We start from the raw sequence: 117,572 nt of genomic DNA on the forward strand, positions 1-117,572 counted from the left end.
CAGGTCCCTGCTCAGCTCCTTCTGGTCTTTTCTTGATGGGCCAACAGTCCATGAGGAGCAGATGAGTGCAGAGGTTCCCGTACCTGCCACAATCCCGGCTCATGAGACCCCCAAAGGCGTCTGGGAGGTGTGAGAGGGAAGCACAGTGCCCGGAGCAAGGGAGGTAACCTGCGCCATTGTCCTCCGTGCTGTGGAGACACAATGGAGTTTTGTGTTCCCTCCTGTGTTCCATCTGGGACTACATTTTAAAAGGAACATTTTAAAGCCGATCCTGGGAGTGTGTCCAGGAGGAGAGGAGATGAGAAACATGTCACGCGATGAGCAATTACAGGAAGTAAGAGAAGAACGAACATTTGTTGAGAGTCTATAAACCTTAAGGTATTTTGCATGGAGGTGCTCTACTCACTCCAAAACCCCGTGAGAGAAACACATTCATCCTCTTTAAACAAATGAGCTCCAAGAGCATAAGGATATCTTCTGAAGTCACACAGGTAAGGAAGGAGTGGGGCTGGACTCAGAGCCTATCGGACCCCCTTTTCCAGCCTCCCCCAAAGCCAGGACCTCAGCTGTGCCACAGTGCTGCCTTTCCAGAGAAGCTAAACTTTGGAGAAAGCTTTTGAAGCAATTGCTCATTCTCCCTTTTGTTCTTTAGCAATAGCACCATCCTTTTATTTGAGGCAGCAATGAGTGCAGGTGTAAACAAATAAACCAAAGATATTCTTCTTTGCAACCATCGGAGGCCATGAACACAATGCTGGCCTGTGTGACATAAACAGAAATCTGCTGGGTGTTTCTGCGGAAGTTTTGTTTCCTTGAACTTTTCCTTTTCTTTCTTCCTGCGTGGAGTGTGGATTGGAGTCTGGAGGTGGAGCAGCCACCTTGCAACTGTGAGGCAACCGTAGAAATAAACGCTACCGATTCAGGAGGGTGGAGCAGAGAGTTAGAAAGGAACAGGGACATGGAGGACCTCACAGAGCTGCTATGCCAGCTCTGGGCTGCCAGCCAGGCCTATTGTGATGTCAAGAAATATCTACCAGTGCATTTGGTTAAGCCGCCAAAGTCTGGTTTCTGTTTCATGCAGCTCCACTCAACCTGTGTTAGTAAAAAGGGACACGGCATCTCTCCGAAAAGGCCCGCAGGACTGGCTTGGGATGTGGGTTTGGACTTTTCCTATGTTTCTAGGCACTGGGAGCTGCAGGGGAACAGAAACTGGCTCAGTCAGATGGAGGAAGAACCTTCTAGCTATGCTCTTGGTTCGGGCTCAATGGAAAAGTTGACGGTGAGCCAGGCACAGTCCTCTCCCATGGGAGAGTTTGAGCAGAAACTGAATGACCCCAACGGGGGCCCGATAGAGATAAGGTTTGGATCCGATACAGGCTGAACTAGACGGCATGCACATATGTGAGCACATGCGAGGCTCAGCTATGACATCATCACATGACCTTCCTAATTATGAGTCTGCAGGACTGAGCAGCGGGCCTTTTTCCTGATGCACATGTAAGGGAATAAGCCTCCCTTGATAAAAACAAAACAAAACAACTCCCAGCTCTGGGCTAACCCGCAAAAGAGAATCCCAGAGGCTGAGAAGTCATGGCTGGATTAGATAGCCTGGCTGTTCTGACTCCAAGGAAGTGAGTCATTCAAAACGCTCTCATTATAAATGGCATAAAACCCCCCAAAGGGAATTTATTGACTTAATGAAGTCTTAGGGCGTGTTGTTTTCAGGCATGGCTGGATCCAGGTGCACAGATGATGCCATCGGGAACTTCTTTCCTCCCATCTCTCTGTGCTGCTTTTCCCGGGGCAGGCCTCACTCTCAGGCAGTTCTTCACTTACTGGTGGCCAGACGGCTCTCAGCAACTTTAGACATATCACAGCAGCCAGCAGCCCCAGGACCGAGATGGTACCATTTCTCCGGTCACTCAGCAAAAATGCCCACTTCTGGTCAATTGTGGTGGTCAAGGACATAGTGCTCACGTGCTTAGGCCTGGGTCATGGGCTTCCCCCATGGAGCCTGGTGGAGGGGTGGCCCTACATGGACTCCAGTGAGCTTTCAGCATGGCTAATGTTGGTTCCAGCCCCCAAGCTGCTGCAGAAACCTGCCCTCACCAAACACTTCTGGAGGCTCTTGGTTGCCCGCCACCTTCTTCCTCTTTGCAGGAGGAGGCAGTTCAGGCCACCCCGGCATGCTGGGATCCTGCCTCTGAGGGCTGTGCTACCCATGCTGCTCCCACCAGCTGGCTCTTGACCTGTCACAGTTCCCTGCCCTACATAAGCCATCCCTGTCATAACAACTCTTCAAGATGCCCCCTCCTCTCCATTCCCACCACCCTTGCCTTGGCTCAGACCATGACTTCTCTCTCCTGGAGTCTCTGAACTGGTCTCTCTGCCTGCAGGCTAACCAACCACCTATGGCAGCTGTCATACCTCTCTGGAACCTTTGACACTCCTCCTTCCAAAAGGTGGAGACTAATTCCTCTCCCTGTGAGTGTAGGCTGGACTTACTTCTAACAAAGACAATATAGCGGAAGTGCCTATGTGGTTACGTCATAAACACACTGTGGCTTCCTTTTTGTTCTGTTGGATTGCAGCTGGGATGTAGCTGCCACACTGAGTGGCCCCAGGGGGAGCCTTCCGCCAGCAGCACTGAGTGAGCCGTCTTGGAAGCAGATGGTCCAGCCACACTCAAGCCTTCAGAAGCTTGACTGCAACCTCAGGAGAGACCCTGATCCAGGACCCCCCCACCCAGGCTGCTCCCAGACTCCTGACCCTCAGAAACCAGGTCGGGTCCTAAATGCTCTTTGCTTTCAGCTGCTCAGTTTTAGAGCAATATGTTATGCAGCAATAAATGACACACACTAGACACAAATACCCTCCAAGCCACCGCCTAAGCGATCTCTCTAAAATGAAAACCCAGTCAAGCCATTTTCCTTCTCAAGTCCTTCTGCGGACCCACACTTTCAAGGTGAGGTCCTCACTCCGTCGCGCAGCAGACAAGGCCTCCGTGTGACCTCCACGTGGCCTCCCTGCTGGGCTCTTGGGCGTCATTCCCAACAGGCCTCTTCACACCCTCACATAGACTCCAGCCTCTTCCCTCCCCAGGCCTTGCGCTCTTTGACTCTTGTCCAAGTTGTTCTCTGCCTGGATTAGCCCCAGAATTCCCTCTTCCTTTAACTAACCAACCAACCAATTCACCAACCATTTAACAAACAAGAATGGCTCCCGCTCTGCTGGGTCCTGAGCGCTGCCAACGCTTGGGGCCTATGGCAGTCAGACTCGAGCTGACCCACGTCTCCTGGTGTTTTAACCAAGAGAATGTGGCCAAGGGTGCGGGGACGGGTATGTGAGGGGACCTGGGAACAAACTCCTGCTCTGAAACCCTTTGTGATTTGTCCCAGAGATAACCGAGAGGTGACGGTTGGTTTTGGGGTGCTGACACATCACTCTGTAATTGCTCTCAGGTTGTCTCACGTCTGTGCATCTATTTCCGTAATACAAACTCCTTGGTGATATCTGTTTATTTCATCCCCCTCCTCCTCCTCGGCCACGCCCACTCCACCCTCTCCTCTTCCAAGGTGCCCCAGGCATGCTCAGCGAATGAAAGCAGGGGGAGGGCTGAGTGAGGAAGAGGGTGGGGTGGTTTGCTGACTCAGGAAGGAGAGCCACCACTTCTGTTCCCCAACCTGTCATACAGGGTCCCGTTCCCCCACTGTTTGAGGTCAGGTTGCCTAGATGCAGAGTCTGAGGTGGGGATTCTTGTGCAAGTCAGTTTTTGAGGGAGGCTCTCAGGCGAACTTGTAAGGGAGTGAGGGAAGCAAAGGGGACAGAGAAGATGCTTGGCAACAGGTGGGTTCAGCTGAGGTCTCTCCCCAGCCCGTCCTCAGAGGGCTCCAGGGTAGGAATGGCACCACCAAGTTTGTCCGTCCATAGGCAGGAAGACTGGCTTTTGTGCCCCAGTATCCTTCAGGCATTGCCTCTGTCTACAGATAACCCGCAGTGCAGGCCAAGCAGCTCCCGTAGGCCAGGCAATTCTCAGAAGAAGAGATTCAACAGCTGGGGATCACTGCGCCCACCCAGCAACTGGGAGGTGCAGCTCCTGGCCGGGAGCTGTCCCTCTGGGTCTGCCGTACCCAAGGGTTTAGGCTGCCAGGAACCTCTCACACTGGGGGTTGGGAGCCCCAAACAGGCGTCCAGCCTGCCCATGGAACTGTTTATGAAGACAGGCTCTGCAGTGAATGATGTCCCCCCCAAAGTTATGTCCACCCGGGACCTCAGAATGTGACCATATTTGGAAACAGGGACTTTGCAGATGTACCAAGCTAAGGGTCATAAGGTATAATCATCTAGATTTAGCGTGGGCCCTAAATCCAACGACTAGCGTCCTTATAAGAAGACGGGAGGACGCACCGAGGCACACAGGGAAGAAGGCTGCCGCATGCCGGAGAAGAGATTGGAGAGATGCGTCTACCACCGAGGAGCGCCTGGGGCACCAGAAACTGGACGGAGCGAGGAAAGATGCTCCCCTGGAGCCTTCGGGAGGCGGGGGACAGTTAGCACTTTGACTTCGGACGTCCAGCTCCTGAGCTGTGGGAGGATACATCGCTGTTGTCCTAAGCCACCCGGTGTGTGGTCATTGGTTATGGCAGCCCTAATACAGGCCCCCAGGGCTGGGCAGTGGAACACACACCACCCCAGGCTGGGCGTCTACCTGCCACTAACTTCCTGTGTGACCTGGGCAATCATTTCCCCTCCCCGAGCCTCTGTTTCCTCACTCGTCACTAGAGAGGAGTGGATAATCAGCCAGTTTTTAACTCTGGCAAGTTCCTGGGCTGCAAAGTTTTAAGAAATACAGATCCCAGGTGCCCTCTGCTAAGCCCCGGCCAGGGGTGTGGCCCCAGATCCGTCTCAAGTGACTGACACAGCGGTCAGGTGCCTGTGCCGGAGGCCCGGTTCGCAGCCCTGGAAGAGCAGGTTTCAGAGGAAGCTTCCCGCTCTGGATCCCATAGGCCCGTGGTCGGCAAACCGCGGCTCTTTGGCCCCTTGAGTGTGGCTCTTCCACAAAATACCACGTGCAGGCGTGCACGTACAGTGCGATTGAAACTTTGTGGCCCATGCGCAGAAGTCGGTATTTTGTGGAAGAGCCACACTCAAGGGGCCAAAGAGCCGCATGTGGCTCGTGAGCCGTGGTTTGCCGAGCCGCAGTTTGCCGACCACTGCACAGGCAGCTGATGGCGCGATCTCATATGGAAACAGAAAAGGCTCAGTGCAGAGGTGGAGGGGGTGTGTGTGTTCTCACTGCTGTAAAAAATACACACATAAAAAACCCGGCCTAGGGCCCTGGTCGGTTGGCTCAGTGGTTGGAAGGTCGGCCCATGGAACAAAGGTTCTCGGGTTTGATTCCCAATCAAGGGCACGCACTTCAGTTGCAGGCTCAATCCCCCGCCCCCCCGCCCCAGCCCAGGTTGTGTACATGCAGGAGGCAACCAACCCATCAATGTTTCTCTCTCTCCCCACTCCTTCCCTTCCACTCTCTCTGAAAATCAAGGGGAAAACATCCTCAGATGAGGATGAAAACAACAACAACAACGGGTTAGGGCTGCACAATAGTGCCCTTAGATGCAGACAACATCTTTGAAGGGAGGATAGGAGTGGCCGCCTCCAAAGGGGGTGCTGCAGGGGGTGCACACTCCCTTTCCATTGCCCGCTCCCTGTCTAGTTTGGATGTCTTATCTTGTGCATGTTTGGCTCAAAAAAATCAATATGTTTTAACACAAACAAAAAAGCTCTGGTGCTTGGAACTGAATGTGAGAGAAAGAAGTTTCTTTGCTCCTCCCTTTCCCCACCTGCTGCCAACCCCCTGGGCAGCCCCACTGCTGCGTCTGTTTGTATATTTGTGTATCTGCCTCCTGCAGTCGCCCCGAGCTCAGCAGGGGGTGGGTGCTGAGAAGGGCTGGCCTTGGGCTCAGTGCCGGCCGCCTGAAAGCTGGGAGTGGAGGATTTCGCATACACAAGCCGTCATGTGTCAGCAATAGACGCAAAGTAGCCACAAGAGGCCAGCTCCATTGAGGAGGTGCCTGGCTAATTTCATAGCACAAAGCCTTGCACTCCATTATTACTATTTTTCAATTAGCTAAATTGCCAAATGAGTGGTGGAGACAGAAAGTCCCATGGGTTTGGGGGGAAGGAAAGGATTGTGAGCAGGAGGGGGGAGGGAGCTGGCCTGGTTCGGTGTTGCTGGGGTGAGGGTGGCGATGGGGCTTTTTGCACCCCCTGTGTGCCGTCTCCCTAAGCGGCACGTTTTAAGGTCACATGCAGACATTAAGGTCTCTAAGTCCAAGATGAAGAGACATCTGGAGCTGAGTCTCTCCAGCTCTCTGTGGTCCAGACCCATTGTTTTCTTTTTAATTTCTCATCAATGACGGGCCATTTCTTTTGTAAAATATAACACAAAAGATTGGCTTGGGGGGCGGGGGGAGGGGAATGAAAAGAACAAAGAGACATACAAAATACAAGCCAAAATTTTTTATTATTGGATTCAACTGACATAAAATGACTGTCGAATTGCTCTGAGGGGATCTAAACGCTGGCTGACAATCTCTGTACTTATCTCATCCTGGATCCGAGGGAGGAATTCGTAGAAGGAGCGGGGCCAAGCTTTGAGTCGTCCTGCTCTGGGAGAGCCCCAGACAGCAAGTGATGAATCTTCGTTCTGAGATGACCAAAGGCGGGACCTTAAAAACATCCCTTCCCAGCCCCCTGCCCCTACCCACTCACCGGCTTCTCCCCTCCTGGTATCTGGTAAGACTTCTGCTGGGAGAAGTATAAGGAAGAGTGGAAGGGTGTCCCGGACAATCCGGTCCAGGCCTCCCCAGGAATTCCTGCTCCTGGGATCCTGGCAGGCTGAGCTTATCTGCCCGTCCCAGGATGACTATCCGGGGACCCCACGGATCTCTTGAAGCAAAGGGACCTTATGTGGCAACGAGCTAAGATTCACCCCCAAGGTTCTTTCCTGGAAAGTGCAGGGGGTTGTTTCTCGGGGAAGGGGAGAGTGACAAGCCCACGGGGGACGCTGCAGGAACACACCCCTCGTGGCGCCCAGTGGAGAGAAGCCGAACAGGCCCCGAACACCGACTAGGTTTCCAACTTCGTGAGACGTGCACAGCTCCACGTGCACTGATATGTGTCACATACATAGGAAAGTTAGGAAGTGTCATTGACAAATGACCACGCATGACCCCTCTGTCTCCAGCCACACGCAGCATTCATCCGCACCACAACCTGTGAGGGGAGTATGCTTGCTCCCATTCTACAGATGACGAAGCAGAGACGCCGTGAGGCTAAGGTCGCGGAAACCAGTGAGTGGCTGAGTCAGGATTTGGACCCAGATGGCGCCTTTGTCTTTTCCCAGCTCACTCACGGAGGGTCAGGTTCCCTGCCCAGTCCCTCTCTGCTCTCACCCTGTGTAGGGCCGGGGACTCCCTCCCTCCCTCCCAGGTGTCTGCCCTCTGCTCAGTCACAGAGCCTGGAGGGACCTCGGACAAGAGGGTGAGAACACCCATTTTATCAGCTGTTTCCAAGCTTAACACACGAAGCCGCTTCTGCTGACACAGGGAAAGGCAGGCCTGGGCTTGGATCCGCCACTGTTTGGGCGACCTGGCCAGGTGTCAGGCTGGTCCGCGGCATTTGGCTTTCACAGCCTTCTCTTCCCCCCCTCCCCTGCCTCATGGACACAGGCTGCCTCCCACATCTGCAGGCTGCAAAATGAGGTGACCCTGGCCCAAGGCAAATGGGATCTTATGGGGTCTGGAGCCTGTGCTCTGAGCCCCTCTGTGTCCCGACCCCCTTGGACCCCAGGCAATTCACAAGAGCGTGGACCACAACCCTCTCTCTGCCCAGCCAGCTTCCTCAGAGGTATAGAGCTCATGGCTGGAGGTCTAGGCCAAGTGTCAGCCCTTAGGCAGGAACAGAGGTCAAAACAAGAGGGGAACAATAAGGTGAAAACTCTGCTTAGGGGGAACTGAGTCAGGTGGGCGGAGGAAAAGCAGGTCATGGGGTGGGGGGCAGTGGGCAGTGGAGGTCAGAGGGTCAGGCCTGTTGTCAGGAGATCATCTGGTCAGGAGGAGGGTGCATCTGGCAGAGTTGCCCTCCGGGGTAACCAGAGGGGACCCTCCAAGGCCCTGCAGATGTAGAGGCCTGTCCTGGGACCTTCTTATTCTTAAAGGAGATGATGAGAGAAGATGTGTGTTCTGCAGTGTTTGTGGATTTGGTAGACCTGGAGGTAAGTCAGGATACTTTGGGATTCTTTCAACAATGGAAGGCAACTCAAAATGGGCTTTCAGAGTTCAGACAGCTCACCTTCCCGCCCCCCCACCCCCACCCCTTCCCCCAGCCCCATCCGTGGCTGTGGCAGTGGACCCGGGTGGAGAAGAGGCACTGGAGGATCACACTGGCTCTGCAGCACCGGGGGCTGGAGCTCAGCTGGGGTCTGGGAAGCTCTCCTAGTGATGTGTCCAGATCTCAGCTGGCCTGATGGCACCCTGAGTCTGAGGACCAGGCTCGGGCTCGGAATTGCCTCTGAGCAGTGGGAATGTGGGGATAGAGCTCGGGTTAGGAGTGGATGGTATCAGTTGAGTGACAACTTTGAGCCAGGCATGAGCCAAGGCGCCCCTCCTCGCCCCCCCCTCCCCGCCCCATAATCCCCAATGAAGTATGTGCTCACAGTGACCCTGAGGAGGGACTTTACAGTGAAAAGCTACAGCTGGGAGAGGTCAAGTGTTTGGCTCAGGGCCCTGCAGCCGGTGAGTGGCAGCGGTGGCCAGTTAGTGGCAAAGGCGGGATCTGACTCGAGCTCTGCTGCCCTGTCCAGGGAGGACCTCGGCGAGGCTGGCAGCCGAAGCCGTGCCTTTTGGTTGTGATCATCACTTAGCTGTGGACCTCACCTAACCTTCTGAGCCTCAGTTTCCCTATCTGCAGCAATGGGAGGGCATAGGCAAGGAGAGCAGTAAAACAGAAGCAGACCTTTGACGCCGGGAGAGGCCTCAGAAGTGTGAGGGGGCCCAAAGGAGCTGCCACGCAGCCCGAGCAGGGGGAGGAAGGGGAGGGAGGCAGAGACTGGCACGCGGTTGTGAGCTGGGGCCATGGCCAGGAAGCCTGCCCAGGACACACTGTGAAACCGGTAAGTTCATCTCCCCTTTTGCCCGCTTCCATCCTCCCCTGCAGAAGCAAGTCTCTGCTGCCAATTTCACCGAATCCCCTCCCTCGCCCTCTCCCCTGGGTCTTACTCAGGTTGGCCGGCCACTAACGTCCTACAACGTGAAGAATGAAAGCTAGAGGGATGCCCAGGACTCGAGGCTCCCAGGACCTTTGCATTTCTAGTGGCGATGGGGTCAGAGGGCGGGATCCTAGGAGATGCCCAGGATGGAGTCTCCTGTAGCCAGTTCTCAGCCTCAGGACAGAAGGTGGGGACGTTGAGACAGGTGCTGCCCTGGGGCTCCTGGGCCTGGTTTCTGAGAGCTGGCTGGGCTCCAGGCTGGGCCCCAGGCAGACCCTCTCAAGGCTAAGGCTCACCTCCTCCCCCCTCACCCCCTAACACACACCAGGTTAGGCCCCTCTCCACCCTCTTCTATGAAGCTGGATCCTCCCCAGCCCTGGGCCCCTCCTGCCAGCTCCTTTCCCGGCACTGTCTGACCTGGGACCAGCTGTAATGAGTGGGGAGGGGCAGCTGGCAGGCCTCTGGGAGGCAGGAACCAGCAATCTGCCCGGCCCTGCTGGCTCAGGCTGTGGGAGCAAGGCCGGCAGTCTCCTGCAGCATTCTGGAGAAATGTCTGAATTACCTCCTGGCCGGAGACCAGAGGCCCCTGAGGAGCCCTTCTCCTGGCTCGGAGGCCTCACCGCCTCCACCCTCCTCTCCCCACGGGCCTCCCAACCTCCTCCAGTGGCCAGTTCCAGCCGAGGGGGATCATCCGTGCTCCCCACAACCCCATTTGTGGAAGAGGCAGCCCAGGGCCCCAGGAGAAGGGGCACGACTCCTCTGGCCCCTGCCTTTCTTTCCTCCTGGCCTTACCTGCCACCTGTTGAGGTCAGGGCTGTTCTTTCTCTCTTCTGGAAACCCCAATCCCATCTGGCCAAAGCCCACAGGAGGCCTCTCCAGTTCTTCACCTTCATCAGGGTTGTTGTGGGGGAAGATGGGTCGGTGGATCCAACACCCTCCAGTTCTGTTTCCCAGACAGGAAGGCTTTTATGGATAAATGTCCATTCTCTCAGGCAGCACCGGCAGCATAATCTGTCTAAAATTCATTAAGAAGTAGGGTCCCAGTGCACAAATTTGTACACCTTGAGAGGAACTGTGGGTTGCGAGGTTGTGGTGGGCACAGGGACAGGTCTCAGCCCACCCTCCGTGCCCCCGCCTGGTTCCTCCCACTGCGGCCCCCAGTCCCCTCTCTGCTGGCAGCCCCGCTCCCACCACTGCTGCTCCCACGTGCTGACAGCTCAGGCCCTGCTTGCACCCATTGATGGAGCGATTGGGGCCTGAGACATCAGCTGGTACAGGTGATGGCTGCTGCCCCGACCTTCCTCCCAGGGAAACCGAGGCACAGGGAGGCCTGGGGTATCTCCATCCCATACAGGACCACCCATCCTGACAACCAGGGGAGGAGGGCCAGGGTGGTGACTGGGGCCAGGGCGCCCCCAGCTGCCCACAGCGTGCCAGCCCCAGTGCTCTGGTGGGAGGGGTGGTGGAAAAGTCCCCCCCCCCCGGCCTTCTGTTCCCCATTAGTGCCATTCTTCGCGAGGGGAAGTTCGGGGTGGCTCGCCAGCTCCAGGCCAGGCCTCCACTCAGCCAAGTCTGATGGCTTTGTTCTTTGTCTCCACTGCCCAGCAGCTGGCTCAGCCCCCACCTGGCAGGGCGGCTGCCCTTGGGGCTGTTCAGTCCCCTCAGCCAAGGGATGGTGGGGGCCTGGGTCCAGGAATGCCTGGGGCATTTTGCTGGACTCTGGCAGTGGCAGCTGGGCCATCAGGACCTGCCTAGGACCTGGAAGTGACCCCTCTACTCATTGGGCAATGCCAGGCTAGAAGGAAGGTGGCTCTAACAGGGACAGAAAGCAGCCACTGCTCTGCTCCAGAGGACCCCTCAGGCCACAGCTGGTGCTAGACGCCCCCCCCCCTCCCTTTCTGCAGCCACAGCCTGAGCCCAGGCTCCAGGCCTCCCACCAGCTTCAAGGTCAGTAATGCTCACCCCGGCCTCCGCAGGAGCACTTAGGCAGAGCTGGGGACAGTGTGTGTGTGTGTGTGTGTGTGTGTGTGTGTGTGTGTGTGAGGTGGGGGTGCTGAGTGGTCTGTGTGCAGCGTTCCATTGGTTCTCACAAAGCCATAGGCCGTGGAACCTATTATCGCATAATGAGAATCAGATTAATGGAGGAACTGGTTCCAGCCCACATGGCTGCCACGTTGTCCCCTTCCTTCCCAGAAGGCATTGCAGTGGTGGTGTTTGCACGGGTATTTGTTGAATGCGAGCCTCAGGGCTTAAGCTCCAAGTCACCAGAGTAGAGCTGCCGTGTGAATTCACATCTGGCCGACTACAATGCTCAAGGCTGCAACCTGGTGCCACACACAGCGCCCAGCACATAGTAGGCCCCCCATAAATAACAAGGAAGGGAGGAAGGAGGAAGGGAAGGGAGGAGGGCAAGAGGGAGGGAAGGAAGGAAGGAGGTGGTTGGGCCAGGATTCCAACACAGGGCAGCCTGATGCTGAGCCTGTGGCCCTAATCACTGGCCTGTACTGCCTCCCTTTCACCTAGGGCTCCCTTGACAAACTGCTGCCAGGCTCGTGTGGGTCCCTGTAGCAAACTCCCATGGAGCCCTGCACCCAGCCCAAGCTGGAAAGGTGGCAGGACCAGCGGGGCTTCATGGAAGGAGCTTGGGGAGAGGGGAACGCGGTCCTGCCTCCCTCCCACCCCCTTTCAGGGGCCTCACCAGGGCCTTCAGGCCCCTCTTTCATGGGAGACCCACTGGTCCCGCTGGTTCCTGGCTGACTTATTGCCTACCCAGCCCTGTAAGACAGGGTCCTGGCAGCTGGAGGGCCTTTGCTCAGCTTGGAAAGCCCTTCCCCAGGTACCACACAGCTCTCCCCCACTCCCCCAAGTGGGTGCCCAAATGCCCCGTCTCACCTGTTTGACATTGCAGCCCCCACCCTCCCAGCAGGGACCCTTCTGGACCTCCTTTCCCAGCTCTGCCCCCCCCCCCATAGTGTTTCTAACATATTGTGATTCACTTATTGATTATATTTCTTTCTGGTCGGTCACTTCCTGCTAGAATGTAAACTCCATGTCAGGGATGGGTTCTGTCATTTTTACTTACTAATTAATGTATCCCAAACTCACAACAATACTGGACACCCTTAATAAATGTTTCTTGAATTTAAATGAAGTCACTTACACTTTAGTATAAATAAATGTACACGATCTCTCTCTCTCTCTCTCTCTCTCTCTCTCTCTCTCTCTCCCTCTCTCTCTCTCTGATTTGCATTCTCTCTCTCTCTCTCTCTCATTTGCATTCTAAAATCCACCCCCCCCCCCGCTCTAATTTAAAGAGAGGACTGTTGCTTGCATCTCAGTCACAGCACCCCTGGGAAAGGCATTTTGGGGGCTGTGAGTTTTATAGTCTTGAAAAAACACTAAGTGGACCCAGGACCCACCATGGAGCCAGAACTCAAGGAAGCCTCCCAAGTGGCAGAGGGGCAGAGGCAGCAGCCCCCTGGGCATGGCAGAGCGGGGAACAGGGTTCGGGGTGTGGGGGGGGGACAGAGAAGGGAGAGTCATAGTGTGACTACAACTGGCTGCCCAAGATCAGCAGTGAGGAGAGAGGCGAGGAGATCTGGACAGTGGCTCAGAGCGCAGAACCCCTGGAGCTGAGCCCTTTCAGCCTGTTTTGGGGGCAGGATGGGCTCAGGCAGCAAACTGGGGTCTGCCTTCGGAGGGTCTGGTTGCCGCTGGCGGAAGGGCTGGGTGCACTGTCTTAGGGTGAAGCTAGAGGGGTCTCATGCGGGGACCCTCACTCAGCGAGGCCCCTTCCCAGGCCTGGGAGGATCTGAGGTTTATGCCATTGTCAACTTTTTTTTAATTTCTCCTTTCTCCCCTCATTTTAAATGAACACCCACTTCCCATGCCTAACACTGTATTAGTACATCTGTATGTTTAAGAGGATCCCCAAATGGTACAGGCTGAGCCCCCACAGAACCTGGGTCCCCCCCCCCCCCGCCCCCCGAGTGGAGAAGCCTGCTCCCCAGGCAGGTTGAGAGTTCTGGCCCAGAGAGCCCTGGGGTGTGATCTGTGTCGCAGAGGCCATTGGCCTTTTCCGGGCGCCTAATAGGAATTTAATTTCCCTGAGACAGTCTGGGCTTCTATCTTCTTGTTTTGTGCTTCTCCAACCCCGCCTTAGGGAGCTGAAGCAGCTGTGAGTAGCTGTGCCGAGTTGGGGGACTTGTATGATTGGAGCGCCCTCTTCTGGGAAAACAGAGGTACAGCCAGGAGAGAGGTACAAGAAGGTGGGGCGGGGCGGAGGGGGTCGGGCGGTGGCTGCCGCAAAGCCCAGCTGTTAAGGATGCCAGCTAGGGAGCAGGCTGGCCTGGGTGTCAGCGCACAGGCGAGCCCCCCTTGTTGGGCGTGGACATACTCGAGCACACACACCATGTCTCTGTAATTCAGGTGTGAGCATGCCTTTGCGTACACACGCGTCCCATGTCCACTGCTCCAGAGGTCACACCACCTGGGGGGGGGGGTGGTACTGCAACTCAGTTCTGACGCTAACCACCTAGAATCAGCGTCAGACGCGCCAGGTTAAGGGCTCAGTCCCCCACGGACTACCCCCATTTAGACAGGTCCCCAGGACACTCGCCCTTCTGACTCACCGACTCCAAACTGGGGGTCTCCCGTGACCCCCTCAGTTTCTATAATTCTCCGGAATGACTTACAGAACCCACTGAAAGTGCTATGATTACGCTTGAGACTGTGACTCAGGAGCAGCTGAATGAAGGGACCCAGGGTGAGAGCTGGGAGGGAGAGCGGTTCCGGCCCTCTCCCCAGGGACTCAGCACCACCCTCCCAGCTCATGGATGGCTGACTCCCCGGGAAGCGCCGCTGAGTCTGTGTGTCCAGAGCTGTCACTGAGGTCTTCTGACGGAGCAGGCGGGCAGGCGATGGACTCAGTTTCCGACCCCCTCTCCTTTTGCTGGCTGGGAGTCCCGACCTCTCCTCACGTGGTGGGTGTTTCTGGTGCCCAGCCCCGTCCTGAAACGGCCTGGGGACCCGCCCTGAGTCACCTTATTAGCACAGCAGATACTCCTCTCAGGAAATTCCAAGGGTTTTGAAGCCCGTGCCAGGAACTGGGAAAGAAACCCATTATGTTCTTGGTTCTACCACAACAATGTGCACACGCAGAGCTGTCTCATTCATCCAGTCACCGCGGCATCCAGCCAGCCTGTCCCGCGCCAGCTCACCAAGGGCTCCCTAAAGTGGTGGCAAAACAACACCTTAAAAGGCACCCCCTGGGCCCAAGGTCCCCACCCCCACTCTACCCCAGCCAGGATGTCTGCTTCCTGGACGAGAACTGTTTCTTTTCTCTAGGCCATTGGTCAGCAGCCAGTGTTTAAGACGCAGGCTTGCCTTGCCAATCATTGTTTAAAACAAAACAAAAGAAAGCCAATCCCAAGCTCCCTACTTGACAAGGCAGCCTGGACCCCCCCCCCCCCCAACCCCTCAGCCGAGGCTGCAGCTTGCTCCACTGACCCGCTGACCCCAGGCCCTGGACCCGCATCGCCACCACCACTGCTCCCAGGACCCCATCCAGCTGCAGCAACACAGCTGCCTGAGGACGTTCTCTGGGGACCTCGGTTCTTGGGGACACAGCCTCCTGAATCTGGCCCAGAGAGTCGGCGTCTGGTGCAGGCATGGTCCTAGGTCTCAGCCGCCCCTCCAAAGGCTTGTAAAGTGAGGCACCCCAACCCCAAAAGGAGGTTCAGACCTCAGCAGCCAGGAAAAGTGCCAGATGTCCACTGTGCCCCCTGCATTGCCCACACAGAGCTACTGGTCCCTGACCTTCCTCCCTCCTGCCAATTCTTAGGATTCTGGACCTTTTATTTTATGCAAGCCTTGAACCGAAACCCGAGATTGGCACGATTCCCATGGTCTTCAAAGACCCAAGTACGGCCCTGGCTGGCGTGGTTCAGTTGGTTGGAGTGTCGTCCCAGGCAGCGAACGGTTGCTGGTTCAATTCCCGGTCAGGGCACATACCTAGGTTTCGGGTTCAATCCCTGACATTCAGGAGACAACTGATCGGTTTCTCTCCCTTGCTCGCTCTCCCTTCTCTCTCTCTCTCTCTCTCTCTCTCTCTCTCTCTCTCTCTCTCTCTCTCTCTCTCTCTCTCATCAATAAAAACATATCCTAGGGTGAGGATTTAAAAAAAAAAGACACCAAAGACACCAGTACTTAGGTACTTAAGTGTTCCACAGGTGGCTGCTGGGTTTGGCCCCTCATGAGCCCTGCTACACCCACAGCTCCCTGCACCCCTCCCTCTTAGGGGTGGAACGCCACAGTAATGAGGTCATGATTCTATTAGGCACTTATGTGTACCAGGCTTTGGGCTCAGGGTTTCACACCCAGGATTTCAGCAAATCTTCACACCCACCGTAGGGGGGGAGGGGTGCCATTATTCTCTCTATTTACAGCTGAGGAGATTGAGATTCAGAGAGGCTGAGTGACTTACTCAAGGTCACAAAGCCGCTAATTGGCGAAGCCAGGCAGAATTCAAACCCAGAACTGTCAAATGCCAGACTGTGCATGCTTAACCACTTCACGATTCTGGTACCCGGAGATATTCCACGTGCTTCCTTCTCTTCTCCCACCCTGCCTCCCCTGGTGCAGTTTCTGAGCAATGCAGGGGCCAGGGAGGGCATATCCTCCTGACCTTGAGAAAGCGGCCGCCATAGAGCATCCCCACCTGCCTTTCCATTGGCCAGTCCAGCCTGGCCTGGAGGTCATGCCTTCTCCTCAACTGAGATATTCTTCACTTGGTGTTAGAAAGGATGTAAACAGAGCAGGTGCGTCTATATTTCCCTGTGCTGATATGAAGCTGAGGGAAAGGGAGGCACGCACAGTGGTTAAACCGCAAGGAGCCAGAGCCATATTTCCAAGGTCTGACTCTCCGCCTACTAGCCGGCCGCTTACTAGCAGGAGACCTTAGCTATAAAACGGAGATCATAGACTTCATTGCACAGGGTCGCTGTGAGGACAGGATGCAAAGAGTTATGCCTGAAGCCACATTGAGCTGGGCATGGAAGGAGGGGCATGCCCAGGGTGTCCTCTCCCGGGCTGCAGCCTGGCCCCTTTCAGGGCTGGGCGTGTGAGCCAGCACCGTCTTTGACCCGCTGGCCTCTCCTACTCCTGCGAGGCCTCTCTACCAACACCTTGTGCTTGAGCTCCTGCAGGGGCCCTCCTGCTGGAAGTCCTCCTGACTTGGCAAGCTGACAAAGCGCCAGTCGGGCCATTGTCAGAGGGCGTGTGCCTAGTGCCGCCCCCCAAATGGAGCATGTCTTCTCTGTGGTCGTGCCCAGCTCCAGGGTGGGCTGACTGGGGGAGGGGGATGTTTAGGGAGCTTTCGCTGGGTGCCTGGTTTTCTTCCTCACAACAAAGATGCAAGGTCGCTGTTAGTTACCATGGTCCGCAATGAGGACGCCGAGCCTTGGAGAGGCCTCCCCAGGTATCAGATGTCATGCCAGTCTCCCCAGGAGCAGAAGTTTGGGCCATCAGGGAAGTGCATGGCAAAGCCTGCAAAGCTGGCTGAGCACAGCCCTCAGAAGGACTTTCGGAGCTGACCTGACACCTAGTGGCCACAAGTGGGAATTACTCCACCACTGGGAAGGCTCCAGGGCTGATGCAGGCAGGTTTGGGGCTTGGCGTCCTTCACTAACTAGGTGATGACAGTGTCTGTGGGTGGTCTGGGGGGTGGGGGGTGGGGGGGTCAGGGCTGGCTGGGGCGGGGGATAGATTTCCGCTTTCCTGTATCTCCATCATTCTCCAATAGCTACCCAAGCAGATAATAACATTTGGTCAAAAAAATTGCTGCCTTTTCATTTTTATGCAAAAGATAAATAAAAGCATCTTGAGCAAACGGTGTTTTTTACTGATCTATAACCCACAGTTGCTAACACGTTTTGATACTTTATGGCCTCGTTGTCCTCAGGGTTCTACCCAGACACCAGCAGTGACTGGATGCTCACTCACAGGCAGGGGACTTGGTGGAGAATTTTATGGATCGTAACAGACTTAAGAGACATGGTCCCTGGCTTCAAGCGGATTTGATTTATCTGGGGAGCTGGAGCAAAGACATCTACAGGCCCTGCTGGGTATGGTGGGTGCGAGTTTCAGCCCACGGCTTCCTTGTTGTATTTCTTTCTTTTCTTTTCATCCTCCTAATTCTGACTCGAGCCCCACCAGTGGTCAACAAACCGCGGCTCATGAACCACATGCAGCTCTTTGGCCCTTTGAGTGTGGCTCTTCCACAAAATACCACGTGCGGGCGTGCATGTATAGTGCGATTGAAACTTCGTGGCCCATGCGCAGAAGTCGGTATTTTGTGGAAGAGCCACACTCAAGGGGCCAAAGAGCCGCATGTGGCTCGCGAGCCGCAGTTTGCCGACCACGGCTCTGTACCATCAACTTCAGGGGGAGACTTTGAATAAGGAGGGGAAAGGGGAAAGCATGCTGTGGGAAGGGGGAGATCCATCGTTTCAAGTCACGATTCTGCCGCAGATGTGGAGGGGCCTGGGCACCACCCCCCCACCTTGCAGCAGAGTGACACCGGCGGCTGGGGCTTGATTCCTGGGTGCCGTCCGGCACACCTCTGCTGCTCTGAAGTGCCAGCTCCTGGACACCCCCGACTTCCCCAGCTTCCCCCCACTCGCCCGAAACAATTGCCAGGTGAATGTGTCTGTTCACGCCACAGGTATTTATTGAGCACCTACTATCTGCCAGGCACCATGCGGTGCTACAGGGATGTCAGAGACAGTCCCTGCCGTTCTTCATCCGCAAAGGTAACTATGAGGTTAACCAAGACCCTTTAAGTTACCACCCCCCGCCTCCCTTGCTCAGAGTATGCTGTACTTGGCTATTTTGCTCAGCTCCTCATGTGTCCCCAGTTTCCCAAAAAACGTGGAGTGGGAGGTCCCTACAACCAGTTGCAGCTGTCTCACTTCGCAGGTGGAACCATGAGGCTCCGAGGCCAGGTGGCCGGGTAGTGCCGGGCCTCACCGAGAAGCCAGGTCTCTCCGCCTCCCAGCCTGGCTTCTCTTCACGTGACCCCTCGGCATTTGCTCCTGAAGGCCCCTGTCCGCATCTCCTGGGCATCCGTTCCCTCTGCCATTGCTTCCCGCACCTCGAAATCTCTCCCCTCGACACAGTTCACAATTACTATGACCACACGACGTCTCTATGCATTGGCCTCCTCCCCACGGCTCTTTCCCTGCCGCCTAGCAACCCCACTGCATCCCCAGTGTGTCTTCCTGGTTCTTAAAGAGGCCCTCAAGGACACGCTCCCTAAAACCAGAGGGTGCTCCCCTGGGAAGGGTGCACCAGCAGCAGCCCAGTGACGCGGAGATCAAGCCAGACTTTATTGGCTCTCTCCCAGTCCTGGCGTCGGTGTTTGTCCACTGGAGTCTCAGCCAGCTCCCCTCCACCTCCTCCTCCTCCTCCTCCTCCTCCTCCTCCTCCTCCTCCTCGCCGCTGGCCGATTTGCCAGGACTTCTCTTTCACAGAAACTTCTTTCCAGGACAGACTTGTTGCTATGGCTTCACCACTTCCAAGACACTGGTTTGAAAGGTAATGGGATAATGTTGCGCCAATGCAGCCTCCCGGTTGACGGAGAGAACGTTCAGGCTCAGCTCCCAGCGAGACCACTGGGAACCCATCTCTCGGCTTGCCAGAGCACTGCACATGGGTGAGGTTCGGGGTGGGCACGGGGGAGGAGCAGAGAGCTGGGTCCCCTTGTTGGCCAGGGTTTGGCAGTAGATTGAAGTTTAGAATGTGCACACCCCACCCTGGCTGATGTGGTTAAGTGGTTAGAGCATTGGCCTGCATACCAAAGGCTCACAGGTTCGATTCCAGTCAAGGGCATGTACCTGGGTTCCAAGTTCAATGCCTGGCCCCAGTCGGGGTGGTGCAGGAGGCTGGCAACCAATTGAGGTGTCTCTCTCACATTGATGTTCTCTCTCTCTTTCTCTCTCCCTCCCTCGCTCCCTTCCACTCTCTCTAAAAATCAATGGAAAAATTATCTTTGGGTAAGGATGAACAATAACAGCAATAAGGAATGTGCACACCCTTTGGCCAGCAATCACACCAGGCCTGCACCACTGAGCGTGTGTCTGGGAATACATGTGTGCGAACACTGCATACAAAAGGACATTGGTGACAGTATCACCGTAGTCACAACACAGAAAATAAATGCCATCGTCACTAGCATGGGGTGCGTGGGAATTCAGGCACCTGTGCCTGTTTGGTGACTGGCAGAGGCTGGCACCTGGTCGGGACTCACGGGCGTCGGTTATCATTATTACTGTTGTCACAGCCCTTTCCTATCTCTTCAAGGCCTCCAGCCTGAGTCACAGCCTGCGTCACTCCCTAAGCCACAGCAGCATAGGACAGCCCGAAGTTCCCTTGCCTGGCTCACATGCCAGGGCATGGACCTGATGTCCCTCTGCCCTCTCCTCTATGATACCCCCCTCACCATGCCAGGGCCTAATCACTGCTCCCTGTCACCTCCTATCTGCTGTGTCCCCAGAATCAGGCTCGCAGCCTGCCGTGTGCAGTTGAGCCCGAAGCTTGGCCAAGGGAGCCAGCGGAAGATGAGAAGGAGGGTATCCAGGGCGCAGCCGTGGGAGGGGGCAAAGGCAGCCTGCTATGCAGGGGAGGCCAGACCTAACGCCATGCAGACGGGGTGGCCCCTGGAGCTCAGGGGTGCCTTCTAGAGCAGCGGTCGCCAACCTTTCGGACCTCACGGACCACCAATGGTCTGGGGCCCACCGGCTGGGGACTGCCGTTCTAGAGAGCCGAGGGCCCCTGGGACAGAGGCTGGCTGGGGCCCGCCGCCGGCCTGTGCTGACCTGAAGTTCACGTTGCCATTCTTGTCATCCAGCCGCTTGATCAGCTCCCTGATTTGGAACCGGTTTAGGGGGATCTTGTTTTGCTGAGGAGGTGGGTGGAACATGTGAGGTTAATGGAGCTCTCAGCTTACCTGCTCTCCAGCCCCCTACATACATGCATGTGCACACACATGCACATGCACACATGTGCAGGCACACACACAGTGCCCAGGGGCACAGGGATAAGCGCACCTGTATCATGGCTTTCAAGAACTCGCTCACAGGCATCTTCATCATCCCAGTGGGGGTCAAGCTCTTGAAGAAGTCCAGGACCTTGATCTTGTTCTGGTCGGCATAGCTCTGAGGGAGGGAGACACCAGGAGCGGATGCTTGCCCATGTAACATCTCTAACAACTCCCCCTCCCCGCCCAGACCCCGCAGGCCACGGGGGCGTGGGACGAGGCAGTCCCAGGAGCTCGAGTCTCCCGCATGTGCGTCATTTAAGACCAAGAGTCCTGTCTGCACAGGGCACCAAAGGAATGGGGCAGTGACTGTGTTCATGTGCATTATTTCGTTCTGAAGTTGCCTCTGCTAAGACTCGTGTACATGGTGCACTGTGGGCAGTGGGCGAGCTGGTGTTGGCTTAGAGTCCAGAAGCCAACCACAGCCACGCTGTGTGACGGGCAGGTCTGGTTCTCAGAATTCACTTAATTCTCATCATTTCACACAGGTGCTTACACTGTGTTAGAGTATTTTAAAAATAATGTTTAATTTAAAAAAATATTAGCCACTCACATTGTAAGGTGATTTTAGATTAGTAGAAAGAAGAAAATGAAAAAAAATAAGCCATAAATCCAATCCCACTATCCAGAGGTAACATCTTGATGTGTATCCTTTCACCTGTCTGTCTGTCTGTCTATCTATCTATCTATCTATCTATCTATCTATCTATCCATCTATCTACCATCCACCCCGCCACCCATCGTTTTTCTACTGTACATACTGGTTTATGAAATTCTCTGTGCCAATACACTATGAACACCCTTTCAATACCATTAAAATATTCTTTTGGGGTCCTTGTTTAGTATCTTTGCTCACCTGAATCCTTGATCATCAAGGCCCTTCCCAACCCTATCTCTGCCAGGAAGCATCCTTTTCTGTTTACCAACCCTACATACCCTCTAATCCGGGCTCTGATTATCTTTGCTGCTTTGCCACTTATTATCTATAATAATAAAAGCATAATAAGCTAATTAGACCAGACATCCTTCCGGACGTCCTTCCAGACGACCTTCCGGATGGAGCCGGGGCTGTGAGGGAAGCCGGTGCTGGCAGCCGGGGGAAGGAAGGCCTACTCTTGCACAAATTTCATGCATCGGGCCTCTAGTCTACCATCTGACCCTTTCTATTAGCAGTTACTGTATCTGTCCCATTTTCCAAACCCGCTTGTTGGCCCCTGAGGGAAAGGACTGCATCTCACGCTGCATGTGGGGCTTGGTCTTGACTAGATTCCTTCTCTGTGCTTTGGAAACAAGGGGCAGGCCCCCACTTTGCATCAGATAATGCCATTCCTGCTCTCTGGACATCCTGCTTCCCTTGCAAGACAGGTTTCCCCTCGGTGCCACCCGAGGTCCTCTGACCTAGAAAGATACTTGCTACCCCTTTGCCTTTTAGAACTTTGGGGTGACAGCCAGCGGTGGACAACCAGGCCTGGGGCTGGGTGCTGCTCTGAGGGGGTCAGACCTGAGGAGCTCTACTACCCCCAATGGCTCTAATAGTCTAATACCCCTAGTAGCTCGAGCAGGCTCTGATTTTTTATTTTCACGGTTACATCTGCCTCTTGTGATTGCCAGAGACGATCTAAGACTCAAGCCAGGTTACCACTAGATGTAAAGGCCTTGAGGGTCCCTCTTTCGCTGAAGCCACCATGTGGCTGTCCTGACCACAGGGGTCTTGGCGTTCTTACCAGCTGTTGGAAAGAGCCCACATTTACTGGGTGCTTATGATGTGCCAGGCGTCGTTCTAAACACTTCACGCACATTCTAGAATTTAATCTTCACAGCATCCCTGCGAGGGTGTGTGCTTTCGTTGTGCCCATTTTACAGGTGAAGAGATTGAGGCACAGAGAGCTTCAGTGGCCTGCCTTTGGCCCTACTACAGCCAGGGGAGGAGCCTGGCTGGTGGAGACCACCCTGTCCAACGCCCCTCCCACTTGAGCCAGCTCTCAGCTGCCCCCTCCTGCGGAGGGCTCCGGGAATCCACAGGGATAGTCCTCCTCTGAGGGTCCTTGTTGGAGAGGATTGTGCAGACGCCTTGGGGGGGGGGGGGAGACTGCGTAGCTGACTGGGGCAGAGGACAGTCTCTGCAGGGGGCCCTGTGGGGCTGAGAGGAAAGCAGGGGCTCACCTGGATCAGTTTCATGGGGTTCGGATACTGGATGATGGATTTCTTGGCAGAGAGGCCTTGGATTGCCTTGTAGACCACGTCCAGCTGGGGGTGGATGGCATACACCCCATCTAAGAATTTCACAAATTGCTCGGACACCATCACGTTCTGGGGCAGGGAGAGAGGGGACCCATCGTGGGGAGGGGGCCGCCACTGCGCCATCCTCCTGCCCAGACCAGTGTCCCACCCAAGCCAGCCAGAGGGCCGGCCGCGTCTCCTCCAGGTCATCCCGCCATGCAGCTCCTAGAGGGGGTGGTTCACGTTGTTTAGAGCTTGTGGTTTAACTCGTGCGATTCCCGGGTGATGGATCGGATGTTCTGTCTGTGCTGGGGGCTCACCACGCCGGGCCATCTAAACGCTCTCAGACTCTCAGACGGCAAGCCTAACCGTCTGCGTGCGGCCATGCGATGCAGCGATGGGGCTGCAGACGGGCCCATCCCTGTGCCAGTGCTGGTCTTCAGAGCAGATGCCCTGGAAGAGGACCCCTCATGCCCACCCCCTGGGCCCGGCTCAGCCCACACTGGGAACTCCCCGAAGGAAGTCCCCGAGACCCGGGGGTTACAGGCCGCAGGGGGAGGTGTGTTCCGTGAAATAGCGTTGGAGCAAACCTGGCCGCCCTGGGGGACATTAACCTGCTTCATTCCTCAGGGCTGGTTCTGAGCATCTCCTGCCTTTCAAAGACTTAAATCCATGCTTAAGGGCTGAAGACTTACTCTTTTTGTAGGTATTCTAGAGAAAGGTCTAGAAGCATCTACAGTGAAGGAATTCCAGCACCACAGAGTTATGGCAGCATAGGTGACGACAGGGAAGAGAAAGGCTAATTCAGACCTATTGGTTCTGGTAGGATTGTGGGGTTTTGTTTGTTTGTTTGTTTGTTTTAGTAAAGCAAGCTAGAATTTATTGACCACAGCAACCTCCCCCCCAAAAAAAACAAACAACAACAAAAACTCCCCCCCCAAAACCACTGAGGACAGTGAAACAAAGAAGGGCCTGGAAGAAGCTACAGGAGAGCCTAGGCGGGTCTGCTCGGCTCACCGGGAAGTCAGAGAAAAGGGGGCCTTGGAGACAAGTTCGGGGGGAGCCTGGATGAGCTGCCGCTGCCCATAGCTGCCCTGGTTGCAAGTCTCATGGGGTTCCTTGAGGTCCCTGGGGTTTAGGAGATGCGTGTCTGGGCGGGGGGGGGGGGGGGGGGCGGAGAGAGGGAAGGGAATGGCACAGGTGTGCTCCCTCCTGGGAGGCTTGTTTAGTGGCAAAGTGATCCGAGTTCATGGGCTATATGTCGTCTGGAGCCGAAACAGCACCATGTCTGACATTCCCTCAGACACACCAAGGCCGGGCCTGGCTCCATCCTCTCCAACCAGCTCTGTGGGAGGGAAAACCAAATATCCACAAAATCTGGACCCGTGGCTGGAACTCAGAGGCAGGGCGGAGTGGGCACAAGGTCAGAGCTGTGGGGTGAGGGTGGAGAGCGGGCCTCTGAGGAGAAAGGGGTGAGGGAACAGAGCCCAGGAGCCTGGGGCAGGAGGCAGGGGTGAGGAAAAGAGAAAGAGAGTAGGGATGTGTTGATAGTGTTTCATAATCTGTGGCAAACATAAACTTATCATTCAGTTCCAAGGAACTTGGGTTTAAATATTCATTGCAAGGCTATCATTGCAAGGCGTCAATGGCTTAGCAAAACGTATTTGTGTGGCATTAAAAAATGTCCCTCTGTGCCTTCTTAGAACTCTAGAGTAGGAGGCAGAAGCCCTGGCTTTCCTCCCTGCTGTGATTCTCACTTGCTGTGCGGTCCTAGGCAAGTGACCCAGCCTCTCTGTTTTAGTTTAATTATATGTAAAATGGGAAAATGAGGGAAAGTTCTTGTTATGGGTTGAATTATATTCCCATTATATATATATATACTAACCCTCGGTACCTGCGCATGTGACCGTATTTAGAAATAGGGTCTTTGAGTTAAGATGAGGTCCTTAGGGTGGACCTACTCTGATATCGCCAACAACCATCGGGTGTTAGGAGAGGGGCACAGAACAGATTCTCCCTCTAACCCTCAGATGGCGCCAACCCTGCCTTCTAGCTCCCACAATTGCGAGAGAATAGATTTCTATTGTTTAACCACCCCGCTCGCAGACCTTTGCTACAGCAGCTCTGGGACCCGCCTCCCGGAATAGGAGCCAATGAGCTGGCAGGTATAACATCACTTTGGGGGAAAAAAGAGTATAAAGTGATAGACGAGTGCAGGACACGGTTATTCTCAGCTACCACCTCTAGGATGATTCAGGCGGGAGAACCTGGCAGAGTGAAGTCACTTCCTCAGGCTTTCCCTGTCCACCAAGGGATTTCTTAACTGTAGCCTCAAACACTGCTCTGAGTAGAGTAGGCTACGTTATGAAATGAAAATGCAAGTCTGTCCACGCTCTATTACTCAGATGTTCAAAGCCCTGTGATTCTGGAGCCTTTCTGGGATGCGGGGCCATCCACCAGGACGGCTGACGGACGCTCTGCCCTGGGTCCTCCTGCCCTTTCCCGCCGTTTCTGCACCTGAGCTCGGCCTGCTCTCAGGTGTGCAGGGCCCTGGTCCAGGGCCGGGTAGATGATTTCTCACTCCCGGCCGCTGACTGACAGCTGCTCTATTGAAAGGACCGCTGGAGGCGGCAGAGTTGCGCCCCCAAAGGAGGGACCTTTGCAGGGAGCTTTGGTGTGAAGGCCTCTGAGGGGCGTGGCTATTGGCACCTGCGGACGCGGGTGCAAGCGACTACCATCTGATTACTCACGGAAATGTCAAGGTTTTCCATCTTGGATCTGGGGTTCTTCTTGATGGACATGATAAGTGACACAGCTCCCTCCATGTTCATAGGGTTCAGGAAAAGCTGTGGGAAGGGGGGTGACACAGGAAGAGGACGAGGCGGGGACAGGAGGGGCTTGCCCCGGGCCCGGCTCCCATTTCTTTCCATCAAATCGCAGTCTCTGTTCCACCCAGACGTCTCTGTAAGCACCTTCTCCCTGTCTTTTTGTCCGATCTTCCGCCCTCCCACCCACCTGGGGAATTGCTGCTCGAGCTACGCTCTGAGGCAGGAAGCAGTGAAGGCCAGGGGAGGACATCAGCCGGGGAAAGAGTCCTGCAGGCCCAGCATGGCCGTGAGCAAGGCCCTGGCAGGACCACGGAGATGAAAGGAGACCCCGAGGCCTTGGGAAGAGCAAGGGACAGCATGGGGTGAACTGAGGTTGGAGAAGCACACAGGGCCGAGAGACCTGGATTTGCACAGCAGGTGGCCACAGAAGGGGTCTAAGCCGCAGGGGAGTAGGTGTCGGGGGAGGTGGTGGAATCATTTATGCTCCAGAGCCTGCAGGAGACCCACATGGGAGGAAGGGAGACCAATTAGGGGATGACTACTGAGAGCAGCGGGGGATCCTGGGTTTGTAGCAGCGAGGCAGCCGAGAATATACGCACATGTGAAGCACCAGGCACATTTCACAGTGATTCTCCCGGGCAAAATCCAGCCCCATCACCCTGCTGCACCCATCCCCACACATGACACACGCACACCTACACACGATGCACTGATACATACCTGGATGCGCACCCATGGACGCACACACACAGACACACACGCAAAACGGCCCGTTCCCAGGTGAAGGCTCTACCTTCAGAGTTCGGAGGCACTCGTTGAACTCCAGTCCTTTGCTGAGTTTGATGATCCCTTCGTTGCTGATGTCATTGTTGCTGACATCGAGGTAGGCCAGGGAGCTGTTGGATTTGAGGACCTCCCCTAGGGCCGCAGCCCCCTCGTTCCCAAAGCCATTCATGGAGATATCTAGTGTCTTCAGGGTCACGTTGGACTCCAGGGAGGGGGAGAAGAGCACCGGTATCAAGGGGCATCTATCCCCGGTCGGCATCCAGGCTGGGGACTCAGTGGTCCCTGGAGAGAGGTCTCGGCCAGCTCACCCCCGACCTCCCAGCTGCACGCAGTCTCAACAATACATTCCTGTTGGGTTCTGGTCATTCCCACTCCATCATTAAACTGCTCCCTTGAAGTACTCCCAAAGATGCCACTAGGCCCTAGCAGGGTGGATTCTCCTGGACAGGATTTATGCTAAAGAATAACGTGCATCCAGGAATTGTGGGAGGGAGGCCAACAATGGGAAGAGCTCAGTATATCCGCATCAGCGGCGACCATGAGGAAGAGTTCAAGATGGGGGGCGGGGCGGGACCTCCCTCCCACGCCCACCCTCCCACCTTTACCCCGTCACCCTTCACCCCTCACCTCCCGGCTCAGCATACCATTCCCAGGGAGACCTTACCCGAAGACCGTTGCTCAAGGACACAGCTGCCCGTGAGCTTAAGTGATTCCAGCTCAGGTCCAGTGTCTGGAGCCCTACGTTGAGGGCTGGAGAGGGGGTGGGGGATCAATTTAGCATCCCCTGCTTTTCAGGGGACCCACTCTCAGGGTTGGCAGAGAGCGATGCCACTGGGAATAAGGAGAGCTCAGTGCTCATAAAAAGTAAAACGCAGAGGTAACATTTGTTCAGTGATTCATTTAAACACAACATCGTGAGATGATTTCCAATGCTGCCAACGATGACGTAAAATAATCCTACTCAGGTATTGCAGGTGGCAAGCACGTTAATACCATCTATTTGGCAAATATCATCTGGTCCCAAGTATTTTCCTATAAACGTGTGTGCACCCTGTCACACAGCGGAATCACCTCTGCGACTCCTCCCAAGGACAGGCTGTGAGAAGGGCGGCATGCTTGTAGCTGTTTGCCATGGCATCACTTTTACAAGTAAGGCTCGTGACTCAGAGGGGACGGGTCAAGTGCAGCATAAATATCCACCTGGTGGGATGGTGTGCATTAAAGTAGAGGGAGACAGCCTGGAAAACAGGAGCCGTGTTCACAGAGGGAGGTTGTGATCGCATGGAGCACATCCTGCGATGTCGTTCACATGGAGACCTGCAGGGGGCAGTGGTGGGTCCAGACTTTCTATTTCTTTCGGCTTTAGGGACACAACCCCTTGGAAGTAGCGAGGCATCAGGCTTGTCTAGATGCCAGGTTTGCATGGAACTTGCACTAGTTTTCTAAAGCTTAGAGATTATTTTGTTTAAATGCTATAGGGTGTCCCAAAATTCACGCAAGATTTGAATTTTGCGTGAGCGTTAACAACAACAAAAAATAAAAGCCTAATTTTACTTGGTTTATTGAATCAGATTCTAATATCTGTTGCCCTTTGATTTCAATCCCTTCAATTTGATAAGCATTTCCAAGTACCAACTATGGCCCAGGAGCAGGGACAATGAAGACCAATGAAGACCACGGCTTTGCGTATGTGCCAGCAAAGCCGTGGAGGCCATTTACCTGATGTGCTAGTCCATACATAACCCTATACTGTATACTTTATGAATCAATAAAAATTTTACAATTTTTAATTATAAACCTGTGTTTTCTATCAAAATTACTTCTTGTGTGAATTTTGGGACACCCTATCCATGGGGTTGGGAAAACATCCTATTTAAACACCTGATCATTGTTAGTTTTGTTTGGGACGAGGTGAGGTAGAGGCGAGTGTAGATAGAGTTGAGTACATGGGCATCACTCTGATTCCTGAGTCACACCCTTGTCCCATGGTTTTAAATACATCTACATGCCTTTGGATCCCAAATGTATTTGTCCAGCCCCAACCACGCTCTAAACTCACATAGCAAACTGCCTACCTGATGTCTCCATTACAAACATTATGTGGCCCGAATGGAAATCTCGCCTCCTAACTCCTGCTCTTCTAGCCCTGTGACCCCCTGAGTTTTCCCCATTTGGGTAAATGACACCCATTCAAACCAGTATCTGAAACAAAATAATCACGAGTCTATCTTTTTCTTTCCCTCATTCTTCAGGTCAACAAGTCCTTTTGGCTTTGCTGCCAAAATATACTCTGACTCCATCCCCTCTCCATCGCCTGCTCCCTTAGCCCAGGCATCATCCTCGGGCCTCCTCGTTGGCCTCCCTCCTCCCATTCTTGTTCTCCTCAGTTGCCTTCAACAGAAGTTCTAAAACTGCAAATCAAACTGCATCATTCCCCACATTCACATCCTTCACCGACTTCTCATCGCAGGAGAATAAAGTCCAGACTTCGTGCATGTCCAAGTCCCACAAGTGGCTGCAGGCCACCTCGATGACCTCTTGTCCTTCCATTCTCCTCCACTGTCCACTCTGCTCCAGCCACCCTGTCCCCTTCCCCCCGCCCATGGTCCTCGAATATGCCATGCTCTGTTCTTTCTGCCCGGAATGCTGAGCTTCTAGAACCTAGCACGGCTGTTTCTTATTTATCACATTTAGGCTTCAACAGAAATCCACCTTCCCTGTGGGCCTTTCTCTCATCACCCCACCTCCACCCCCACACTAAGTGCCCTCCCCCGTCTACTCCTTTCCCCAGGGATGAACATTTAGGAGCTATTATTTTTTTCTTTTATAACAAGTTTGCAATGAAACTCCTTAGACATCTGTGTGTGTGTGTGTGTGTGTGTGTGTGTGTGTGTGTGTGTGTGTGTGAGAGAGAGAGAGAGAGAGAGAGAGAGAGAGAGAGAGAGAGAGCGCTCTGAGACATGGAGAAGTGAATTGCTGCATCCTAGAATATACACATTTTCAATTTACTAAGTACTGTCAAATTGCTCTCCAAAGTGCCTTTACCTGGCAGCTTCTGAGGGTTATTTATCCCTGTGTTCACTGCACTGTGAATTCTCTGACTTGAACATTTTGTAGCTTTGAAAGATGACAAGGGGGAATCTTTTTGTTGTTCTATTAATGGCATTTCTCTAATTATCAAAGAGGTTGGGCATTTGGCTTTGATTTTTCATTGTCCATATGTCTTGACCACTGTTTATTTTTAAATTTTTATTTTTATTGATTTCAGAGAGGAAGGGAGAGGGAGAGAGAAACATCGATGATGAGAGAGAATCATTGATCAGCTGCCTCCTGCACGCCCTCTATTGGCGATTGAGCCTGCAACCCAGGCATGTGCCCTGACCGGGAATGGAACCGTGACCTCCTGGTTCATAGGTTGACACTCAACCACTGAGCCACACTGGCCGGGCCTGACACTGTTTTTTTTTGTTTGTTTGTTTGTTTGTTTTTGGAGTGTTTATCATCATCCAATTGACCTGTAGGATCTTTTATCAACATTTTGAACACTAACCTTTAATATTCTACAAATGCTGCAAATATCTACTTCTGACTATTACTTGTCTTGTAACATTGCCCACAATGTCTTTGATCATCCCCCGTTTTAAACCTATTGTTAAATATACAGATAATTTTTGTTATGGTTTATAGTCACTGTGCCTATGTAATAGGCGTTAACCTCTCTGAGGTCAGCAAACTCTTTCTCTAGATCAGTGGTTCTCAACCTTCTGGCCCTTTAAATACAGTTCCTCATGTTGTGACCCAACCATAAAATTATTTTCGTTGCTACTTCATCACTGTAATGTTGCTACTGTTATGAATCGTAATGTAAATATCTGATATGCAGGATGGTCTTAGGCGACCCCTGTGAAAGGGTCGTTCGACCGCCAAAGGGGTTGCGACCCACAGGTTGAGAACCGCTGCTCTAGATGTTCTCCTAATCATGTTAAAGTTTTACTTCCCACATTTACAATGTATTTTGGGTGTGGCCTCTTCTACAATGAGAACACTCAATAGCGAAAACAGCAGGAGATGCAGCTCTGACAAGAGATTGTTTGCCAGGTCCCTCTCCTTTGCCAGCCCCTCCCTCCGTGGGGACTCACCCAGCATGCTTCCCAGGAACTCCCCGTCCTTGTCAGAGAATTCGTTGTGGCTGAGATCCATTTCCTTAATTCTGTAATTGGCCTGGGGAAAAAGCAGTGGACGGAGAGGTACTGTGGGGCTTCCATGGGACTGCAAATGCCTCCCGTATCCTAGGTCAGTGGGATGGGGGCTCCCACATACCCAGAACGAGGGGGACTAGGGTTCTTACACTGAAGACAATTGATGACACCAAAAACAGTCCTACCACCTGCTGTGGCTTTGGCCAGGATGGGCAGAGTCCAAACATTCCCCAGCGCCCTATACCATGCATTTCTCTAGACCCAGAGGCTCCCCAGCCCCCCCACCCCCCACCAGGCCTCCAGGGACATCTCCCACCTGGCTCAGCGGTACCCACCCCCTGCTTCTTACCGACAGGGCCTGGCAGAGCAGCTCTGCAGATTGGTCCTTGAACTTATTTCCTGGCAGGAAGGAGGGCATGATCAGTGCTCTCCAGGCAGGGCTCCCTTGCCCCCCACAGCCTAGCTCTGCCAGTCTCTTCCCCTCGGAACAATCAGATGCAGAAAAAGGGGCAAGCACTCAAAGCAAAAATATGGACACAGAAGAAAACAGGAGGAAAAGGGAAACCATTTACCATCCCGTTTGGCATTCTCTTCTTGCTCTGCTGTGACTGTCAGGGGAGTTCCAGGAGCAGGAACACTATACCCTGTGCATTGCTGGCAGCATCAACCCTTAGCCTAGTGCCTAAAGTCTGTAACAGTATAAAACATGCCACGATAGCCCAGCCGGCATGGCTCAGTGGTTGAACATTGACCTATGAGCCAAGAGGCCACATGCCCAGATTGCAGGCTGGATCCCCAGTGTGGGGCGTGCAGGAGGCAGCCGATCAATGATTCTCTCTCATCATTGATGTTTCTATCTCTCTCTCCCTCTCCCTTCCTCTTTGAAATCAATAAAAAATGCTGATATAGTCTAAGCAGCAGAGACATGCCGGAAGGGGACGAGTGGGGCACTTGCCTTTGTGTGCAAAATCTAAAGGGCACTGAAAGGCTCAGTAATCTCAATGAATAATATTTTAACATTTAAAAGAGTCCCAAACCAATGCAGAAGCATCCTATATAATAAAAGGGTAATATGCAAATGGACCGAATGGCAGAACGAAAGTCACTATGACGCGCACAGACAACCAGGGGGCAGATACTCAATGCAGGAGCTACCCCCAGCCCGCAGGCCCCGATTGCCTGATCAGGGCCTGCCAGCCAACCTCTCAGTCCCTTCCCTCTGGCTGGCAGGCTCTGATTGCCTGATGGTGGATGGAGAACCGGGGGTGGGTAGCAGTGGGGTGGGGGGGGGGGCGACTGCCAGCAGCCAGGGAAGATGGCCCTGATCTCAGGCCAGGCCTAGGGACCATACCTGCACACAAATTTTGTGCACCGGGCCTCTAGTCTATGATAAACAAAATTTTTAAATGTTAAATAAGGCAGGACCTGACCCTGCACTTGTAGAGCCAAGCCTCACTCATCTTGCCTCACTCTGTCCCTTTTTTTAAATTTTATTATTTTATTTTATAAGACTCCATTGGCTTTATTATTTTTGTAATATAATTCTTTAGAGTTGAAAGTATTATATATGTCTCCCTTTTCCCCCCATTCACCTCCCCACAGCCTGCCTCCACCCCAGGACCTCACTGGCCCCTTGTCTGTGTCCATGGGTCATGCATTTATGCATACAAGGTCCTTAGTTGATTACCTCCTCTCCTCCCCACCCTTCTCTCCGAGATTGTTCCTTTTGTAGTGTGTTTCTTTATTTAAAGGGTTGATATTTTATTTAATCTCAGACTATTTTTGTATTGACTTTGACTTTAAAAAATATTGCATCAAGATGTTATTGACTTAGTTGCTGAGCTTTTTGATGCCCCTTAAATTGTGTGACTGAGGCGAATGCCTCCCTTACTTTGCTCTAGCCCCTGCCCTGCTAAGCAATCTAAAAGATTTCTGGGGAATAAATGGCTTATACCCAAATTTCTTCTTTGAACTTTTGTATCTCTAGCACCTAAACCAGTGATGGTGAACCTATGACACGTGTGTCAGAGGTGACACGAAAACTCATTTTTTTGGTTGATTTTTCTTTGTAAAATGGCATTTAAATATATAAAATAAATATCAAAAATATAAGTCTTTGTTTTACTATGGTTGCAAATATCAAAAAATTTCTATATGTGACACGGCACCAGAGTTAAGTTAGGGTTTTTCAAAATGCTGACACGCCAAGCTCAAAAGGTTCGCCATCACTGACCTAAACTGTGCCTGGCACATAAATGCTTCCTGACCGACTGACTTTATGAATGCACAAATGAATATACCTACTGAAATACAAATATTTCTTTGGCTGTGCAATAAAATGACAAAACAAGCTAGTCAATGTATAAAATCAGGTAATTTTATAACTCAGCAATTCAAGGAACACATCAGCTATAATTTGTTCAAATATTGTTGCTCACCTGTTCTTCTGGAACGCTGATTAGCTATTATAGTGAGTCTATTCTTCCTTTTATATTCTTTTATCTTTCATATTCTCTATCTCTTTATCTTCTGTACTGCAATGATAGGTAAAATATCCTTTTATCTGTCTTCCAGGTCACTAATTTTATTCACCCCATAGCTACTTTGCTGTTGAATTTATCCACTGAGTCTTTAATTTCAATAACTATATTTATCCATTGAGTCTTTAATTTCAATAACTCTTTTTAAAAATATATATTTTATTGACTTTTTTACAGAGAGGAAGGGAGAGGGATAGAAAGTTAGAAACATCTATGAGAGAGAAACATCAATCAGCTGCCTCCTGCACATCTCCCACTGGGGATGTGCTTGCAACCAAGGTACATGCCCTTGACTGGAATCCAACCTGGGACCCTTCAGTCCGCAGGCTGATGCTCTATCCACTGAGCCAAACCGGTTAGGGCTCAATAACTCTTATTTCTAGAAGTTCTATTTTGGGGGAGATCTTTAAAAAAAAACAACGGTGAGCCCTAGCCGGTTTGGCTCAGTGGATAGAGCATCAGCCTGCGGACTGAAGGGTCCCAGGTTTGATTCCAGTCAGGGGTATGTACCTTGGCTGTAGGCACATCCCCAGTAGGGGGTATGCAGGAGGCAGCTGATTGATGTTTCTCATCGATGTTTCTAACTCTCTATCTCTCTCCCTTCCTCTCTGTAAAAAAATCAATAAAATATATATTTTTAAAAAAACAGTGATTTGTTCTTGCATTTTTGGGGTTTTCTTAATCATAATAAACACTAGAGGCCCAGTGCACAAAATTCTTGCACGGGGGTGGTGGTGAGGGGAGCAGCTTCCGCCTGGCCTGCAATGACAGCAGCGTCCCTCGCCCTGGCCTCTGGCGTGAGGCTCCTCCCCTCCCTCTGTGCGGCTGAGGCACAGATGTTGGGCTTGCGTTGCCAGGGTGACGCTGCCAGCGTCCCGCCCCAGCCACTATGGGCACCGCCATCTTTGTTGCGGAGTGATGGTTAATTTGCATATTACTCTTTTATTAGATAGGATAGTTTATATTTGGGTGCAAGATATCTGCTTGCAGTTTCACTTAATTAATAATGCTGCTATTATTTTCGAGGATAAATCATATGGTAACTCAGTGTATAGTGTATATCTGATCATTATATTTCTCAAGTTCTTGAGAGTCCGATGCTGCCACTTGATAACTCTCATGGTGTTTTGTTTCTTGTTTTACAATTTGGGACTGTGAACGCATCTTTGGGAAAGCTTTATCTGTGGGAATACCAGGCGATAAGGAGTATGGGTCAAGAGGTTGCTCTTCCAAAGAGGTTTTATGTTTGTTTCTGTTGCATGCTTCAGGGTATTACCAGCAGAGGATCACTTTGTATGTTAATTTCTTGCCTTAGGGATTCCAGGACCCTGCAAGTGGTATAAATTCAAACCACAAATCTGAGGACAGTTCTGTAAATCCTAGAATTCTCAATTGGCTTTTTGTTTTCTGTGAGACAGATGCTAAACTAATTAAAAACAGGGGGTCAGGTAGTAACAAATGCCATTAAGGAAAACCAAGCAGGGAAATGGATAGAAAGTGGGAAGAGAGAGGGGCTGCTTTGAGGCAAGGCATCAGAGTCATCCCCCAAGGAGATGACATCTGAGCGGATGAAGCAAGAGAGCGCGAGTCATGGAGAGACGTCTGGGGGAGGAGATTTTAAAGCAGAGGAAGGAATGTTGCAAAGTGAATCAGAAGTATATGGTCCAGGAAAGCCAGGAAGCCAGTGTGGCCATGGACAGGGGGCAAGGGTGGCTGGAGGGGTTTGGCAGGGTGCAGATACAGGGTTCTGGTCTCTACAATCAGAAGGGCCAGGGCCAGTTCAGCTCAACTTTGATTCCCGCTGCCTTTCACCTTCTTCCTTTCTCCTTTCCTTCCCCAATGTCCCCCCCTTCTCCCCTCTTCCTTTTCCCTGGGCACACCTGATAGCTGAAGGCTCAAGAGTGAAGAGGAATTTTTCTGGAGAAACTCTGCGATGACTTTGGCCCCCTCAAAACCAAGAGCATTGTCGGAAATATTCTAAAACACAAGAAAACAGTCGTGTATGTACACACCCCAATAAAGGGCCCTCATTAACAAATGATGTCCGAGGGGGGCTGACCGGAGACCTACGCTAAGGGAGTCGGTTCTCGGTGGGGAGAGGGGGCTGGGGTGAAAGGATGGGAAGGATCAGTGTGGTCCTGAGGAGAGAAGAACAATAGGAGGCTGGCTTTTCTGTTGCCTCACTGTGAGGCCCGGAGCTGGTCTTAGTTTCTGAACTTAGCTTCAATCATGCCCCACCTCCCCAGCTGAGCTCTAGTACTTTAGATGGCACATGGCAACTTTTTGAAAACCCAAGTCAGCTATATTTGAAGAGTTTGGCATAAAATAATTGAGAAAAAAATGAGATTAGAGTAAATAATCACTTGCCAATTCATTCACTGATTCATGAAGCATGAATCGCTGTACTGGGAAGAGGTGGGGAGATAAATGGATATAGTCCTTGCCCTAGCTGGTTTGGCTAAAGGGTAGAGCATCGGCCTGTGGACCAGAAGGTCGAGGGTTTGATTCCGGTCAAGGGCACATGCATGGGTTGCGGGCTTGATCCTCAGCAGAGGGTATGCAGGAGGCAGCTGATCAATGATTCTCTCTCATCATTGATGTTTCTATCTAACTCTCCCTCTCCATTCCTCTCTGAAGTCAAAAAAATTTAAACAAAATATGGTCATAGTCCTTTCATGCTAGTGGGAGGGATTTTATATGTATTAGCCATTATTATCTTAATTTTTGCATTTTTTTATTGTGGTAAAATAGATATAACACAATGTTCGGCATCATAACCATTTTTCGGTGTACAGTTCAGTGGTCTTTAGTATATTCATATTGTGTGACCATCACCATTATCTATCTCCAGGCACATTGTATTTTATGAAATTATTTCATGTCTTTTTTTAAAAAAAATTTTACTCTAAGGCAACTACACAGAAGTGAGTTCGTCTATTTAGGGGTTTATGAGGTCCAAATAGAAATGGTTTCTTAGGGTTTCCTACAGCCACCAGGAGCACAGGTCCCCCTGGCCAGCCTCTGAGGTGTGACCCTCCTCTGAGAAGTCACTTCTACAGGAGAGGGGCCCCCAGATGCATTGCAGAAAGCCCGGAGGCTGGCCTGGGCTCGGGCAGGGGCCTTGGCTTGTCTCCAGGGGGCTCTGGGGCCCAGGGTGTGGTGGTGGGAGCCAGCAGAGCAGGCACAGTACCAGCTCCTGGAGGTAGTAGTTCTCTTGTAGCATCTCCACCAGGCTCAGGATGCCGTCCTCCATGATACTGTTGTCTGCCAGCTCCAGGGTGATCAGAGTCGTGTTGGACTTCAGCCACGAGGGGTGCGGGGGAAAGACAGAGGTGGTTGGTGACGGAGGCAGGTCCCTGACTTTGCCCAGAACCTCCCAGCCATGCCAAAGGGTATGGAGATGCAGGCCAACAGTTTTGGAGGAGTAGGCAGGAACCGGAGAATGGGGCAGGAGATGAGCCATCCCACCGAGGCTAGGACAGTACAGGTGGGCAAAGTGGTTTACAGTTGTGAGCACTCGAAACAGTTTGTTCTTGTTATTTATTAACGATTGGCTCATTTATTTCTATTACAACTGTCAACCTACTTTTGTCCACCCCTGCATGCTGATATTTTATATTTACATTTTAGATGCATATTTTCTAGGGCAATATGCTTATCCTGGGCCCCTTGACCCAAAGGGGCTCCACGGGGGAATTTGTAAGAGGAACATGAAAACAAAGCCCTGGAAAGTAAGAGGTCCAAGGATGAGCAGAACCCATTTTAATTACTTACTTAGCTTCGATGAAGGAGAACTTGATACATATAATACGAATATTTTAGCACAAGGCCTGAAGCAGGAAGCATTGCAGTGCCTGCTGCCTTGAGAAGCCTTTCTCGCAGGGTAGGCTCTGGGCACAGCTGGTACCCTCTTGTAGTTAGGACCCTGCCTCGGGCTATTTGGAAGGAGTTGGACTTAAATAAATATCTAGATCCAAGCTAGTCTGCATCCCCACATGGAGGAAATGACTGGCATTGAAGCCTGAGGGATGGGGTTGGCGCTGACTGGCACTGTATTCCTCCCTTCCCCTCGTGTGCCCGGTGCAGAAAACCACAGAGAGCAGACACATCTCTGGACGTGCGCATGTTCAAAGCAGGCCAGGCAGTGAGAGAAGCAGCAGGCGGCAAGGAGCTCTAGCTTCAGCCAAAGGGAGAAGGTGCTGGAGTGAGGGACGGTCTAGCACATTGTTACAAGGAGGGACAGTCCACGCAGGGCCTTCCTGCAATGTCTGTGGTCCCAGCTCTCTGGGAGGGGAAGAATTCCTTCGTGCTCAAGGTCAAGGGAGATGGCTCAGGTGGCTTCCCAGTCTAGGTATCATCTAGCAGTGTCCAGAAACAGGTTAAAGGACCGCTTCCAGAGTCACCCTGGGACTAGCACAGCGTGTGCTACAGCCGGCAGCCGGATCCCAAGTCCATCCACAGTCATCCCACCCTCTGTGCTGAGTGTTGGGGGAACAAGACGAGCAGAGAACATCGCTGCTCTCCAGGGCACCGAGTGCAAGGGCATAGGGCCAGGCGGTTGGGGAATAGAAGAGAAGCAGTGTGAAATAGGACCCTTCCTAGCGGGATGCCTTTGATCTACACCAGGCAAATCCAACATGCGAAAAGTGAAACAGCACAAAAGATAAATAAAACTTGAGTCCACCGGAATGTCACAGTAATTGTCAAGTGAGTGATACAGAGAATCAAGGAAGACAAAACTCCCCCCAAACAGGAACTACTGTCTCTGAGAAACACATGGCCCGAGTCCCGAGAGGATTTCATTATTATCCTCTGCCCCCCCACCCCCCCACCCCCCACCCCCGCCATGAAGCTCAGGAGGTTATGGTGCATTCCTAACACGACATGAATCAGTCTTTTAATGCTCAATAAATTTCAAGATGGCTTTGTTCTCTCTCTGCTCTTCCCTGTCTTTCCGCCCCCTCCCCAGAAAGCAGCACAACCTCACATTTTATGTAACTTCTTAGTGGGCATGAGCTAAATGCAAATGTTCTTGCATTTCCAAAGACGAGCGAGTGCTTTTTCTTTTATTAATCGAACTGCCCTTTACTGTCCTAAGTGAACAAATAGTGTGGTGCTCACGTACGGCTGTTACATTCTCTGATTTCCTGGGACGGGAATCAGCTCCGTACATAATCAGTTAGGATTATAGAGAGCTATGATGAATTCAAGGGCAAGCGCTTGTTCGCCCATGCCAAGCCCGGAGAGAACACTATTCCTATGGGAAAACCTGACCCACTCTGCGGTGTGAGCCTTAAGGCAGACCCTGAATGGAATGGCTCAGGAGTGAACCCACTTATAGCAAAGGTGAGCTCTGGGATTGAGACCCAGGCTGACCTTGTGTACCATGCTCTCGAATTAGCACCCAGCCGGCCACTTTTCCAGGCTGGTGCCTTTGTTTCCCGAAGAGGAAAGAGCACAAACTTCCAAGGCCCAGGTCTCTAGCAGCCTCCTTCCCAGGACCTATTGGGGAGTCCCTGACTGTTGGGAAAATGGGCAGTCCAGCCGAGCCTATGGCAGGGTGGGCATCCCAGATGCAATTTAGGGTCCCATCACCCTGTCAACGTCCCCCCCCTTCGCCCCCACCTCTGCCAGGCTTCATGTGCCTCCACGGGCATGCTCACCACCAGGGCGATCGCAATGGCCTTAGTACCGTGGGGGCCCAGCCCGTGGTGGTTGAGGTTCATGTAGGACTCCTCCATGTTCCGGATGAAGTAGGAGACAGGCACTACGCCCACCAGTTTGCAGGCCTCCATGTACAGCTCCTTTTGCCCGGTGGTGAAATATTTCTCAGTATCTGCAGAAAAAGACATGAATTCTCTTCTGCGTTTGCCTTATCTCCTCTGACACCAGGCCATGTTCCTTTCTGATCTGTCCCTTGGGTGTCAGTTAAGAGGGCAGCTCCAATTGGGAAGTCAGCCAGCAGTGGGAGGGAGACTCACGTCCAGAAAGCCTCAAATGGGCGTCTCCCTTGGGGATGACACAAGCCCCTGGGGTTAGGCCCCAGGCTCCCCTAGGAGGAGGAGCCCCACACAGGCTTCCTGGCTTGGCCGTGTCCAGGAACTGATCACCCAGGGTGCATGAAGCCCTAGTCTCCCCTTGGGGCAGCTCTGAAAAGCCAGGTGAGAAGCTGGCGACCTGTGATAGTTGAAGGAGTCTCCATTTCCCTTTTAGTTTTGCTACCACTGTTAGGATGTGAGCCATAACCAGCATTACTGATGACTTAGAGAAGTACCAACTTAAAAACCCCACGTAGGGCCCAGTAGGCTTCCCACAGGGGCAAATCAAGGCAAGATGGAGAGACCCCCAAACCATCCAGAAACAAGGAAACTTGCATGTGAGCCGGCTTTCCTCTTTCGTAGACTTGCATGTCATGTTTTTCTCTAAAAAGATCTGGGATCCCTACTTTCCCAATGACAAAGCTAGCCCAGATTACACACAGTGCTCAAGCCAGCTGACAGACGAGGCCTTCACATCTCCATTCCAACCTCCTGGAGCCTTTGTCTGTAGGCTGAGACAGCCTGGCCCGTGGGCAGCGGGCAGTGGGCAGTGGGCCTGCCTGGATGCCGATGTCCCACTGGCAAGATGTCCCAGGCCAGCTGGGGTCTAAGCCTGTGTCTGTTTTTTCTTCGGATCCCAGGGCCTTTGGCCAAGCCACCCCAAACGTGTCTAAGGCGGACAGAGAGAGCTTGGTTGGTGATCGGACAACAGCTTGACAAGGAAGGTGCTTTTGCAGGCACAGCTTCACACTGGCCTTCCCTCTGTGATGGTTATAGAGCAGGGTTTCTCAACCTGGGCACTACTGACCGACCGACCGACACTCAGTGTTGGGCGTTCCCCGCTGTGAGGGGCTGTCGTGTGCAGTGCAGGAGATATAGCAGAATCCCTGGCCAGTAGCATCCCCCAGCCCAGTTTGCCAAGTATTTCCTGGGGTGCAAAGTCACCTCTGAGGGAGAACCATGCTTGCTGCATAGGAGAAACAGCATGAGGTGGCTGAGCAACTTCTGCTCCCTTCTCTCCCTCTTTTGCTGCCTCACACCAGCTTATATTCCCACGGGCTCCTGTCTCAGGCCGTCCCAGGAAGCCCTCCCTGCCCCGGTCCCAGCTTCTCAGCCCCAGCTGCAGGGGCACCAGGAGTGAAGCCACTCTCAGCACAGAGCTGGCACCAAATGTAATCATTAGGGGTTCTCCATTGCCAAAGCAGCATAGGGAACTCCCAGCTGTGTCCCTGGCACTGATTCTGCTCTGATTCTGCTGACCCCTTCCAGCTGTATTCACTGTGGTTGTATTGTAGGGGCAGCTTGCAACGCTATTACCACTTGCAGGGGGTGGGGGTGAGGAGAGGAATGAGTAGAAGCAGGGGTTCCGCATTTTCCAACCGTGAAACATTCAGTGTTGAAAGCAACATTCACAACGGACTTGAAGTGGAAAAGTAGAAAAAAAGAGCAACAACCTATACATAAATTTAAAAAAATAAAGAAAAGGAAAAAAGAATAAAGAAAGAAAGAAAGAAAGAAAGAGAGAGAGAGAGAGAGAGAGAGAGAGAGAGAGAGAGAGAAGAAAACAGAGCCACAAGGTGCCCAGGGGGGCAGGGAGCAGGTCTGTGCGGGGTGAACAGTATGTTGACCTTGGCAGGGGTTAGGAACTGACTGTATAGAGGAATTTGGCAGAACAGCCTCGCCTGTGTTTCTACCGCCTCTGATCACCGCCCCCCACCCAGCCGCCAGGACACAGGAGAGAAAGGGCCCCTGGGCCGGCCTCAGCTGGGAGGTGTGAGGCTGGCCTAGCAGGAGGGGCTGGCATTGTTCTTGCTTCCCGTGTGCTCTTTGTGGCACTTCCCCTGTTGGGAAGACTGGGAGGAAGAGGAAGAGGAAGAGGAAGAGGAAGAGGAAGAGGAAGAGGAAGAGGAAGAGGAAGGTGGAGGGGCTGTTGGCAGTAACAGAGTCTTTGCTGCAGCTGAGACAGTCCCCCACCCTCACCCCCAGGGCCATGCACTTGGATTTGTCCGGGGCTCTCCCGCAGGGGAACACAAACTCCAGTGTGAGGAGAGGAACGTCACCAGGAGGCAGGTCGGGCCACAAACACGCCAGTGGTCCCTGGGATACAGAATGCTGGAGGCAGATTGGCAGGGTGGGGTGAACCTGGCGTCAGCAAGCCTTGGTAAGCTCTCGGTGGCCTTGGGCAACTCACACAATCGCTTTAAGCCTCAGTTTCCTCCTCGGTCAAGGCAGGTAATATAATGCCTCCCTCCTGGGGCTGTGGCGAAGGTGACACAGGATGCCACGTGTGGAAACATTTGGGACGCCAGAAATCCCCGCTCACTGACTGGTCCAGCATTCAACAAGCTGATGTGCCCACGCGGCTCACCCGCCAGGCCCCACGCCTGGGGCAGAGCCATGGCCAACTGGGGAAGCCAGGTCTGTCCCCCCACCCCTCCGAAAGCCCACTTTCACCTTCGATCTCGAGGTCTGTTTCTGAACTCTCCCGGGTGGGTTTCCCTTTATCCGAGGCCGGGGCGGTTTCAGCCTCACAGTAGAGGGTTTCATCACTGCTATGTGGTGTTGCCTGGGTTCCAGTCTCCTCTAGAAGAAAAACGCATCCCCGTGATGTTGGAAATGAAACCCGCTAGCCTTTCATGTGGAGCCACTTCCACTTCCCTCCACCTCGGTTTCCTCCTCTGTCTCCCAGGTCCGGGCTGCAGCCTTTGTCCCCCAGCTGCATGTGGCTCCAGACACCAAGGACTCCATTCTGCAAGCCCTTCCTCCCCAGCACTGCTGCCCCCAGCGTCTGTGGGGTCGCATGCTACCCCTCCTCGTGTTCTCTGGAGACTTGCTGATCTATTCCCCGCTTTGGGCCTGACTTGGACATTGGCTTCTTGCTCCCTCTTCTCTTTCTTACTGGTTTGGGTGGGATTCAGAGTTGCTTTACTCTGAATGATGGTGAAGGCCACGGGCAGGGCAGGCGACTCGGTCAAAGGTAAAATAAACCGGAACAGGAGCGTCTCAGGAATCGAGAGGGATAACTGGATTCCTAAGAATTTGACCTAGCTTCTCCTCCTTCCAACCCTACATCTATTTTATGACCACGAAGAAGGCAGGGCTTGTCCTGAGCTTCCCTTGCTTGCTAGACATGGATTTTCTGCCACTGGGCCAGTGATCGGGGACCAGATGAGGGTTCCTGACAGCTACACACAGGTGTCCAGAGCTCGTCCTATATTAGCGGGAAGCAGTGGTTTGGGGAAGCCAGGCTGCACTGCCAGGTGGCCTGTCAGAACATAGCCAGCCTATGCTTCGGGTGGACTGAGCACTGGTGGCAGGGGTCCTAAGTTTTGAACACCCTTGTTCTAAGGCGGGAGTTCCTAATGAGTCCACACAGGTCTGTGTCTTTCTTAGTCCTTGTCTATAGACCCAAGCCCCAACATTTATTTCCCAGCCTGTAAGGTAAGGTCTATGTAATAAGGGGTGGGAGTAGCTAGTGGCCTGGTAGTTAGAAGACATACAGCAGATTAGCCAGAAAATTTAGCTATCAAGAAGTGATGACTTTCTGAGCCTTAATTTCCTCAGTAGTCAAACAATTTTAGAATTCCATCCAATCTGTGGAACGCTGGTAAATGTCTAACCGGCTCTCCAGAAAAAAAATTCTGATGTGTAGTAATGGCCAATTCCAGTGGTATAAATGTTCCCGACATGGGTGATTTCAAACTGCCAACATGATGTAGAGCAGCTCAAAAAATGAAATTCAAAGTCGGCTAGAACTGGTAGGAGCCAATTCTAGCACAACATGCATTCAACGCTCTCACTCCCTGTTTGGCAAGTCCCAAAGCCAAGTCAATGTAATACGTCATCCCAAATCTAGAGGGTCCCAGGTAAGAAGGGCACTAGGTTTCTGGGTCCATGTGATCACTGGGTATTACACTGAGGCGGCCTGGAAGGGCTGGAGTGGTGAGAGATGGGATGCCTTTTCACCTGTTGTCTCAGGCTCAAGAGGTTCATCATTGTCCATGGTGCCAGGGGCCTCTTGGGGGCTGCTGCCAGCTTCTTGCCACCTTTCTGCTGCTTCCCTAAGAAGCACACCTGTCCATTCACCCCGGTCTCAAACTTTGTGCTCTCTGCTCTCACATAGACAAATCTGGAGGCGTGTGGTTATCTTTCTATCCCTGCAAGCCCTGGGGAGAGTGGGCTTTGGTGAGAATTGGGCATGTATGGATTTGATCCCAACTCTGGAAGAGATATGTACTTCCCAGAATCATCAGGGAGAGTGGCACAGCTCAGTTCCTAGGAGCCCTGTCAAAAGGATGTCCATCTGCCTGCAACTTTATGACTTAGGAGCCACTTTCATTTCATCGGCAACATTCCATGACCTCATGCAGACATTGTGATCCATGTGAGTGGACCTGGTAACAGCAAGTCTGCCACCCTCTTGGTGGCTCTGACAGTCATCTTTTTTCATATGTCTGCTGGGACCAAGCTAAGGCTTGGCTGTGATTACGAAGGTGCTGTGGGGGTGCCTCTCAGTGGTGGTGTATTTCCCTCTGAGTCAGGACCAAACCCAAGCCCCTCAATCAGGTGACTGTGAAGAGCTGCCACCATGTTCTTCTCTCAAGGTGGTTGTGCTTCAGGTACGAAATATTTCAGTGATGGGTGAAGTCTGTTTTCTTCTACCCGGTTCTCCTTCCTTTGTTCTTTTCCCCCTTGGGAGAGTATCCTCAATCTTGAAGCAGAAGATCTAAAGCAAAGCACAACAAACATATGTTCTATCACTACAATTTGTTGCAGCCAAACCTTTGTTCAATCCAAACTACTGGGCTGCCTAACTTGAAACCACTCAACCATCATTCCCACGCGTGGCTGTTTTCACGTTCGTTGAAGTTGAAGTTCACTTGCCATTTACTGTCAAGAGACTCTGGAGGCATGTTTGTTCCTTCTTGATAAGCTTTCAGCACGTCAACGTTCAGGTCAGTGACTACAGGGCTCGGGGACATGAAAATGCCTCTTTGCCACTCAGAAGAATGATGAAGATCTAGGAATTTGTGTGGGGAAAACATAGATCCTTGGATCAAAAGAAATATGTAAATATGAGATGTTAGTCATTTCTTCAAGAGGCATTCAGTCTGAAAAATATAGAGCAAGGCACTAAGATAAGCACCATTGTGGGGAGAGGATGCAGACATGACTAACATGGAGCTTTCAGGGTATATTATATAACAAGAGGGAAATTGACAGGGCCACCTCTAGAGTGTGAGGATTCTGGGCAAATATTTCTGGCAGAGCTCCTGTTCATATAAACAACTCGAGTCACCTTAAATAAGCATGGTAATACCATTCTAGCGGTCCAATCTCATGTGGTTTCTTGAAAGATAGATCAAACAGGCCAAGGGAGTGATCAACTCCTGGCATACTGTGGTAGGCACCAGTCATGGAGACCCTCGGATCATCTGGTCAACCCCATATTGATGGAAAGGATAAGAAATTGTCCTGGAAGGAGAGAAATTGGGACTCGAGAGTATGTAGGTCTTAGTCTAACCTCTGGACAGGTCCTAGGTACAAAAGGGACATTAGAAAATTTGGAGGAAGGCATTCCAAATAGCCACTGGGCACAGGCACTGCTTGCCTGGGCCTAAGAGCAGTACTGGGAATTGATAAAGGGGATATTCTCCAGGAGTTCAAGGAGGGTGAGGCTTCTTTATGCTGGGGAGCACTCATGGGCTCTGGACAAGGATAGTTTGGGGGAAAGGCTTTTGGACAAGTAGAGTCTGAGGGAAAGACTTTTATATTAGGTCTATGATCCATTAATTTTTTTTTTATCAGGGTACTAACATAAAATCTGCAATTTGACCCTATTAAAGTGTACAACTCAGTGGCATTAAGTATATGCACAATGTTGTACAACCATCACCACTACCCATTTCCAGAACATTTCCTATGATCCATTTTGAGTTACTTTTTGTATAAAGTATGAGGCTTAGGTTGAGATTCATTTTGCATGTGGATATTCAAGTGCTCCAGCACCATTTGTTGAAAAGACTGTCCTTTCTCCATTGAATTGTTTTTTCACCACTGTTAAAAATCAGTTGACTATAGGCATTCTTTCAGTTTTTTGTGGGGCTACCATTTCAGAAACCATATAACCAGCAATGTGATGCATTATCTATCAAAATATTGTACCGTGGTTCCTCTTATCCACAAGGGCTTAGTTCAAGATCCCCAGTGGATGCCTGAAATCGTGGATGGTACTGAACCCTACATACTGTTTTCTCCCACATATACATATATACATACATACATACATATCTATGATGACATTTAATTTATAAATTAGGTACAGTAAGAGATTAACAACAATCCTATGTAATAAAAGGCTAATATGCAAATCGACTGAATGGCAGAACGACCGGTCGCTATGACACACACTGACCACCAGGGGGCAGATGCTCAATGCAGGAGCTGCCGCCTGGTGGTCAGTGCGCTCCCACAGGGGGAGTGCCACTCAGCCAGAAGCCGGGTTCACGGCTGGCAAGCGCAGCAGAGGTGGCGGGAGCCTCTTCCAACTCCGCAGCAGTGCTAAGGACCCCTCAGGGGATGTCTGCCTGCCGGCTTATGCCCACTCCCTGGGTCCTGGACTGCGAGAGGGCGCTGGCTGGGCTGAGGGACCCCCCCCTTCCCCAGTGCACGAATGTCATGCACCAGGCCTCCAGTAACTAATAATAGAACAATTATAACAATATACTATAATAAAACTTATGTGAATGTGGTCTCTCTCTCTCAAAATGTCTTCTTGTACTGTACTTACCTTCTCATGATGATGTGAGATGATACAATGCCTACATTAGATGAAGTGATGTGAATGACATAGGCATGGTGACCTAGCATTAGGCTACTGTTAACCTTGAGGAAGGACTATAGGCTGAGACCTAAAGATCCATCAGGCAGTAACCAGGTGAAGGCAGAGAGATGGGGTAGGCTCACTGGGGGAGGAAAGGTATTTGAGGGTGAGAGAAATATATACAAAGTCCCTATGGCATGTTGAGGGAGTCTCAAGTTGTTTAATGAGGCTGGAGTGTGATTCTCATGGGGGGAAGTGGTGGTGGGAAAGAAAAAAAGAGATGAGATGGGAGGTGAGCAGAGGCCAACAATGAAGGGCCTTTAATGCTACGCTGAAGAGTCTGGCCTGTATTTGAGAATTGGGGAGCAGGCTTTAAGCAGCAGTGTGACCTGACATGACTCGCATAGCAGGGAGACTGCTCTGACTGCAGGGTCAAGAGTGGGTTGAAGACAGGAAGAGGAGCAACATCAGTTAGGAGTGGCTCAGGGATGAAGTGGACTGAATGAATATAAAGGCCAAACTACTTGGACTTGGTGGCAGACCAGATATGAAAGTGAAAGGGGAGATGTAAACGCAGGAGGCCAGATGGGTGACTGTGCCATTCCTTAAGAAAAAGACAGAGGAGCCAAGGCAGCGGTTTTTTGGGGGATGGTGGGGGAAGGTCATGAGTACTACTTTGGGTGTGTTGAATCTTGGATGTGTCCCTGGGAAGTCCTATGGGAGATCCATAGGCAAGAGGATTCATGTGTCAGTAGCTCAGGAAAAGGTTAAAAATGTGGATGTGTGAGTTGTCAGTATGCGGCTGGTACTTGAAGCCATTGGAGTGGTGAAAATTTCTCCAGGAAGAACTTTAAAGTAAGAAGAGGAGAGAGGCCACAGATAAAATCCTAGGAACACCATCATTGAAAGGAGGAGGGCTGGGGTCAGAGGAACAGAAATAAAAGACACTAGGACAAAATGTCCAGAGAATTAGAAGGAAAACAATGTCACAGAAGTGAAGGGAAGAGAATCTTACAAAAAGGAGGCGGGGGGGGGGGGGGGAGAAATGCAAAATTACAGAATAGTCAAGAAATAATAAAGCCCGGAGAATGTCCATAAAATTTAGCAACAAGAAAGGCATTGGGACATTTTAGCGGAGTGATGAGAGTGGAAGCTGTATTTAATGGGATGAAGGTGAATGAGAGGTGAGGAAGTATAGACAGCAGGAACAGAAAACTCTTTGAAGAAGCCTGGCTGTGGAGGAGAAGTGAGGACATGGAGGGGTGGCTGGAGGGCGACAGGGCCTGAAGGAGGGTTTCATAATATCGGAGCAATTTGAGCAAGTTTAAATGTTGATGCAAAGAAGTCAGGGAAGAACAGGAGAGGGGTAAACAGAAGGAGCACAACCTCTGAGAAGGCAGGAAACAGGGGACTCCAAGCCTGGTGGGGGTTTCAGCCACTGTGCTGGGAGGGAAGGAAGAAAAGTTGGCTGTGCCTGCTAGTCACTGTGTTGGTGTGGCAACCGGGAGTAGGGGGACTTCACTTGGTGGGTCTACTTTTTCTCTAAAGTTGGAAGGGAGATGATCTCCAGAGAGCAAGAAGGGAGGCAATATGACAGCAAGTTTGTGGAAATGGGAGAGAAAACGAATTAAGAACACAGGATTGCTGGGGTGGGTTGAGGGCTGAAGTGAGGTTGGAGACCAGCCCACTAATAGCTCCAATCTGTTGGTAATTTTACACACCAGTGCTCAGCAGCCCAGGTGTAAGAGCCAAGGAGAAGAATGGCTTTACTGAACCTGGGCAGGTGTAATCAAGGAATGGTGGGCAAGAAAATTGATATTGGGATGAGAGCGTTTTAAAGGATGCCTGAGGGGGATTGAAAGGTGACTAAGGGGAAGCTTGAGGGCAGAACAGAGAACTCAAGGGTTTGATGGAGTTAAAGAACAGTGTGCAGAAGTGAAACTGGGAAAGGCAGAAAGCCAAGGGGTGACCCATCAGAGGGGGTTTGTGAATTTATGATTTCAGAGGTGGAGCAGTACCCAGTAATGACACATCATGGGTGTCTAAAGTACGGTGGGAATGAGGTCAGTGAGGAGGTGGTGACAATGAGCTTCTAGGATTTGAGATGGCTCATCCACATTAGTAATGAAGGGAGGACTGGAGGCAGGGAATACTGTGAGTCTAGTACAGTGATGGCGAACCTATGACACGCATGTCAGAGGTGACACACGAACTCATTTTTTTGGTTGATTTTTCTTTGTTAAATGGCATTTAAATATATAAAACAAATATCAAAAATATAAGTCTTTGTTTTACTATGGTTGCAAATATCAAAAAATTTCTATATGTGACATGGCACCAGAGTTAAGTTAGGGTTTTTCAAAATGTTGACACGCCGAGCTCAAAAGGTTCGCCATCACTGGTCTAGTAGTAGTGTCTAATGAGAGAGGAGGAATGAGGTCAAGGAAAGACAAGGGTGAGGTAAGCATTGATGAGTACTTGAGAAATCTCTAATGAACACATGACAAATGAATCAGTGAGTAAGGGAGTGAATGAATGCATCAACTCAGACGGATCTGGTATATTATGGGAATATCTAGACATACATTCTGAGATGCCCAGGAAACACTGGGCTCAGAGAAGGCAAGTTACTGGGAGTGTATGGGTCTCAAGTTATCATAAGAGTTAAACATAGACAATTCTTTTCTACCTATCCTATTTAAGAGGCTGTTTGAGTCCTCTAGACCTGCACAGGTTCAATATGATAGTCACTTAGTGTAGCTACTTGAAATATGGCTAGTCTGAATTAAGATGTGCTGTTCACCTGAAACCCATGTTGGATTTAAAAAACTTAGCACAAAAATTTTTTATAAACTACTTTTAATATGTTTCTACTAGAGGCCCGGTGCATGAAATTTGTGCACTTGTGGGGAGGTTCTGGGGAGATGGGGGAGGAGTCTCTCAGCCCAGCCTGCTCCCTCTTGCAGTCTGGGAGCCCTTGCCCTCGGGGATGTCCAACTGACAGCTTAGGCCCACTCCCCACTGGCAGTTGGACATCCTTAGCACTGCCACGGAGGCAGGAGAGACTCCTGCTGCCACCACTGGGCTCGCCAGCCATGAACCTGGCTTCTGGCTGAGCGGTGCTCCCCCTGTGGGAGCGCACTTACCACCAGGGGGCAGCTCCTGCATTGAGCGTCTGCCCCCTGGTGGTCAGTGTGCATCATAGCGATGGGTCGTTCTGCTGTTCAGTCGATTTGGATATTAGGGTTTTATTATATAGGATTGATTTCAGAGAGAGGAAGGGAGAGAGAGAGAGAGAGATAGAAACATCAGTGATGGGAGAGAACCATTGATTGCCTGTCTCCTGCATGCCTCCCCACTGGGGATCAAGCCTGCAACCTCGGCATGTGTCCTGAGAATTGAAATGTGACCTCCTGGTTCATAGGTTGACTCTCAACCACTGAGCCACACCAGTTGTGCCAAAAAAATATCTTCAGAGCATAAAATATCTCATTTAAAAATGCTGATGACATGAGCTTAATGTTAAATTTTTTGGATATATGGGGTTACATATATTAAAATTAATGTCACCTACTTTTTTCTTTTTATGTGAGGCTACTAGAAAATTTTAAATTACATATGTGCTTCACATTATATTTCTCTTGGACAACACTATTCTAGACCTTGGTCAGTAGCCTCTGAAATCCCAAGGGAAGCATTATGCCACCTTCTGTAGTCAACCAATGGATTAATAAAGGCAGCTCTCATATCAAATTTCCACACGTACCTGTTGGCAGAGTAAAATTTGAAAGCTCAAAGGTTAAATTTCTTATATACAGGAAATTTGCCTCTGAAAGAACATTTTAAATTCCTCAAAGTATTGCAAAACCTTCCACTTGCCCCATTAGATAGGTCTGCACCCTTGAAACCACTCAGTGGTGGACACAGATGTTTATCATTGCTTCCACTGTTATCACGGGGGGGGGGGGGGGGGGACGGGGGAGGGCGTGGACTGAGGGGCTCATCGGTCTCTCTCAGAATATTTCTGACATCATGAGGCTGCAGATGGTGTAGGTTACACTTGTAATTTTCCTTTGTTGGGGAAGCCTGTGTCTGCACTTCTCTAGGCCAAGTCTCCTTGGAATCTGTAGTCATGGCTTGCTTAGCAATGCCATATTGCAGTCTGAAGGGCCCTTATTTCTGCCAGGGATTGTAGAAGATGACCCTCCATTATCAGTAGCCAGAGGTGTTTTTGGCTTAAATTTAAAAAATATAATAGTAAACATTGAGAGCTTACCCTGGGCTGAGCACAGTGAAGTAACTAAGGCTCCAAGAGGTTAGGGTAACCTGAGAAGTTCCAAGGGTAGAAAGTGGCAGAGCCAGGGTCTGGGCGCAGATGGTCCAACTCCAAAGCTTGTGATCCTTACATCATCCTACTCTTCCCAACAGATCGGATTATGGATCAGGAAACAAAAGGAGGCCAGCCGTTCTCCATTAGCCTCAGGAAAAGCCTTTGAAAGAACATGGCATCAATTAGCCTGACACCCTTTACCCACACCTGCAATGAATAGCCCAGCTGAGGCTAGGTCCTTCTGCAGAGGTTCCCAAAATGTAACCAGAATAACTCGGCCAGTTTTTAAGAGCTCCACCTCAGACCTGAGTAGGACCTAGGAGTTTTTATTTTTAAGACATTTTCCAAGTGGATAAGGAAACCCTAATTTCACAAAATGATAAAAATAGTCTCTAGATAAATACTTTGATTTAGGGCCTGGTTTGGTACTTGGATTTCTGGGTAACTATTGGGGCAAAATGGCAGGAAGGTACAAGGAAGGGCTATTTAAGCCACATCAAAGGCGTGGGCCTGACTTTGGGGGACTTTGTGTACTAGTTTCTAAACCTTCAGATTGCTCCTGGGGCTTCTGCTTCATGGGAGGCCAAGGCAGGCATGCTGTTGCCTGAAGGCACACACTTCTCGGGAGCTAAGGGGAAACAGCCAGAAAGCCACAATACTGACTCTCCTGCTTCCTCCTTCTAGCCTTTCAGTGTTATGATGTATCCAGCTGGTCCTGGATCTGGTGACTCCCCAGAGGGCTTCCCAGAACAACCGAGGCTGCAGCCACAAATTGGAAACTGCACAGCTCAGACACTGGGTACTGAAATCGGTAGTACATACAGTCCTTCCTTCTTCAGTTGGTTGGGGCAGAAGGCTGCGGTTGCAGAATGGGGAAGAGAGACGCACAGAGGGCTTTGGGTAGCATAGACTTGCTAGGGGACCTGGCCTTCCTTTCATGATAAGTGCTTTGTTCAGTCAACAAAGATGTATTTAGCCCTACTATGTGCCTGACACTGTTGCACACAGTAGAGAAATACCTCAATGAAAACCAGCCAACCAACCAACCAGACTTGGTCCCTGCCTGCCCTTGCGGAAGCCCCCTCCCCCTTTCTTGACTCCCTTACCAATGGGACGCCCCCTTTTATCTAGATCAGGTATAAAGAGGATCCATTTGAAACAGGATGAGGAAGGAGACAAGGTTTTGAATTGGCTTGTGACCTAGAATCTGAGCTGGAGGAGACGGTAGGGTCAGGAAAAAGAGAAACATGGAGAATCGCTCTTTCCTCTCTCTGGGCTGAGAAGGGTGAGATTACAGAAGCCAGGGCTGGGTGCGGCCTTCGGGAAGCCCAGCCCCTCCGTTTACAGATGAGAAAACTGAAGGGCGGAGAGGTTACAGGGTGGACCCCAAGTTAGGCGGCGGGAGTGGGAATAAAATCGTGTCCTCTGGGTAATACTGGGGAGCCTCCAGCGTGGCGCTCATCTGAAACTCCTGCGCTTCGCCGGCTTCCCGGAGCCAGGTCGCGTCCATTGCCATGGGTACAGGCCCCGCCCCCGCCCCCGCCCCCGCCCCCGCCCCGCCTGCGCGTTCCACGGCCCCAATAAAGTTGTTGTTGAAGCTCAGCGGGACCACGTGAGCCGCCCGGGGCGGAGCTGGGGGCGGAGCCTGAGGCGGGGCGAGGCGGGGGCGGGGCCGAGCTGAGGCGACCGGCGGCTGCTGGAGGAGGGAGGCGGACGCCGCGGGGCGGCCGGCCATGATAGCGTCGTGCCTGTGCTACCTGCTGCTGCCGGCCGCGCGCCTGTGCCGCGCCCTCTCCCGCGCCCTCTCAGGTACTGGCCCCGCGTCCTTGCAGGCGGGAGCCGGGCCGGGCAGGCGCCGCGGGCCGAGGGGCTTGCGGCGAGTCGGGCCTCACGGCCACCTTCCCAGGCAGTGGCCAGGTGTGCGGGCGGCCCTCCCCCGGAGCCGGTCCCGCACTCCAGGCGGCGCAGGCCGGGCCGGCGACCCTCGCGGGCGGCCGCTACTCACGCTGTTGCGTTGGGCCGCGGTTCACCCGGAGGCGGGCCGGGGCAGGGCAGAACCGCCCCTCCCAGGCGGCGGGGTGCAGGAGGTTCCGGGGCCCGCCGATCGCTGCTCTGGGGGGTCGGAAAGGGTTGGCAGCCCCGGGCCTGGGCGAATGCCCGAGTTCTCTGGGTGGGAGCCTGTCGGCCTGGGTCAGCGGCTGGAGACCTGGACGCACCTGTGGTCCCAGGCTCAGGCCGCGCTCACTTTCCCCAGCTCCTCTCAGCTCTGCTCCCCGTGGAGGCTCCGGGTGAAAGACGTGCCCGGAACCCAGAGCTGCATTTGCACCTGAGCTCCGAGCACCAGAGCTCTGAGTGTCCCGCTGACACTCAGGAGGGAGTCTCTCACTTTCCACGACCCGCCCGCCCCTTTTCATTCCTGGTCTTTAAATTCCCGAAGATTTCTCTGCCAGTTGGGGGGCGGGACAGGCTAGCAAGCATGTTCTTAGAGATAAGGGTCGGACTGTGCATTCTGTGCCCCCCCTTTCTGGAACCTTCCGCAATGTGTGTGTGTGTGTGAGATTTATATTACGTAACATATGTGTATTTCGTATGAGATGTTTGTTTCTGTCTGCTTTTAGAATGCAAGCCCCAGGAGGGAGGGTGGGCTCACACCTGTTTTGCTAGCTGTGTCCCTAGTGCCTCGTGCACTCCTCAGCATATACACTGAATGGCCAGGTTATCATGACCACCCCATCAATATAATGAAGTGAATTAGTTATGCAAACAATAATATTAAAACCTTGAGAGTATTTGCTTAGGAAGTTTTCAATATTCAGTATTTTTGGAAGTGTCAAGTACAGTGGGGCCTTGACTGACGAGTGTCCCACTTGACTTACAAGTTTTTCGAGATAGGAGCCGTCTCTCCACCGATTTTTTGCTTTGAGTTGTGAACTAAAATCCGGGTTACGAGCCAGCTTCAGATACCCCACCGCTAGTTGGCGCAGCGAAGGTCACAGTGAACGCCACAACATCAGCCCAGCATCACGTGTCTCACTCGTTCACTGTTGATTTGACTTACGAGTAATTTGAGTTACGAGCTCCGTCACGGAACGAATTAAACTCGTAAGTCAAGGCCCCACACTACCGACAGGGTCGTCATAATCATCTGGCCACTCAGTGTAGTGGGCACGCAATTCAGGGATGGCCCAGGTGTAGGCACTTCTGAGGAATGAGACTCTCCACAGAAGTAATTGTTTTCAGGGAGCCAGAGGATATTCCTTCAGCCATGCTCTGTTCTAGACCAGTGGTTCTCAACCTGGGCTGCACATTAGAATCACCTGGGAATCTTTTTAAAATCCTGATTTCTGGGCCTCACCCTCCGGAAGTTCTGTTTCTTTGTTACTAATGTTGTGGCCCCACCCCATCACAAAGAAACAGAATTTCCGGAGGATGAGGCCCAGAAGTCAGGATTTTAAAAAGATTCCCAGGTGATTCTAATGTGCAGTCAAGGTTGAGAACCACTGGTCTAGACAAACGTTTGAAGGGATCTCAGAGGAGGGTCCACCCCTCCCACCCCCACTAAAGTAGTCCCAATGGGTTTAACTTAGTTATATGGTTTCTACATATTTTTAAAAAATTTTAAATAAAAGGATTCTGCTGCTGAAACACAAACCACCACCATCAACAAAAACCTGCTAAATTTGGAAACTAATAATAGCACACAGTAAATCAAAGAACCCCCGCCATCTGTTATGCATGGGGGATGTTTCAAGAGACGGGGAATGATCAAGTCCCTGAGACTAAAGCCAGCAACTCAGCCCATGGGTTTGAAGCAGCGTTTTCCAGTCTCAGCACTCTTGCCATTTGGGCCTGGATCATTTGCTCTAGGGCTGTCCTTTGTGCTGTATGACGTTCAGCAGTATCCTTCGTCTCTAACCACTAGATACCAGTAGCATCCCCACAGCTGTGACAACCACAGTGTCTCCAGACAAGGCCAAAAGTCCCCCAAGAGCAAAATCATCACTGGTTGAAAACCACTGTTATATTCACATGGGCCATAAGATAGCGTCAATGTTTGAACCACTCTGATGTTTTTCTTGCCTTAAAAAAACAACAACACAGCTGATAAAACCAATCTAGTGATTGAGGGTCAGCATCATGCATTTCACTTGTCCTGTGCCACAAATAAGGGACTTAGTGTGTAAGGAGGGTTTGTTTGGACCAAAGTACTGAGCCTGGAGATTGGGAGCCCTAATTTTAGAGTTTTTCCCACTTGCTTTCTTGCCTGTTGGCCGTCATTTGTGGCTGCTGTAGCAGAAAGGTGACAGCTGTCTCTTGCTGTCACTTGTTGGCACCTGATTTACAGCCTCTGTTGTGTTATGGAATGGGAAAGCTAATGAAGTTTGTGAAAATTTGTGAGTAGAATAACTAACTTTGACAAGAGACCAAGGGTCTTTATTAAGTAAATTTTAGCCCTCCTGGTGTTGCTCAGTGGTTAGGGTGTTGGCCCATGTACCAAAGGGTCTCTGATTCAATTCCTGGTCAAGGGCGCTACCTGGGTTTCAGGTTCTGAGTGGGGCATGTGCGGGAGGCAACCAATCGATGTGTTTCTCATATCGAAGTTTCTCTCCTCTTCCCTTCCTCTTCCCCTCCCTCCCTCCCACTCGCTCTAAAAACAATGGAAAAAATGTCCTCTGGTGAGGATTCACAACAGTAAAAAAGAAGTAAATTGTATAGATTAAGTGGCTCTTAGAACTAGAGAGTTGATGTTTCATAGGAGTCTCAATTTCGAGATAAAGAGGTGTGTTTATATGTGACCATCTCTGTCCTAGATTATGTGGGTCAACCATTCTTTATTCCAGCGGTTCTCAACCTGTGGGTCGCGACCCCTGAAAATACATCCTACATATCAGATATGCCTGCATATCAGATATTTACATTGCAATTCATAACAGTAGCAAAATTACAGTTATGAAGTAGCAACGAAAATAATTTTATGGTAGGGGGTCACCACAACATGAGGAACTGTATTAAAGGGTCGCGGTATTAGGAAGGTTGAGAACCACTGCATTTATTCCCACACTGAATATTTATCAGATCCCTACCATATAGATTACTCAGTACTTGCAAAGCACTTAGAATAGTGCCCAGCACATGGTAAGCATTTTGCTCTGATGATGATGAAGTTCCAGGCACTAAGATGGGTAGGCTCAGTGATGGAACAATGATGAGCAAAGTGAATATGATTCTTTTTTTAATATATATTTTATTGATTTTTTACAGAGAGGAAGGGAAAGGGATAGAGAGTTAGAAACATCGATGAGAGAGAAACATCGATCAGCTGCCTCCTGCACACTCCCCACTGGGCATGTGCTTGCAACCAAGGTACATGCCCTTGACCGGAATCGAACCCGGGACCCTTGAGTCCGCAGGCCGATGCTCTATCCAAAAGCCAAACCATTTAGGGCTTTTTTTTTTATAGCAAAGGTGGAAATTTATTAAAGAACAAGTACAGACTCCCACATGGGGAGGGGGAAAGAGTCCCCCAGAACGGACTCCCATTCGGGGTGGGGGGGGAAGTGTCTCCGTGAATGTGATTCTTACTTGTATGGGATTCACATTCTAGTTGGGAAGAGAGTGTGGGGGGGTGATGCTGTCATCTTATAACGTGCTGTTTTGGCTTTCTCCTCAGATGCTTTCTTCACGTGTCGAAAAAATGCTCTCCTGGCGAAGAGCTCGCCCCCCCAGGTAGAGGGTGACTTTGCCATGGCCCCCCAGGGCCTGGGCCAGGAAGAGTGTGAGGGCCTGCTGCAGCAGTGGCGAGAAGAAGGGTCGAGCCAGGTGTTCTCGGCCGTGAGCGAGGGTCCCCTAGTAGATAAGGGACTAGCCCAGAGCAGCTTGGCACTCCTGATGGATTATCCTGGAGAACAGGATGCTGCTTCCGAGGACAAGTGGTGCAGCAGGCAGCTGAGTGACCTGCAGGCAGCAGAGAACCTAGAGGAGCCTTCCCCCGAGGTCCTCGGAGAGGAGTCACTGCCGGAGGGCGAGGGCCCGATGTGGGCAGCTGTCCCCATGCAGGCAGGCCCTCAGTATGCAGACTGCACCATCCTCCCAATGGGTGCACTGGCTGCAGAGGAGTGGGAAGAGGACCCCGCAGTGGTCGCCTGGAGCCTAGCGCCTGAGCCCATGCCCCAGGAAGAGGCTCCCATCTGGTCCTTTGAGGGCCTGGGGCAGTTGCAGCCTCCCCCCGTAGAAATTCCTTATCATGGTGAGTCTGACAGCTGGCTGAGAGCCAGGGTAGCAGGTTGCCAGGTTGTCGTGGGTGTGGGCAGAGCCATTGCTAAAGAAGATTCTCGGTGGGGAGCTCTGTCAACTCTGCCACTGCATTCTTTTTTCTAAGACTCTTGGAATGTCAGATCTAGGTGGGCCTTAGAAATCATCTCACGTAGCCCCCTGGTCTCTCAGAGGATATAACGCCGGTGCAGAGAGGTAGCGGGACATGCCTGGAGTTACATAGCTCGGTGATGGCAGAACACAGCAGATCCTAGTTCTGATTCTCCCTGCGACTGTTTCTCTGGAGGTGATCCAAGGGCTTCCTGGGAGGAGACGGAGAGCCCTCGGGGCCTCCACTCTGTGCCTCAACAGAATGACACCAGTTTTATCTTTGGCACATATTGGGCTTCCATTAAAATGTGAAGACTGAGTTCTGTGGCTCAGATAGGTTTGAAATCCACTCCGCAGCTCCATGCTTTAAGGGAGATGGGGGACAAGTGGTTTCTAGCCCTACAAACTTTTCCAGATTTAGAGGTTAGAAAACAACCAAGGCTGAGAAGAGTCTTTAACATCGGGTGACCATTAAGCACATTCATCTGAGTGATTCCCCAGAGACCATTGGATTTGTCAAGAGCAGGGGTCCTCAAACTTTTTAAACAGGGCGCCAGCTCACTGTCCCTCAGACCGTTGGAGGGTCGGACTATAGTTTTAAAAAAAACTATGAACAAATTCCTATGCACACTGCACATATCTTATTTTGAAGTAAAAAAACAAAACGGGAACAAATACAATATTTGTATTTGCATGTGGCCCGCGGGCCGTCGTTTGAGGACCCCTGGTTAAGAGTGTGAGCCTGTACTTATTGAGCATGCACTAGGTGCCAGGCATTATGCCAGGTACTGGGAATACAGTAGTGAACAGCCCCAGGTTGTCTCTGGCTTTATGGCGCTTACTGTCTAATGTGAGAATGTCCTTAGAGTTCTGCTCAGATGGGCACAGGGGGATGGGTGACATGGAAGGTGAGAAAATTTGAGACACAGTATCCCTGAGTCAGGGGTGGAGATGGTGGGGCCTGCGGGTAACATGTACTTGTCATGACCTCTTCTTCCCAACCCCTTTGCAGAAATCCTGTGGCGAGAATGGGAGGATTTCTCCACTCAGCTGGATGCGCAGGGCCTGGAGGCAGGGGATGGCCCGCAGTTCCAGTTCACTCTGATGTCCTATAACATCCTGGCCCAGGACCTCATGCAGCAGAGCTCCGAGCTCTATCTGCATTGCCACCCGGACATCCTCAATTGGAACTATCGCTTTGCAAATCTCATGCAGGAATTCCAGCACTGGGACCCTGATGTGAGTGAAGAGTGAAGAGCGGGGAGGGCAGTGCATCGTGCGTTTGTTTTGGGCCTGGGCTGTTTCCCAATGCTCTTAGAAAATGAGTTCATTCCCGTTGTTCACATGATTGGAGTCCTTCCGGGGGCTGGAGCTTGCCTGCCTGAAGTCAGTGAGTTTTGGCAGATGCGGAGAAGACTTCCCTGGGTGCACTTTCTGGCACCTTTGTGCAGGGAGGGAGACTTGAGGGAAAATCCAGCGTATGTGTCTGGTCTCCTCGGTGTCACTCTGGGCTGTTCTTGCCGGGACTGGCTGTCAGTCCTGTGGGAAGGTGCAGTCCTGAGACCCTCAGGAGCTTCCCACCTGGCCACTGCCTGCTCCTGGGGTGGGAGTCCATTCAGCACTCTGGGCATTCTGGAGTGATTGGTTTCCTTGTACATTTCCCAGATCCTGTGTCTTCAGGAAGTCCAGGAAGATCATTACTGGGAGCAGCTGGAGCCCTCGCTGCGAATGATGGGTAATGTAGCTCCCTGGCATGTGTGCCAGTCTTTGTTCCTGCAGCCCTGTCTGCTCTCTCTGAAGACACCATGGTTTTCTTTGTCTCAGGAAACCTTCAGTCTCACCTGTGAGCTAGCTCCTCCTTTATGTGGGTGAAAAAGAAAGTAGAGTTCGAAGTTTTAAAGTAACTGTGACATGTTGCCCTTTAATTCTTGAAGTAACCACCTATGAGGCCGAGTATTATCCCCAGTTTACAATGAGGAAACTGAGTTTCTCAAAATTTCTGTGACTTGCTTAGGGTCACAAAACTACAAAGCTAGTAGGTTGTGGAGCTAGAACTCCAGCTTGTGTGACTTTATTTATTTTATTATTATTATTATTTGTTAATCCTCACCCAAGGATATTTTTTTCCATTTATTTTTAGTTTTTAACATGTTTTCATTCTTTTTTTTTTTAAATATATATTTTTTTATTGATTTCAGAGAGGAAGGGAGAGGGAGAGAGAGATAGAAACATCAATGATGAGAGAGAATCATTAATTGGCTGCCTCCTGCACTCCCCCTACTGGAGACCAAGCCCACAACCTGGGCATGGGCCCTTGACCGGGATCGAACCTGGGACCCTTCAGTCCATAGGCCGATGCTCTATCCACTGAGCCAAACCAGCTAGGGCTCCATTGATTTTTCGAGAGTGGAAGGGAGGGAGGAGTGGGATAGGGAGATAGAGATAGAGATAGAGATAGAGATAGAGATAGAGATAGAGATAGAGATAGAGATAGAGATAGAGATAGGAAGAAAGAGAGAAAGAAAGAAAGAAAGAAAGAAAGAAAGAAAGAAAGAAAGAAAGAAAGAAAGAGGAGAGGGAGAAAGAGAGAAAGAGTGAGTGAGAGAGAGATAGGGAGAGAGAGAAACATCAATGTGAGAGAGACACATCAATTGGTTGCCTCCCACACATGCCCTGGGGATTAAGCCTGCAATCCAGGTATGTGCCCTTGACTGGGAATGGAACCCAAGACCCTTTGGTGCACAGGCCAACGCTCTCTACTGAGTCACGCTGGCCAGGGCCAACTTGTATGACTTTAGATTCCATGCTGTCCACGTCGACTTATATTGCTTCAACCCTTCTCTCCTCCTTTCCCGTTAGAGCCTCCCTCGTCTGGTTAAAACTGTCAGGGAACCTCTGCAGGGCCAGGGGATTGGCAAGGGCAAGGACTCCCGTTACAGAGCCGCAGGAGCAATGCCTGTGCACACCCACCGGGATTACTGCCACTGGTTGGAGGGACTCAGGGTTCAAGGACTCTGATCCATCTCCTTGGTGGGGTGTTCCTGCAGGCTTCACCTGTTTCTACAAGAGGAGGACCGGGTGTAAGACGGACGGCTGTGCTGTCTGCTACAAGCCCACGAGATTCCGTCTGCTCTGCGCCAGCCCTGTGGAGTACTTGCGGCCTGGCTTGGAGCTCCTCAATCGGGATAACGTGGGCTTAGTGCTGCTGCTGCAGCCACTGGTCCCAGAAGGCCTGGGGCAAGTCTCGGTGGCCCCATTATGTGTGGCTAATACCCACATCCTGTACAACCCACGCCGGGGTGATGTCAAGTTGGCCCAGATGGCCATTCTCTTGGCTGAAGTGGACAAGGTGGCTAGGTTGTCAGATGGCAGCCACTGCCCCATCATCTTGTGTGGGGACCTGAATTCTGTCCCTGATTCACCTCTCTACAACTTCATCAGGGACGGAGAGCTGCAATACGATGGGATGCCGGCCTGGAAGGTGAAAGGGGCAGACCACTGCGGGTGGGAACATGGCCTAGGGAGAGGCTGCTTCTGTGGCAGGGACTTCAGTTGCCCCGGTTCTGGCTCCCTCCTGCGTTCTTGTACCCAAAGCCTGGAAGTTAGGACCTCTCGAGTGCCTTTGGCATATTGGAATCCTTTCAGTTATTATCATTAATTTGTTTTGAGTCTATAAATAATACATAAGTACATCCTTGAAAGAATTCAAATGTCATAAAATCAGGCCAAAGCCCCTTTTATTACCTACAATCCCTGCCTCTCCCCTTAGAGTCAAATAATAGCTGAAGTTTGGTGGCATTTTTCCAGATCGTTTTTATGCATTTATAGTGATATCAATGTTCCCGTGATAATATAGTCCTAATTTACATTTATTAAGCAATTACTATGTGCCAGGTGCTATTTTAAGCACTTTATACGTATGCATTAATTTTCATAACTTCTGTCATTGCCTCCATTTTATAAATAAGGAAACTTAAGGCACGGAGAAATTACTAATTTGCTTACTCTAGATTATGCAGGTCATTCGTGGCGGAGCCAGGATTTGTAGCTGGGTGGTTTGGCCCCAGAGCTCTCACCCTCCAGCACTATCTGGGATTGCTTCTAACAGCTGGTATATAATCAATCGTGTGTGTTTATAAACATGATATGTTACTGTATATTTTATTTTGTAGCTTTCCCCCCCCCCACACTTAATGTATATATGGATCTGTCTTATTCCTCTTAATGGCTGAATGTTGATAGCACAGATATCTCATAGTTTATCATAGTTTATTTAGCTGTGCTCATGGGCATTCAGCTTGTGCTAATTTTTTAGCTAATTTTTAATGTCACTTCATCTCCCTGTTCCTCTGTTTTGCTTCGACTGGTCCATCCAACTTATTGCTTAGCTTCTGGCAAGGCACAGTGGAGAAAGGACACAAAATGACTGAATTATTATTGAGCATTTTGGGCTTTTAATGAGGTTACTCAGGTGCCAGCAGTGTCTTGGTTGCCATGTGTGAAAGGCATTATCCTGCCAGAAGGTTGCGGTGATCAAGGAGCTCAGGAAACAGGCGAAGAATTTACTAAGTGCCTCCTTGTGTGGCACGGTTAGGTGTGGTGATTCAGAGCACTCATTTTGAATCCCCGCTCTCCCACCTTGGTCAAGTTTCTTAACTACCGAAAGCCCCATTTGCCTGATCCAGACATTGGGGATATAATGGGACCTTCTCCAGAGGTGTGTGTTTGTTTGATGGGTTAAATAAAATAATGCACACGAAATGTTTTCCAGTGCCTACTTCAAAGGAAGCAGCCATACTGTGGTAGTGATTATTATCAACCCTTAATTACATGTGGTATCATTATCCCATTTTATAGTACAGGATATTGAACCCAAGAGAGTTGGCTAACTTGGCCAAAGTCACACAGCCATTAAATTCCAGGCCTGTTTTACTTCAGGTGGCATATCGGAAATTAATGTCCTTGAAGGGCAAAGAGATTGTGCCTATCACTGCTTTCCTATTAGCACTTAGCTCGTGTCCCGCACATAGCTGGCATTCACATATTTGCTGTTAAATGAGATAAAGGGAATTTTGCTACACCCGTTGGAGACATGCAAATGGCTGATGTTGCCGAGTGTTTCCCCTACTACCTTCTGCCCATCCCCAGGCTTTGACTGAGGATGGTGACGTACGTGAAGCGCCTCGGTGCTTGTATATCACTTGGCTCAACCCTGTGGTTTCCCAATAATAGGCTTACGATGCTAGACCTTGATCCAGAAGAGCCAAAGATCAGGATAAACCTTTCCCCCTTGCACAGTAAAGCCGCCGAAAGTTGATATTCTCTGTGGAGAATTGTGAAGATTTTCCTGAGGTAAAAGTTAGGGGATCACATGTTCATACAGTTCTGTTCTCTTTCACTCACACACCTCATTCTCTTAGCCCTCATTCCTGTCTCATGGACATTTCAGTGTTTCTAGTAAAAAAAAAAAAAAAAAAAAAAAAAAAAAGGTTTTAATTAGCTCCTCAGTTTTAACCTTCCCCTAAGACTTACGTTTTGCTTATATTGTGTATGTAGCATATGGATGTGTGTGTGTTGTTTGTCTGCATGTCCCCCAAATGGGCTGTTCCTTTTCCCACCTTGGTGTCCTCATTCCCACCTGCTCTTCCCTTGTAGGTGTCTGGACAGGAAGACTTCTCCCATCAGCTTTACCAGAGGAAGCTGCAGGCCCCACTATGGCCCAGTGCCCTGGGCATCACTGATGGCTGTCAGTATGTCACCTCCTGTCATCCCAAGAGGTCAGGTGAGCATGGGCCTGCTCTTGGTGGCTGTGCCTTCATGCCCGTCTTGAGAGAGAGCTGGCACCTCCATGACGAGAAAGCCTAATCCCCTCAGTTCCCTTAGCAAGGTCTTTGTTTTCCTCACTGTCCTCATGGTCACCCAGTGATTCTACAGCTTCAAGTCGTAGCTGTTGGAGCATCTCCTTGTCTTCTGAGCCAGATGTCCCCTGTCCCGTTGCTAGGAGCTTCTTGATATTAAGGAGGGCTCAGCATGTGGCTCCTCTTCTTGTCTTTTACCGTGTGGCTTTTCCTGGTTTACAGAGAGACGTAAATATAGCCGAGACTTCCTGCTACGTTTCCGCTTCTGCAGTATTGCCTGTCAGCGACCAGTAGGACTGGTTCTTATGGAGGGAGTGACAGATACCAAGCCAGGTAATGGGAACTAAGTTGTTTTATTTTTAAAACCTCTTTACCCCTGATATTTGTCAATTATATGATTTCTCAGTCTTTCCTCGGCATAATTCTTAGAGGTCAGCTTCTGGTTATAAGCAGGCTTAGCAGGAAGGTCAGTGGAGTTTAGTGGCCAGACACATGCATTGATGTGCAGTGTCATGAGAACATGGACCAGGAATCAAGACCTGGGTTCTAGCCAGCTCTGAGACCTTAAGGAAGCCGTTACCCTTTTTAGGCTAAAGTTGCTACTAACTAGCACGTAGACAGCATATATGGGAGAGAAGATTCACATGCCAGGGCTTTGAGAATCAAAAGGTGACAGTAGCCTTGGCTGTAATAAAAAGTTGGTCCTACTGGGAACTTCCAGACTGAACGTAGCAGAGCATACTTGACATTCTACTCTTCTTGACTCTGAAACCACTTTGAAGCAACAAGGAAAATGGAATAAAGAAACGTAAACTCCATCTTTAAGAACACAAGATCTACGGTATCTGAAACCATAAACCACACACAGTGGAATGGCTGTGAGAGCACTAGAGATCATGCAGCGGTATTGGAGGAAGTGTGGAGAGACTTATCTGTGAGGCGTATGGATTCCAAAAAGAACCAGCACAGTGCCTTCCTCCAAGGTGAGGAGTGTACCTGAGGCACCAAACCAAAATCCTTGTTTCATCAATAAGGAAAGGATGCCCAGGCGGTGATAGGACATTATCTCAACCTGTTTTAGTCCTAAGAGGCAGTGGATGGAAGACTGATTAAGGAATCAAGCATATTTGCATCGAGCAGTCTAAATGGCAGGGGGGGTACTCAGGGCTATATATCTTTTGCCTAGGGAGAAGCAAAGATTAAAAGGGCTCATATACACCCTGTGTCATAAGGAAAATTCTTTTACTTGGGATGCATATTTAATTCTCTTATATAAACTTTGTCTAAATAACTGGTAGCGAAACCTCAACTAATTCAAAGCTGGGCTGCCCAGAAGAAACCAGCATGAGATCTGCACTAAAATACTAAAAGAAAAAAAGGTGGAAGGAACAGGAAAAATGAAAGGCAGATAAAGAATCCTGACTTCAAAGATAAAAATTCTTGCATGGAGCATATGAAAATTATAATTATTTTTCCATGAATAAAAATATGAAGCAATTGCCTTTATAAAATAAGAGCACAAAAATAAAACCATTGCCTTTTAGACATAAGTTCAGGCACATGGCAAGACATCAGAAGATGAAATGTAAGCTGCAGAGCTGAGGAAAGAAATGGAATAAAAGATTTAAAAATCACATAAAATGAAGACGAAATTGGATGCAGCATAAGAAAGAATAGATATTGCTGAAAACAAGATGAGACAGGCAAAGAGGAGTGGGGGGGGGAGCAAAATAACAAGAAAGTAAAAGGATAAAAAGGACTACAGAGAAATGGCAGTAGTGAAAGATAAGGCAAGGCAACATATAATTGGAGTTAACAAAGAAGAAAACCAATATAATGGCACAAAAGGAATATTTAAAGGTGTGATTCAGGGAAGATTTTCCAAAGATGAAAAGATCTGAATCTTCAGATTGAGAGGATATGCCATGTCTCAGTAAAAAAAAAAAAATGATATAGGAGAAGCAACACTAACTTCCTAGTGAAGTTACCAGAAGTCAAAGAAAAAAGAATCCTTTGGACAGTTGAACCAAAAAGATCGGGCTACTTTTAAGAATAAAAATAATGAGGTTGGCGTCTGATTTCTTAACATTAACATTCACCTCTAGAAGATAGGAGCAAAGCTTCAAGGAAAGAAGGTATGGCTCATGAATTTTATACTCCCCCGAAAGCCTTTCTTGAAGAGATGCCAGAAGACTAACTTATGACAACCAAGCAGCGACTGGGAAAAACGGTAGTAAAAGGACTGGTGGTAAGCAATGAATTTATTTTTTTCCTATTGGGATTTAATTTAAATTGGCATTTTGCACAGAGCAGCAAACATTTCAATGGCTCAGTTATTTTAATTGCAAAGGTAAATGTATTATTACAACTGTAGCAACATATAATAATAATGATGATGGCGTGTGTTGGAACTGGGATAGGGCTTGTATCAGTTGAGCTCAGGCAGGGAAGCAGGGGCTCAGTGTTTTAAGATTATAAAATCCTAAGGTTAAACAGTAGTAGGATCCCACATAGGCAATTTTATGTTAAGAATAGGCTATTATTTTAAAAAAAATTCATGCTATACTTGAAGCATAAAATAAATACTTCAGTTTTAACAAAATTAAAACCAAGAATCTTTTAAAATACATACCGACAATCACTTCGTAAGTAGAATCATTATATAGGGGGGAAATACCCAGTTCACTAACAATGCAAAATAATAACAGTATTTATTTTCAAAATTGAGATTAGCCCTGGCTGGTGTGTTCAGTGGTTAGAACATGGGTCTGCACACTGAGGGGTTGTGGGTTTGATTCCCAGTCAAGGACAGGTACCTGGGTTGTGATTCCCTCCCCACTTCTGGTTGGGCATGTGCAGGAGGCAACTAATTGATGTATCTCTATCACATTGATGTTTTTCTCTTCCCCCTTTCCCTCCCTTTCACTCTCTCTAAAATTTAGTCTAAATGGAAAAATATCCTCAGGTGAGGATTTAAAAAAAAAGTTGAGATCAAATTTGGGTAAACACACCCATTCACCACATACTGTGAACATGCGCCACCCAGGGCTGAACAGGCTTCTCCTGAATCTCTTTTAAAGACTCCAAATCTGAAAAGCTACCACCATTTTTAGACCATGAATAGAAAGACTGAAGTGCAGCACAGTGAGATCATAGTGTGTGATCTTTTTTTCAGAGGATATGTTTAAATCAGCGGTCGCCAACTGGTGGTCCGTGAGGCCCAAAAGGTTGGTGACCACTGGTTTAAATATCCTACTGAATAATGTTTCCAGTCCAGTACCAGAGTCATCCAACCCACTGTGCACATCAAAACTTGTCAACTTGGCTCTGACACTGACTTTAATGAGAAGCATCTGAGTTGCAAAAGGAACTGCAGTGCTGGGTAGTGATGCTGTAACTTACCCACAAGTTGACATTGCGTCGCACTGGAGCGTTCTACATCACCCAAGTTGTGTAATAAACATTGTGGCCTTTCCCTAAGTGGCTCGGTTGATTGAACATCAACCTGTGCCCTGAACGGTTCGATTTCTGGTCAGGGCACATGCCTGGGTTGCGGGCTTCATCCCTGGTCAGGGTGCATGCAGGAGGCAGCTGATTCATATTTCTCACATCAATGTTTCTCTCTTCCTCTCTCTCTAAGATAAATAAAAACATATTTAAAACAAAAAAACATTGTGATTCCCTTTGTGAGGGAATAATTAATAAGAAGGGAATCTAAACTTTAAGTTCCCCTCTTATTTATTTTTTGAATTATTATTTATCTTCCCAATGTGGTTCATAAAGACGCTGAAAGGGGTTACTATGTTTTCTTTCTAATGAGTGCTTGCATTAAATTAACTCTGGAGCTTTGAACTTATATTGAACTCTTCAGGTCTTTTATCACTTAACCACAAACTATGTGCCCAATTAAGTGCATTATATGAAAAAAACAATTATTAATAGGTGATATTCATAAACCACTATTTACAAACTGACCAGAGGGCCATAGAGCAAAAGCTGTCTGATCAGTTTCGAACCAGGAAAGTTCTGAATCCAGCTTCTCCTCTAGCCCATGCATGGTGCAATTTATTATCCCCTTCCCTGGTACTTGCAGAAGAACTTACTTGCTTGGCTTCCACTTGCTTACTTGGTGCTGAATGGGCCCAGAAGATGTTGCAGCACAGGTAGAGGCGGGCCCATGTGCTAGTGCTGCCTGTGCACAGTGCTGTCTGTACACAGTGCTGCATGGACAGAGCCTGGGGTTGAGGGAAACCATTTTCAATGTCCTGCTGGTCAGTGATTTTTCTGGCATATCATAATGATAAAGGATGTGACTCAAAATGAAGATATTAGTGTTGTGAATATTTATGCTCCAGAGAACATTACATCCACAATCACAACGTGAAACTTCAGGATTTAACAAGGAATAATAGAAGATAACTAATGGAAAAGGTTTTAACTCATCTTTCTTACTCTGTAACAGATGAAGTAGATAAAAGATAACTAAAAATATAGAAGACTTATAAACATGTTATAAGGTAAATCTGATTGGTACATATCAAACTCTGAACACTGAAAGCAGAGCAAAGACATCTTTTTGAGTATCCATAGGAGATTCTTAAGAGTTAACCATATATTAGACCAGCGGTCGCCAACTGGTGGTCTGTGGACCACTGGTGGTCCATGAGGTCCGAAGCAGTAAAATAGTATTGTCAACTTTCTCTGATCACACATGCAATAAAAATAGAAATGAAAAAAATATACTACTGCTTGAACATTTAAAAAATTTAAAAAAACTTTTAAGTCAAAGGTAAAATTTAAACTGAAACTGCAGAATATCTAAAAATAATAATGAAAATACCATATATTTTTAGGATTATAGCTGGAACCATTCAATGAAAAAAAACATAGAATAATATAGAATATTTAGAATCACAGAATTATATTAATAAAAAAGATGGAAGTAAGTACATTAAGCATCCAACTTAAGAAGTTAGAAAAAAGAACAAACTGAACGAAAGCAGAAGGAAAGAAGGTAAAAATGAAAATAATTTAGAAAAAAGATAAATAGAACTAGTAAACACTAAGAGTTGCTGGTTTGGGTGAAAAACAGCTGTCAATTAGATGAGCCCATTTGCTGACCTATTTAAGGATAGACAAAAGTGTCCAGGTGCACAGGAATTAATCCTATATAATAAAAGTCTAATATGCTAAGTGTCTGGTGTTCATCATTCAACCAATCAAAGCATAATATGCTAATGACATGCTAAGACCGCTCAACTGCTCGCTATGACGTGCACTGACCACCAGGGGGAAGATGCTCTGACCAGTAGATTAGCTTGCTGCTGGGGTCTGGCCAATAGGGACAGAGCGAGACGGGCTGGACACACCCTGGAGCCCTCTCACAGTCCCTCCCCAACTGGCCAACCTCCAGCGTCCTTCCCCGGCCCCAATCACGCACTGGTTGGGTCCCTCGACCTGGCCTGTACCCTCTCGCAATCTGGGACCCCTCGGGAGATGTCGGAGAGCTGGTTTTCGGCCTGATCCCTCAGGCCAGGCCAAGGGACCTCTAGTAGGATTATAAGGGGGTTCTTTGCTCAACTAAGTGCAAACAAATTGAAAACTTAGCTGCAAATACTAATTTTAGAAAGTAATTTACTAAAAAGAGATTGCAGGACAGTGATAATCTAAATAAATTACCACAGAAGGAAAAAAAGTTTAAAAAGTTTTCTGAGTTGCAGTCCCAGAAAAACATCAGACTCAGATTGATAGGAGAATGTCATCAAACCTTTTAAAGAACTTATAATTCTACTACTACTTAAATTGTTACAGAATACAGAGGAAGAATGGGGCCAAGTTATTTTATGAAGCAAGTATTTTGACACCAACACCTGACAATTACACAAAAAAGGAAAACTACAGACTAATATTCTCCCTTATGAATATTGATACAAAAAAATTTAAATAGAAGATCAGGAAACAGAATCTAGCAGCATATTTAAAGAGCAATAGATCATGACCAAATGGAGTTGATCAGAAATATAAAGTTAGTTTGATATTCAAAGTCTCTTAATATAATTTATATATATAGATAGATAGATAGATAGAGATATAGGTATATATCTCTATCTATCTATCTATCTATCTATCTATCTATCTATCTATCTATCTATCTATCTATCTATCTATCTCATCCTAGTCAGCTGATGCAGCTCAGTGGTTGAGTGTCAACATATAAACCAGCACGGATCCATTCCCAGTCAGGACACATGCCCAGTTTGCAGGCTCCATCCCCAGTAGAGGGCGTGCAGGATGCAGCCAATCAATGATTCTCTCTCATCGTTGTTTCTATCTCTCCCTCTCCCTTCCTTTCTGAAATCAATAAAAATATATTTTAAAAAAGAAAAGAAAAACATTCTATAGATGTCAGAGACATTTTGTTAAAATTCAGCATCTATTCTGTATTCTTGTAAAAAGAGCCCTCTTAAATTACGGAAAAAGTAGATAATCCTTACACCATTCAAATACATTTATTTTAGTCGGAACATGTTGTGGCAGTGAGGAACTAGGCTCTGAGGCTGTGAGGAATGGGAGGAGGGCATAGATTTGCCATGGGCCTGAAAAAGAAGTTTATCTCAGCTCCAAAAATCAGGATCTTGCTTAAAGAAAACACTCTAGTAGCAAAGTCAGGAACAAGACAAGTATGATCGCTATTATTCAACTGAGTTCAGAGATACCATAATTAGAAGTAGGAAATAGAAATACAGGTAAGAAAATAGAAGTGAAAAATGGAAAGGAGGGGGTAAATTATTACTTGCTGTTAATATCTTATATAACTGATGACCTAAGAGAATCAACTAACAACTGTCATAAGCATTGAGATAATTCTGGAAAGTAGCTGGGTACAATATTAATATACAGAAAGCCATAGTAGTCATATATAAAAATAATGACATATTTGTTAAGAAATATAATGAAGCCCTGGCTGGTGTGCTTAGTGGTTAGAGTACTGGCTCATGCACCAAAGGGTCGAAGTTTGATTCCTAGTCAAGGGCATGCACCTGGGTTGCAGGTTCGATCCCCGGGCCCAGTTGGGGCATGTATAGGAGGCAACCAGGCAATGTGAGTCTCTCACATCAATGTTTCTCTCTCTCTCTCTCTCCCTCCCTCCCTCTCTTTTCTCCTCCTTTTACTCTCTCTAAAAATCAATGGAAAAAATATTTTCAGGTGAGGATTAACAACAACAAAAGAGGTATAATGAAAAAACTCTTTATAATAGCAACAAAAATAAAAAACAAATTAACATGGAAATGTAAGATATATAAAGGAATATTTCATCTAAATGATCAAATTTATTGGTATGAAATTATAACATTTCCTTATCCTTTTTTTTTAAAAGACCTTTATTGAGATTAAATACACATACCATAAAATCCACCCACTTAAAGTATACAATTCAGTGACTTTTAGTATATTCAGAGTTGTGTCATCAACACCAAAATCATCACCCCCAAAAGGAGCCCTATATCCATTAGCAGTCACTTTCCATTTACCCCTCTCAGGAAAAATCAATTGACCATGGACATATGGGTTTTTGGGCTCTAAATTATATTCCATTCACCTATGTGTCTATCTTTAGGCCAGTACCACACTGTCTTGATTATCTTAACTCTGTATAAGTTTGAAATAGAGAACTGTAAGACCTGTAACTTAGTTATTGTTTTCACTATTAAGTATGATATTTGCTCTCTGGGATCCCTTCACAGGACATTAATTCCATTCATAAGGTCTCCACCCTCATGACCTAATTACTCCCAAAGGCCCCAGCTCCCAATGCCATCCCATTGGGGTCATAGGATTTCAACATATTTTGGAGTGACACAAACATTCAGTCCATAACACCCATTAATGTCAGTAGGATCTGTAATAATATCCCCTTTCTTTCCTGATATTGATAATGTGCCTTTTTCTTTGTGTGTCTGCGTATATAAACGTGTGTAAAAAAGCATGTATATGTGTACATGTGTATATGGACATATATGTGTGTACACACACACACACACACACACTAGATGGTGTGTGATAGAAAATCTCTGGAGCAATATACCAGAAATTTGGTACCATTCGTTGTCTCTGGAGAGAATTGTGTGGCAAGGGACCTAAAATGGGAGGGAGACTTTTCACTGATTTTTTTTTTCAACATTTTTGGGGTATTTTTACCATGTGACTATATTACCTTCTTAAAACTTTTTGTTGTTGTTAATCCTCACTTGAGGATATTTTTTCTGTTGATTTTTTTAGAGAGAGTAGAGGGGGTGAGGGGAAAAGAGAGAGACAGACATCAATGTGAGAGAGAGACATTGCCGGTTGCTTCCCCCACCTACTCCAATGGGCTGGGAATGGAACCTGCAGTGAGGTGCATGCCCTTGACTGGGAATTGAACCCAAGACCCTTTGGTGTGTGGGCCAACGCTCTAACCATTGAGCAACACCAGCCTGAGCTGACTATATCACCTTTTAAAAATAAATTTAAATTTTAAGAACAGTTGCTGAGTCAAGGACGATAAATGTCTATGCCAGAGGCCTCTGTCTGCCTTTCTGCGGTTCCTGACTTCGGTCCGTTGTTTTTCCCACCCTTCACTATTTTTCCTTTTTCCCTTTTGGAGCAGTCCCATCATGGATCTGAGAAGGATTTCAGGGTGCAAGGTTCTGACCCTGTTCACTGTCTGCGAATGACAAAACATCTTTCTCTCCTGACTTCTACAGAACGACCTGCTGGCTGGGCCGAGTCCGTTCTTGAGGAAGACATGTCTGAGCCCGAACCCGAGCCCGAGCCCGTCTCCCCCAGGTAATCCTCCTGCTAGTGCCCTTCAGCTTGCATTCCAGTATAGGAGAGAGATTCCTGTTGGCCTTCCTGAGGCTAATTTGGGGGAGCATTTTTTATTGAGCTCTCCTTCCCCCCAATACCTGCTAAGCTTATGGAAGGGCATACAAGTGAACGGAGGCCAGAGGTGACCCACCCAGGTGCCTGCAGAGGAAAAGCCCACACACTTTTCCTCAATGGAGGGAGGCCTCCCAGAAGAGCTTGCTGACGCATGGACAGGGTACGCTTCGTCAGGGGGCAAGGGAGGGGTGGGGGTGAGGAACGTCAGGGGGCATGAGAATGCATGTGCTGTTTCTAGGCTAATTTTAGCTAAGACTGTCAGCCTCTTACTAGCATGGGGAGGAATTTTTGTTGAGACTGTTATTTGGGATCATTCATTAAAAATACTTCTTAAAACCCACAGAGGAAGTAACCTTGAGAAAAGCTAATAATGTTTGATGACTGAAATTGTCCTCTCCATCCCTGTAGGACCGTAGGCACCATCCAGCACTGCCTCCACCTGACCTCGGTATATACTCACTTCCTGCCCCAGCATTGCCGCCCAGAGGTCACCACAATGCCCTTGGGTATTGGAGCAACAGTGGATTACATCTTCTTCTCAGCTGAGTCCTGCGAGAATGGGAACAGGACTGGTAAGCCTGGTGGGTCCTGGGTTCCTAGGAGCCATCCACATGAGTCCCTGAGACAGCTGATGGTAGGTCAGGCATTTGGTGGCATGGCTGGGGCTGCTGGGACTTGACCAGCAAAAGAGCAGATTTCATGCCTACCTAGTACTGCTCATCCTCATCATCCTTCTCTTCGGCCACTTGTCTGACTTCTCTTTTGATCCTTGTAGCATTAGAGAGAGGTGGGCAGAACAAGCACTGTCCCTCCCTGGTTTGGAGAACAGATGCACGAGATTACTGCATCTGTTCAGTGGGTCTGGTTAGTGAGGAGCTTGTCGGGTTAGAGACCCTGTGTCCTATCTCCTCACCCACACTGGTGGTCACAGTGTAGCAGTCTATAAGCCCCGGGTCAGTTTGTTTAAAGCATGTCTTTTAAAATGTTTAAATTGATTGCCTATGTTTAAAAATCAGATTTTTGTATAGAAAATCTGGATTTCCAGTTTCTCTTGGAAAACAAGATCTTGTAATGTTGGGCCTGGGCATACGCTCTCTATTTTGCCACAGTTCCCTGGAACCCACCCTGCTCATTTGATATATCATGGAGTATCTGAGAAAAACGAGGCCTCTCCTAGAGGCAGCAGGAGGTGAAGGAGGGTGGGCAGCCAAGGGGATGGAGCCTCCGTAAGGCATAGCTTCCATAGGCCCTGCCCTCTCCATGCAGTGTGACTGACTCTCGTACCCTCTGCCCTCTGGCTTTCGCTTTGTGCCCCAGATCACAGGCTATATCAAGATGGAACGCTCAAGCTCCTGGGCCGTCTCTCCCTCCTCTCTGAAGAGATTCTCTGGGCTGCCAATGGCTTACCCAACCCCTTCTGCTCTTCAGACCACCTCTGCCTGCTGGCCAGCTTCGGGATGGAAGTGACCGCCCCATGATGGGCTCCCAAGGGAAGAGAGCCGCTCTTCTAGAAGAGCCCACTGGGTCAGAGACTGGAAATATCCCATGCTTCTGGAAACTTAGATCCAAGAAACTTACAGCCCCTCCCCTCCCCTCCTGTTCCCTTTTCCCATGGTTAGATTTTCTGTGGGCCTGTCCAGGCTCTCTGCCTGTGGTCCCTTCCCTGCCCCAACCTCTTCCTAATCCTCTTGTGCCACATGCCTGGTGGCCCTGGGAGAGGTGGAAGGGGGGCTTCCCCCTTCCTTCCATGTATCCAGCGCTCCTCTTGATTTTTAATTACCAGGGTTGTGGGAGCTATTGATCTCATTTGTTATTTGCTTTCAGGCCGTTTCTTGGTGGTACTTTCTGATCCGACCTCCTCCCCGTCCTCACAACCTCTGTGCCCAGCCCTCTTGCCAGGCACACACGTGTGAAATGTGTATAGTGTGTGTGCATCCTCTCAAGGTGGGACTGCTCTGTGCGGCCATACCTGCCTCGATCAGCCTGCTGTCCACACTGGGGCTGCCGGCCTAGGGGCAGGTTGAGAGCACCACCTGGTGCCTGTGTGCTGCCAGGCAGCAGGGGCACGGGCCTTTCTCCTTTTATCCTCTGTTTCATTAGGCGTTCATCGTGCCAGCCAGGGCATACTCATCACTGAGCTCTGGGAATGAAAGGGTCCCAGCCTGGAGCAGCACAATTGGGGACGCAGTACCTGCCCCAGAGGCCTCTGGGCCTCCACCCCCGAGCTCCCCAAGGCCTGGTGTGCTTTCCCTAGGCTTGTCCCCGAGGAGGGTGCAAGTTTGTGTGGGGTCTGTGGGCTGGGATAGTGACTTGAGATTTAAAACTCCTTAAGGGTGAGGAGAAAGAACCTTCAAGAAACAGTGGGCGCACTGGACTCCGTAGCCCAGCGGTCGCCAACCTTTGGGACCTGACGGACCACCGGTTGGCGACCGCTGCTGTAGCCCACAGAGCTAGGGCGAAGTGGGCGTGTCCCGTAGGGAGAGAGCAGGCGGGCTCTGCAGCTGCCTCAGCTGGGACTCAGGACCTCAGGGACCTATTCTCTTCCCTCCACCACTTTTACTGTTTGCTGCCTCCCTCATCCCCTTCCGTTTTCTCCCTAGAAAAGCCTGCTATTTAGCTCAGGCCAAACCTTCTCAGTGAAAAGGTGGCCTTGGGCACAAGTGCTTGAGGAGTAGTTCAGGCCAGCAAGGCCTTGCGCTCATTGCCTCGGCTTTCCCTCCTCGCGCTGGGTACCTGGCCCATCCAGGGGGCTTCCGTGCCCACAAGCATCACCTGCCTGCCTTAATCTTCTGTTGCTGGGGGTGGCCCCGGGGGTTCTAGGTCAGCTGTTCCTCATATCCCTTAACTCAGACGGCTGCTGGCCCTGGTGGATTTGACTTGCTGTTGCCCACTTGCCCTCCAGCACAGGACTGAAGGGATGGCGAGAAGCCGGAGACGGGCGGTTAGCCAGAGGTGAATTTAATGATCTCTCCTTCTTCTGAAAGCCAAAGACCCAGCTTGAATTCTGCTGCTGTGCTCGTGGTTATAAACTTTCCACACCTAGGTTCTCGGAAATTTAAATATGCGTGTATTCTTAAACAGTGTTTCCTGGGTAGTGGGCATGTGCCTGTCTGAGCCCCAGGTCTGCCTGTCCATCCCCACCGTACACTCTGTTTGTCTCTCTCTGGGCACCTCCAGAGATGACAGTGCCCTGTTGTTTTCTAAGACGATTGCCCTTCCCTGTTCTCTGCCAGGAAATGCAGTTTAAAAATGGCTGAAGATGGCAGAGGGCAGGTAGCCTGATAATCATTTTTGTTTTGTTTTCTTATTTGTTTCTGTTTTGGAAACAAAATGGGGCTTTAAATTCTCTTTTCCAAATAAAGGTTTACTTTTCCCCCCTCCGGTTGGTCATTTTATTAGGATCTTGCAGGGCACAGGGGAGAGAAGGCCTGGAGAACGGGGTGGGCCGAGAGGAGGAGACTGGCTTTGTGGCGGGGTCTCAAGTCCTAAATCTACACGGGAGAAGAGTGAGGGACTCTCCCTCTGATCACTGAGGCCGTGGGGGAACGGCCTGGGCGAAGCCTCTGCCGGACTTTTCGTGGGCAGCTCTCTTCTCCATCCTCGCCCAGCCAGAGAGAAGAGCTCTCTCAGCCACTGTTGTTCTGTTCCATCTGCTGCTCCCCACCCCCCACCCGTCCAGACTGCATTTCAAGAGGGTCTGTGTGGATAGTGGGACGAGAAATGTTTCCTATGGCAGCTGCATGAGGCCTGGTGCGTGCGGCGGATGCCTCTTGCTGAGCTGCTATTTCTGATAATCTCTTTTGCGTTCTGCAGCCAGAGCTGAGCTGTGGGCCATCTGTTGCTGGAAAGGTTTCTCTTCTTCCTGGGCTGCACTCTGCTGGTGCTTTTGTCTCCAGCCTCCTTAAGCCACAAGCCCACCAAGCCCGCATGCGCGTGGGAAGCTCTGAAACGGGGGGTGGTTTTCTGCCTTACCTGACCAGATTCCCAGACCCCACACCTGTGAGTCAGCCGCTGAGAATCAGAGTTACTTAAAGCTACCAGGGTGCTTCTGTTGCACCACCTGGGTTGGGAGTCCGTGGAGAGGGAACGAGGGATTAGGAACACCGCTGGTCATCTTGGCCTGGTGACTGTGGGTAAGTTAACGCTTGTGTTTCAGTCATATATCTTGGTGAAATGGAAATTAAAGCAATAATCTTTTCCACTTGTGAGGAATTTTCAGATCTGAAATTGTATTGTTTGGGCGTTGACAAGCAAGGGCTGCTGAGGATTTCCGAGTGTTGGTGGGAGGTGCGGGTGGGTAGTTCTCCCCAGCCAGGCTGGACGATTGGCCCATGGGCTGGCATTGTTTCATACCTCCTCAGCTTTGAGGTGTATCCCCAGAGACCCCTTTCCTGGCCTAGAGGGTTCCCTATCGTACTTTGTCAGCCAGTACTCATGCCCACCATGCGTAGATCACAGCACTGCGATGGGCAGTTCAGGTGTTCAGGTATTACCTTTACACCCGAGGAAACAGAAATCCCAAAGAGATAAATTGCGAGTCTCCTTTGCTTTAATTCTTGCCACCCCATGCTCCTCAGCACACAGCCTTTCCAGGAGTAGGGGAGAGGCTACCTTTCAGAGCAGACCCGCTGGTGGGGGGAGAAGGGAAACCACCCACCAGGCTGCGACTGGTGTGCTTTTATGTTTAAACTCAGTTTTGTTTTTCTCTCCAGTTCTTGCCCTGGTGTAGCTACTAACGGACTGTTTTTCTGATTGGCTACATAGGCAAAGTGTGGCTTCTCTCCTCCCTGGTGTAGGAGGGAGCCAGGGCAGGGAGCTGACCTATAGCCCTGCACTTCTAGGCTCATCCTGGTGCACCTCCTGTCTGCGTCCCCTCCTGAGCAAATGTGCGCAAGGTCAGGCTGATGAGAGCTTGGGGTGCTGCTCTCGCCTGGTTTAGGAGAATGTAAACTTAGTGTTTTGAAGGGAACTCTGCCTCTGCCCCAACCCTAACCAGTTTCTGTGCTCCTCAGGCCTGAGGCCTCACCCAGCGGTGGAGAGGAAGGAGCCTCTACACTTAAATTCTTGGAGGTTTTGTCTTTCCTACGACTAAGTCCTTTCTGGCTGCAGGTTTGAGAGGACACGTTCCCAAGTGGGCTGGCCTCAGAGAGCTGTCCCTTCCGCTGACCTGAGGTGGCCCATCTCTACCACCTGCCAGGCCCCAGCAGCACGTCCCTTCACCCCCTTGGCAAACACTAAGGATTGCCAGGCAGCCTGCACCTGGCCACTCTGTGGGCTGACTACCACTGCCTATCATCATCCCTGCCCTCGACACATTGGTCGAGATGTCAGGTCCTGGCAGATAGGGTGGCAGAACTTCAGCCTCCTCACGTTCAGGGCTCTGAGAAGTGCTACCTCCATCCAAAGGCCCACCCCAAATCATGTGCCGAAAGCCGGCAGGCACCTGCTGGGAGCCTGACAGCAGCAGGGCGGCAGGCCATGCGGAGCCCCCGGCAGGCTGGGTTCTGACCCTGCTGGAGCCACGGCATTTACCTCTGCAGCAGCTCTAAGCAGCCAAGCGTGTCCAGCACGAGCTTGGACTCAGCATGCTCCCCCAGCCCCTACCCAGCTTTCATTTGCAAGAGAGCAGCCCAGGGCCCGCTGTGAGTCCATCTCGCTGGAGCCCACCCACGAGGCCCTTACTCAAAGGTATTTTACTGGATTGAATGTGTAAATGACATTGCCTTTGGGTAAAGGTGTATGGTCCTCGTTAGTCCCAAGTTCTGTTACCTTTATTGAAAGGTGCTTTTTGGTATTAACCTGATTTACCTGAGCCTGTAAGTAACAACACTGTGCCTATTTAATGCTGTGGTGTCTGAGACGTTTGTGGGTTCCAATGGACGGCCTCTCCTCTTCCCAGCTGCCATGCCTCACCAGCACACGCTGCAAGGGAGGGCGCTTGCTGTGCCCAACTGCACTTGTAGTTGGGACTTTGTGGGGATTGGTTGGGGTAAGAAGTAGGGAGCATTCCACCTCTTATAAGTCTAGGTTTTACTCTCAAGCTGAATAAAAGGAGAGCAGGAAGGGTTAACGGTAAAAATGCTTCCAGGTCTGAAAGATATTTCTGCGCAAGCTGCTTGCAACTGTTTGGGCTTATCTGAAAGCGTCGGAAGAGGCCCAGAGTCGAGGGATGATGCAGCAGCATGGGTGACGGAGGGACCCAGGCGTGTGTTCCAAAGCTGTGGCTTTAACTGCCAGAGTCTGCACTGGTAACTGATGAGAAGGACTGCAGGTCCCTGTTGCTATGGTTTCCTGAAATAACCTCATCTCCCAGGAGGACATGCACCCTTCCTCTGTTCTGGAGGGACTGACTGCTGGGGACGAGGAGAGGAAGAGTGGGGCTTGAATGGAGCGTACCCTCCCTGCGGGGACCAGGCTGGCTGTGCCAAGGAGAAGGGGTTCACTTATAGCCAGCAGGAAAGGTCTCCCCAGTTAGGACTGACAAGAGCTCTGTGGCTTCAGCAGGCTGAGGGGGCAGACTAGGAACCCTGAAGTTTCATCCTGGCTGCAGGGGCTGTGGGGCTGCCCTCACCTCTGGTCAGGTTCTTCCTGGAGACGCCGAGGCCGACAGTGGTGGCGGGTGGCTCCAGCCCCGGCTCCCAGAGGAAAGGAGACAAGGCTTGCAGGTCCCGGTTCCTCCCAGCCCATGCAGCCGGAGCTGGGGACACTTTATTCATTCGGTGGGAGGGTGAGGACAGGAATGAGACAAAGCGTAAAAGTGGATGGGGAGGCGCAATACTGATATGAGAAGAGGAAGGACAAAACTAGTACAACACGCAGCGCAACACAAACTCCAGGGAAAAGGCCGGCCGCCATCTCCGGGCCCGGGCCGCGCACACCCGGTTTCCTCCCGTCAGGTCTGATGGAAGAGTGCGCCTGGGGCACTGGAGCACCAAGACGGGCGAGAAGGTCAATACTGACGGGCCTGCAGCTAGCACCACGGCGGCCCGGCGGCCTGGGCAGCCCTCCCCGCCCCAGGCCCACCCTCCTCCCCACACTCCTCGGAGGACCTCCCCGTTTCTCACTGGGAGCGAGGGAAGTGGGGCTGTGAACACACGGAGCTGACCACGCAATCAATAGGCCGGCCCGGCTCTCACCTCCCTGCGCTCTGGGGCCAAGCCAGAAAACCACCCAGACAAGAGGCCCCGGCGCACACAGGCCTCTGGGAAGGCTGCTGACCTGACTCAGACCCATCCCCGAGCCAGGGAGTCAGTCCCGGTGGGGAGGGGTGGGCTGTGAGATGACAGGGCCGAAAGCAGACACGGCTCCTCCGGGCTCGGCTCCTCAGCCCCCTGGCCCTAGGCTTCACCACTGTCCCGGGGCTGGGGCTACTGCGCGCCCCGCTTAGCCAGGCCTGGGAAGGATGGGGTGGCTGGTGTGATGGGTGAGGGTGACTGTGTGTTGACGCCATGGGAGGGAGAGGACTGGCAGTTAGGGGATCGGCAGGCTTCTCTAAACCCAGTTTCCTGGCACCAAACACAAGGAGCCAGGCTTGGGGAGCAATCACCCCCACCCCACCTGACCCACCTTCATCCAGCAGCTCTTTCTGACCTCACCTTGACCCCTCAGCCAGCAGCCCACACCCCAGGGGCAGAGGAGCCCACACTGAGAGCTGGAAGGCAGTCCTGAGTCGGGAGGAGCCAGGCTGCGGGTCCTCACAGGAAGTGAGATGAGGTGACACTGAGGATGGTGACTAAGGCCTCAAAGTCCCTGCCTCTGCAGCCAGAAACTGCAGCCAGGCCAGCCCCAGGAAGCAGAGCCTGTGTAAACATGCCCGGAGCGGTTGCTACCTATGAGAAAGTTAAAAATAAATTAAAAGCACCACGTATCCACATCCCCTGTATCCCTGGTGGTCTCCACAGGCCCCGGCCTCAGCCAGGAGGGGGGTGCTGGGGATTGTCAGCTAGAATGATCAGACAGCAGTTGGGGGAGGGCCTTCCTTCTGCTTCCTCCTTCCCAGAGGCTCTGTGGTGGAGCCCGTGGGTTGGAGCATCCTTCTAGGCTTCTGTGCTGGACGCAGCTTCCCCGTTTTCCTGACCCAAGCTCCCAGCTCCCAGCTCCCTCGCGTGTGTCTCAAGCCCTGTGGTCCACTGGGGCAGGTGGGGCCACTTCCCCGCGGAGCGGCCTGCATGAGGCACTTGCACCCAGACCCGGAAATGGCCTCGTTTTCAGCCTCATGCCTCCCGAGTGAGCCATCTTCATCTCAGGTGAACGTGGCGACATTAGGACCACCACCCCTCTCCCTGAGAGCTGGGATGGGACGGTGAGTCAGGGGTCACAGTGGCCCTCGACTTGCTCTGGCTGAGGTGTAACCAGGGGGCAGGTTAAGTACCTCGCCAGGGACCAGTGATCCACGAGGAACCCCAGGGACTGACCAGCTGGCCTCCCTGCTGGGCCTGGCTCTGGGCTAAGAGCTGCTGGTTTGAAGAGCTGCCAGCCCCTGGTGCCACTCCTGATGGATGCTCCCATTAGCAAAGAAGACCTGTCTCCCTCCCTTCTTCTTTCTTTGCTTCCGGAGCAGGTTGAGAACTGCACTCCCGCTACTCCCCTCCACCCCCTCTGGTGACACAGCAGCCATGGAGACTCTGGTGAGTGTCTGGTCTGCAGGGAGAGTGAGGAACATGGGACGCTGCCCACTCCGGAGCCGCAGCAGCGAGGCCCCTGTCCTGGCCTGGCCAGCCCTGGGAAGCCTAGGACTTTCACATTTCCCTCCTCAAAGCACGTCCGTGCACTCCTTCCCAGCACAAGCTCTCCACTTCAGAGATTACAAATAGGCATTCTCTTTCATGTTGGTTTTTAAAATTCCCCGAACTGATTGCCAACACTTAAAAATCTGGATATTTCACATAAAAATTCAGAGTTCTGGCCTCTGAAAATCTCAGAAAATCTGGCAATGCAGGGCCTGCACTCTGAGAACAACTGAGCAGCAGTGGCCGCTTTAATGGGGCCTATGCCCTCTTTAGTTTGCCACAGTCCCCACCCAGCCCTGCAGTCCTCCTTTTCATCACCTGCCTGGCCCTGTGAGGTTATCTGAGTTTACAACTCTAGTTCTGGTCCTCCCTTTTCCAGGCTCCCAGCCCCTCTGCAGCCTTATGACAGCTGCCCCTGGCTGAATCAGAGCCTCTCAGTTAAAAGTAACCTTAATGGTCCTCCCATCCAGCTACCCTTCCATAACCTGGATCCTCTCAACCGCTTTCAGACAAGTAGCCATCTAGTCATTGCCTAAATCCCTCCAGCAACAGGGAACTCGTTGCTCCCCAAGGCAGCCTGACTCTAAATTCTCCCCCAAATCCTTTTCTCACATACACCCCCAGTTCTCAGATTCTGCCCCTCCTCAGGGGCCACAATGCACCCTTGCCCTCCACCTCCTGGTTGCTTAACACTCTAGAACCTTCCCCCAACCCTACCAGCCTCTTTCTACTACCTCTCACCTGCCCGCCAGTTCTCTCATGCCAGATGGGAGGGCTGTGCAAATCCGGCTGTTCAGGTTCTTCCCTGACAACAGGCCTGATCATCACTGGGACCCCCGACCCTAAACAGGCTGCTAGATGAGGGGAGGTGGACCTGGGCACAAGCATTCTGACCAGGTCTTCATTTCTCCAACAAGGGCTGAGGTAATGGAAGCGGGGAGGAAAAGGGACAGACCCAGGCCTGAGTGTACCACCCTGTCCCCAGCCACAGCTCCTGGGCCTGCCAGCTCTGTTCAGTCCCCACAGTCACTCTGAGCCCGGTGCAAATCTGGGCCCTCAGCACAGCCCAGCCCTCTGCAGGGAGCCCAGCTTCAGCAAGAGGCAGATCTGGGCTGAGCAAGAAGGGGTGAGGGCTCAGGAACTCTTCCCCAGTGGTTCTCTCCTGGGCTCTCCCTCAGCCCCCCAGCAGGGGGCGTGCCAGCGGTGTCAGTCCTCAGAGCACCATCTGTCTAGGCTGCAAGGTCACGAAGGCTCTCCTGGGCCGTGGACTGGCGCCCTTGGGGAGATGTCACCTGTGTCAAGCTCCTGAGATGGGCCACAGACCTCTCCCAGGATGCTTCCTACCCTGCTTCCTTTTCCCTGGTCAAGATGCTGCCAGGGCAGGCGGACGTGGAGAAACACCTCCACCCTCTGCCGTCCCGCCACAGGCCTTGTGGGCTGGGAGATTTCCCATACATGGGATGGACCCACATCCCAGAGTCGCCAGGGGCAGGGGAACCAGCAGAGCCAGCACCCCCCTCCCCCCACCCCTCTCACTCAGCCGCATGGCAGTTAGTTCTCCCAAGCACAGGCCTGCCAGCCAGTGGCAGGTCCGTCACATTTTTAGTTTTTCCAAATACCGTAAGCTGTAGTTGTCAAGTTAAAAACTCCAAATAGAACACTGCCTCTCGCCCAAAGTTAGGAGCGTGGCCCCGTGGGAGGGGCAGCAGCCTGGGTGGCTGAGCTGGAACACTCTCATCCTGCCGCTGCTCATCTGCCCCATCACCAACCCTGCCTTCCCCAGGAGCCAGGCTGGTTCTGGCAGGCGATCCTGGCCCCCCGGAGTGCGCAAGGCCGGGTGCTGCCACCCACTTCACACCCGGATCTGGTACCCATTGAGGTCTGGCATGGCTTTGGGCTCGGAAGGCTTCTTCTCACCCGAAGGCCTGCAGGGAGGAGAGAGCAGAGGAAGGAGAAGGGTGAGTGGTCCCTCAGGGATGTGGGGGAGGAGGGAGCAAGCGGAGGCTGCCCCTGGGACCTCCCTGCTCCATTCTTCACGGTGCCCGAATGCAGCAGCACAGTCCGCCTGGGAGTTGCTTCTGGAATCCCGGGCGGCCGGTGCTGTCCAGAGTGTGGTCCCTGAGATCCCTTACAGGCTGCTGGCCTTTGCTGGAGGTCAGCTAATCTGGCCACAGTTGGCTGTAAAAGCTTCATGTGTAAACCTCTGTGAGGGGACCCAGTTCTTTAGATGGAAACGAAAGATGCTGGATATCGGAAGCCTACTTGGTGCCCCTAAATCCTACCAGACAGGTGGCTCCTGAATGACAAGGGTAGTGAAAGCAAGAACCAGTCTGACAGGTAGGAGACAAATCAGAGGTGGTGGCCTGGCATTTTACTGGGATATTTCTGCCATCTAGAGCAGTGATGGCGAACCTTTAGAGCTCGTCGTGTCAGCATTTTGAAAAACCCTAACTTAACTCTGGTGCCCTGTCACATATAGAAATTTTTTGATATTTGCAACCATAGGAAAACAAAGACTTATCTTTTTGATATTTATTTTATATATTTAAATGCCATTTAACAAAGAAAAATCAACCAAAAAAATGAGTTCGTGTGTCACCTCTGACACGCGTGTCATAGGTTCGCCATCACTGATCCAGAGAGAGGTAAAAACCACAGGCTCGCAGGGACAAAGGTTACGTCGCAAGCCGCTGCTGTCTGGTGTTCACACCTTTCCCAGCAATATTCTGGGAGAACCTCTGTCTGGCAGGGCCCATCCCTCCTCTTCTCCCTCCCACAGACGCTGGCCTCAGACCTCTCGCCAGGGGCCAGGGTGACCAGTGGGCCAGTGAGTGCTGCTTTCTCTGGGGAAATGGGACTGCATCGCTGCTGGGAGGTGTCAACACATAAACACACCCACCCACCCCCCCAAATCATCTCTCTTCAGCGGGGGCAAAGAGAACAGTGGGAATGAGAAAAGTGGGGTGAAAAGAAGTGGGATCCAGAAGACGAGAGGGAAGGAGAGAGCCTTTTCCCGGCTCCGTCACTCACCGCCTTTCACTGCGGCTGTTCCTGCGGAGGGGGCTGGACTGGCCCCGCTGTGGGGACGACACGTCCTTCTTCCGGTCCTTGGTCGGGGAGGGAGGGCCGGTCCCTTTGCCGATCTTGGGGAGGAGGAAGCAACACTTGTTCCAGGGCTGCCGCAGAGCCTGGACTGGCCTGCTGTGGAGCCACATGCCCCGAGGCTGCACTGGGTGGACCCAGGAAGCTCAAACCACCACTCTGCCCAGTCTCCCCAAACCTGTTCTCTGGGCACTAACGCTGCCAGGGCAGGGGGTCCTCAGCAGGCTGCTCAATCCCAGTTACCCCTAAGATAGTGTGGACATGGGGGATGTCACTGAGCTTTCGTGGTAAGAGACCCCCGAGAAAAGGGCCATTTACCCATGCCAGGCAGATGTGCCAGCTGGGGAAGCCGCCCATGTCTGAGCTTTAGGCTGGGATCCTACTGCTCCCTTGAAGGTGTGAAGACCTCCAGCAGCAGGAGCCAGGGAGCTGGGCAACCAGCGCTACAGAGGGAGGCAGCCCAGGGCAGCAGAAGCTGCAGGCTGGCTGCCGCCTGCTCCTCCCCTGGGGGAAAGTCTGTCACCCATAAGGTCATGGCCTCGGGCTGGCAGGGCAGGCTGTGGGGAGCATCTGTGGATGTGAAAGCACTGAGGTCATGGTTTTGGCACCAGGCTGCCGGGAGGGGCAGATCACAGCACAGCAGTGACGGAGCAATGGGGAGGGGCTGAGCCCCAGGAAGGGTCTGGCAGGCCCCAGGGGAGGCGCCCTCAGTCCGGGGGGGACCGAGGGAGAGGCCACGATTCTGTCCACTGTCAAGCTCAGGGCAAACTCCGCAGCAGCTCAGCCCCCCTGCTCAGGGGGCAGCACCCCTCCCACTCCTGCTCACTGAGGGGAGAGCAGAAGGAACTACTATCTCATTATCTTCCCATGGTCTGACTTCTTTTTCTGACTTCCTCCTAGTCCTTTTCTGGAGGGCGGGTGTGTGAGAGGGGTCAAGAGTCAGGATGGCTCGGTGGTTGAGTGTCGACCTATGAACCAGGAGGTCACGGTTTGATTCCCGGTCAGGGCACATGCCCAGGTTGAGGGCTCAATCCCCAGTAGGGAGCATGCAGGAGGCAGCTAATCAATGATTCTCTCTCATCATTGATACTTCTCTGTCCCTCTCCATTCCTCTCTGAAATCAATAAAAATATATATATTTTTTAAAATGTAGGGGGGAAAAAAGAGGATGCACAGGGGTGATGGTGCCACTTGTACCCAACCCACCAGTTCCTCCAGACAGGCCCTGACTTCCCACCAGTGGATCTTTACTCAGAGATCTTTATCCTCCTCCTGGAGTGCACCCCACACCCCCCAAGTGTCAAGGCCGGCCCTCTCCCCAAACCCAACTCACTGCCGCTGCCTCCTGCAGCTTTCCTCGGCCTGCCCGCCTGAGGGACTGTCTCAACAATAGTGACCTCTGAGCTGAGCGAAGACACTGTTGAAACTTCCCACCCACCAGCCCCTCCCACCTCGGCTGGGGTGGCAGCGGGGTGGGTGAGGGGTGATGGCATTCCTTGGAGGAGTGTCCCTCTAGGCAGCGGCGGCCCCTGTATCTCCACCCCGGGGAGAGGGCCTTTTGCGGGGCAGGGCGGGCGCCACGCTGACCTTGAGCCGCATGTCGCGGGCGTGCCGCTCCAGCTCCTTGCGCAAGTCCTCGCGGCCCAGCCTGTCCACGTCCAGCACCGAGTGCTTCCACTCGATCTGCTCCACGCTGTGCGGGTCGTGGGACACGCACTGGCCCAGCTTCACCTTCTTCAGCACGTGCCAGCAGCGGCCGTAGGCGGCCTCGTAGTCCAGCACGAGGTCGCTGAGCGTGCGGAAGGCGGGGGGCTTGTACATCAGGTCCTCGCGCCGGCTCATGCCCAGGGCCCCGTAGCGGCCCCCGAAGTTCACCCCCAGCACAATGTGGCGGAAGTAGTTCCCTGAGAAGTAGCTCTTGAAGCTGATGGGGAAGCGTTCCAGGGTGGGCATGCTGTTGGTGAGGTAACTGGCCATGTCAGCTCAGCTAAGGAACCGCCCGGTGAGGCCTGGGCCAACACGTGGGGGCACTACTGGGGCTGCACGCCCCCCATCCCAGGGGCGGTCTGGGTGAGTCCCCCCCCCCCTTCCTGACACCATGCCTTGCTCACCTCCATATCCTGTTGTCCAGCCTTGCGCCTGGCATACAGTAGGTGCTCACTAAACTGAATCTCTAAGGGGCAGGGCTCTCAGTGACTAGTGGCTGCTGCTATGACATCAAGCACTGTTCACAGAATAACAGCTAATAGCGAGTCCTTCACTCCAAACCTCAGGGCTCTCTAATGAGTCTGGGCACATGGGATTTATTATATTGTTCTATGTTCACACCAGCTTAAATTTTCCTATAATAAAAGAAAATGACAAAAAAGGGGCAAGGCTCCTGCATGAACCAATCAGGTCAGAGAACTGGCCATATGCACCTGCCTCCCCACACTGCCCTAACTGGAGGCTTGTCTGCCCACCGTGGGGCCCAGCCATAGGTCCCAGCTCTGCCCTTTGGGAGGAATGACTGAGAACCCCTATTTACTTTGCTTTTTAAAGACAGGAAGCTCCGTTCCAAAGATCCCACCCGTCAACCTCACAAATCACCATGCCCTGGAAATGCCAACATGCTGGCATTCAGCCTGCTTTCCCAGGCTGTTTGGTCCTTGGAAATGGCGCAGTAGCCTCTGCGAGACAATGTGCCCTGACCTAGGGGTCAGAGGACAGGGCCACAGTACCCATGTGACTCAAAAGAGAGCTTCCCAGGAAGCCTGGGAAGTGAGCCGCTGAGGCCTGGGGGACCAAGGCCCCTCAAGCCCTTCACTTTGGAGCCCAGTTCACGAGTGCTGGGCGAGTGAGCAGGGAGGGCCTGGAGCCCATGCAGCCCTCCCCTTCCAGAGTGTGCCCGCCCCCTCCCAGGGCTGAGGAAGGATACATTCCCAGGATCACGGCTTCCAGGCATTTGATTGGCAGAGCCTCTTTGGTCATTTCCTTGGCCAGGTCCATCAGCCTGGGGGCAGGGAGGCAGAGCCATGAGGGCAGAGCCTCTAGCCCTTCCCGTGGGGGAGTGCCAGGAGGGGGCAGGTGGACTAGAAGTGCTAGAACAGAGACCTTCTCCCATCCAAGCTGCCTCAGCTCAGGCCCAGAGCCTCCCTTCCCTCCCCCAGGTCCACCCTGAGCCAGAGAGGGTATAAGAAGAGGCAGCCAACTAAGATAAGGAAGGAGGTCCCTTCCCTTCCCTCGTTTCACTTCCTCCTCCCACCCCAGGCTCCTGACCTCTGGGGGCGGGAGCATGAATGGAGCACGCAGTCACAGGCAGCTCTTTGACAGCCACTGGAGGGTGGGGGTGGGGGTGGGGCCGGTGGGAAAGCGTGCCATGGATGCTGGGAACCTTGGCATTGATCCTGTCCCTTCTGGAGCACAGTGGACGCTCCTGACCAACCCTGGTGTCTCCAAAGAGCTTGTAATTGATGGCAACTGCTCTCCCACGGCTGGCCAGCTGCCCGGGTCCTGGACATGCATCTCAGGCGGGTAGCCTGGCGACTCCCCAGCCTGTCCTGAACTTGGAATTCAGGCCATTTAAGACAGCCTGTTCCTGAGGCCTGGCTCCTCCTTCCGCCCTGAATGCTGCCTCCAGGTCTAAGAATGCAGGCTGGCCGCTGGCCTTTTCGCCCAGGACGGCGCTGGACTCCTCCACCCACTGAGGCTGGAGCTAGGCCCGTCACTCTGCAGTCACAGGGCAAGAGCAAAGCTTTTAGGGTGAGGGAGGCTGGATCCCACCAGGGGGTCATTAAGGAATTTAGCTAATAAGCCGCTTAAAGCATTCTTCACTGGAAAGCGAACATGGACAGGCTGTGGGTGGAACAAGATGTAAAATCCACATTAATTTTTAAAACACAGGGTTTTAAGCCCATGGACAGCTTTGGGTGGAGCTCCCAGGCGCCCCAGGCCCAGTGAGGAAGTGGCACTCACTCCTCTCTCCTCTGTCCTGGGGCTTCCACAGGGCCAAGCCAGCCAGGGGTCCACACGCTGGGTGGTGGGTTAGGAAGCGAGAGATGAGGAGGGGTGCCTGTTGCTCAGACACGGGGCCTTGTACTAAATGACCAGAAGAGTCCAATGAGGCAAATGGGGTGACCACAGGTTCCCTGCAATGGGGGGAGCTCTCTCCTGCTAGGCTCACCTCATTAAAAAGAAAACAATAAGGCTTATACACAGGCTTCTACCTGGGGCCACCCTCTGTCATTCCCAAGGCAAGCAGGGGGGCTGCCCGTCGCCCCCAGCATGGGAGCCTGGTGTTCATCTCGGCCCCAGTTCCTCTTCGTGGCATCCTGGGACCCTTGCGGTGTGCGGTGAAGGAGATGGGGCGGTGCAGGGGGACACACCCCTGCGGCCTGCTCCCTGGGAGAGGCCCTGCCTGCCTCACAAGCTTCCACCCAAGGCCCCGAGGCGCTGCAACCCGCCGAGGAGCACTGCCCGCCGTGGCGCGGAGAGCCAGCGCGCGCCCTCACTTACCCTGTGAGGGGTCTGCTCTTCTTGATTTCAAAGAACTGGGTCCCTGTGTGATTGTACCTGCGGTGCTGGTTAAGGGCTTCCCAGCTTGGTCTGGCAGAAGCATGTCCCACCTCCCCACCCATCCGTCAGACCCTGGGGCCCAGCACTTTCAGGGGTGCAGGCTGGGTCAGGACCCCATAAAGTATTTCTTGAGAGGAACCTGGGGGGGGGAGCGTTGATCATCTGGAGGGGAGAGAAGGACACAGCACATGTGCCCCTCCTTCCCCACACGGCCCCTCTCTGTCCCTCTGTCCTCTCTCCTCTGTGGTTTCCACCTTGCTCTCCCGCGGCCTCTCCTCCTGGGAAGGGAGCCGTGGAGCAGGCAGCCAGGCCAGGGCTGGGAAAGTGGCTGGGCTTAGACAGCCGGGAAGCAGCATGAACCTACAGGAAAAGGCTGATGTGTGTGTGTCGGGGGAGGCGGGGAGGGGGACGGGGGTTGGGGGTGGGCAGCGTTGCTACATTGCTGGGTGCTGCTCCTGGGCCATCCTCCTGTTTCAAGGCCGGAATTGCCCCACTGACAAAGGAAGAGCTGGATCCGATTCTCAGGAACCAGCCTGGCTTTCTCCTGCTTAGGGCCCGGCCCTTCCATTTCTGCCTTCCCTGCAGCTAGAGGCGCTGGGGGAGAGAACCCAGGGCATACAGGGCAGAGAGCAAGAGGGGCCCAGAGCAGGGAACCTGTGGGGTCTGGGCTCGGGGTCCAGCTCTTCATTGCTGGGCAACTGGCCCCCTGCCAGGGAAGAAAGAGGCAAAGAACTGGGAGAACATGCCAAGATGTGGATGTCACCTCCTGGAGCATAAAATCCTGTTCCTCTTCTGCCTGTCCCCCCACCCCTGATCCCACTGCCATTAAAACGACTAGTCTTTAAAGTTCCCCTCCCTCCTTCTGCTGGGCTGGATGGACAGCAGAGGAGGTCCGGGCTAGTGGACCTAGACAGGGCCACGACCAGCAAGTAGTGCAGGAGACATTTGCCCCATCACACGGAGAAGGAAGCGGGTGGCCAGAGTGGGTCTGGCTCGCACCACAGTCCCTGGGCTTGCTTGCACAGGCTGGGCTTGCCCAACACCAGGGGCATGAGATGCCCTGTGAGCTGCGGCCTGGGCTATGGCCTGACGCTGCTCTGTGGATACCTCTCCAGCCCAGGCTGAAAACAAGCCCCGCTCAGCCTCTGGACCAGCAGGCCAGCGCGACGGCGGTCGCCCCTGCACTGGGAGGATACTGCAGCTCCCTGATGTAGCGCTGCACGGCTTCCAGGCGCTCAGGGACCGGCGTGGAGGGCGGGAACGTAGGCACAGTCGGTATGGGAATCTGGGGACAGAGAAAGAGCCCTGGTCACAGAGGCAGGCTCCCCAAAGCTTCCAGCCCCCGGAAACCCAGACTGTCCCCCAGAGAAGCCAATGCCGAGGGGGCCTCCCGCTTCCCTCCTACCCCGAGCCTCTCTCTTTGGCAACCCTTCATGGAGGCTCCGGCCAGACCTCCCCCGTGGCCGTGCCTCTCCCTCCGGCACTTACTAGCATTCCTCACGTGGAGCTTCTGTTGATGCTCCGATTTTGTTTTCTTTAATAAATTTAGAAAAACACAGGTTGACTCACCGACTGTTTTGGATTTTAAATAGTCATCGACTCTAAGGCTTAACAAGAATGTCAATATTGCGGTGAAGTTCATTTGGATGTGGGGCTCGTTCTGGTTCAAGTGCTGGATGAAAGCCAGTTTACCTGGTGTCCCATCCCCTCAGGGCCTGCCCTGGGCTGGGGGAGCCCTCCAGCGAGGGATGAACACCCCCAACCCCTGGCAGAAGGTGCTACCCACCCCTGTCACAGCACATGGACCAGGCCTCCAGCTGCTACCGGGACTGGACTGAGTCCGTGGTGGCAGGCGGAGGGACACGGGGCGACAGGGCTTGCTGTGGCTCTTCTTGCCACGGTCTAGCCACTTTGGAGGAGTTTCATGGAGGCACAGGAGCCCTGGTTCCCCTTCAAAACCTCCCTTCCTGCGGCTCCACACCTGGCAGCAGCGCGGTGACCAGGCCACCAGGCAGTCCTCCCACCAGGAGGGTCTCTCCAGTGTGCAGCCCAGAAGGGGAGAGACAGGGGCGTTGGCAGGCGCCTCCTGATGGCTGGATACTGCAAGGCTGGGGCTGCGAGGAGGTAGGCCAGAGCTGCAGATCCCCGAGGCCGTCCCCTCAGCAACCAGGCGGTCTCCAGGGAAAGGGGCCACCATGCGGGTGTGGGTCCTCGGAGCCCAAATCCTGGCAGTTTGGCTGCAACAAGTCAGCGAGGCAGAGGCTGAGGAGGCTGAGGAGCCCCGGCTGGGCCCTCTGAGGCCTCAGAACAGACTTCTTTGGGCAGAGGAACCAGGTTTCTAGGAGCAAGTCCCACTCCTCTGGGCTCCCCCTTGGCTACTGCCAGGTGTGGGTGGCCTGCGGCTTCCTCACATAGAGAGGCCCCGCCCGCATGGCCCTGGTCCCCACCAGCTTCTCTTCATAGAGCCAGCGGGCTGGGCTGTTGGGAGTCAGTCTGGCGGGCAGGGGTGTGTGAAGGGGAGGGGTGAGGCAGGGCTGGGGTCGGGGAGGCTCTCCCTGTAGTGAGGTGCTGAGCCCACAGGGCACAGCCTTTTAAATAGGGAAGTGACACACAATGGTCACTGCACCCCAGATGGCCAGGGGTCCCAGGACAGCCTGTGGTGGACACCTGCTCACTCCAAAGGGCCCGGATGCAGGAGGGAAGACTGGCGGTGACAGCCCTGCATGAACTTCCTCTCCACAGCTCCTGGGCCCCTCCTCCCAGGCTGGGCGGCCCCCAGGCTAACACCTCTGTCTGGAAGAAGCTGTTCCCCCTTTCACATCACACAGCTGCCTGAACCTGCACCACCACTTACAGTTGCGGGGGGGGGGGGGTTCCCTCTTCCTGCCTGACCACCCTGTGCCAATGCTCCCCTGGGTCAGGAAACGGGGTGCGGGTGGGAGGGGAATCACTTCGCACTTTACAGCATAGCACCCAGCCTCCTCAGGTGGAAGGTCCCTGAGAGGCCACTGGCACGTCTCAAATGAGGGCACCCCGTGATTTCCAGGAGCTGTGGCTGAAGACTGTAAGTGCACCCCCCTGAGACACTCCAACCAAGGAGGGAGCTGCAGCCCCAGGGTCCCGTGCCCAGGCTCACCCAGGCCTGGGCCAGGAGTGGCAGCACCCAGGAAGACATCCGGGCCATCCAGACAGAGCGCCAGGCACTGGCTGCTCCGGGAGAAGGCAATGACTCTGAACGAGCAAAGGACCTGGACTCCCAGCAGGGCCTCGGAGGCCACACCACTGAGGCTCGCTGCAGCCAGCTCCGTGACCCAGGCTGCCTCAGGCAACCACTGCAGACAGTGCCACACCTTTCTTCCGAACGGTCACACCAGCACACACCCGCTCAGAAACAAGTGAGCACGTTTCTGTACGTCCAATCGACCAGGCCCACTTTGGGACTGGGAGCCTGAATCTGCCCCATACCCCTCCCCCCTCCCAAATCAGGAGCCAGGAAATGCTTCTCACTGTTGAGGGTCAGGGTGCTTGGGGGTGAGTGAGCTTGGCTTCCCAGACAACTCCTCCTCCACTACCTAGGCCAAGGGTTAGCCTTGCTGCAGGAACCCCTAACGTCCTGAGCTCTGTTCGGTCACTCCCCCGGTGAAGACCATTTCAGTCCAGCACAGTAGGGAGGCTTGGGGAGGAGGACAGCTGAGTGTGTGGGCCAGAAGCAGGAGAAGCCTAGAGGTTGACAGAGTGGTTCCAGAACCGGACTGTCGCTTTCTAATCCCAGCCCTGCCATTCACTGTCTGGCATCAAGCTCCCTAATGAGTCTGTGCCTCAGATGCCTCTTTTGTGAAAGGGGCACCATAATAGAACCATGGGCACCATAATAGAACCATGGGCACCATAATAGAACCATGACGCCAAATTGGGATGCTCATGTCAAGGCCTTAGAACAGGCTCAGGCACGCAGCAAAGCTCAGTTCCTGCTGACGGTCACCGTCACTCCAGCGTGTGCCAACCACTGGTCAGCACATGCTGGCTCGACGTCCAAACTTGTATTCTGTAGGAGACCCGTGGCCAGAGCCACATCAGCAGGCCTCCAGCAGCTGGCTCGGGGAGGAGTGGCCCCTGAGCTTTCAGAGGCGGTGGCAGCCTAGAACATCAAGGTGAGAGTCTTATGAAGGAGCACAAACTGTCCCTGGACCTGGGATCCTTTTAGAAACGGCTGCCTTTTAACATACCGGTACCATCCTTGTAAAGGATGTTTCCCTGCAGCGCCTGTAGGGTGGCTGCACCCTCAGTCCTTGCTCCATTTGCTGGGTATGAGGGATGTGTTCACCTGTTTCACGTGCTTTCACTTTATCAGTCCCTCCCGACATCCTCGGAAATGGATATTGCTATTATCCCCATTTTATAGCTGGGAAAACGGAGGCACAAGGAGCCTGCAGACCTTCCTCACAGAAGGCATCGTGGGAGAGCCAGGATTTTAAGCTGGTGCCTCTGGGAGCAGAGCTCTCTCTCTCGGTCACACTGCACGGCAGGGATGGCAGGAATCCCAGACTCAACAACCCGCAGGGACCATGTGGGTAACAAATGGGGCAGGCAGGCTGGGAGTGAGTGGCATAGACTGTGGCCAATGGGGGGAGGGGAAACCACTCCTCAGCTCCAGCTGCCACTGCCATTGTGACTGCAGAGTCTCTGTGCCCAGATCTTCTGAAATGATGCCTGAAATCTGGATCTTCATGTGAAATCTCCCAATTTTAAATTTTAGCTCAAGGCTCTTCTAAAATATTGTGCTGTCCCAACAAAACATCCCTTGGGCCCACCATGGCGTGACCTCTGCAGAGAATGCCAACTCCAAGGACATGACCAGTCAGGAGGGGACAGTGCAGTGGTCAGCCCACTCGGCTGCTGGCACTGCGGGATCCAACCACTGATGCCTCCCAGACTCCGGGGCTGCTTTCTACTCTGGGCCAAGGCCAAGGAGGAACCCCACACAGACTTGGGTGGGTTTTCTACCTGCAACACTTTTTCCTGTGGTTTGAGGAGGGGAAGTTTTGGATTTTCCCAATCTTCTCACAAAATTCCCGTGACACTACCATACTCCTATTGGCCATGACACACACTCCTCCACCGACAACAGCTTCAGTCTTTCATTGGTATCTTTCCTATACATGCAGGTTGAGGGTGACATTATCCCTGATAAACTCATTGATTTTTCTTCTTCTTTTTTTAGTCTCCAGAACCATTCACATTCTTCTATAACATGGCTCAGACATAAGCAAGATGGCTGGAGAGCTGTCTGCTAAACACCAACTTGTTCATGTGGGAGAAGCGCATGGCTCTGGCCTAATTAGCTCATATGTTCTGAGTGATGAAGGACATGGAAAAGGAAATGAACACCCAATAGCTAGTATTGGTTTGAGGCTTCAGTTTGGCAGATGTTTTAGTACAGCCTCTCATTTAATCTTCACCACAATCAACCCCAGGTGACAGGTGAGAAAACTGTGGCTCAGATAGGGTCAAGGGACCTGCTTAAGGTCAGATAGATAGATAGGTGAGCAATCTGGACCCAACAGTCATATCCTTTGACTCAATACTTTCTCGTCTAGGAATTTATCTCAAGGAGATAACCAGAGATGGACCCCCGAATTTACATTTTAAAATGTTTGTTTGCCAGTGTTCATTTTAAGAATATATTATAGGACAAAATGTCTATCCATAGTGGATTAGCTAAATAAACTCTGAGTTAGTAAGAGGGCAAGCCCTTCAAAATCAACCCACATTTTATTTACCTAGGAAACGTCAGGCAGTTGCTCCAACTCCGGCCTCTGAATTCCCTTTTCCCAGAAGGCAATTCCTCATGGCTCTACCAGTAACTCGGTAAAAACAAAACAGGACACTTGTCTCTGTCTAATCCACTTGACCTGCCACTCTGCCCAGCCCCTTCCTTCTCACCTGAACCATCAGGGCTAACCTCTGGGTTCAGACCTCTGTCCCAAGAGCTTTTCTTTGGGGATTTCAAGCCTCTGCTTCTTTAATTAACTTGGCCACAGATGTTAGAGAGAAAAATCAGGCATGTGTTTCCACTGTACAGCATGCAAAGTCTCAAGCACCCTTTCACTGAGCAAACACATAAATGCCTGTCTGTGCCAGGCACACAGGAAACCTTGGAAAGACAAAGAGGAATGAGACACAGCCTCAGCCTTCGTGGGTGACACAACTGAAGACAGCCGTCATGTAGGACTTCCAGCCGTGTACAGAAAATTTATTTAACTTTACTCCTCTCCCTAGGCCCTCTTTAAAAAAATATATATATATATAATTGCTTTCAGAGAGGAAGGGAGAGGGAGAGAGATAGAAACATCAATAATGAGAGAGAATCATTGATTGGCTGCCTCCTGCTCGGCCCCCACTAGGGATTGAGCCAGCAACTGGGCATGTGCCCTGACTGGGAATTGAACTGTGACCTCCTGGTTCATAGGTCAACACTCAACCACTGAGCCACTCCAGCTGGTTCTTTTTTTTTTTTTTTTTTTTTTTAATTGCTTTGTATAGAGTGAAGAAGGAGAGGGAGAAAAACATTGACGTGAGAGTGAAACATCAGTCAGACGCCTCCTGTACGACCCCCACCAGGGATCAAGCCCACAACCCCAGTATATGCCCTGACTTGGAATCGAACTGGCAACCTATTGGTGCATGGGACGACATCCAACCAAGCCACACCAGCCAGGGCACGGCTAACTGTCCCCATCTAGTGCCCAGCAGAGTAGATCACCTGGAACCCGAAGGCCCAGTTCTACCACTTACTACTGGCTATGGGGCCCTGAGTTCTGACTTGAGTTTTCATATTTCCCATCTGGGAAATGGGCCTCAATCTGCACTTACTTCACAAGACTGTTGGGGAATTCAGTGAGATAACACATGAAAACGTTTTTTTCAATATGTGAAGCCCTGTATCCTCCTTAGTCATTCATTCTCTCTCTGCCCACAGTTCTCTGGATTAGTAAATAAGATGTCAGCCCACATTACTGTACTTGTTAATCTGCTGCCTTGCCCATAAAGCATGGGCATTTAAAAAAAGACAGAGGAGCTTTCCAGGAAATGGGGCTGTGGGCCTCACAGAACCACCTCAACTGCAGCCGGGAGAAAGTTCTTCTGCAAGGCACAACCTGCCTGTATTTTTAATCTTGCCATGACAGCCCCCTGCCCCACCAAGGAAAGTGTGGCTTTGCTCTCTCAACCTCAACGTCATGAAAACCCGGATCCCCCACCCTGCCCCCAACACACACAAACCCCTCACCTTGGGCAGGTCCATGGCCCCACGGATCCGCTGGGCCACCTTTTCTCCATCGGGGTGGATCTTGGCCACGTGCTTCCACATCCTTTCCCAGGTGGCCTCGTCCACAGGCAGGCCACCCCGGTTGACATAGAAGGGGACACCTCCATCTCGCAGGTCCTCTTCCCCTTCCTCCTCTGGCTCATCGTCTCTCTGGGCGGATGCCCCTTCGCTGGTCTCCAAACGCCTGGCCCCAGGGGAGGCAGTGGAGGCAGCGGCGGGGGCAGCACCGCCCCCGATCACCTTCCTCCCTCCTGGCATCCCCAAATCCTTGACAGGGGCCGGAGGAAGGACGTTTCGGAAGGCAGGGGAAAACTGGTGGCTCACAGGAGGCCTCCCACACACCAGCTGCAGAGATAACACATGGCCAAACAGAGTACAGGCGCCTTTAAGAAACCAGGGCGTGGCTCCGGTACAATAAAATACTACTCAATAAGAAAATTAAAAAAAATCAGTGCCTCAACGTGCAGTGGGGGACAGAAGGGTTAGTGGTCCGGGGTCATCCTTAGAGGCCTGGTGCTCTTTGAAAAAACGGGGTAAAGAGGGAACACCCCAACTTGGCAGCCTTCAGAAAGCACCCCCATTTGACAGCGAGAACAATGACTGGCAGCAGTCTGGGCTTGCAGAGAGAACAGTCCGGGGAAACTGAGGCCCGGCAGCTCAGACCTGCGGCCGCCGAGAGGGCCAAGGCACGGATGCCCACGCTGACTGGGCCCCCCAGGTGCTAGTTTTGGGGAGAACAAAGTCCTCCGCAAATCATCGCAGGCTCACACCTGCGCGCGCTCCTGGGCGGGGCGGTACCCGGGCGACTTCAGGCCGCATCAGCTCGGAGCCCGGACCCCCAAACCCCGACCCGGGGCGGCGGGGGGGCGCGATTTCTTCACCGTGATCAGTCCGGGAGCCAAGACTCGCAGCTGGCGGGGTGCGGGGAGGGGGCACGCGCCGACGCGCACATTCCACGCCCGCAGCCAACTCCCCGCACAAAGTGGGCTTTGTCTCTGCCCTGTCCCCTCACTCCCCGGACGCTGCAGCCGAGCCCCCAGGAGGGGGAAGGGCGGGGCGGGGCACGCCGAGGCTCGGCGGATCCGCAGCCGGGCACGTCTCAGCAGGCGGCAAGCTGGCCCCCTGGGCGGCGCGGCGCCAGCCCAGCCATCGCGGGGCGCGGGTCCCTCTCCGGGGCCCGGGGTTCCGCGGCTTTGCCCCGTGCGGCGCGCAGGGGCCAAGCTGAAGTCACCGCGCTGCAGGCTCCGGCTGCTGGGTCGCCGCCCCGGACAGGCTGCAGCATGGGCGGTGGCGCGGCCAGGGCGGGCCAAGGATGCTTCGGGGCGGTTCGCTCGCTCAGGCTCCTGCGGCCCCGGCTGAGGAGGTGGAGAAAGGATCAGCGGGGCGGGGAGGGCGGGGAGGGCAGGTCCGCAGGCTCGCGCAGCCCCGGCCGGCGAGTGGAGCTGGACGCGAGTGACCAAGCCTGGGCGAGCGCGAGCTGCGCTAGTCCCGGGAGAGCAGTCCGCAGAGCGCGGGGTGCGTGCACAGGTCGCGGCTCAGCAACAAGGCAAAGCCGGGCCCGCTGTGGTCCCCACCGCCCCGGGGCCCAGCTGTCGCCCGCTTCATCCCCCGCCCTCCCGCCGCCCACCCTGCTGGGCCCCGGCCCGCGCCGCGCATGCGCCCTGTCCCCCCCTTAAAGGGCCAGTGCGTCTGCGTCTCCGCGGGTTCTGTGTCTCCCGCTCCAAGTTGCCTCTAGGACGGGGGTGAGCGTGGCTCCCCTCGTACCCCTCTCCCGGCGCCGCGAAGCTGGTGCGGAGCTGCGGAAGAAGTTTACAATATGCTAAACTATGCACACTCCCGGGCGACTCCGGGCTCGGAAGGTCCGCGGTCGGGAATTTCCTAAGGGGAAGCACCGCGCGGGGACCCTCAGTCCTGGTGTAGAAGCCAGAGCATGGCCTGGAAGACCGGGGTTCTAGACCGGACTCAGCGTCTGTTTTCCTGCGGGACATCTAACAGGTCACTTCCCTCTGGCGGCCTCAGTTTCTCCGTCAGCCGAGGTCGTCACACTGGGCGAGCGTGGAGCCCTACTGGCGCGCGCGTTCCTAAAAGGTGGGGGATATCTGGGGTGAGGGTCACTCTCGGGAAGCGAAAGGGTTAAAATCACTGTTCCACTCCAAGACCTTCCCCCCCCCCCCCCGCCCCGCAAACGGGGTGCCCGAGGTTCGCCTTTAGCCCACCTCCCTCGACAGGGCTCTGGGTACTCCCAACCCCCGCCCCCCCCCCACTCCCCCACTCCCCGCAGGAAGCGAGCTGCGCCCTAGGGTCCTGGGACCGCAACCCATGGGAAGGGTTAGGGATGAACCCAGAAGAAGGTGAAGTAGCGCCCATTTGTTGATTGAGCTCAGGAATGCAGAGACTCAATGCCCCTACTCCCTCCTCACAGCTGTAAGTCAGAAAAGGCACAGGCACTTCACTAAATTGAAGCAGCCAGACTGCTTTCAAACTCCTCCCTGCTCTCCCACCAGGAGTAAATGTGTATCACAGGCTCCTGGGGCTCCTGGGCTCCCGCAGGCAGATTCGGCTTCCTCGGTCTGCGATGGTGGCATTTCTCACCACCCCCTCCTCTGATAAGCAGAAGTTTCCACACTTGGGCTGGGACAGGCAAGGCCTTGGAGAATCTGAGTCCTCGGTGGTTCCCCATCTGTTTCTTCTAGTTGTTCCTGGTGTTCGAACTTCATAGGTCCGGGGACCTCCAGAAGCAACCTCTTGTTGCCTCCAGGGTCAGAAATCAGGGTGAGCAGTGAAGGGTAACAGGACATCAAGAAACCTAGTTGAGGGGGGATCCTCTTTTAAAAACATTTTTAAAAAATTGATTTTAGAGAGGAATGGAGAAGGAGAGAGAGAGATAGAAACATCATTATCTCTTAAGCAGATATGAGAGAGAATTTCTGAACGCCCCCTACTGGGGGTGGAGCCCACAACCTGGACATGTGCCCTGACCAGGAACCAAACTGTGACCTTCTGGTTCATAGGCCCACACTCAACCCCTGGGCCACACCAACCAGGCAAGGCAGGGCGTCCTCTTAAGCTCATCGAGGCAAGAAGACTCCAAGCATGTAAAAACCACTAGGGACCACTGACTGCAACGTGCTGATTGTATAGATGGGGAAACTGGGTCTCAGAGAGTGATGTTCCCTAGATCACACAACTAATCATTTGAACTGACGTCTTAACTTCTTCAGACACTGGCTCTGTACTGGCTCTGGGGACACAGTGGTGATCAAGAGGGATATGGTCTTTGTCCTACTAGGCCAGTGATGGCGAACCTTTTGAGCTCGGCGTGTCAGCATTTTGAAAAACCCTAACTTAACCCTGGTGCCGTGTCACATATAGGAATTTTTTTATATTTGCAACCATAGTAAAACAAAGACTTATATTTTTGATATTTATTTTATATATTTAAATGCCATTTAACAAAGAAAAATCAACCAAAAAAATGAGTTCACGTGTCACCTCTGACACACGTGTCATAGGTTCGCCATCACTGTACTAGGGCTTATGGTCTGCTAGTGGAGGAGATGGTTAACATGATTCCAATAAAGTGCTTTGACAGAGACTTAGTACACGAAGCTATGGGAGTACTTGCCCAGGGCAACTCCCTGGTCAGGTGGTTTGCTGGGGAAAGAGGAAATGAGTTGCATACAAGGCTAGCCTGGTCTAAGCTAGAAAGCTGTCTTCATAGAAATGGGAGTGGATAAGTGTCAGACAAGGTGAAACTGGGAAGGGATGTGTCTAACTCAATCTCATGTATGCCAAAAGCCCAGAGAAGACTAGTGTCTTGCCCGGCGTCACACAGCTTGTGAACTGAGTCCAGATACTAGGTCCTGCATCATACTCTTCCATGATTCTCCCACCCTTATACCCAGAACAACACCTCTAACAGATACTTGGGTAACTCCTTGTTGGCTCAGAGCTCTTATGATCATTGCCTGTCTTCACAAGAACCCTGGAAGAAATTAGGAGAAGTTAATTCCCATTTTACAGGTGAAGAAATAATGCACAGGAAGCTAGGCAACTTAAGCACCTAGTTCAGGGGCTAGCAAATCAGAGCTGCTGGGTGCAAGTGACTTCGACGACGACAGGGATGGTGATGCTAATGATGCCTGGCTCCTCATCTGTCACGGTTGTTATCTTCAAGTCTGGACTGAGACTAATGTTCTGGGAACTCACACAGTGTCTCAGGGCATCAACATTGGTATTAATCTGCTCCAGCTCATTTTCTAGTCTTACAAGACCGAAGCTAGAATCAAGTTCCCAGGGAGGAGAGTCTGGTTGACTCAGCTTGGGTCCTGGGCCCACCCTTTGTCTGGAGAAGGGCAAAGCAACTTCATAAGCTGCCCTTCAAAGACTACCCTCCAGTGGGGGCAAGGGGCTCCTTTAAATGCAAATAGGCACAGTTAGTAAAAGGGACATGGGGGCACACAGATAGAGATGTGTTTATAAAAGGTAGACACTGTGTCGGCACTGTCCAGTGGGGCAGCGAGAGTCATAGGTGGCTCCTTAACTTGAATCAACATGACATAAAATGAAAATTTCAGTTCCTCACTCACACTGGCCACATTTCAAGTGCTCAAGGGCCACACACGGCTGTGGCTACTGTGTTGACAGCATAGATTATAGAACATTTCCATCATTGCAGGAATTTCTATCGGTCGGCACCGCTCTGGGATTCTTACTTAGAGTTCAATTCTTTCTTCTCTTACCTCAGACACTGCGAAGGTGGAAATAGCAAAAGAGCTCTTATGAGCCAGAATCTGTATTCGTTTACTTAGCACATATAATAAGTATACACTCTGAACCCTACACTGTGGTAGGCACCAGGGTGCCTGGGAGGGATGTTGAAGAGCTCTGTCCAGTGCCTCTCCCAGTAGAATCATCTTAAAAGTACTGATACCCGGGCCCCACCCAGCAGAGATTCCGGTGAGATTGGTTTAGGGTGGGGCTTGCACACCCATGGGTTGGAAAGCTCCCAGGTGATGCTAATATGTGGCCAGGCTTGAAAACCACCACAGTCTGGTCGGACCAGTGAAGTGATTTGCCTCCGATCACCTGCAAATCCGAATCCATGTGGGCCTAACCTCTGCTTTGGGGTTCTTATGACATAATCGGTGTTCTCCATGGACTCAGCAGCTGTGTGAATGGAGGCATAGTCCTTAGCGGAGAACACGGCTGTTCTTCCTTAATCCAAAGGGAACCCAATCCACTAAGAACAAAGTGCCAAAGGCACTGCTGGTTGAAATCGCTTCTTTCTCAAACGGTGTGCCTCAGGCCTGACACTGGACTCTCCAGCCGAGTGGGTGAAATGCCTATAAAAATAGGACCCTTTCTGCGCAGGCCAGGCAGTGCACACACAGTTTTGTTTGAGCGCCACAGCACTCTTAGAAGACGAGGTTGGCTGACACCAGTTTGCAGACGAACACACCGGGATGCAGAGGGGTTAAGGACTCTGATTGCCCAAGTTGGCACAGCTGGGGTTCCAACTGCAGCGTCTGTGCCCTTTCCTCTTCACCACCCTGTGCCTAGCCCTTAGCAGAGAGTGCAGGGCAGCTGGCAGGCAGCGGGGTTGTGCTCTGGATGGCGTAGGAAAGAAAGCTCCGTGAAGGTAAGTGTCAGGGGAAGAGAGATGTGACCCTGACACTGTGCTCAGTGATAGCGCTGGGGGCCAGGAAGGAAGGGGGACTCAGGGGTCAGACAGGTGAGGGGTTTGGGAGCAGAGTTCTCCTTTTAGTTAGTGGTTGTGCCTGGATTCCTTTTACCAAGGATTTGGGGGAAGCAGCTCAGAGCAGTGTTGTGCCTGGAGAAGTTAGCTCTTAGACACCTAGCAATTACGGTGCATGCTCAGTATAAGCATTATCTATTCTTGGCTGGATTCCTGTGGGCTGGCAGGATGTCTGTGTCGCCATGTATCTTTGCAATCTGAGTCCCCACCTGATACTTCCTGGGCAGCCTGGCCTGGCCTGGGCGGGCTGAGAAGGGGCAGGACTCATTGTGTCCATTCCAGAGAACTTTAACAGTCAGGGAGCGATCTCTCGCCTGCCATTCTCAGGGGGCCACCTCGCACAGTAATAGGAGATCCAGCCTCGGAGAGCAGTGATGGAGTTGGAATGGATCAGGGCTTGTCTGTGTGACATTCAGCAGGTCTGTGTCCCTCCTATTAGGAAGCTGGCCTTTCCATGGACTGTTTTCTCCATGCACAGCAGCAGGTGTTTGGCTAGTGGTGGATTATCAAGTCGGTCAGTGAGAAATGGCCAGGCTGCTTTTGTGGCTCCCAGGCAGTGGCCAACGCTCTGGCAGGCCCAGAAGTAACCAAAAGGCACATCTCAACCTCCCTACTCACCAGAAGGGCCCGAGACATGGAGATAGGGAGAAACAGAGGCTGTTGTGAGATGTCAGTTCATCCTGAAGACGAGATCAAAACCATTTAAAATTGCAGGACTATAGATCATGCAATGGGCTGGGCTTATTTCTCAAGCCCTGGCCTCCAGGGAAGACTTCACTTTAGTTCAACAACAATTTCTGAGTGCCTACTATGTGCAGGGCATAGCCTAAGATGCTGCAAAGATATGCAAGGCATTATGGCCTTCCAGGCTGCCTCTCGTGATATGCCTCGATAACTTATTGAGCACTCACCATGTGTCAGGTGTTCCAGATAGATTATTTTACGCAATCCTTACCATGACCTTGTAAATAGGGACTCTAATTTCCCTTTTTCAGACGAGGGAAAGGTCTCAGAGGAGCTAAATGACTGTTTCTGGGTCCTTGACAGTGAGGGGCTGAGCCAGGATTCAGCGCCCGCGCCCCTTCTGCTGGGCCAGGAGGCCACCGGCTAACTGCAACAACCTGCAGGGTCAGGCCAGTGCCCCAACACAGGCTCAGACAAGGTGTCTGAAGAGCGCTCAGGAGGTCGGGATTGTTGTAATCCAGGCAACAATATTTGGCTTTAGGCACCGTCGTTATTCGGGGTCGCACGATGCTTTGGTGAGGGGATCTGTCCTGTGCACTGTAGGATGTTCAGCAGCATTCAGGGCCTCTACCCACTAGACACCTGTAGTAAGTTCCCCTCTGGGAGAATCACTCTCAATTGGGAACCACTGGTTTTAGGTGAGAAGCAGTCTTCCACCTGGGGAAGATCTCTAAGGATCTTAGAGACAAGACAAGGATTTTGGTAACTAAAGAAAAGAGGAAGGCATTTATTTGTTTCGTGTGTTTCCACTTGACAAAGAGCTTCCACTTAGAGTTTTCCCATCTGGTCTTTCCCCTGGCGCAGAGGCTTGCTCGTGTCCCCGTACAAGGTCAGTGACAGCCCGGGGAGTTGCCATAGGACTGCGGTGCCGGGGGGGGGGGGGGGCGGGGGGTGCTTCTCATGGGTTGCACGGTTCCTCTGTGACCAGTTCCTTCCTGGCCTCTTGGCTCAGCCTGCACCTGATACCTGTTTTCGTCCTCCCCGGTGCTTTTAGGGAATCTGCTTCATCATCAGCCTCCACCACCAAGTACAAACGCCCGCCCAGTACTTACTGGGGGAGTGGCTCTGTGTTAAGGGCTGTAGTTATGATCATCAACTCATTTAGTCCTCACAGCACCCCTAGAGGAAGGTGTTGTCACCCCCATTCTACTGGGGAAATGGGGGCTGGAAGAAGGGAGGCAACACACCCGAGTTCACTCCTCTGCTAAGTGGTAGAGGCAAGATTTGCTGAATCTCCTCTCTTAAGCAGTGTGCTCTGCTGTCTCCCAAGGGTGCCCTTCCCCCACTGTGCTGCCCACTGGGCTTTAGGTATCCCTGTGATGAGGCCCAGGAGAGCGATGGGCAGCAGCCCGCTGGCAGGGGTGTTAGGCTGTGGGAGTGAGGAGCGGCTACCATGCCCTGCCCATCCTATCAGTTGTGTGAGGAAGGGAAAGCTTTCTGCTGGGTCCTCCCTGGTGAAGGGCAGTTATGAGGCTGTGTGGGTGCCAGGGAGGGCTTCCTGTGAACAGGGCAGAGCTCCCAGTCAGGCTGCAGGACAAATGGATGGCATGTGTGCTCCAGATCAGCGCACAATGGGCTTGTTCGTTTGCATCTGCCAGCAACGGAATAACACTCTATTATTGCAAGAGGCAGAGAATAAATAAACGCAACATTCAGAGCTGGGTGCTGAGATAGGCTTTCCTCTGTCCTCACTTCTCTCTGGGGTAGTGGCCCCTTTGGGACCAGTAGTTCTGAAGCTTGGGGGTTCTGGTTGCCACGGAGCCAGGCCGGCAGGTGCAAACAGGCCCTAGAGGAACCCCCCTCAAGAGTGTCTTGACATTCATGTTCTGTCTGGCTCACAAAGAACCCTTGTTCCATCCTTTCACGCTGCAGGGAGAGACGGGGAGTGGGTGATGGGACAGCCGAGGTGTCTCTGGCGACGAGAGAGGGTGGCCTGGCTTGTTCTCTTCCGTCACAGACAGGCTGTGACAGAGACCGCATAGATCAGTGGTTCTCAACCTTGGCTGCACATTAGAATCACCTGGGAATCTTTTTAAAATCCTGATTTCTGGGCCTCATCCTCCGGAAATTCTGTTTCTTTGTTACTAATGTTGTGGCCCCACCCCATCACAAAGAAACAGAATTTCCGGAGGGTGAGGCCCAGACATCAGGATTTTAAAAAGATTCCCAGGTGATTCTAATGTGCAGCCAAGGTTGAGAACCACTGACATAGATGGTCAGGTTCCAAGTTTCAACCCAAGTCAGGAATAATCACCTGTGATGGATGTGCTAACGCAGTGCTTCTCAAACTCCAGCGCGCAGCAGAACCTGGGGGCTCCCCACAGTGAAGGGCTGGGCCCCGCCCCCAGAGATGCTGACTCTGCCGGTCTGGGCGGGGTCTGAGGATTTGCATCTCTAACACGTCCCCAGGTGATGCTGCCACTGGTGGAGGACTTGATTGTGAGAGTCACTGTGCTAAAGTATACTTTTTAAAAGGTGAAGTATGGCTTTCATTCATATAGATAAATGAATTTGTATTAAAGATTGCATTTATTTAGCTTCTTAATTACTGAGGGGAACAGGAAGTTGTTAACACCAGTTAAGGGGAAAATCTGAATAGCCATATATCATCGGTCATACTGGAATGAATTTGCCAGTGGATGTAAACCTGGTTAATATCCTATAGGACAACGAACTGGAATGAGGTTGTCTTTCCTGAAAACCAATGCATCTCTACTGGGCAAAATTCACTTGCATTTCTATGGACAATAAAAAATTGCATTACTATCAGTTTTTCTGCAACTAAACTTGGAACCTTACAAGGATGTAAAATAGCCGAGTCCATAGAAAGACAACCATAGTGTGCATGTGCAAGCCAGTGGAATCAGATAAATCCCAGAGAGTCCCTCGGTCATGTGGAGGGCTTGTAGAACCCAGATTCCAGGGCCCCACCCCAGAGTTTCTGCTATGGGGTGGGGGTGGGGGCGAGGATTTAGGACTCTAATCTCTTAAAAGGACTTTCAGGCAATCTTCCTGTTCTTTGCCCCACCTTCACCCTCACTTCTAGAGGTGTCTGTCTGGTGGCTAATGTTTGGGGCAAGCTACACTTCTTGGCTGTTTTCATATTTAACTTTCTCTTCTCACTAAGCCATGTGTTCATCGGCCATCTATTTGCTGGCTTCCGACGTGTTGCTGCTCTCATTTCCTCTCCTGTTGCTTTGTCATCGTGGGTTTATGATCCCCCTTTAAAAACCCACATCCCTTCGTTGCCATTTTGATAGAGTTCCAGAAGGACCAGCACACTCGACGTGCATCCTCTTGCCTCTTGAGCCCCGGAATAGCATCCTGAGACATGCTGTGGCCTGATTGTCATTGTGTCTGTTCTACAAGTGAGGAAACGGACTCAGGGAATTTACTTGACCAGGAATCTGCTTTTCCAGATCTCACTTCATATGCCAGGCTCTTTCCACAAGGAAACAGCCTGGCATGTCCTGGGGTCCTGGAGCACTTTCCCGGCATGTCTCTCACTGACTCCCCATCACAACCCATGAGGCTGGCAGGGCAGGTGTGCGAGTCCCTGTTCTGTGACTGAAGACAGAGATGGGGAAGGAGAAGAGACTTTCCCTAGTCACCCCGCCTAGTGTGCCTTGAACCCTCTATGTCTAAGTCTCCTGCTGACTCTGAAATAGCTGTAAAGGCATCTCCAGATGAGAAAACACCCAATCACTCAGCAAATATCATCGAGTGCCTGCTATGCACCTGAAACCCCATGAGGTGCTGGGCATATAACAGGGGACAAGATGATTGGGAGTGGCAGATACTGCCAGTGGCACCCACATCCCCATAATCCATCCCCGAGGGCACCTGCAGACAGTTCCTGTACATGCTCGTGGGTACAGCCTGAGGTGCCAGGGAGTGCAGACCCTAGGAGTGACCCTCCACAGCTGAGCATGGGGGTTGGTGGGGGAACCCTTGCGTTTCCTTGCCCTTCAGTGGGATACTGTTGAGGCACACTGGGTGCTGTCGCTTGAGGGTCCCCCAAGGACTGAACCTCAGTTGCCCATCATGGTAACCCTCTCACTAACAAGCGGGCTTCCCTCCTCCTGTCCCTTCCCCGCTTGCTCACCTCTGCTTCCTGGGATCACTTCCTCAGTAAGCAACTGACTCTCTAATCCTCCTAGCATCTACTTCTGGGGTGCGGGGACCCAATATTTTTATTGATTTTTATTGATTTCAGAGAGGAAGGGAGAGGGAGCAAGAGAAAGAAGCATCAATGATGAGGGAGAATCATTGACCGGCTACCTCCTGCACACCCCCTACTGGGGATCAAGCCTGCAATCTGGGCATGTGCCCTGACGGAGAATTGGACCATGACCTCCTGGTTCATAGGTCAGTGCTCAACCATGGAACCACAGCAGCCAGGCCCTGCAATCCTTTTGGTTTGCAACTGATGGTCCTGTTCCCTGCCCGTCGGCTTTCCCCAGGGGCCTGCTCACCCCTCCTCCCAACAGTGTAGCTACAGGAGGGAAGGGACTTTTACTGTGCAGTTCATTGCTGTATCTCAGGTGCCTAAAATAGTTGTTGATTCATGGTAGGTGCTCAGTAAATATTTGTTGATTCAGTGAGTAATGATCATTCCGGGCCATTTTCTCATCCAGCCTGGTGGGAAGGGGAAGGAGGTGAGACCCAGAGCTGGGTCTGTGGCAGGCAGGGCTTGGCAGGTGGAGGAGGCTGGGCTCAGAGAAGGTGGTGTGAGTCACTGGGCCAGCCTCGCATCAGTATTGCCAGGGACTGTTCCCGGGAGGAAGCCAGGTCTGGCCTTACTTGGTCTGTTCTGCAGATGAGAATTCCCGTGAAGGTGGGAGGAGGGCAGAGAACGGAGGCAGGGCCTCAGCTCCACCTGAGGGCTGGTTTGGGCTAATTTTCAGCAACAGTTTCAGGAACTCATGGATTGAATGAGACCTTGTGTCAAGTATAGCAAGTCCCTGAGTTTTGATTGCCTGGTGTTCTTTCTGAGATCCGCCCCTTCCTCCCCGCCAGGCCATCTGGTGCCGTTGGGTAAAATTCAAACTCAGAGTGAGAACTTGCTTTTCCTTAGGGTTTATTCCAGGTCAGCAATTCTCTTCTTGACCTCTGATGTCACTTTTTGGCCGTCCTGGTTGTATAGCTTCGGCATCTTGGTTCATTAATAGCTACTGAGAAAAATGCCTTAAGAATGTGCAGACTGGCTTTCCAAAATGATGTGTTCAGTGGTGTTTGAGGAAAAGAATGTCTCAAATTTGTGTCAAGTTTTACATGTTGTAAAATACTTTCTCAAGGTGTTATTTCATTTAATTAATACCTTCAGTATTTGCCTATTATAATCACCTAAAACATCACATATCTTGGAATAAATTTAACAAAACACGTGCAAGGCTTCTTTACTGAAAACAGCGCATCATCATTGAAAGAAACGAAAGAAAACCTAAAGACGTGAAGGAGTAGCCCACATTCATAGATTTGAAGCTTCGATACTGCAAAGGTGTCAATTTTCCTCGAATTAATCTTTGGATTCAGTGCAATCCAAGTCAAAATACTAGCAGATTTTATTTTGTGGAAATTGACAAGCTGATTCTAAACTTCATATGGAAGTTCAAAGAGCCAGGAAGAGTGAAGACAATCTGGAAGAAGAAAAAGAAAGCTGGGAGATGTATGCCAGGAGAACCAAGACGTGTTCTAAACCTGCAGACCGAGGACAGCACGGCACCCCTCCTTCGCCCCGCTTGAGTTTCCGTTTTACTTGTCTGTATGGTTCTGAAGGCTGGACGGAGGGTCTAGGAAGCATAGAGATCCCCTGCACATCTCTGCTGCACATCCTTTGTCAGTTGTCTAAACCAGGCAGGAGCAAGCCTTACCCTGGGGCTTGTGCTGCACAACAACCATCACCAGTGACTGAAGGGCCACGACTGGAGTTCAAGGCAATCCATTCTTCACCCAGGAGAAAAGCACCCCTTGGCTTAAGACTCTGTGATGGCTTCCCACGGGAGTAAGGGCAGCAGCCCCAGCTCCTTAACTGGATGAACAGCCCTTCACGTTCTGGCTCCTCTCCGCCTTCCCAGCCGTTCCTTACTCCCCAGCCCTTTGGGACGTCTTCAGCTCTCAGTGAGTCACAGGCTCCAGGCACAGATTCTGGGCATTCGCACAGTCTTCTGCCTGGTGCCTTCCTCTTCCTCCCCTTCCTGCTTGGCCCACTCCTACTTACCTTCCAGTCCGGGTTTAAACTTTCATTGCTTGGGGAGACCGGGTCCTTGAGTTCTTCAAATGGGTGCAGTCCCCTTGCCCCACACACTCCATGCACCCATTGCTTTTCTCCCTTTTCAAAGCACGCTGCACCTTGTTCTGTGTCTCTCCTTCCAGCGACATGGGAACGGGGTCTGTGTCTGTCGTGTTCACCACTGTGTCTCCTGCTCCTAGAACAGTGCCTGGCACAGAGTAGATACTTTACTGGTATTTATTAAACACACTGATAAATAAGGGAAGATGCACATTACAAATCCGTACTAGAAAGGCTGACTTCGTAAAATCAAACCTATTAAGTCTTGACAAACTTCACAGGGTGGCAAAGATGACCAGCTACGGTGCATAGGTGCCATGGGTGACCCTGGAAGGGCTGATGAGTGCCGTTCCATAATGAAGAAGCGCTCTTCTTGTCTAAATGCCTGTCGGACTGGGTCCGAGAGTGTGTTGGCATCTGGCAAACCATCTCCACCCTGGAGAAATAAGGCCAGTGTGGGTGGGTGGTGCACATCTTCGTGGGTGAAGGCAGGGCACGGGACCATTCTCTTTGGTCAGCCAGAGAGCTACTTTGTTCTGGAAACCAGAGGTTTTGTCTTGTTGGTTGGTTAAAGCAGAGAGTCATCTGGTGGGCCAGGTCAGCAGCACCATGTGGGTGCCAAGCTATACCCAATGGGGTGCTTTAAAGTCCCGGAGGGTGTTGCCCCAGAGTCTGCCTTGGCTGTCAGTTGTGTGTGTTGGCATTGCATACAATGGGCCATTAGTTTATGTTCACCATCTTATTTGTTCAAATAGTTTTTCATTATAATAAAAAAATAAACCTTTGGTATCGAAAATGTAGAAAATGCAGATGGGCAAAAAGAAGGAAATAAACATCAAATAATCTCACTACTTGGAAATCAGGGCTGACTTTCCTAATAGGGCCAGGAGGTACTGAGCCTAGGGCCCACAATGTTTTAATTTTAATTCATCTTCAAATAAGAAGGGGAAAATGACTATCATAGTAATGAACATATAACAGTGCATCTAGCCTGGCTTGTATCCATCTTTATACCAATGCCATCATACAATACAGTTTTCAACTATTTTTCTTTTTCATGGAGGAAAGGATCCATGAAGGCAAAGTGCCTATTGCCTACAAAAGTCATAATGCAACCCTGGCAGAAATAACCACTTTTAATATTTTGTTGTGAATCCTCCTGTTCCCCCTATAGCCTCTGTACACAACACACATGCATATAGTTTTTAGAAAAATATCATATTTTCTCAGAGGTGTTTTTTTAAAATTACTCCTCAACTGAGGAGAAAGGACATTATTTTCCATTGAACTTTAGAGAGAGTGAAAGGGAAGGGGGGGAAGACAGACAGAGAGAGAGAGAGAGAGAGAGAGAGAGAGAGAGAGAGAGAGAAAGAAGAAGAAGAAGAAGAAGAAGAAGAAGAAGAAGAAGAAGAAGAAGAAAAGAGAAGAGAGAAACATTGATATGAGAGACACATCAATCTCCCACAAGTGCCCCAACTGGGGGTAGGGGTCAAACCTGCAACCCAGGTAGGTGCCCTTGACCAGGAATTGAACCCTAGACCCTCTGGTGCTCAGACTGATGCTCTAAGCACTGAGCCATTCCATCCAGGGCTTTGCTCAGAGTTTTACAGCTTTTTTGTGTGTGGGTGGATTTTCTTCTTTGATAGTAAAAGGTAGTTTCTTTCTTTCTTTTTTTCTTTCTTTCTTTCTTTCTTTCTTTCTTTCTTTCTTTCTTTCTTTCTTTCTTTCTTTCTTTCTTTCTATCTTTATTGTTGAGATTATTACAGATGTCCCTCTTTTTTCCCCTTCATTGTCCTTCTCCACCTGGTTCCCATCCAGCCCCAGGCCTTCACCATCTTATTGTCTGTGTCCATAGGTAATGGATATCCATTTGTTTAATCTCTTCCTGCCCCCCACCCCTTCCCTCTGAGAATCATCAGTCTGCTCCATTTCCATGTTTCTGATTCTATTTTATTCACCAATTTATTCTGTTCATTAGATTTCTTATTCATTTATTTTGATTTTTAGATTCAATTGTTGATAGATATGTATTTGTTGCCATTTTGTTGTTCATATTTTTTTTATCTTTTTCTTCTTCTTCCTCTTCTTAAAGAATACCCTTCAGTATTTCATATAATACTAGCTTGATGGTGATGAGCTCCTTTAGCTTTTTCTTGTCTGTGAAGCTCTTTATCTGACCTTCAGTTCTAAATGATAGTAATGTTGATTGCAGGTCCTTACTATTCATCACTTTGAATATTTCTTGCCACTCCCTTCTGGCCTGCATAGTTTCTGTTGAAAAATCAGCTGACAGTCTTCTGGGCATTCCCTTATAGGTAACTAATTGCTTTTCTCTTGCTGCTTTTAAGATTTTCTCTCTGTCTTTAGCCCTTGGCATTTTAGTTATGATGTGTCTTGGTGTGGTCCTCTTTGGGTTCCTTTTGTTTAGGACTCTCTGTGCTTCCTGGATTTGTAAGTCTATTTCTTTCACCAGGTAGGGGAAGTTTTCTGTCATTATTTTTTCAAATAGGTTTTCAATATCTTGCTCTCTCTCTTCTTCTAGCACCCCCATAATGTGAAGGTTGGTACACTTGAAGTTGTCCCAGAGGCTCCTTACACTATCTTCATATTTTTAAATTCTTTTTGCTTTTTGCTCTTCCGGTTGGGTGTTTTTTGCTTCTTCATATTTCAAATGGTTGATTTGATTCTCAGAATCCTCTACTCTACTGTTGAATTCCTGTATATTATTCTTTATTTCAGTCAGTGTATGCTTAATTTCTGACAGGTCTTTTTCCATTTTTTTGGAGGTTTCTAGAAGATTCTTAAGTAACCTTATAACCATGGTTTTGAACTCTATATCCAGTAGTTCGCTTTCTTCCATTTCTTTCATTTGTGACATGTTTCTTTGTCTCTGCATTTGGCTGTTTCCCTGTGTTTGTTTCTATGTATTGGGTAGAGCTGCTATGTCTCCTTGAGTTGGTAGAGTAGCCTTGTGTAGTAGGTGTTCTATAGGGCCCAGTGCCTCAGTCTCCCCAGTCACCTGAGCTGGGAGCTCTAGGTGCACCCCTTTGTGTGCAGTAAGCACAGCCTTGTTGTAGTTGAGACGTGATTGCTGTTGGTGTCACTGGGAGGAATTGACTTCCAGGCCAACTGTCTGCGACTACAATGGGAGAGCTGCTGTGCAATAGACACCCCTGTGAAGCAGTTCTTGCTTCAGTGGGGCTTTGGTGCTCACTGAGTCTGCCCCTTGAATGTGTCACTTATGGATGTGTAGACTTGTAATCTGGTATGGTCTCACACTGACCACTGGGTACACTGGCTCTTGGGTCTCCAGGGAGGTACAAAGTCAACCACTGTCTGGGGCCAACCAGCAGGAACTACAGAGAGATCTGCAGATTCCTCCTCTTTGTATTGGGTTTGGAAGTGCCTAGACAAGGCCCAGCTGTGAAGGAAGGCAGACTGGTGCTGGTGCCAGGTCTTGGTCCTTTTATTAATGGGTTTGGGGCTCCCTGACCCAGCTGCGGCTTGTTTGAGAGATTCTAGCCTGAGCAAGGACAGGCCATTCATATGTAAAAGCTGCTGCACACAGCTTGGGTGGCTTGTAAATTGGAGGAAGCGGAGTCTTAAGAAATCACAAGGGTGGAGCAAATAGAAATGGGTGCCAGTCAGCCTTGCGACCAGGGAAGTCCCAGCATAGGGACAATGATCCTTGCAAACACCTCCATCTGGGAGAAAGCCAACCCTGAGTTCCTGCTATGATGCCAGACAATACAGTTCCTCCTTGTATGTGTCTGTGCTCCCCAGAGCCTTGCTCTGGTGCTGGAGCTCAGAGGAAGTGGGACCTTGTAAGTTCATTTTGTGGTGCTGGCCTTTTAAGAGGAACAGCTGGGTCTCCAGCAGCCTCTGTGTCACTGAGCCCCAATCCAACAGGTGTTTACAGCCTGTAGTTCTTACTGCCTGCAGGGACTTCTTTTCCCAGCTCTGGGACCCTGGGCTAGGTATATGGTGTGGTGCTGGGACCCCTTGCTCCTCCTGGCAGCCTCCACAGAGGCGATCTCCTCCCAATTAATAAAGCGGCACACGTGGTGCCAGGCCAGCCCGTTCTGTGCCTCTGCCCCTCCTACCAGTCTCAGTGTGCTTTCTTCTTTACTTCTCTGATTATAGGACTTCTATTCAGCCAGCTTTCCAGCAGTTCTGGATGATGGTTCTTGTGTATTTTAGTTGTAATTTTGATGTGGTTGTGGGAGGTGGTGAGTACAGGCGTTTATCTACACCACCATCTTTCATTGGTGTCCTATAAATTTTGCACAACAGTATATTGTGCATGCCTTTCCATGTTACCCAATGTTCTTCTAAAGTATTTTCTTTGCCGTAACCAATTTGGCTCAGTGGGTAGAGCATCAGCCTGTGGATTGAAAGGTCCCGGGTTCGATTCCGGTCAAGGGCATGTACCTTGGTTGCGGGTACATCCCCAGTAGGGGGTGTGCACGAGGCAGCTGATTGATGTTTCTCTCTCATCGATGTTTCTAACTCTCTATCTCTCTCCCTTCCTCTCTGTAAAAAAATCGATAAGATATATTTAAAAAATAAAGTATTTTCTTTAATGTTTTATTTCTTTATTATAAATGTAACATATACAGCCTCATTCTTAATGCCTGCATTGTGTTCCAATGAGTGGCTATATGGTCATATATTTAACTAACCTGTTTTTGCTGTTTCCAGGATTTTGCTATTATAAATGACAGTAAGATGAACATTCTTCCAGAAAAATCATTGCATGCATCTGCTGAATAAGTTCCTGGCTGTAAAACTTTGAAACTTGGTATATTATGCACAATTTAACCGTGAAGAGTTTGAGTGCAACATGGGTCCTATATGATGATATCTGTGAGGTGTCCTGGGGCCTCGTCCTTCCATCGGCTACTCTGCAGCAGCCTGTCCTTGGTTTAGGGTGGACATCTCTGTGTGTGACCACTGGGAGCCTGGGGAACCGCTGTGTCCTCAGGTCCTGTGCCAGGGTCTGGCTCATGATGGAGGCTCAGTAACTATTTCTGAAATGAACAAATGGATGAATATGTAATTGTTGTGAATGTTGGTACACAAACTCAGATGTTCAAGAATAATTACACTTCTTAGATTCTTTAAATCAACTTGGGTTTACTCCTCCTGTTGTGTTGGTGGAAAGTTACATTTCAGTGATTATTGGGTATCCCCGTTAGCACCCACCTTAAAATCCTAAAAGCTTAATCACTAAAGCCTCCTCCAAAAGACTCTGCCAGTCTGAGTCCCACCGGCCACTCTGAGATCCCTGAGTCTCAGCTGCAGGTTCCCATTAGGCCCCGGCTGCATCGACGCCGCATTTGGGGGCAAGGGTCTCTTGAGAAGACTTGAAGCCTTGGTGTCTGGGACTCAGCAGCCCTGTGTGCCCCAGAGAGCCATTGGTCCCTTCAGATCTTTCCAGAAGGAGATGCATGGCTCCCCACTGCAGGCGAGGGATTCGCTCCTCTGCCCTTTGCTGCTCTTACTCCCCTATGAGGACACACCTCATTAGTTCTTGTCTGATTCCCACCCACACCTCCCCCCCTACAAAAAGCAAAGGAGGCACTGACTTGAAGCTCTTTTGCTTTCTGCTTTTTAAAACCCAGAAGGTAAGCAATTCCCAAAGGGCCTGGCTACCTGCTCGAAATCACAGGAAGGATGACCATAGCAGAGAATAAACCCAAATTGTAATCTCAAATGACTCTGCTGTAAATGAAGTCATAGAAGAAAAAAAAAAAAGAGAGTGAGAATCCCCATGGAAGTAATCAAGCTACCTTTGGGACATGCTCAGTTGTGCTGCATCAGAGTGGGGCTCCGCCGTCATTTAAGCAACTTCTGCATTTTGGTAAAAAGTACACATGCCGCAGAGGCATAACTGGGCAAAAAGGTGTTTTTCCTTGTTCATTTTTTTTTCTATTTGTCTCCAACTGACCTGGGGGTTGATATTCTCTAACGCGAAGCAGATCAAACCACATATGTATTCTTGCAGATTTCATTTGGCTTGAGTTATGTGGGAATGAGACGGTGGGAAACAGGGTATGACTTTGAGAGGAAGCCAATGTTTTCTGAAACTTTTGTTTTGGGTGTGCCTTAACTGCACCTGCATTTCTTGCAGTTTCTTACAAAGAAACTTCCTTCTGAGAGTCAAAATGTTTCAGCTAAAGTTATTTTCAATGAGAGGGAAGTGCCTGAAAGCTCGGCCCGAAGAGCATTGTTTCATCAACAGCGATTTAAAGAGCAACTTCCTTTGGGAGCCTACGCCATTGAAATAGACTTTGATTCTGGAAGCAAATGCTTTGGCTGTAAAGATGGTATCCAAATGTTACAAGTTCTTCTAATAGTTATCCAGCCATTTATTGTTCTGCTATGACAGTAAGGTTTTTTTGGTTCAACAAGAAAACCAGCTCTGGCAGTGCAGCTGATGTGTGGAGGCAGTATGTTCAGCGGTGAGGCCAGATGCCTTATGGCCAGGGTTCAAAGTCCTGACTCTGCAACTTGCAAGCTGTAATTTTTGGCACATTGTGTAACTGGTCTGAATCTCAGTTTCTGCATCTATAACATAAGGGTGATAGTATTTACTTGTTATAATTACTAAAGAATTAGTGTGATAAAAAGCACTTAGAGACATCTAATAAGAGTCCTTAATAGTATGGTATCCATGTAAACTTTCTGGTTTCAATAACTGTACTGTGATTATGTAGAATATTATCATTGAAGAAAGTTGGGCAAAGGGTACATGGGAATTTTGTACTATTTCTATGTGAGTCTAAAGTTATTTTAAAATAAGTTAAGAGCAATTTAGAGGAACTATTTGTGTTATTCTTTGAATCAGGCTTGTCTTATATATATATATATATATATATATATATATATATATATATATATATATATATATATATTAATATATTTTAATTGATTTCAGAGAAGAAGAGAGGAGAGAGAGATAGAAACAACAATGATGAGAGACAATCACTGATTGGCTGCCTCCTGCATGCTCCCTACTAGTGATCAAGCCAGCAAACCAGGCATGTGTCCTGACCAGAAATCGAACCTTGACCTCCTGTTTCATAGGTTGATGCTCAGCCACTGAGCTACACCGGCCAGGTATGAACCATGCTTGTCTTTGACATGAGACTGTAGGTTCTCTGAAGTTAGGGATCATGACAATTTCCCCCCAGCACCTAGCACAATGCCTGGCACAGAGTAGGCCTTCAATAAATATTTGTTGACTGAATGAATAAAGAAGTTGAGATGGTGAAGGCGCTGGCCAGCAGGTGCCTAAGTAACAAAAGAGACAAACCAGTTCCTACATTTGGGGGTGGGTGGAAAGGAAGAGGTGAGAGGACTGTGCACTGATTTTTAGTGGAGCCTTCAACACCCCCCCCCCGCCACACACACACACGCACACACACACACACACACACACACACGCAGGCATGCATGCACACTTGCCCCTATGCAAATTGGGGAAGTGATTTGAGCCCAATGCCTGGGTCTATGGTATGTAGACAAATGGCTACATGAAGGGATGGCAAGGTGGTTCCTAATGTTAAATAATTTAGTGGGAGCAGCTCAGAACTAGAAGGGACTGTGAGAATGTGGGACGAATGAATATAATCCAGATCTTGGGTGGTTCAATAAGCCCAGACAATAGTTTTAGTAAATCAACATAGACCATTGTAAGAGAGGCAAAACATTACTTCTACCCTTTGTGGGTCTCTGGCTGATCCTGAGAATGAAATTGACATAAGACATTAACAGGAGAAAAGCATACAGACTTTTATATGTGCTTGGGAGCCGCCATAGGAAAATGAAGACCCCAAAAGCAGATAGGACCAAGTGCTCATCTACCAGGTTGAACCAAGTGTAGCAATTGTGGTAAAGTAGCTGAGATATATGGGGAGGTAGAGTAAGGTAGGAGTTACCTTAACAAGGTCTGTTTGTACAGATTTCTCTCAGCCTTGACTCTGTCTTGGTGATGATGATGTTTCTTTCCTCTTGGTGCAGGGAGGGCATCATTAACTCCTGCTTTCAGGAAATGAAAGATAGGTCACAAATATGCTACAGCCCATAGAACTGGATGGAACCAGTTCCCCTTTCTATGTCTTAGCTCCCCAAGAAGGTACTTGGCTCTTTGAAGCCATGGGCCGTGGCCTATTTTTGGTATTTTCCACTCCCATCCCCTCCATTATCTTGTTATTCTGCAAATGATCGCTTATTTAAAAGCTCTTTACTGTGCTCTGTTAGCATACTTAGTCTTGCTAATCAGTTGTGTCTGTAAATATTAGTACTGGAGACATTATAAAAATATGTGTTAATTACAACAAATGCAAAAGTACAGAAAAGTGTAAAGAAAATAAAAATCAATGATAATTTGACCATTTTACAATAATCACTGCAGACAGCTTCACATTTAACCCAGACGCAGAGATGTAGCTCTGCCTAAGCGCAGACTTACATAACACACATTTAATAACAGGGTGTTTTTTTTTTCCTGATTATTATCTAAAGAATTCCCTTTACTAAGTATAGGTCAACATCTTCTTTAATGACTTCATAATATCTATGTCTGGGCTGTAACTTCAACCCCTATTATCGAACATTTGGGTATGTCTACATTTTCTCCATTATATGTTACAGTTCAGTGGCTATCTTTAAACACGCTCTCTGGGGGGAAATGCGAGGGAGTGGGATTGCTCTGTTTAGTTTATTTTAAAACTTGATTATATTATTAGTTAATTTTGAAGGACAGTGAACGATGTGCATTTGACTAGGTTCCTCACCTTAGCTGTAAACTTCTAGACTAGAAGGAGGAGCCCAAGGCTGGATGCCTCTGTGCCCTTAAAAATCCTAGCATGGCCCTGGGTGTCAGAAATGCTTTGGGCTGCAAGAACACCCACACAAGAGCAGCTTAAGTGAAAAAGCCACTTCACGATCTCACATCACTGAGAAGCCCAGGTGTGGACTGTTCAGAGGTTGGCGCCCAGCGCAGGAATGTCGCTGAGGACCCGGGTTCCTTCTCTCGTTCATCTCCAGCACGCGTCCTGTCCTTGGGCTTGCCCTCTCCCGATGGGGGGATGGCTGCCTCGGCAACAGGCATCTTGTCTTCCCACCCCCCAGGAATATTTCCTAAAAGTCACTCCGGAGAATTTTCCTTCTCTCTCGGTGGCCAGAACAGGGTGCAAGGCTACCTCTAGCTGCAGAGGAGGCTGGGAAGGTGTCTTTGGCATTTTCATCTCCTCCCATGAGATTGTTGCTCATGGGTAGAAGGAGTCAAGGAAAGGCCGTTGGGTGGGCCACCAACCTGTGGGGGCACCGTGCCAGGGCTAGGAGTATGCCCTGAGTTGGTATCCAGGTGATCTCCTTGCTCCCCTCCTCTTAGTCCCTCACGAAGGAAAACTAACTGTGTGTCACAGTAGCTGGGGGACCCTCTGGGATAAAGTGGCTGTGACCCACAAAGACTGTCTCCCCCACCGAACTTGAGTGAGGCTCCCCGAGCCTCCTTCTCCTCTAGGCTTGGCCCCATCCTTGCTGGGCCTGCACAGGCCAGTGAGAGCAAGAATCCTAAGTCAGTTTCGAAAGAATCCTCTCACCCCTGATACCTGATCACCTGGCTGCCTTCAGCAGGAATCCTGGGAAGTCGGTTTAGCAGCAACACCCCTACCCTTGACATTTCCTTTTAGTAATTTCCCACTCACTGACCCTCCCCCAAACCTGCCTCTTGGCTATAAATGCCCATTCCTTCTTGTACTTGGCGTTGACCCCAATCGCCTCT

At 51.0% G+C, this 117,572-nt stretch overlaps 3 protein-coding genes across 6 annotated transcripts; 1 reads left to right on the forward strand and 2 right to left on the reverse strand.

Annotated features, from left to right (window-relative positions):
- Positions 1 to 18,744: 18,744 nt before the first annotated feature.
- ANGEL1 (angel homolog 1) lies at positions 18,745 to 74,652 on the forward strand. Of its 3 annotated transcripts, XM_059689549.1 has the most exons (11): positions 18,745 to 18,865; positions 50,815 to 50,929; positions 55,802 to 56,377; positions 57,506 to 57,732; positions 58,159 to 58,228; positions 59,541 to 59,974; positions 62,149 to 62,275; positions 62,574 to 62,684; positions 71,096 to 71,177; positions 71,682 to 71,845; positions 72,591 to 74,652. In XM_059689549.1, exons 2-11 carry the CDS (start codon positions 50,827 to 50,829, stop codon positions 72,749 to 72,751), a joined length of 2,055 nt encoding a protein of 684 aa, XP_059545532.1. In that variant the 5' UTR covers positions 18,745 to 18,865; positions 50,815 to 50,826; the 3' UTR covers positions 72,752 to 74,652. The 3 variants fall into 3 exon arrangements, with proteins under 3 accessions (XP_059545532.1, XP_059545541.1, XP_059545548.1); XM_059689558.1 differs by lacking the exons at positions 18,745 to 18,865; positions 50,815 to 50,929 and adding an exon at positions 51,803 to 51,939; XM_059689565.1 differs by lacking the exons at positions 18,745 to 18,865; positions 50,815 to 50,929; positions 55,802 to 56,377 and adding an exon at positions 51,803 to 51,939.
- LRRC74A (leucine rich repeat containing 74A) lies at positions 18,751 to 51,646 on the reverse strand. Its single transcript, XM_059689599.1, has 15 exons — positions 50,077 to 51,646; positions 42,944 to 43,703; positions 41,432 to 41,560; positions 38,603 to 38,775; positions 36,130 to 36,237; positions 34,820 to 34,916; positions 30,749 to 30,798; positions 30,340 to 30,421; positions 26,865 to 26,950; positions 26,208 to 26,402; positions 25,337 to 25,432; positions 22,530 to 22,676; positions 20,377 to 20,484; positions 20,146 to 20,228; positions 18,751 to 18,853 (listed from the first exon to the last, which is right to left on the reverse strand). The coding sequence occupies exons 2-15, from the start codon at positions 42,978 to 42,980 to the stop codon at positions 18,829 to 18,831; spliced, it is 1,416 nt and encodes a 471-aa protein (XP_059545582.1). The 5' UTR covers positions 42,981 to 43,703; positions 50,077 to 51,646; the 3' UTR covers positions 18,751 to 18,828.
- A 3,280-nt stretch (positions 74,653 to 77,932) lies between the features above and the next one.
- Positions 77,933 to 96,613, reverse strand: VASH1 (vasohibin 1). Of its 2 annotated transcripts, XM_059689590.1 has the most exons (8): positions 95,756 to 96,613; positions 94,947 to 95,330; positions 88,855 to 88,943; positions 87,599 to 87,655; positions 86,022 to 86,096; positions 84,692 to 85,073; positions 83,033 to 83,145; positions 77,933 to 81,927 (listed from the first exon to the last, which is right to left on the reverse strand). In XM_059689590.1, exons 2-8 carry the CDS (start codon positions 95,241 to 95,243, stop codon positions 81,855 to 81,857), a joined length of 1,086 nt encoding a protein of 361 aa, XP_059545573.1. In that variant the 5' UTR covers positions 95,244 to 95,330; positions 95,756 to 96,613; the 3' UTR covers positions 77,933 to 81,854. The 2 variants fall into 2 exon arrangements, with proteins under 2 accessions (XP_059545573.1, XP_059545562.1); XM_059689579.1 differs by having other exon boundaries at positions 94,947 to 96,613.
- Between the last annotated feature and the right edge of the window lie 20,959 nt (positions 96,614 to 117,572).

Source organism: Myotis daubentonii, chromosome 1 (genome assembly GCF_963259705.1).
Source record: "Myotis daubentonii chromosome 1, mMyoDau2.1, whole genome shotgun sequence".
Taxonomy (NCBI): Eukaryota; Metazoa; Chordata; class Mammalia; order Chiroptera; family Vespertilionidae; genus Myotis; species Myotis daubentonii.

What these genes read in the sequence shown, in the direction of transcription:
- LRRC74A (XM_059689599.1), bottom strand. Translation starts at nt 42,980, where the DNA reads ATGGACAATGATGAACCTCTTGAGCCTGAGACAACAG. An exon ending in TCTTGAGCCTGAGACAACAG is followed by an intron (nt 41,561 to 42,943) that starts GTGAAAAGGCAT and finishes TTTTTCTTCTAG; the next exon opens with AGGAGACTGGAACCCAGGCA. An exon ending in TGGAAAACCTTGACATTTCC is followed by an intron (nt 22,677 to 25,336) that starts GTGAGTAATCAG and finishes TCCCTGCCCCAG; the next exon opens with AACGTGATGGTGTCCGAGCA.
- ANGEL1 (XM_059689549.1), top strand. Translation starts at nt 50,827, where the DNA reads ATGATGTATCCAGCTGGTCCTGGATCTGGTGACTCCCCAGAGGGCTTC. An exon ending in TCCAGCACTGGGACCCTGAT is followed by an intron (nt 57,733 to 58,158) that starts GTGAGTGAAGAG and finishes TACATTTCCCAG; the next exon opens with ATCCTGTGTCTTCAGGAAGT. An exon ending in CCCGAGCCCGTCTCCCCCAG is followed by an intron (nt 71,178 to 71,681) that starts GTAATCCTCCTG and finishes CCATCCCTGTAG; the next exon opens with GACCGTAGGCACCATCCAGC.
- VASH1 (XM_059689590.1), bottom strand. Translation starts at nt 95,243, where the DNA reads ATGCCAGGAGGGAGGAAGGTGATCGGGGGCGGTGCTGCCCCCGCCGCT. An exon ending in GGGCCATGGACCTGCCCAAG is followed by an intron (nt 88,944 to 94,946) that starts GTGAGGGGTTTG and finishes CTCTGTCCCCAG; the next exon opens with ATTCCCATACCGACTGTGCC. An exon ending in CCCGCGACATGCGGCTCAAG is followed by an intron (nt 83,146 to 84,691) that starts GTCAGCGTGGCG and finishes CTCCTCCCCAAG; the next exon opens with ATCGGCAAAGGGACCGGCCC.